Source organism: Adiantum capillus-veneris, chromosome 30 (assembly GCF_014529385.1).
Source record: "Adiantum capillus-veneris isolate H3 chromosome 30, ASM1452938v2, whole genome shotgun sequence".
Taxonomy (NCBI): Eukaryota; Viridiplantae; Streptophyta; class Polypodiopsida; order Polypodiales; family Pteridaceae; genus Adiantum; species Adiantum capillus-veneris.
Window position 1 is genome coordinate 2,237,678 of NC_140960.1, and position 144,179 is coordinate 2,381,856.

Here is a 144,179-nt window from a genome sequence, read left to right on the forward strand (position 1 = left end):
CGATAATATATCGAGATTGAGTGCTACGAGCTGCTGGACTAATTGGGCCTACAAAGTCCAACCCCCATTTTTCAAATGGTTGAGTCACTTTAACAGGATGTAAGGGCATCTTGTCCTTTCGTTGTGTGATCTTGTAACGTTGGCATTCATCACATCCTTTTGCAAAAAGTGATGCATCTTTGAATAAGGTAGGCCACCAATAGCCAGATTGCAACACCTTTCTAGTTGCTAGTTCCCTTGAGAAATGTCCTCCGACTATACCCATGTGGGCTTCTTGCAATATGTATAAATACTCATCCTCACGGGCACAACGTCTAAGAATCTCATCCTTCCCTAGCTTGTAGAGAGTTCCTACAATGAGGGAAAAAGGTTCACATTCTTTTAACAGTTTTTGAGCTACGTCCTTACGAAGCTCTTTGGGTGGAAAACCATTAACTAGAAAATTCACAATCTTCTCACTCCATTCAGGTATGGTTTCGACTAGGAATAGAGAAGTTTTGGGCAATTCATCATCGACTCCAGTAGGGGCTTCACCATTGGGTATGCGAGACAAATGATCCGCCATGACATGTCTTTTACCAGGTCTCACCACAACGGTAAAATCAAACTCAAGGAGAATTAACAACCATCATGTAATTCTTCAGTTTATTTACTAGATACAACAAGGCTTGACGATCAACATAGAAAACAAACTTGTTGGCCAAAAGGTAGTAGCAAAATTTATTCACTGCATAAATCATACCTAAACCTTCTCGCTATGTAGTGGTGTAGTTTCTCTCAGTATCATTCAATCGATGACTTGCAAAGCTAATGGGGTAGTCCAATTTATGTTCTCCTGGTTGAGCTAGAACACACCCAATAGCAAAGTTTGATGCATCAATATGCACATGGAAAATTACATTCGAATCAAGCACTCATAGAATAGGAGCGCTAATCAAGGTCTTTTTCAATGGCTCATAAGCATGGTCACACTTTGCGGTCCAGTGGAACTAATAAGAAGCTTGTACAAAGGACGAGCTATCTTGGCAAAGTTTAAAATAAACCGTTGGTAATAACCAACATGGCCCATGAACCTTTGAACTCCTTTATATTTTGTAGGTGATGGCAATTCAACAATGGCTTTAATTTTGCTCTCATCTATGGGAATCCCATTTTTGGACACTATATGCCCTAAAATGACTCCATGTTTAACCCAAAATTGGCATTTGGAAGGGTTTAAGGAGATGTGATACAATCTGCACTTCTCAAACACTTTTTGTAAGCATGATAGATGTTCTTTCCAAGAGGAATAAACACAAAGGTCATCTAAGAAAGCTTCGCAAAACTCCCTCAAATATTCTCTAAAAGCAGTGTTTATTAATCTTTGAAAGGTAGCAGGGGCATTGGTTAAGCCAAAATCCATAACACAAAATGCAAACACTCCAAATTTAGTTAGAAAGGTTGTTTTAGCTTGGTCCTCTAGCACAATTGTGACTTGATTGTAGCCAGAGTATCCATATAAAAAGCTATTAGCTTCCTTCCCTGCAACTCTTTCAAGCACATGTTTTGAATATGAAAAGGGATAATGGTCCCTCCTAGTGGCAGCATTGACCTTCTTGAGATCCACGCACACTCTGAGTTTCCCATTATTTTTTGGCACAACCATTATTGGAGACACCCATTCTGAGTGCTCAGTAGGGTATAGAATCCGCATTTCACAAGCTTTTCAATCTCTTCTTGAACGATCTTTGAATATTTAGGATTCATTGGGTAGGGTCGTTGCTGAACTGGTTTAGCCATGCTATTCATGGGGATTATGTGTTGCACCATAGAAGGTGGAACACCTTTCATATCCTGATATGTCCAAGCAAATATATCCTTGAATTCCTTGAGAAGTTCTTTAAGTACACACTCTTCAATCTCCGTCAGATCTTGGGCAATGAAAACAAGTTTGGACCTTCTCCTGGGTCTGCTAGCTCTATTTTCTTAACTATCACTGGACCATCATACTCTCCATTGCTTCCATTAATAGGTTTTCTTTGAGCCTTTGTATACACAACCTTACGTTCCTCTATGGTGTAGGATTTGAAATGTTCAGGTGCAAGGTGTAAGTCTGTGCGGTCCTGTTGTTATGTGGACTGTGATTTCACTTTCGATTCCTTTTGTTGTTGAGCTAACTCTTGATTTTGATGTTTACATACGGTATGGCTCAACTTTGGCTTCTCTGTAGCCTCCAGTTGTGCGATGTCAATGGGTTGTGGACTACACCACATAACGCTTTGAAGGTATTCACCCCAGCTATCTACCAACTTCCGATGAGCATCACATGCCCCTATATAATTAAGCCATTTTGTGATAGATTTCTTTTCATTTATTCTAGCACGCACATTTGCTCGATATCGTCACCTCTTATATCTCTTACTCTTCTTGTGTAATTTTTTATTACGGCCGATCTCTAGTGAAGAGTCACTAGATGAATCGCTACTTGTGACTTCTGCTCCCTTGGATAGATTGTCATCTAGGGTACCACTGGGCCCTGAATGGTTTGTCCCCACATTTGCACTTAAATTTAACGCGAATTCTTCATCCTCATAGTCAATTTCAATTGATGATTTTGACCCCAAATCGTGTGGGCTATAGTCTTGTGAGACACTACTAGTTCCAATGCCAGTCAGGCCTTCATCTTGTAGGTCATCAAAAGCTATATGCATTTCTTCTAGCATATTTAAGGGTACGACTGGTGGCATTTCATCCCCCTCACGTGTTACCCAGGTCGTTCCCCCATTTTCCGAAGTGTCTATGGTTGCTGCTAGGTGGAGCCAATCCACATTGTCCGACTCAGTCATCCCAGGTATTACATCCATATAAGGAGAATCTTCCCCAATATCAGTGTCCGCTTTACACGTGTAACAATACTGCAATGGGGCCGAGTGAACTGTGGTGTCAGATCTATGATCAATTATAAATCTGTTTCCTAGAGGATGTGCTCGACCAGTTACAAGATCCTCTCGAATGATAGAAAATTGCAAGTGTAGTAGACACAGTTTTTAGACCAGTCATGCACCATTTTTGCTTCCCTCATGAAAGGACTTCCCAAGATCATCTCAAATGCCATAGTGTGCTTGGAGAAATCCATAACAATGAAGGTAATTCTTATTTTATGTCCAAAGACCTTGATCTTGAGATCTTCTAGCATCCCAATAGGTTTAACAATAGACCCATTGGCCATCTTGACTACTATGGTTGTGGTTCCAAGGTGAGGTCTTCCCATAGTTTTCCAGCAATTTTTAGTCACAATGCTAACCCTAGCGCCACCATCAAGGATTCTCTTCACAATTAATCCCTTGGTAGTGATTGGTATGGTTGCATTGGATTCATCTCCCTCAAAGTGTTGTCCCAACTTGTTAACATGTATTTCTACAATAGGGTTCTCATCTAAGTTGGGTTGTGGATCTAAGTGTCCCTCCTCTATTGGCATTTTCCTAACTCCATCCATCTATGCAAATTATGGTAGCCCAACCTTCAGTTCTCCATTGAGGAAAGCTCGAAGAGCTAAGAATAGCTCAGGGTCTCCATATAGTTTGGACATGATGGTGGTTCTAACCTATGAAGCCATGAAATCCATCAATTTGGCAGGTTGTTGTTGCGTAGAGAACATTGTGTCTATAATATGGATCTGCCTAGGTGTTGGCTCTAGATCCCTTTGGGTATCTTCTACCAAACTCCTTAATTGCTTGACCCGCTCGATCTCCTCTGTAGGAAGTTCCTGTCTTATTCTTGGATCCTGGCCATTATGGCTCATGATGATCTTCCTTGTTGGTTTCTTTCCTAGTGGTTGTTTTGCTCTCCATGGTTTCACTTGAATCAGAATCCTCTTCAATGTCATTCATATATACGGGATCGTCACCAGTCCCTATGAAGAAGAAATAATAGAGACCGAGGAAGACTATGGCCTCACGAAAAATAATTTCGTTTATCTAGATGATGAGGATAGAGGCCTAGCCTTAGGGATGCCACCCAATTCATATAATATCCTCTTTCCTTGATTCTAAAAGGGATGACAGATAGGTAGGTTAGGGGTCTGGATTGTGTTTTGAGTTTGTTTTCTAGGAGTTTTAAATTTTTCACATTGACATGCCTTCTAGAGGTATAGTGCCTTGTTGTTTGATATTGTTATGTAGGACTTATATGGATTTCCATCCACTTGGCTAAGGACATCTGCCTCGACGAAATGAGCAACTCCATACCTCCAGGTGTACTACTTTCCATGATTCATGTTGGTGGATATGCCATAATTGCTAATTGTGGTTTTTCATGGTTTGTTTGAGTACAATAGTTATGTTTTTTATGTGCCATTATAGATGTATAAATTTGTCTTTGCTTAAGTTGATTGAACTAGAGTTTAATCTTATAGATGAACCTTGAGATTAGGAGACCGTGACTTTAGGTTAACTCATTTACTTGACCACTAGGCTTAGTTGATAAAATTATCTGAGTGTTTGAAACCTTAGGAATGTTTGAGACCTTAGGAATGTTTTAGGCATAGAAATTATCTGAGTGTTTGAGACCTTAGGAATGTTTGAGACCTTAGGAATGTTTTAGGCATAAAATTATCTGAGTGTTTGAGACCTTAGGAATGTTTTAGGCATAGAAAAGCGTGCTCACTTAAACAACAAAAGACACTAGTGAGAATACCAAGGAAATGGAAGAAAAAAACATAAGTGCCACAAATGAAAAATCTTACGCTGGAAGAGAGATCTTGGCTTGATTTGGTACGTCACTCACATGTATCGTCTATGGTACTAGAGCCCTAGAGGTTCCCAGTATGGGCGCTTTTCCTTGAGAAGCAAAAAGCCCCAAACATAGAAAATAAGCACACACGTCAAATGATTGTGAACCAAAGTAAAAGAAAAAAGACATTTAAAAGACTTCCATCGAGCTTACAGTTAAAGTTTTAAGCTTTTGTTTGGAGTTGTGAGCACTACTTGGCTAATCAAAGTTGAAAAGCACAATTAGAGAATCTTGCATTTAAAAAATCTTCCTAGCTTAGCTAGTACTAGAGTAGTTGTTTTAACCTTAGTCATAGCTAACTAATTGATAAACTCACCCATAAGCCCAAAATCTTGATTAATTAATTTCATCAAAGTGCAATTTATTTGTCCTTAATGCAGTCTAGCATTTCATAAATCTTGCATTTACTCATTTCCACATGTACTTTACATTTCTCTCATGAATTATTGCCATATAATTCCGCTTGCATAAAACAGTGACTTTGCTTTGCAGATTCAAATCCGGATGCTCTACAACATGGACAAAACAGGCTTTCTCTCACTAGCTTTCGAGGGCGGAATCTACATCAGGAAGGGGGGCATGCTACCACCAAGCGACCACCTTTTATGTAGCCATGGGCCGGCCTTGTCGGAACCGCTAGTAGTGTATTATGTTATTGGTCGGGCTCGTCGGTCAGGTAGGAATTAAGAGTGATCGTCGATGAGAGGTGCACTCTAAAATTGGAACCTATAATTTTTGGGTAAGATTGGCTAAGTGTGGGTGCCCAAATGTGAATGGGCAAGCCCATATAAAAAATCTAAACCTAAAATACCTCATTCTCTCATTTGTGCAATGCAAGAAGAGTGCTCTTGCTCCATCTCCTTCTTCGTCTCCTTTGTGTACTAGAGTGTGTGTGTGCTTGAGAGAGAGAGAGAGAGAGAGAGAGAGAGACAAAGAGAGAGAGAGAGAGAGTGATCAAGCATTGCGGTGGCACGACGACGGCGAGGCGATTGAGCGCGGCGCAATGCGGCTCCCTCTTCTTCGCGGCGAGGAATCCTCCACAACAACAAGCATAGAGCGGTGAGTGACACACCATTGTCATCTTTGAGCTTATTAGTTTAAGCTAGTTGCGTGCTTGGAGCCATTTGTGGCTCACACACAATGTTAGGCAAGTCCCTTGCTTTGATACGTGCGGCAGAAGCCCACAGGGTGAATAAAGGAAATTAGGAGGAAGAGAAGGACCTTGCTTGTTTCTACAATGCATGTGGGAGAAAGGAAATGAGTTTTTTTGGTGTGCCAATGGGAGGTACTAGTGGCAGAGAGGAGGAGAAGCATAGTTGGTGCCGCAATGGAGGTAGGAGAAGGTGGATGACCCTTGGGAATGAGAGGGGAGGAGAGAGGAGCTTCCTTGCTGCTGCAATGGAGATGGTAGTAGAGAGATAGTGGTAGAGTGGAGGGTGAGTGTGATGGTTGCAACCAAGGAGGGCTTGGAAAAGGGGTTCTAGAGAGAGAAAATCACTTTTTAGGTATGGAACAATTTTGGGTGGGCTTTGAAAAGTAGAAAATGATGTTTCAAAAGTTTTTGAATTTTAGGGTTTTTTGGTGCACATTTTGACTTTTGGAGGTCAAAAAATGCTTTTTGGACCATAGAATAGGTTTAGGGGGGTCTAAAGAAGATAAGATTTGATTTTTGAAAAAAAAAAATGGGGATTTTTCAAAACCGGATCAAAAAGGAGGGAAACTTGGACGTTCCAAATGGTCCCCCCCGCCCCCACCTTCTCACTAGGTAAGAGGCCATTAAGAATTGTAAGACTACTTTGCCCCCCTACTTTTTTGAGGACATAGAGTGTGTCCACCACCCTCTTCTCATTGGTTGGCCTCTAATTAATCTTAATCCCAAAGGGCCCCTAGAGGGTTCATATTTTTTCTAATGAAAGGTCATATTTTCCCTTGCTCTATTTGTTGTAGAAGTGAGGATGCAAGACAATGTTCAGAAAATCAAATCGTATGTCAGCACATCACGAGTTTGTGGGAATCTATACTATGCCCAAAGACTCTTGCCAGCAAGTACCATGCTAATAGGTGCTATTTGGTGGATTGATGCCGATGTGGAATACACAAGTTGACATTTTGTCCTAGTGAGATTGCAATGAATAGCAAGGAGGTGACTGTGAAGGTTTTAACAAACATCAAAACTGGACAAGTTGATGCAAGGAGGAGTGAAAAGAAGAGAAAGGACTTACTTTTGAGAAAAATGCAAAGTGCTTCCTTTCTTGACTTGTTTTTAGCTCACCTCATAATTTCATGAAGCATAAGTTCATCTTTCGTTGGCAACCCCAATAGTATAAGGAGTGCTTGCTCAATTTTCCTAGCCATGTTGTTGTTTAAATCATTGAATTTGCCAAAAAATACTCTTTCAAAATTCAGAACGAGATTCACTCCATGCATTGGAGGTCGACCCAAGTCACAATACTAGTGCGAAATTACCTATGTAAGAAATGCAATAGGTGATGTTGAGAAGACACTATATGTTTACATATCATATGACAAGCAATGTCATACATTATTTGTGCAGCATTGTTTTATGCTTCATAAGAAGTAGCTGAATAAACAAGGACTTTTTTTGCATCATCATTGCATGTGGTCCAATGGTACTACTCCACAATTAAAGGCACAAAGACTTTACTACTTTGTGGGTAGATATTAGTAGATCACAAACTTGCTCATGATACAAACTTTGCATTAGGGCATGGAAAAGGAGAGCATGATGGGACGGAAGTAATTGAAACCAAATGCCTGGCCTATGAAGTGTGCGATTGATGTGGTTAATTTTATGAATACAACATTTCAACTGATGAGGAGAAACTCACGTATGTTATACCCAGAGAATCTTGTGGCTTGTTGTTTCCAACGATGATGTGCAACACAATCTCAAATGGGAGTGTGCGAACTTTATAAGATCTTGCTCATTTCATTATATTGATGAATATTCAAAAGATGACAGATGCGCAGTATACTTACAAACATTTCATGCTTTTGTGAGCCATGTACGAGTCGACTATGGAGAAGATGAAAAAATAGAATGCACATTGAAGAGTGAAAGTATGTATCCATCAAACCATTGCCAAAGTCAAAAAAATAGAGCTAGTGATGAAGAGCAAGATGATGACAAGCACAATGGATGTTCAAATATGATGTCATTGGCTGGGATTTGAAACCTGCCAATGTATGAAGGAAGCCCAAAAATGTTGTGTCAAATGTTGTCGATGGGGGATAACTTTTTTGTCAAAGTGGTCAAGGCAAAAGAGGACTTATACTTCTCAAATGCACAAAAACTCTATACTAACTGGGGAGAGGACAAAAAGATAAGTGGCATAATAAAATTATTAGAGGCATAAAACTTGTGGAAGGCTTTTACTATGCCAAGACCTCTCTTGAAATCATAGTCGTCCTCGACTGAGGTAGAAGAGATAAAGTCTTAGTCATTAGTCTACGTTCATCGTTCCAAAATGGATGACTAGTCCATTTGGTGCTTGGGAGACTTAGCTGTAAAGAAAGAGGATGCAAGAGAGCTACACAAGACAAGCACACACCACACATAGATGGAAAGCTTCTTCTTCTTCTTACAGAAAAGAGAGTACAAAATGACTTGGTGCTAAAACTAAAAAGTAGCACATATGTACATGCGGTCACTAAGTGTGAACTCGCTAGAAGCGTACTAGGCTGGCACTATAAGTGTAGTCCAGCTGTAGAATCACTAGCAGAGTTCCTCCGTGTCGGTCACCTAACGCGCCAGTGAGTAAATGTCGTAAGCGGCCAAGACCCGCGGCCAAGACACGTAGTGGATGCCAGCTCAAGATGTAGAGCTCGACATCTCAACACTCCCCCTCGAGCTCTGCATGTCGCAGAGTCCAAGCATAGTCCGGAAACGTCGAAGCTTCTCAGCTCCGAGGGCCTTGGTGAAGATATCCGCTATCTGATCCTCTGTGCTGACGTAGACCAAGTCGATGTCGCCCGCCAACACTCGCTCTCGAACGTAGTGGTAATGGACCTCTATGTGCTTGGTCCTGGCATGGAACACTGGGTTCCTAGCCAACTGCATGCTGCTGAGGTTGTCACAATGGATGACAATCTGTTGGTCCACCTGCACTCCCAAGTCCTCAAGTAATGTGTGTAGCCAAGCTACCTCGCACGCACCTCTGTACTCAGTCTATGTGCTCGATAAAGCAACTGTAGGCTGCTTTTTGCTGCTCCAAGTAACAGCAGCACTCCCAAAAGAGAACATGAAGCCACTCGTAGATCTCCTATCAACAATGCTACCTGCCCAATCTGCATCTGTATACCCATACAATGCTAATGGCGCATCTCCTGCATAGAACAATGCGTAGTCAAGAGTCCCTTGCACATACTGAAGTGTGTGTCGTACTCCATCCAAATGTGGCTTCCTCGGAAGCTGCATGAACTAACTCTCCAAGCCTACTGTGTAGCTCAAGTCTGGCCTCGTGATAGTCAAGTAGATTAGACTACCCACAATCTTCCTGTACATATTGACATCCTCAACAACATCACCCTTCTCTGCACTCAGCTTTGCATTCACATCCAAGGGAATAGAAATTGGCTTACAATCAGCCATACCATACTTTGACAACATGTCCAAAGCATACTGTCTCTGTGACAGCCATACACCCTCTGTAGTCTTGATCACCTGAATGCCAAGAAAGTAGCGCAACTTGCCCAAATCTTTCATTTCAAACTCCTGTTTGAGAAGACCCTTCACATGGTCAATCTCCATAGCATTGTCACCCACAATAATAAGGTCATCTACATATATGGTAATGACCACAATCCCCACATCACTCTCACGTACATAGAGTGAATGATCAACATGAGCTCTCCTAAAACCAATACTGACAAGATACGTGGCAATCCTGTCATACCATGCTCTAGAGCCCTGCTTCAAACCATACAAAGCTTTGAGAAGTCTGCATACATAATCTGGGTAACCTGGATCGACATAACCAGGTGGCTGATCCATATACACTTCCTCTTGCAACTCACCATTCAAGAAGGCATTCGTTACATCCATTTGATGCATAATCCATCCTCTAGAAGCAGCCACTACTATGATAGCTCTCACAATCGTCATCTTTGCCACTGGAGCAAAGGTCTCCTCATAGTCTATGCCATACATCTGTGCATAGCCCTTTGCGACCAGCCTTGCCTTGTGACACTCAATGTTACCATCAGCCTTATGCTTGGTTTTATACACCCATTTACAGCCAATAGCTTTCTTGCCACTTGGCAATGGCACCAACTCCCATGTGTCGTTTGCTTCCAATGCAGCCATCTCTTCATTCATTGCATCATCCCAATGCACATTTCCAATTGCATCCTCAAAACATGTGGTCTCCACATCCTGTATCACCTTAGCCATGTAGGCTTGGTGATGCGCTATATACCCATCATAAGTCAATTTCTGAACTAGATTTCTGACTCTGTTAGACTGTGTGGTCCTGGGTCACTCCTTTTCCCTCTAGCATCTTCTTGTACTTTCCTTACACCAGGTGTCCTGACAACCGGAATTCCAAATTCCTCATCAAGACTTTGTTCAAAACCATCTGAATCCATGTCTACATGTGAAAACCCTGATGATGCATCAGCCACAAAGGGAGGTTCATCAACCTTTTCCTTTCCTTTTCGTGATACATTCCCTGTACCTGCTGGTGGAGTAACCTGCGTACGTAGTCTACCATTCCATGGCTTCTCAACAGAGCCACGAGAAGAGGACTCTTGTGGTCCACTCAAAACCTGTGACTGTGGCCTCACATTTTGTACAACCACACCATCTTTTACATCAGCCCCAATAGTGCCATGTGCATTACTGTACCAGCTGCTCATCTCATCAAAGACTACATCTCTGCTCACTCGTAATTCTCGTGTAGTAGGATTGTAGCACATGTACCCATTTTGTTCAAGGGAATATCCCACAAGAATACATTTCTCTGCTTTAGGATCCAATTTCCTACGCAACTCATCTGGTACATGCACGTAAGCTATGCAGCCAAACACTTTCAAGTGTGCCAAATCAGGCTTTGTACCTGTAAACTTTTCCTCAGGTGTTACATCATGCACCGCAGCTGTAGGTGTCCTGTTCATAATGTACACAGTTGTATTTACAGCTTCAGCCCAGAAATGATGACGCATGTTCTTATCATTCATCAATGCATGTGCAACCTCTGCAATGTGCCTGTTTTTCCTTTCTGCGACCCCATTCTGCTGTGGAGTATATCTGCATGTAAACTGTCTGCGTATACCATGCATTCGCAGAAAATCTGAAAAATCATTGGAGAAGTACTCTCCCCCTCCATCTGACCTCAATGTCTTGATTTGCATATATGTCTCCTTCTCAATCATGACTTTGAAGTTTTGAAAGTGACCAAACACTTCACTTTTGTTACACATGAAGTAGACCCATACTTTCCTTGTATGGTCATCAATGAAAAAGACATAATACCTACAACCATGTATACTTGCAGTATCGGTTGGACCCCAAACATCTATGTGGACCACCTCAAGTGGCTTTTTACATACATTGCGCTCATATGGAAATGAGCCCTTTGACTGTTTTCCAAACTGCCATGCTGCACACACTTTATGCATACCATCGACCTTGAATTTGAGCAAACCTTTTACAATCTATTTTGATTGCATGCTATGCAATCTCTACTCATTGACATGGCCAATGCGTTTGTGCCAAATGTCAACATCAGCCACAACACCTGTGCCCTGTGCAAATAATGCAGCTTTTACCTCAGGCATGTCTACATTCAACGTAAACATTATGCCCACACATTTGCCCTCTGTGATCAGCTTACAGCCATTCTGGAAATCTTCTACATAACAGCCATTGGGATTGAAGCAAACCTGCAAACCCTGCTCAACCATTTGTCCAACAGAAACAAGATTCTTTGTAATGTTTGGGACATGAAGTACATCTGCTAAGTACTTTGATTTCCCACTCTTCATATTTACAGGTATGTCCCCTACATGAGCAATGGGATGAGCTGTGTCATCTCCTGTCTGCACATAACCTGACACATCTGGTTTGCGCATATCTCTAAACCACTCTCCACAAGACGTCATGTGATTAGAGGCACCTGAATCCACATACCAAGCATCATCTTGGGTCGAATTCTCTGCAGTCATTGTATTCATTACATGCTGCATAACAAACATGCGCTCGTTTTTGCTGTCATCTGCATCTCTGCTAGTAGATGCATAGTTGCCCTGTTCTCTCTTTCCACTTGCTTTTCCCTTTGGACAGTCACGTGACATGTGACCTCTTTCACCACAAGTCCAACATTCTCTGCTATCTACAGTATGTTGCTGCCTGCTTGATCCTGCACCACGAACTCTTTGACTCCCCCTGCCTTGAGACTGGTTTCCCCTGCCACCTGTATTGTTTTGATTTGATTGACCTTCTTGAATTTGGCCCCTGCAACCCCTTGGGCCTCGACCACGACCTCTACCTCTACCTCTGTTGGAGTTAGAATTTTAGGCCTGTTCAGAATTATTTCTGCCATGAGAAGAAGATGTGTCAAGGTTCTTCTCCTCAAGAATAAGCATAGAAATCAAATCTTGGAACACGGGGATGTCGTCTCTTGTATTCATGGAAGACCTGAAATGTACATACTCATCTCCTAGACCATCCAAGCATGCACGGACAATGTCATCGTCTTCCACTAAGACTTTAATAGATCCAAGAGCCTCAATGATACTCTTGATCTTCAAGGCATAATCATTGATGGAGAAGTTGTTCCTCTTAACCTGATTTAGCTCCGACTTTAGTTGAAGCTTCCTGGCCTTGGTGTTCACCTCGAACACTCTGCCTAAGTTTTTCCATGCAATGGCAAGGGTTTCAGCATCCTGTAGATAGCCCATCATGCCATCTGTGATGCTCATAGAAAGCCAATACATCACTTTGCTCCGGCCTTGTTGCCAGTCCCTCAAAGCTTTCCTTTGTTCTGCTGTAGCATTTGCCTTGGGAATCTCTGGTTCCTTTTCATTGTCTCCTTCTACATAGTCCCAATAACCTTTTCCTTTTAGGAAATTAGTTATTCTGAACTTCCATGCAGGGTAGTTATTTTTCTCAAGCTTCTCAGTGACAATCTGACTGAAACCGTCAAACATCTTGAAGCACTAAGACAAAATAGCTGCAATCTGCAAAATCCTGCAAATCTGCTGAACCTGCTATCGTGGTACCTGTAACGCTTTCTACACTCAACGAGTGTCCACAATCAAGCGTACATACAACCAATGTACTTGTACAGTAAATCTCTGTATACTGCACTTTGGAGACCTGTTCAGAAACTTGTTCAGAATCTGGTCGTGGATTGCGAACGAAGGGATTGTGATGCTCTTGCTCTCTTAGCCTCTCTTGCCTGCACCAAGCTCTGATACCATTTAAAGAAAGAGGATGCAAGAGAGCTACACAAGACAAGCATACACCACACAGAGATGGAAAGCTTCTTCTTTTTCTTCTTACAGAAAAGAGAGTACAAAATGACTTGGTGCTAAAACTGAAAAGTAGCACATATGTACATGCGGTCACTAAGTGTGAACTCGCTAGAAGCGCACTAGGCTGGCACTATAAGTGTAGTCCAGCTGTAGAATCACTGGCAGAGATCCTCTGTGTCGGTCACCTAACGCGCCAGTGAGTAAATGTCGTAAGTGGCCAAGACCCGCGGCCAAGACACATAGTGGATGCCAACTCAAGATGTAGAGCTCAACATCTCAACATTAGATGCTGCAAGCATGTCTGCTCTTTAGTCCATATCATACTCCCAAAGTAGAGTGACAAATTCTACTTGGTGTTTGAGTGACGTCGTCATCACAAACATGATTCTAAGCATATGCATACTATTTAAGTTTGTGCACAAAAGAGGATTAGTCTTATAAGAAAAAAACATTGTTCATTCTTAAGCTGTGTTCCTTGCATCCATCTAGCATCTTCAAAAGGATAGTTTTTAAATTTAATAAGATACTATCAAATAATATTACCATGTCTTAGTACCTTGACTTCATGTCGAAGAATCGATTTGGGCTGCAACACCTCTTCTTGATCTTCAATTTTTTTTAGGGTCTTCAATAATTGGTTCTCTTGGTGGCTCTCCTTTGTAGGGCTTAAGTAGGCTCACATGAAAAGAATTGTGTATGAGCCAATGGTTGGGCAACTTGAGTTGATAAGCAATGTCATTGATTGGCTTCAATATTTGAAAAGGACCATAGTATCTTTTTGCTAGTTTAGCATAATACTTTTCATAGCCCGTAGGATTTTTGCCTATCGTTTGCCTCAATCGAGCCTTGGGAAACTTAAGTAAGACCCAATCATTTTCTTTGAACATTAAAAAGCCCTTTGGTGCTTGTCAGCAAAACAGATTTTTGCCTTTGTTGAGAGATGGATATAATCACATGGAAAACAAGGATTGAAATGAAGCTAAAGGGAAGAGCAATGCTCAAAACTCTTCCCAAGGCAACACCAACACCAAGAAAACAAGGCCAAGGAGAAAGGAGCTTACAAAGGTAAAAATAAGCTCTCTCCCAAAGAATTAGAGGCCTTTCGTAAAGACCAGAAATGCTTTAAGTGTGGGGAGCAAGGACATGGTTATCGTTCTTGCCCCAAAAGAAATATACGCAATGACACTCCTAGAACTTCCATTGTTGAAGCTCCAAAAGAGGATACTCATTACAAAGACTCATCCCTTTCCTATACTTAGGGAAAGGTGAGGGAGCATGATGCCCTTATTCTCTTTGACTCTTGCTCTACTCACAACTTTATACCAAAGGAGTTGGCCACCAAGCTGGGCATACAAGCTTTCGAGATGGGAGATACGGTCACTGCTGATGGAGCTTTCAAGGGATAGCAAGCCTTCGTTACTCCCTTGATTGGGAAGTTGAGGCTTCATGCCCAAAGCTACGTCGACAAAGAAGACTTTTTCATCTCTCCTCTCCAACATGAGGATGTTATCCTAGGTGCACCATGGTTCAACCGCATGGCTGCCAGCATGAAGTTCCTTGAAAGGAGAATCTACTTCACCTACAGGGAAAAGAGCATGTATATAGATGCTAATGAATCTGGTCATACTATACCACTGGAAAATTCACCTGCTTTTGATAAGTCAATGAAAAGCTCAGTTTCTGCGTACATGATTTTTATCAAAGAATCCACTAATGATGCTAATGTTTTATCAAATGAAAATGGTAGGAATCAAAAACAGTTAGACTTGTCTACTTTTCTAAATGGATTCTAAAATGTTTTTATCGATGATATCCCTATGGACTTATCACAAAAACAAGGGGATGATGACCATCGAATTGAGCTCCTACCAGGAAGCTCACCGCCTAACAAGCCTCCTTATAGAGTTTCTCAAGCTCAACAAGAGGAGATTATGAGGCAAGTGCAAGAACCGGTAGACAAAGGGATGGTGAGGCCTAGCTCCTCTCCTTTTCGTTCTCCAGTCCCTTTAGTGCAAAAGAAATATGACACATACCGCATGTGTGTGGACTATCGAGCACTAAACCGTATCACTATCAAAAATAGATTTCATGTACCACAGGTCAAAGATAAGTTTGATAAGCTACAAGGTTTGACCTACTTCAGTAGGATTGACCTTAAAAGTGGCTATCATCAAATAAGGATAGTGAATGAAGATATCGTAAAGACCACGTTTCATACAACGTTTGGTCTTTATGAATATCTAGTCATGCCTTTTGGCTTGACTAATGCACCGACCACATTCAATTGTTTGATGGAGAAAATATTTAGACCCTACTGTAAGTTCACTGGAGTGTTCTTTGATGATATCATCATCTATTCCAAGTCCTTGGAGGAGAACAAGCAACATCTCCATGTGATTTTTCAAGCCTTGAGGGAGGAAAATATTTTTATCAATGAAAAAAAGAGCAATTTTTTTCTTCAAGAGATTCAGTACTTAGGTCATATTATCTCTTAAGATGGTATCCGTATAGATCCATCTAAGTTAGAGGTAATAAAGGCATGGCCTAATCCAAGGAATCTACACGAGCTATGAAGCTTTATTGGTATGTGTGCATACTATAGACGCTTCATAGCAAAATTCTCTCAAATAGCAGGACCATTACATGACTTAACAAAGAAGAACGTCAAGTACTCATGGACTACTAAAGAGAAAAATGCTTTTGACAAGCTCAAAGAGAAACTCACCTCCCAACCAATGCTTATGCTTCTGGATCTCTCAAAGCCATTTGAGGTCCAATGTGATGCTCGTGGTGATTGCCTTGGAGCAGTCTTGCTTCAATAAGGGCATGCTCGTGGTGATTGCCTTGGAGCAGTCTTGCTTCAATAAGGGCATGCCAGAGCATATGAGAGCCGAAGGCTCAATGCCAATGAAAGGGTCTTGGGCATATACGAAAAAGAGATTTTACATGTTCTTCATGCCCTAGACACATGGAAGCACTATTTATTGGAAACTCCTCTCTCTCTCTCTCTCTCTCTCTCTCTCTCTCTCTCTCTCTCTCTCTCTCTCTCTCTCTCTCTCTCTCTCTCTCTCTCTCTCTCTCTCTCTCTAAAAAACACAGGTCCATAATGAGAAAACGCAGGCCCAGTTGGATGCATTACTGAGGGTTGGTAAAAACGCGAGGACCCCGAACTGCACGTTGCACTGCAGGCTGCAAGGCTGGAGCAGGGCCGCGAGAGAGAGAGAGAGAGAGAGAGAGAGAGAGAGAGAGAGAGAGAGAGAGAGAGAGAGAGAGAGAGAGAAGGCTGCCCCCAGCTTCCATGCCCTACTGCGCACTTGAGGGCTGCTAAAAACGTGCGCACTACGCGCTGGCTGCATTGCTGAAGTTCTGCACGCCACTTCGGTTGCGCTTCGCCACGTCAACTGTCAGCGTCCGCCAATTCAGCTCACTACGCCAGGCCAGGCGATAGTCAGCTCCTTGAGCAGATGGTACTCACGCAAGGCCACGTCGACTCGACTGCGCCATTGAGCTCCTCGAACAACGGGCAAAGTTGGCCAACCCAACCAAAACATTGAACTTATTTTATGTTATTCACCTCCAGTTGTTGCGGGCAATCAAGCCAAAACAAGTGGAACCCTCAATATTTTAAGAGGTGCACCCCTCAGTGCCATCCACAAATTAGTCCTCGCATGTCAGTAGCAATTAATCTGGAGCAGCACCGACCCTCTTCCTCTCTTTTTCTTTATCCAACACTGCCCTTTTTTTCTCTCTCGAGTGCTACCAGATAGTGTAGTATTAGATAGAAAAAGAGGTAGTAAAAAGAAAAAAAAAGTCTATGACAGATATAAGTGTTCCTTTTTCAAATAACTCATGTTCATATGCCCGTGCAGTGATGGATAGCCGTTCCAGTGGTTCTCCAATTGTTTCCATAAGAGGACATGGTGTTGATGAGGTTATCATGCCTACACCTCCAGATCATAATAGCCTTGGTCATATGGGATGAAGCTCCCATGACCCATCGATATGCTTATGAGGCACTAGATAGAACGTTAAGGGATGTGATGCAAAATGATGTATTGTTTGGAGGAAAAGTGCTTTTGTCTGGGGGCGATTTTAGACAAATCTTGCGTGTTGTCCGCAAAGGAAGTTGTGCAGATATTGTGAATGCATCTTTGTGTCACTCACACATATCAAAATATATAAAGGTTTTGCAGCTAACAGACAATATGCGTGTGTTTCAAGGCTCAAATAATGCACTTGCAAGAGAATTTGCAGATTGAATACTTCGCATTGGTGATGGTCATGGAGATTTGAATGACCATGTCCCATTGCCAAATAACATGCTTCTTCCAGGAAATAGTCTTGAAGTGTTGTCCCACTTACTACTAACCCATCTACTAACATAACCATTATACACTTATTCTTTAATATAATAGAATAAGGAGCTGCAACAGGATAACGTTATTGTGAGCTCCACCCAAAGCAGGTCTCTCTCTCTCTCTCTCTCTCTCTCTCTCTCTCTCTCTCTCTCTCTCTCTCTCTCTCTCTCTCTCTCTCTCTCTCTCTCTCTCTCTCTCTCTCTCTCTCTCTCTCTACTCTACTCTACTCTCACACTTGCACTCGCACACGCTTCCCGCGGCACCTTCAACTAGTATCAGAGCAGGGTTTGTGCTTGCTGTTTTCACGTCCGCTCGCACACGCACTTTCAAAAGTGCAAACAGGTTTCCGATTTCAGCATCGACAAATTCAGCATTCCGAGAGCGTTTCCACCAGGTGTCTTGGGTGTTCTAGAGCTTTACCCCCCTTTCGAAGTTGTTCGTGCAGCCGAAAGCTTCATTAGAGCTACGTTTCAGAAGTTGTATTTTTTCAACTCCATTTTTGCTACAGATACAGGTACAAGTATAGAACATAGGTGCAGGTTGTTCAGAGACTATTTTGGGATGGTATATAGCTGCTTTATGGCTATTATGTGATATTGAGATGGTGTTTATGGGCTGATTAAGAGCACTTTTCGGCATCGACATTATTTTGGGTTTTTCAGGCATCCATCTCCTCATAGGTTCTTGCATACATACAGGACATCCAGGTTTCTTACAGGTTGCAGTGTTTAGCATCAACACAGATTTCAGTGGGAGTATTTGATGCACAAATGCATTGTTTTGGCAATTTTGATAGTGGTAGAGCTCTTTTGAGAGCAGTTTTACTCCCCACAGGGATTTGTTTACTGCGTGCACATTTTGTTTGGCGCCTGTTTGATCACATATACTGCACCTTGCAGTATTGTTGACAGTGGATGTACGTTGAGTTGCGGAAACTGCCATATGTACCTTTTGTGGAGCCGATTTGGCTTGTTTATGGCATTCCCGACCGTTTTTGAGACTCGGTTCGGAGGCCCTTTCTGAGACTAGGCTGGTTTCTTGTTTGCATAACCTTTTGTGAGGATCGATAGCATGAGGTTTTCTTGAGCTGGGGGATTCTCGAATGTTGAGATCCTTTCGGTGATACAGGTTGCTGGAGTACCCCATTTTCATGGCCTCCCCATAGGACATGTATAAAGAGGGCTAGGTGTATTTGACGCCGTGTTGGAAGTCTTGGGTCAGCTTTTGACTTTTTATACACAGTTAGTGGTTGATGCACCTGTCTTATGCTCTGAGAGCATTACTTTTTATGCGTTACTAATCTCTTGTGACAGTTTTGGATTGAGATTCTGTCAGTTTTTTTGGGGAAAGTCAGTTGAATTTTTTCCAGAATTACCATTGTTTATCGCCATATTATCTTTAGCTTGCAACCATGTCATCTAGTGGTGAAAAGGATATTTACAATATCCGGAAATTTGATGGGACGAATTTTGCTATCTGGAAAGAGCAGATTCAAGATGTTCTTATACAAAAAGGCCACCTGGATCCTATCATGGAGCGCCCAGAGGGCGAGTATACAGATGTTGAGTGGGAGAAACTTGATGCTAAGGCCAAATCTACCCTCCGTTTGCATTTGGCCGAATCTGTGTACTTTACTATAGTTGGAGAAAGAACTGCTAGAGATGTATAGGATAAGTTGTGTTCCAGTTATGAGAACAAAAGTGCTACTAATAAGGTTTTCTTGATGAAGAAGGTGTTTGACCTTCGTATGAAGAAAGAGGGCACTATTTCTACTCACATTAATGAATTCAATATCATTTTCACTCAGTTGACCACTCAGGGTTTGGTCTTCGATGAGGAAATCAAATGTATCTTCTTGCTATGTAGTCTACCCTCGTCTTGGGATACGTTATGTACTGCAATTAGCAACTCAACACTTGGTACCGGTCTAGTGTATAATGACGTCCTTGGGAGTCTGTTTACCGAGGAGATTCGTAGGAAATCTCTCGAAGGCGAGAAGGATGGTGATGCGTATGTTGCTAGTGATAGACAGAGGGGTCGCACTCAAAGTCGTGCCAAAAGCAAGGAACGTGGGGACTCATGCAGTAAGTCTCGGGGTTCTATGTGTAATGTCGAGTGCTATCACTGCCATAAAAAAGGGCATGTGAAGAAGGATTGCAGGAAATGGAAGCAAAGCAAGAAGGATAAACAATCTGATGAAACTTCTAAGTCTGATGATTCAAACAAGGGCAAAGCAAAGTTAGAGGAGATCAATGTGCTAGAGTATTCAAATGCTCCTATTGTAGAGACTCGTCTAGCGCTTGTTATGTCACTTACCTTTGACGTATTGGTCTTCATAGCAGATCTACCTGTCGAAGCTCTTGTTACAGAAGAACCACAGTATGCACTGAATTGGATAGTAGATTCTGGTGCGAGTTTCCATGTGACACCACATAGAGAGTGGTTCTCTACTTATTCTCACTCTAATGGCAAAGTGAGACTTGGTGATGCTTATGAACTAGACATTGAGGGTGTCAAAAACGTCAAATTGCATCTAAGGAATGGCATACACTTTACTTTATGTAATGCCAGACATGTGCCCAAGTTGACTAAAAGCTTGATTTCTATTGGTCAGCTTGATGATTTGGGCTTCAAGACCACATTTGGCAAGGGTTCGTGGATAGTACACAAAGGTAATCTTGTTGTACTCAGAGGTCAAAAGCATGGTACCTTGTATTCCATGCATGTGTCAGATGTTGGTCATGATTACATATCTATAGTCGAGCTACCGTCTACTTTGTTGTGGCATTGCCGGCTAGGTCATATTAGCCAAAAAGGAATGAGAACTCTGACTTGTTTTGGCTACTTACCTGTCTTGTTTTATGTTGACTTTCCTGTTTGTGAGCACTGTATCTATGGCAAACAGACTAGGTCCGTGCACTTACCATTGGGTCAAAAGCGAGCTGAACCTCTAGATTTAGTGCATAGTGATGTTTGTGGTCCTATGTCAACCACATCTCTAGGGGGGGCAGCTATTTTGAAACATTCATAGATGGCTCTACTAGAAAGGTGTGGGCATATCCTTTGAAACATAAGGATCAAGTTCTTCCTGTGTTCCAGAATTTTTTAGCACTCGTTGAGAATCAGTCTGGCAAGAAACTCAAGAGGTTGCGGACTGACAACGGTGGAGACTATGTCTCCAAGGAGTTTGACAATTTTTGTGCTAAAAGTGGGATTAAAAGGCAGTTTACTACACCATACACATCATCTCAGAATGGAGTTGATGAGCGCATGAATCGTATGATTCAGGAAAGAGTCACAACCATGTTTTCTAGGGCAAATCTCACACAACGCTTTTGGGCAGAAGCCGTCTTGACCGCAGTGCACATTATAAATTGTTCGCCTAGTACGCCATTGAATTATGAGATTGCAAAAGATTTATGGTCTAAATGTAAGCCCCACTATGACTATCTATGTGTGTTTGATTGTGAAGCTTACACTCATGCCTAAACAACTTCGACATAAGTTAGAGCCAAAGTCACACAAATGTATTTTTATTGGATATGGTGCAGATGGAGAGATGGGATATTGTCTTTGGCACCCGAAATCTCGTCGAGTCATCCGTAGTTCAGATGTGATCTTCAATAAGTCGAAGATGCATAAACAACCTATCAAGGAAATAGAAATTCGGAGAGTCACTTTTGAGAATGTTGCCTCAGAGACAATGAAATCAACTCAGCGGGCTAGTATTGTAACTTCCACTAGCAATGCTCCAGAGGGAGAGGATAGCAATGGTCAAGGAGTGAGATGGTCTACTAGAGTCTCTCGTCCACCTGCGCGTTTCCAGCCAGGTCTTGATTACATCATGTTGACCGGTTGTGGTGAGCCAAGCTGCTACCAAGAAGCCATGATGACGGATGATGTGGTGAAGTGGGAGCAGGCTATGGAATCTGAGTATAACTCGATTCTGGCTAATGACACTTGGGACTTGGTAGAATTGCCAAATGATGCAAAAGCTTTACCTTGCAAATGGGTTTACAAGAAGAAATTTACCTCAAATGATCCAATTCCAAAGTACAAGGCTAGACTGGGTTCAAACAGCAAAAGGGAGTCGATTTTGATGAAATCTTCTCGCCTGTGGTCAAGATGACAACGCTTAGAACCGTACTTGGTCTTATAGCGATTGAGGACATGGAACTTGTCCAAATGGGTTTACAAGAAGAAATTTACCTCAAATGATCCAATTCCAAAGTACAAGCCAAAGGGTTCAAACAGCAAAAGGGAGTCGATTTTGATGAAATCTTCTCGCCTGTGGTCAAGATGACAACGCTTAGAACCGTACTTGGTCTTGTAGCGATTGAGGACATGGAACTTGTCCAAATGGATGTGAAGACAACATTTCTTCATGGGGATCTCTATGAGGATGTTTACATGCAGCAGCCTGAAGGGTTTGTTCAGGAGAATGCATCTTGTGAGGAGCTAGTATGTAAGCTCAAAAAGGCACTTTATGGCTTAAAGCAGGGTTCAAAGCAGTGGTATCATAAATTTGATGCATGTATGAGGTCTCAAGGATATAAAAGGAGCGAAGAGGATCACTGCTTGTACACAAGAAAGCTAGATGATGGCTCGATGATCATTCTAGTTTTGTATGTTGATGACATGCTTATAGCTGGGAAATCCATTGCGAAAATTGCCAACTTGAAGAAAACACTTAGCAATAATTTTTCAATGAAAGATTTGGGGGATTCTACACACTTTCTTGGCATGCGAACCAAAAGAGATCGCAAACGTCGTATTCTTGAAACATACATTGAGAAAGTCTTGCAGCGTTGCAATATGCAGGGGGGAAAGCATTTAGTACCCCAATGCAGACGTTCTTGAAACTTAGCAAGGAAGCACCCAAATCTGATGCTGAGCGAGCTAAAATTTCTAAGGTACCATATTCTTCGGTACTGGGCAGTCTCATGTATGCTATGGTGGCCACAAGACCAGACATTGCTTTTTCAGTGGGAGTGGTGAGCCGATATATGGCAAATCCTAACAACAAGCATTGGGAAGCAGTGAAGCACATTCTTAGGTACCTCAAAGATATTGTCGGCATGTGTTTATGCTTCAAGAATAGTGATGCATCCATAGTGGGTTATGCGGATGCAGACTATGCGGGTTGTGTCGACAATAGGAGATCGACATCTAGCTATGTCTTCATATTTGTTGGAGCAGCAGTATCTTGGAGATCATGTCTTCAAGATTGTACGTCATCTTCCACTACGGAAGCAGAGTATGTTGCATTGTCGAATGCAAGTAAAGAGGCTGTATAGTTATCTCGCTTGGTCAAAAATCTTGGCATTGATAAGACTCCAGTGATATATTGTGATAGTCAGAGTGCTCTTGCATTGGCAAGGAATCCTATGTTTCACTCCAAATCGAAACACATTGAAGTCAGGTATCATCTCGTGAGAGATTTCTTGGCCAAAAAGCTCATTGATTTGCTCAAGGTACACACTGACGACAACCGAGCAGATGCTTTGACGAAAGGCTTAGCTTTGGAGCGGTTTACACATTGCGGTGAGTTGATGGGTATAGGTTGAAGCCACTAGATTGCTTCACGGTTGTACATACCAAGTCACTTGGGCTGCGTTGGCCTTCAACTGGGAGTTTGTTGATATTCAGGCCAACTGGCCGGACATCCCACTTACTACTAACCCATCTACTAACATAACCATTATACACTTATTCTTTAATATAATAGAATAAGGAGCTGCATGATAACGTTGTTGTGAGCTCCACCCAAAGCAGGTCTCTCTCTCTCTCTCTGCTCTCGCACTTGCACTCGCATACACTTCCCGCGGTACCTTCATGAAGGGCTCATTGATTGTATATATGGAGCTATGCAACACATTCAAGATTACAATAGGTTTTTTAAGGATAGAGGTATCCTTGCTCCTCGCAGTAAGGAGGTTGATGCCATTAATGACTTGGCCATGGGTAAAATGAGAGGAATATTCAAGGAATATGTGAGTGCAGACTCAGTATGTTCATCTGATTGCAGCAATATTCTTTATACAACTAAATGTTTGAATTCTCTTGAGCTTGGGGGACGTTTTCCACCACACTCTTTGCAATTGAAAGAGAATTCCCCAATTATGCTTCTTCACAACTTGGATCCTCGACAAGGTTTGTGCAATGGTACAAGGTTGATATGTAAGCAGTTTCACCATAAGATTATTGATGTAGAAGTAATCACTGGGTCACATACTGGAGAAAGGGTATTCATACCCAGAATAGACTTTATTATAGGGGCTTCTCATGGATTACCTTTTGAAATGAAGCGTAGACAGTTTCCTATGAGGCTTGCATTTGGAATGACAATCAACAAGGCACAAGGTAAAACACTCGAAGTTTTGGGTTTGTAAATAGCTACACCAATTTCACTCAGGGTCAGCTATATGTTGCAATGTCCCGTGTGAGATCTTCATCTGCCATAAAAATAGTTCTTGATGATGCTCAAAGATCCAATATAAGTGAATCCACAGAGCCACCAATGGTTTACGCTAGAAACATTGTGTACAAAGAGGTTTTACAACTAACAAATATTTAAGGTTTGATACAAAAAAACATATATGTTATTTTTTCCTATTTTTTTGATTCTAATTCAATATACTTGTATTAAGTATGGAGCCTGATTTACCCTTGTAATTTTCTGTGGTAAAAGCGCACATTTGTAAGGCCCCCATTATGAGGAGAAGCCATCGTGCGTGAAGGAAACTCACTCACCGGAAACCAAAATTTTCACGAACAAGAATCAGGGGCAACTTTAGGGGCCTCGGGGGCAGAGGTCCCCGAGACTTTTTTTCCCTCGCCGGAATATTATGGCCGGACAGCGGCCGAAAAGTGGTCGGAAAACAACTGTCGGTTGGCCGGTGGTCGAAAGTCAATGGCCGGTGGCCGGTGGCCGAATTCAAAAGTGGACTTGTCTTCTCAAGGGCGGCCACACATGGGCGGATTGGAGGGTCCGATTTGGACTTATTCACACAAGGGCGGCTACACATGGTTGCCTCTCATAAGAGAGGGCAGCCCTTTTGGCCTATAAAAGGAGGCCATTTCTACACACATTTCATAGTGTAAAGTTGATGCAACAAGGTGAGTGTGAGGTGGTGAGAGTGAAGCAAGGCGGGAGCTCCATTAAGGGTATAATCCCTTTGTAAACTACTTCTTGTTTTGAAGTACTAAAGCCATTGAGTGGTTGCTTTCCCGTGGACGTAGCCCACATTGGATGAACCACGTATATCGTGTGTACTCTCTCTCTCTCTCTACTCTATAATCTCGTGTATGTAAATCTGTCTCTCTCCATTAAGTAATCTACTCAATTATCTATTTAGCTACGTCTTATTTCCTAACAACTAGTATCAGAGCAAGGTTTGCTTGTAGCTAAATTATCTCAAGGAAAGGATTCCTTGAATTGAGTGGGAGTTATGGCGGAGGAAGGGAAGCTCAAGATTGAGAAGTTCAACGGCAAAAACTACCAACATTGGAAGATGCAGATTGAAGACTATCTCTACCAGAAGGACCTCGACTATTTGCCACTAGGCGGTCTTGCAAAGAAGCCTGCAACGATGGCAGATGAAGCATGGATTGTCCTTGATCGAAAGGCCCTGGGAACAATCTGGTTAAGCTTGGCGTCAACGGTGGCCTTCAATGTTTCGGAGATGAAGACCACGGAGGACTTGATGAAGTCACTTGACGACTTCTACGAGAAACCATCGGCATCCAATAAGGTATTTCTTATGAAGCGCTTGTTCAATCTAAAGATGACAGAGAATGGTTCAGTTGCAGAACACCTAAATGACTATAACACAAACATAAGTCAACTTCGATCGGTGAAAATCAATTTCGATGACGAAGTGCGAGCTCTCCTTATATTATCATCTCTACCGGATAGTTGGGACAGCCTTGTGATGGCTATAAGTAATTCTATCTCTGGTACAAATACTCTTAAGTTTGATGATATTGTGGGTGTTCTCCTAAGCGAGGAAATACGAAGGAGAAGCACAGGAGAATCATCAAGTGCTGCATTGTCAGTGGAAACAAGAGGAAGGCCTAAGGAGAGGTTCAAAAACCAAAAGGGTCGTGATCGCTCAAGACGGAGCAAGTCACGCACAAAGTCAGTTCTTGAATGTTGGAACTGTGGCAAGAAGGGCCACGTCAAGAAGGATTGCTGGTCCAAGAAGAAGAAGGAGACAGAGTCTCAAGACAACAAGCCAACATCGGAGGCCAATGTGGCAAGTAAAGTAGAGCAAGATGCTCTAATTCTCTCATTAGACAATGTGTCTAATTCCTGGATAGTAGATTCCGGGGCTTCACTCCATGCGACACCACACAAGCAACATTTCCAAGACTACACCAAAGGTAATTTTGGGTATGTATACTTGGGAGATGATGAAGCTTGGGAGATGATGAAGCTTGTGAGATTGTCGGCAAAGGTACAGTTTCTGTCAAAACTGTTAACGAAAATGAATGGAAGCTTAAAGATGTTAGGTATGTTCCTTCTCTTCGGAAAAATTTGATCTCTACAGGACAATTGGACGATGAAGGTCACAACATTGCATTCGGAAACAAACGGTGGAAGATCTCAAAGGGATCTTTGGTGGTTGCCAAGGGAGAAAAGGTTGGTACACTTTACTTGTGTACTGTTAGCACGCAACCTTCAGCTTGTGCAGCAACTACAAAAGTTGATAGTGCGGTGTGGCACTATCGACTTGGGCATATGAGTGCCAAAGGAATGCAAATCCTTCAAACAAAGAAGCTTCTACCAGGTTTGAAAGAAGTGGACTTCGAGTTCTGTGAAGATTGTGTTTATGGTAAACAAAAGAGGGTAAAATTTCAAAAATCGGGAAATGAAAGAAAAATTTAAAAACTTGAGTTGGTTCATTCTGATGTTTGGGGTCCTGCAAGTACACCATCACTTGGTGGCTCATTGTACTATGTAACATTCATAGACGATGCGACTAGAAAAACATGGGTTTATGTCATGAAGAATAAATCCGATGTATTTTCCATATTTCAAAGGTGGAAAGCCTTTGTGGAGAATGAAACAAGTACCAAGGTTAAATGCCTCAGATCCGACAATGGAGGTGAATATTGCAGCCAATCTTTTGAAAGCTTTTGTGCTAGCAATGGCATTCAGAGGCAAAGGACAACCCCAAGGACACCTCAACAAAATGGGATTTCGGAAAGGATGAATATGACAATCATGGAGCGAGCACGAAGCATGCGGCTACATGCAGGCCTACCGCTTGAGCTTTGGGCGGAAGCTGTAAGTACGTCTGTGTACTTAATCAACCGGTCACCCTCAAGGGCATTGGATGGGGGAGTTCCAGAAGAGGCATGGACAGGTAAACCGGTGAATTATGCATTTCTCAAAGTGTTTGGGTGTGAGGCTTTCATGCACATAGATAGAAGACTAAGATCAAAGCTAGATGCAAAGTCCAAAAAGTATTTCTTTATTGGCTATGGAGAAGGTGACTTTGGGTATCGCCTATGGAATCCTGAAGATGGTAAAATCTTAAGGAGTAGGGATGTAATTTTTAACGAACAAAATATGTACAAAGATTACTTGGAAAGAAAACAAACAAAATAAACAGGTGATGAGTACATGGAGCTTGAGGACGATGAAGACTCAAGGACTGCAAACGATGACAATGTGCAACAACGTCAACCAAATGAGGAGCCTCAACCTATTCCTCGAAGATCTACAAGAGCAAGTAGACCTCCAGAAAGGTTTGTTCCTTCCTTCAACCATCTCTTGATCTCAGATTCTGGAGAGCCGGAATCATACGAAGAAGCTATGTAACATGAATCCAAAGAAGAATGGACGAAGAGCATGCAAGTGGAGATGGACTCACTACATCGCAACCAAACATGGGAGTTGGTTGAGTTGCCTAAAGGAAAGCGGGCACTTCAAAACAAATGGGTGTACAAGGTGAAGGAAGAAAAGGTACAAGTCTAGGCTTGTGGTAAAAGGGTTTTCTCAAAAGAAAGGTATTGACTTCAATGAAATATTTTCTCCTATTGTAAAAATGAACTCAATTAGGCTTGTCTTAAGCCTTGTGGCTGCTCATGATCTAAATCTCGAGCAAATGGATGTAAATACGGCATTCCCTCACGGTGACTTAGAGGAGGAAATCTACATGCTTCATTAAAAGGGGTATGAAGTAAAAGGTAAGGAGAAAATGGTTCGCAGATTAAAGAAGAGTTTGTATGGTTTAAAGCAAGCATCAAGACAATGGTACTTGAAGTTTGATTGATGGATGTTGGATCATGGATTCACAAGATGCAACTCGGATCACTGCGTCTACACGAAGAATTTGGGAGATGGGAAATTCATCATCCTAATGTTATATGTTGATGACATGTTGATTGCAAGTGCTAACATGCAGGACATCAAAGACCTAAAAGAGGAGCTGTCTAAATCTTTTTCAATGAAAGATTTAGGTGCTGCAAAGAGGATACTTGGTATGAAAATATCAAGGGATAGGACGAAGAAGACAATAAAGCTATCTCAAGAAGATTACATCAAGAAGGTACTAGAAAGGTTTGCAATGCAAAATGCAAAACCAGTTTCTACACCTTTGGCTGGTCACTTTAAACTAACGAAGGATATGTGTCCAAAGACACAAGAGGAGATAGCCTATATGTCTAAAGTTCCATATGCTGCAACAGTAGGTTCTCTAATGTATGCTATGGTCTGGACAAGGCCAGACATTGCACATGCAGTGGGAGTTGTGAGTAGGTTCATGGATAACCCAGGTAAAGAGCATTGGCAAGCTGTGAAGTGGATACTTAGGTATCTAAAAGGGACAACAACAAATGCTTTGTATTTTGGAGGAACTGATATTTTTCTAGAAGGGTATGCTGATGCAGATATGGCAGGTGACAAAGATACTCGAAGGAGCACTACTGGCTATGTGTTCATAGTTGGAGGCACAGCAGTAAGCTGGGCTTCAAAGCTGCAGAAAGTGGTTTCACTTTCTACCACGGAAGCAGCGTATGTAGAAATGACGGAGGCAAGCAAAGAAATTCTGTGGCTTCACAGATTCTTAGAAGAGCTTGGATTCAAACAAGACAATTGTGTCTTGTACAGTGATAGCCAAAGCGCTATCCATCTTGCGAAGAACTCAACCTTTCATTCAAGGACAAAGCACATTGAGGTGAGATATCACTTCATACGCACTCTTTTGGAAGAGGGACAACTAAAGCTAGGAAAGGTGCATACAAGTGAAAATCCTGCAGACATGTTTACAAAGGTGGTCAACAAGGAGAAGTTGAGCTTTTGCTCATCTTCAATCGGCATTCAAGGATAAGAAGCCAGAATGAAAAGCAGTCACAGGTTTGGTTTGGAGATCAGTCTCCAAGTGGGAGATTGTTAAGTATGGAGCCTGATTTACCCTTGTAATTTTCTGTGGTAAAAGCGCACATTTGTAAGGCCCCCATTATGAGGAGAAGCCATCGTGCGTGAAGGAAAATCACTCACCGGAAACCAAAATTTTCACGAACAAGAATCAGGGGCAACTTTAGGGGCCTCGGGGGCAGAGGCCCCCAAGACTTTTTTTTCCCTCGCCGGAATATTATGGCCGGACGGCGGCCGGAAAGTGGTTCGAAAACAACCGTCGGTTGGCCGGTGGCCGGTAGTCAATGGCCGGTGGCCGGTGGTCGAAAGTCAATGGCCGGTGGCCAGTGGCTGAATTCAAAAGCGGACTTGTCTTCTCAAGGGCGGCCACACATGGGCGGATTGGAGGGTCCGATTTGGACTTATTCACACAAGGGCGGCTACACATGGCTGCCTCTCATAAGAGAGGGCAGCCCTTTTGGCCTATAAAAGGAGGCCATTTCTACACACATTTCATAGTGTGAAGTTGATGCAACAAGGTGAGTGTGAGGTGGTGAGAGTGAAGCAAGGCGGGAGCTCCATTAAGGGTATAATCCCTTTGTAAACTACTTCTTGTTTTGAAGTACTAAAGTCATTGAGTGGTTGCTTTCCCGTGGACGTAGCCCACATTGGGTGAACCACGTATATCGTGTCTACTCTCTCTCTCTCTCTCTCTCTCTCTCTCTCTCTCTCTCTCTCTCTCTACTCTATAATCTCGTGTATGTAAATCCGTCTCTCTCCATTAAGTAATCTACTCAATTATCTATGTAGCTACGTCTTATTTCCTAACAACTTGGTTGTCTGTGTTTTTTCTCAACAGAAGCTATCAATGATAATGGAAAATCGATCTATAGTTCGATATATATTGGGACAAGCAAACAAGGCTAGGACATGTTTCTGAGAGAGAGGTGGGACAACATAGACCTTTAAATGCAGTGTCCTCACTTAATTTTGGTTGTGACGGATGGTTACTGAAATTATATACAATAGATGACACAACATTGGACCGGGCATTCCACGTGTAAGCTTGAGTTTTTTTTGGGTCTTTGTCATTCTATTTTTCGCTGTCTCTTATTGAAGGACTATAATTGAAATAATTGAGGGAATTGGAAGAATTTATTGTGTTTTACCGATAGCTTTTGGGAAAGTTCTCTTCTTTTTTGTTGCCTTGTGGCTCCTTTGCCGGAGTCTCACTCAGCATATGTACATAGCACCATTGGAGGTACCGCGGTTGTACCAAAATGTGATCACAAATAATCGTCACAAACACACACACACACACACTTGATTCAAACCAAATCATGTATGCTATGAGAGTGATGTTTACTTTTGATGCTTTCTTTCTTTACGTCGCCGTAGTCAACTACTCCGTTGGAGGCGGAGTCAGTCTCGCTCGTGCACATATATTTGGAAGTACACCCTTATCCTCTACATGCCTACAAAATAATTATGTGCCATAAAATGTACAACAATTCAAATAAATTGGGAATGTGGCAAATCATTTTTACACTCTCAAAAGGTTGCACGTCATGATAACCAAAAATTAAAGCCAAAGCCCAAACAGCCATGGTATTTGGATACTTTTTAGCAAGATCAATGGCCTTGCTTGAAAATTTAACAATGTACCACATAGATTTGGTTTTGAAGTAGGTATACAAACAACCAGAGAGACAATAAAGCATGTAGATGAAAATGCAACACTGTATTACATGACTCCTGGGCTTTACAAAGGGGAAGGGAAGGGAGCGAGGGGGAAGAGGGGATGCTTGTGCCATTCTGTTTCAATTATTGTGCTTCCTCCAAGTCCCTCCTCGCTTGCCTCTGTTTCAATCTGGGAGGGCGTCAGCGATAGAGGGACATACACAGAGCAAGGGCTGCAGGTTCTTGATAACAACTGAGGCCCCTATCATATTGGAACATGCCGCCATCTTCATTTTCGGAACATGGTATGCCATTTCATGTCACACCAGGATATGAAACTTAAGCTACACTTTTCCGTCAGCAAAAGGTTGATAGCTAGGCAAGAGAGCCCTCGCCCCCCCCCAAAACAATTCCTCCTTATGTAGAGAGAGAGAGAGAGAGAGAGAGAGAGAGAGAGAGAGAGAGAGAGAGAGAGAGAGAGAGAGAGAGAGAGAGAGAGAGAGAGAGAGAGAGAGAGAATTGTTGTTGAACTTGTTGGCTGTCAAGAGCTGTAGCAAGAGAGGCAGGATCGAGAGGTCCTAGCGAGAAGACCTCTTGCTACTGTGTCCAAGAGAAGCGCCTTGCACCCGTGGATAGTTGCTTTGGAGCAAGGATGGCACTACCATATGTAGGTGATGATTCAGAGCTAGAAGTGGCTGAGGTTGATGATGAGTGTAGCAAGTTGCAGCCGATGAGCAATCGAAGCGTAGAGTAGCGAGGATAGGCTGGTAAGAGCAATTGTGGTGAATGACGGTGTGACTGGTGCATGTGGATAAGGTGGAGCGAGTAGCATTGAAACTAGGTGCAACATGACATGAGTCGTGACTGCGCGAAGACGGACGGAGAGAGAGAGAGAGAGAGAGAGAGAGAGAGAGAGAGAGAGAGAGACGCCAATGTCGACACGGGTAAATCGAAGTCTCATGATAAATATAGATGTGATATCACAATAAAATAGCATGTTTTTTGAAAAAAGTGTAATAATGAATTATTTTGAATATAATATAGTTCAAAAGCATAAAAAATAATGTTTGACACAATGCTTAATGCCTTTTGTTAAAGAAAGAGGTACACGTGTAAATACCCTCACACAAAGGTCTAAAAGAAATAATAATAGAATGTTTATTATTATTAACTTACCACGTGGCACTAATAAGCCACCTTTATCCAATGGTCTAGAGATGCACCCAAAATCCAACCTTTACTGAGCACTACTTATGTACTTATGTAGGTCAAAAATATAAGCATATAATTGGATGAAAGACAATTGGCTATGGGTGTGAATTTTGTGAGAACCAATAAGCAAAGGGATCACTATCAATCATCGACCTCCATAGACAAGGTCTATCGAATAGTGTTGAAGGAAGGAAGGAGGGGGGGGGGTTCTAGTCACCAAATTATTATTGGCTCCTTCCCGGAAAGGCCACACAAGGACATCTCTTTTTGTCTCTAGAATTTGTTTCTACTATCTAGGCCTTTCTCACCTTCACTATTTTTTTTGGCCTGCTGAAGAAAAGGCCTTAGTGTTGGGCTTGGTTGGGCGTCCTTGACGGATGGCGTCCACATGGACGGCCAGTAGGTTTTTAGTTTTGTGTGAAGGCGAGGGCTGCAGGACAACATGACCTCGATGTGATAGAGGAGGAAAACAAGGGCAGGCCTCTTCTACTCTCGCACGCGCACACATATTGTCACACATAGGCACTCTCTCTCTCTCTCTCTCTCTCTCTCTCTCTCTCTCTCTCTCTCTCTCTCTCTCTCTCTCTCTCTCTCTCTCTCCCCCCCAGAAACCGGACGGCCCGCACCTTCTTGCATCAGTCTGGTCTACAGCTTGCCCCCTTTCACCCATTATAACTTGGTCGTCAAATCCTCCTAATTCGAAGACTTCAGAATCGTAGCGTCGATGCAGCTTCTCCAGCTTTGCTTGACTAGTGTCGATTTAAACCGTTCAAGTACCAAGGTCAAGCTTGCTACAAGCTATGTAGCAGGCAATGTTGTTTCTTGAGCATCTTTCTCACGTCGACCTGCAGATATCACAGTACATCTAGGGGGTGTTGATTATTAATGGGGACTTTTGTCAACAACTGGCTTTCCTTCTCGTTGTCTCCTTACTTGGCAATAGAGGAAAGATCCCCTGCGGAGGAAGCTGCATCTGTCGCTCATCATAACGCTATGCATGGCACAGGAGGTGTGTACAGAGGCGCTCACCTCAACCTTTATCAAAGCAACGATCATGATCATCATCAACACCAACCGCCAGCTCAGTTGCATGCGGAAAGTTTGAGCTCTCCTTTGAGTTCTGCCTGCTACAGTAGCGGCTGCACATCCGCTTCCTTATGCTTTGCTTATTTACCTGCAGAAAATCATGGCTCCTTCACCTCTCAGATGCTTGATATTGCTCGCATCAGGCCACATTCAGCAGGCACTAGTAGTCATGAAGCTGTCATAGAAGCTTTTCCCAACTCGTTCTCTTCATCTGGTAAGCATTCATGGTCGTTTAGCAATTTCTTCTCCTCATTTATCTGCGTCAGTGTAAGTAGCGACTCCCTGAAGTAACTGTAATTAGTCACTCCTTGATCACGCTTCTTTGATCCTTAATTATTCCTGCCTCTTAAATTAAGACATCGAACATCCACAGCGCCTACCAACAATGTGCATGCAGTTTTCTTGCTTCCGAAAATCGATTATTACCTTTGCGCGTTGCTTCGCGAAGCTCCTTCACTCTCACCATGCTTTCTCTTCTGGCCTTCTATAGTTATCTCTCGCATACACAAATCTGTCCTTATGCCGGCTAAGCTAGTTTACCTCTTGGCTGTCTTGCACCTAAGGTTCGAGGCAACTCGTGAATTAAAGGAACTTAGCAAGTATTTGTACATGCAGAATGGCCTCACTTTAAAGCTTTGGACCAGTTTGCACCTGTGCAGCCGCACTACCTGATGAACACAGGTTTGGTAAATATGGTAGGAGGCAACGGCGATATAGGCTGCGATTTAGAAGATCGTCACGATCCTCGTCAACACTATTTCCAGGCAGAGGCAACAAGTCATCCGAGTAATATATTGGCTCTCCAGAACTTTGGTGTGCGAGTGAAGACAGAAGATGGGCCTAAGTTGGAAGACTTCCTAGGATCTGGAGGGCCAGATTATAGCCATGCGGGAAATGAAAGCATGTACTATCATCACCCTCATGACCATTCCACGCTGGAGGTTGGGATGATCATTACGATGTACAGTCAAGCAAGTTTCTTCACTTGCATGGCCATCAACCCAATCCCACGACTAACTTTCTTCATTTCCCACCATTGCTGCATCCTCAAGCTCCTTTCGTGGTTGACAATTTGTTGACGACAAGCACTGTTGCAACGAGACATGGCTCCATGGTTATGGAGAGTTGAGGAGTGCATTAACATTGTGGAGAAGGCGTGCGAGTTTACGTTGCTGTCACCTGACGCTTCCGCTAGCTCACGTGTGGTTGCAACTCGTCTCTCTTTCAATCTCTGACAGGAAGCCCTCTTCTCGGCATTGCCCAGCTTTGCCTACCACAGTGCACGCTCTCTCTTCGCTACACACACGCGCGCATATCCACATGCCCTTTCTCTCCAACATGCACCCGTCTAGAGGTAAGCACAATTTCATCAGATCAGGCAAGCATATTGGCATTTTATCCCCACGCAAATCCTACATTCTTGCTGAGTTAAATCTTTTCAAGCTTTAGACTACCTCTCTATCCAAAACTTGTACCTTATTTGTATGTCTTTGAGCTGCTCAGCTTAGCTCAATCTTCTTTTTGATCCTTGTAGACCAAGATCATCATCATCATACAAAGCCAATTCTGTATTGTGCGCTTTCTAATTCAGCTGTATGACAAATTATGGATCCTTAATTTCAACGCAAACCAATTGAAACATAAATTCTAGTGGCCATGGGGGGCTTCTTGGGGCTTAATCAATGCTAATTTGAACATTCTGGAGAGATATATTGGGAGCTCTTGTTAAGAAGGCCACTTGATTTAAAGATGATGGAGATGGACACAGAGATGGAGATGGAGGAGGTGCGATCAGAGGAAAGAGCTATGTATGGGCAAGGAGGTGGTGCAAGTGAGGAAGGGGTGCTCTGCTCAGGGGGTGCGAGCGACGAGGGATTTGATGACGAGCTGTCTATGCTGCCGCACCGCACCAAGGTCATCGTGATAGGCAATAGTCGAACAAAATCTACCCTAGTTGGCCTGCAAGGAGTTGTGAAGAAGGCGGTTGGCCTTGGAGGCTGGCATTGGCTCGTACAATGCCATGACATTATGTCTCATTGCATTATCTTGGGAAGGTCTGCTTCTGCTTATCTGCTTTGCTGTGTTGCATTGTCTTGACAGAAAAACAAACATCCCCCATACCACCTCTGTCAATCTTTCAAGGCCTCTCTCTCGCACCTGAATTCCACATTTTAATTTTCATGTTTAGATTTTATTATGCCTTTGAAGTAAGCATTCTCTCAGCTGCATTCATCTTTAAACAAAAAATTACTAATCATCTCCGCAGGCCATCGTGACTCCTCACCTTGTTTAGCAAAGCTGAGAAAATAAAGCTTGTGAGGACTACTTTTTGTGTGCTTTGGATTTTCACCAAACATGACATCACAACCCTGCTCTCCCAAAGGAAGCCTTGCAACATCAGGGACAAAAACCTTTACTACACACACAACCTCTATGAACATCGGGGTGCCACCCATGCCACTTTCTAACACCGAGGACTGCTGGAGGGGATTGGCAAAAAGGGCACGCAATTTACCCCCTAGTTTAACCCCTCCCTTGCTCTCCCAATTGTAGGGGGTTGAACCTAGGACCTCGTGGTTCCCACTCAGAAGCCTTATAACCATGCCATGCTATTCGTGAGTCATGTGCACAAGCGGGCATTACGGGTGTATGTAATCCTAGTTTCACCCTTGTTTACCACCTAAAGTGAGGACACACTCTTATTTTTTTGTTTTCGGAGTCGGGTAGGGCACGTCCGGCCGCTCCCCTCATACACCAAAAAAAGTATACAAGAAGAACGACCAGGACTATGCACCCAGAAACCGAAGGCAAACGCTTCTGTCACTAGTTTCCTCTGGACTAGGAGAGTTCATAATTATCTACACTCTTAGAGCCATGACTAATCCCTTGAAAGACCCACTTCGCCACTTGGATTTGGGCGTGACAACAACCAAGTACCTCTTTTCAGAGGCCCAGGTACTGCGGGACTTGCTTCGGTCTTCCCTTTGGAGTTGCCTCCTCTAGGTAACTTATCGCTCACCTCACTAAACTGCCTTTGAAACCCGACGGTTTTCCCCTAAGAAATGCCATACCCGTTTGGAAGGGCGTCGGCTCACAATGCACTCTTATTGTGTCGTCTTTTTTAGACCATTGATCCCTTCTAGATAAACTTGCCATATAGTCTCGAGGCTTTCTCCTCTCTTCATTCCTTATGTATACACACACACACACTCTCTCTCTCTCTCTCTCTCTTTCTGGATGTCCACAAGTGCTATTAAATTGTGCTCTCCACGCCAAGTCTTTCGTGGATTTCTTTTGCAGTGTGCATTTGAATCCCACAGGGAGGAACACAATTGCCACTCTAGCCACCAAACTTTGTCAAAGTGTACATGGCTTTGAGAGCTGCAACTCCATCCATGCGAAAGGCTTCTACGTAAGGAATTGCCATTCTTAATTTTCTCTCTCTTTGCGTCCTTTTCTCTCTCACAGAACGCAAAAATTTTTGTGGGTCGCGACGTCGCGTCATAATACAATATTACAAGCGCCCTTCAGTTCCGTCTCGCACATAATAACGCCATTGACAGTAGGCTAGGCGACGAATATCTTAACAACCTCACTGCTCATCTTCACTGAAAGGCGGAGTACTCGATTCCAAAGGTTGAAAGCTAGCTGTCCGAGTTAATGAGGGCTAGTCACGCCCGCACACTTTCACTCACAGAGAGAGAGAGAGAGAGAGAGAGAGAGAGAGGCTGTATCTGTCTTACAATCTTCCATTGAAGCCCTCTCATGCTAATGGAGTCCCATGCAGCTACGGTAAATGCGCAGGCCCGGGAAGCTTTCAAGAGTGGACGCACAAGACCCCTCGAATGGCGTCTGCGGCAACTGAATGCCATTGCAAGGCTATTGCAAGAGTGCGAAACTGATATCAGCCACGCCATGCATGACGACCTCGGGAAGTCCCCCTTTGAAGCTTTTGCCACTGAGGTAAAATAGTGATCTTTATACTGGTTTGGTACAATGCAATCTTAATTTTGTGTACTTGCTTAAGTGTCTGTGTACATATGAAGCTGGAATTGCGGTGCAGAAAGAGAGAGAGGAACACACTTTACAAGGCTGTCAGGCTAGGGTAGTAGTCCACTACAGAATATTCAGAGCTCGATCCCAGCAATCTAAGGTCTATGACACAACTAGGCAAGCAATTTAACTTTCTCTTCTAAACCAAATGTTTTGTTGCCACCACCTCCTGCTCGTGGGTGGAACTGCTATCTCACCTTGGCTAGAAACATAGGTGGCAGGTGCCAAAGGGATGCAACCACAATGCTCACTCTCAAGCTGATGCAAAACACAGCAAAGCAGTCCCCCCTCTTTGGGTTGAAATGTACCCAGTCACTCCTTTATTGTTGGCTTGGGCTTTGGGCAATCATTGTGGTTGACATCTCTGCTGTGAAATTGGGTGAAAGTCCTTGCAATTCATCAGCTAAATATCAACAATTCTGCAAAAATTTGGAGTAGATGTGCCATGTGCGGTGGATGATGAGTGTGACATGAGATCAACAATCACACAAAATACAACTCACTATGCTTGTTTTTTCTACTTAGTGACTATTCCTTTGCCCTTGTGGAGTGGATAGAGAGAGCGAGAGAGATTGAGAGGGAAAGTTATCTTAGGTGAGGTTCAAACTGCACAATTGGCAAAACCCATACTCATCAGCCTTTACACCCCATTCCTGCTAGCCATTGGCACGATAATGAACAGCCTTCATGTTTGTGGTTTCTGCATTAGTTCTTTTCAGGTGCAGCAGAAGGGAACTGATAGCAATTACACAATCACAACCCTTCTGTTCCTTTGCATTAATGGATGTACCTTTGCGTTAGTGAGAGTCTCTAAATGCAGATAAGTAGATCCCGATAGAGAGAGGTAGATTGGTATTGGTTTGGGGAGTGGTGCACCCTTCTTCTTGTCTTTCTTCATGCTTTGTTGTTTGTGTGGTATTTTGGTTTTTGTTTGTTTGCATTCTGTCGCTCTGGTTTATGGTGTCGCGTAACCTTTGCCAATATGTAGAGGATCACCGTTTTTGCCCAGAGAAGGTTGCTTGCTCGACCTTGCCTCCCCCACACCAGCGATATCCTCTTCATGGTGTTGCAGACATCCTAGTAGTTGTTCAGGCGTTTCTTCCTTATGTTGGTCTTGCTGATTCTTCAGTACTTTCCATGTCTTGGGTTTGGTCTATTTCTACACCTTTTGTTGCTTTCCTATGTTTTGCTTGTTTCTTGTTTTTTCTTGCTTTTGTATATGTGAGGGTGTGTGCATTTGTGCGTGCTGTGTGTGTGAGTATTGCAAAGCTTTTGTGTGGGGTCTTGTTTGTTGTACTCTGATGGCTTGGTTTCGGTTGTGCGTGAGAGTTATGTGCGTATGGGTAAAGTTTGTCTTTATAGTACGTTTTGTCTGCTTTTTCATTTCTGTTTCCTTTCCCTTTTCTCGATGGGATTTTTTGGGGTTTTGTTGTTTTGGTTTGGGTGGTTTGTCGTGGATTGTTGGTGGTTGGTTTGTTTGGTTGTTCGCTCGTTGTTGTGCTCTCTGCTCGCTTTACCAAGATTACGTAGCAGGCCTTCGGGTGGTTGCCGTCTTCAAAGCCTCCTACATTGCCTACTTGGAGTTCCCTCCCGAGCTTTGGTCATTAGGAGCCACCTTTAGCAAGTGGACTGCCCTCTATTCTGGCTGACAGCTCCTTGCTAACTCCAGTGCAGCGCTTCGATACCCACCTCGTGCCATTTTCCTTCAGTTTCTTGGTGATGTCAGCTGTCACTTCACCCTCATCTTTGTGACTGATTGCTCTCTCCCTTTTGTTCATCCATTGCTTGTCGGTGTCAGATTCCAACCAGTTGGCGGGGCTTATGTGCGACGTTGAGCTCTTGCAATTGCTCATTATCACTTTTCACTGCTGGTGGCTTTTGGTGGTTTGGGTTGTTGATCTACAGTTGATGATTGGTTTTTGGTGGAAGCGCCTATCTCTCAGAGGCTACTGGCATCCTCTCTCCTCTTAGCTTGACATGACACTTTTTACTCTCTTTAAGAGAGGTTTTTTACCCTGGCTTTCAGTTTTTACATCTTGGCATGTGGCTAGCTGTATTGCCAAGCTGTATCTAGTTTTCCAGCTTTCCGTTTGATGCCTTCGGGCCTGCTGTGTAAATAGTGATGTTCTTGCCCTTAGAAATTGGCTATTTTGGGGACTGTCAAGTAATAGATCAGCCTCTTTTCTTTGAGAGAGAGAGAGAGAGAGAGAGAGAGAGAGAGAGAGAGAGAGAGAGAGATATGAAATGTTATATTAAACTTCTTCAAAAGGCCAAAATGACCTATGAGACCAGACTTATACAATCTTGGTGGATCTAAAAATGAAGTAAAGTGAAAGACTAAAAGCATCATCGTCATCATCAATGCCGAGGATGACCGGCATCGGACGTTGTCGGAGAAAGTATCGCATCGGTCATTGAAGAGCTTTGTCAATGTCCGCCTTTGTAAATAGTTGTGCTGGGCGTCTCACATGCATAGTAACAGGGAATGGCCATTTTCAGGTCTCCGTTCCCCGTTCCCATCCCAATTTCCCATTCCGAATCCTTGTTCCGTGTTTCAAACGTGAGTATCCAAAACAGGGAATGGCATTTCATGCATGTTGCTGTTCCCCGTTCCCGGTTCCGATTTCCCATTCCGGGTAACTATGCTCCCATGTCCTGCTAGAATAGTCGTGATCCTCTGATGGAGCCTCTGGAGAGAGAAGAAGAAGAAGACGAGTATTTCAACGTCGTAGGAAACTATCCACACAGAGAGAGAGAGAGAGAGAGAGAGAGAGAGAGAGAGAGAGAGAGAGAGAGAGAGAGAGAGAGAGAGAGAGAGAGATTGATTTTTAAGTTTTAGCATCTATGTGAGACTGAAGTCGGCCTATGAGACAAATCAAGTATACATGTGTGTGTGTCTCATCCATCAGAAAAGACAAAACAATCCAAACTGGTATAGAATAAAAGAGAAAAACCCTTGTTGTGTGATGGGGTCTGTTGGGGGGGGGGGGGGGGGGGGGAGCTGTAGTATATATGCTCAGGGTAGTACAACCATGTAGATGCTAGCTAGCTCCATCATGTGCTAATAGGGGGATGTAGAATGTGGTATATGGGAAGATCGGGAGCAAGGGCTACTCAAATGAATGCAGCTTGATGAGCCATCATCTAAGCTCGTCTCTCCTCAGTAGCTCGACGCTCTCGGGTCTGGATCTCTCCTGATCTGTTTGCGATGGGAGTTGGGGGGATTGGCATCCGGTAGCATGTAGACGCCGTCTGGCCCTGCTCGTCTTAGATTGTTGGAGAGTCACTCCCCTCGGTGGATCTGGGAGTGGAGGGGGTGTGGTCATGTAGAAAAAATCTGTAAGCTGTGATTCTCTCTCCCCACCCGTGTCTCTGTAGGTGGCTGCAGAAGCGTATCTCTGTGCCTCTGTATCTGTAGCAGGTAGCGCCTGAACTGTCTCTGATTTGGAGAGTGTATGATGTAACAATGTCAGTTTTTGTAAATAATTAATTTCTTTATTAGAAAATTATTATTTATTTAGTTTGTTAGGGAATAAAGGCCTAAGTGCCTTGTACTTACTAACTTATAAGTTAAAAGACTTATAAGTGAGGGGGCCCAAGTGTGAATGGCCCCCTAGTCACTTACTCATATACTCAAAGGTGAAGCCCAAATAATACATAGCGTGGCTTTTCCCAAAAATCCAACGAGCTCTCTCTCTCTCTCACGTTTTCTCTGCGTGTGCTCTTTCTGCGCCAATCTCCCCTTCTCCTTCACTCTCATTGCATAGGACAGCAAGTGGGCTCTCTCTCCTGCTCCCCACACATGGTATCAGAGCTTTAGGGTTTCCAAGAGAGCCATCTTCGCAACACAGAATTCTGTTTTTTGCTCGCTGCGGGAAGGATATTCAACCGTTTTCGATCAACTCTGTCGCGAAGGGATCCTCTCACCGTGTAGAATCGACCTCTGGTGATAGTTTCCCCAAAATTAGGGTTTCAAAAACTGGCGAACAGCAGCCTATTTCTGCTGGAATTGACCAATTTCGGGGTCAATTTGATGCAATTTCATTAGGGCAAGTCTCACAGGTCAATGTTACAGGTGTTTCCACCAACGAGGTTCTGAAAATTCAGCAAAACAGGTGTTTACAGGTCTGATTTTTGCCCTAGAACATGGAATTTCAGTAAGCAAATGATGTATACACCTTGTGGAAACCTTTGGTAAGGGTTTGGCAGTGAATGTACGCCGTTTTGGGGTGATTTCGCGTGAAATTTGCTCGCTGTTTTTCTGTAACAGCAAGCTGTTTTTTGCCCGATTGCGCACATTTGGGCGTGTTTAGGTCGGCAAAACAGGGTTTCAGTGTTTGCAATCACTCAGAATGGCTTCTAGCAGTGAAAGTGGCAATTTGTTGCACATTCGCAAGCTTGAAGGTGCCCATAACTTTGCGTATATGGAAGAAGCAATGTTATAATGTGATGTTGCAGAAGAAACAGGCGAAACCTATTAAGTTACAGGGTGTGAAACCGGTTGATATGGAGGTTGAAGAATGGGAAGAAGTGGACGAGTTGGCTCGCTCCACGATCATGCTTTCGGTGTCTGACAATTTACTCTTCAATGTAGAGAATGAGCAGACAGCATGGGGCATGTGGAAGCGTTTAGACGAGTTGTATGCACAGCAGAGTGCTGCTAGTAAAGTGTATTGCTTAAGAAGCTTATGGATCTCCGCATGAAGGAGGGCACGCACATGTCAGTGCACCTCAATGAATTCAATTCTATTTTCAGCCAACTGACAGAGCTGAAATTCACGATTGATGAGGAGTTCAAAGCTACTTTTCTGCTATGCACATTGCCCGAGAGTTGGGATGTATTCCGGACAGCTCTTAGTAACTCAAGTGCGTCACTTAAGTATGCAGATGTAGAGAGTTCTCTCTTGATGGAAGAGATGAACAGGAAGAACACCACAGGTGGGTCTTCTAATGCATTGCACTTGAGAGGCAGGTCTCAACAGAGGGAGAAATCTGACAGTAAGGACAGGGCACGCAACAAATCTCGTAGGAAAGATGTTGTGTGTCATCATTGTGGAAAGAAAGGGCATTATAAACGGGAATGCTATGAGTGGAAGAAAGAGAAGAACAAGGGTGCTGAAACTGATGCAAAGGACAAGGGAAATGCCAAGAAGAGCACTGTGTTGATTGAGGAAATCAATGTTGCTAGTAGCTGTGACAGTGACAGCAGCACTGATGTACTCAATGCCTCTTCTGTGGATGCACATACCCTTGCTATGGGTTCTGATGTGGACATGCATACTTGGATTCTTGATTCAGGTGCCTCCTTTCATGTAACACCTCATAGGGATTGGTTTACACAGTACTCAGGTGAGGTGCAGGGCACTGTTTATTTGGGAGACAACTATGCATGTGACATTGCAGGTATTGGCAGTGTCCAGTTTTCCTTTGCTGATGGTATGACTTTTGTTTTGCACAAAGTGCGCCATGTGCCACAACTCAAGAAGAGTTTGATTAGTACAGGGCAGCTAGATGATGCAGGCTATCACACCACTTTTGGTGATAGCAAGTGGAAAATTTGTAAAGGGGCCCGGATTGTAGCCAAGGGTTGTAAATCGTACACTTTGTATCCTTTGCATGTATTTAGTGTGCGTGACCATGTTGTCGCCGTAACCGAGCAGCCAAGTGTTTCTTTGTGGCATGGCCGGTTGGGACACATGAGTAAAAGAGGAATGGAAACTCTGTCTCGTTGTGGTTATTTGCCGTGTTTGAGGTATGCTGATTTTTCTCATTGTGAGCATTGTATTTATGGTAAGCACAGTCAAACACCGCACAAAAGGTCACTTTCTTTGAGGTCTGACATGTTAGACTTAGTGCATTCCGATGTATGTGAAATGCCACAGTTGTCCTTAGGGGGAAAGAAATATTTTGTCTCGTTTATCGATGATGCTACACGTAAGGTGTGGGTGTATCCAATACGTGCTAAAAGCGATGTTTTGGATATTTTCAAGAAGTTTCTTGCGTTTGTTGAGAATCAAACTGACAAGAAGCTTAGGTCTTTGCGCTCAGACAATGGGGGGGAGTATGTATCAAAAGCATTTATTGACTTTTGTGCTACTAAAGGTATTAAAAGAGAGCTCACGGCTCCTTTTAATCCCTCTCAGAATGGAGTTGCAGAGAGGTTGAACCGGACTATCCAAGAGAAAGTTCGGAGTATGCTGTCACATGCTGCATTACCTCATGGTTTTTGGGCAGAAGCTGTGCAAACAGCTATTCACTTGATTAATCGCTCACCTAGCAAGGCTTTGGGTGGAAAGGCGCCTGAGGAGGTGTGGTCTGGCAAGCCACCCTCATATGCACATTTAAGAGTGTTTGGTTGTGAGGCCTATGTTCACATCCGGAGTGAACTGCGCACCAAACTAGAACCAAAGTCTCATAAATGCATTTTCCTAGGATATGGTGAGGATGGTGAAATGGGGTATAGATTATGGGATCCCGCATTACGGAAAATCATACGCAGCAATGATGTCATCTTCAATGAGAATTGCATGCACAAACAGCCCACAAAGGTCGAGAAAGTGCGCCGGGTTGTTTTTCGTGAAGATGTTACATATGGACAGCCAAGAAGGCCCAATGTTCAGCAGCCTTTACATGCTGAAAATGGTGCTGAAAATCAGCCATTAGCTGCTGAAAATCAGCCCCAACAAGTTGCCATTGATGCACCACAGGTAGGGGAACAGGTTGATGCTCTTAGACCGCCCGTTGTTGCGATGCAATCGGCTGAACAGCCTGCTGTTTTTGATGGTTTACAGGCTGAAAATCCACCTGTTATGGATCATTGGGTGCGTAGGTCTACTCGGGTGACAAGGCCCCCCGATAGATATGAACCGTCTTTGGACTATGTCATGCTTACTGATTGTGGTGAGCCGTCTTGCTATAAAGAGGCTATGCAACGGGAAGACAGTAAGAAATGGTTCAAAGCAATGGTTTCGGAAATGCAGTCTTTGGAGAAAAACCATACATGGGACTTGGTTGATTTGCCTAAAGGGCATAAGGCTCTGCCATGTAAATGGGTTTACAAGACCAAGGTCACATCTGATGCTTCTTCTAAGTACAAGGCACGTTTGGTTGCTAAAGTGTACAAGCAAAAGCATGGTGTTGACTTTGATGAGATTTTTTCTCCTGTTGTAAAGCTTGCCACATTACGTCTTGTTTTAGGCTTGGTTGCTTCTGAAGATATGGAGTTAAAGCAAATGGATGTCAAAACAACGTTTTTGCATGGCGATTTGCTTGAGATGATCTATATGATGCAGCCAGAAGGTTTTGTGTCAAAGGGGCAAGAGAAGAAAGTATGTAGACTCTTGAAGAGCTTGTATGGTTTGAAACAGTCTCCCCGTGCATGGTATCACAAGTTTGATACATTCATAAGGTCTCAAGGATACAAAAGAAGTAATTCTGATCACTGTTTGTATATCAAAACGGCAAGTGATGGATCTCTTCTATTGCTGATTTTGTATGTTGATGACATGCTTATTGCGGGTAAAAATGTCACGGAGCTGGATGCATTACAGCAAAGCTTAAAGAATCGTTTTGACATGAAGGATCTTGGTGATGCTAATCATATTTTGGGCATGCGTATCTCTCGAGATAGAACCAACAGGCGTCTGTATCTATCTCAACGAGATTATGTTAATAAGGTGCTACATCGTTTTCATATGGATGGGGGAAAGGCACTTGGTACTCCGCTGCCTCCATATGTAAAACTGACTGCACATGACTGCCCTAACACAGATGATATGCGGGCTGAAATGGCCAAGATTCCTTATGCATCAGCCGTTGGCAGTTTGATGTATGCTATGGTTGCTACACGTCCGGACATTGCATTTGCGGTGGGAGTGGTAAGCAGGTACATGAGCAATCCTGGCAAAAAGCATTGGGAAGCAGTGAAGTGTATCTTGAGATACTTGAAAGGCACTAAAGACTTGTGCATTTGTTTTGGGAAGAGTGAGACATCTGTGCATGGCTTTACAGATGCAGATTTTGCTGGACATCCAGATTGTAGGAAGTCTACCTCTGGATATGTGTTTACATTCACAGGAGGTGCAGTTTCTTGGATTTCTAGACTGCAAAAATGTGTTGCTTTGTCTACCACTGAGGCTGAGTATGTGGCTGCCACTGAGGCATGCAAAGAAGCTTTGTGGCTCATGCGTTTGGTAGAAGAGCTTGGCATTAAGTCACCGGTTCCTGTGCTACACTGTGATAGTCAGAGTGCTATTATGCTTGCAAGGAATCCTGTTTTTCATGCCAAGACAAAGCACATAGAGGTGAAGTATCATTTTATCAGGAGTGTGCTTGATGACAAGAGCATTACACTTGTCAAGGTGCACACAGATGACAACCCTGCAGATCTTTTGACCAAGAGTCTTCCAGCAGAGCGGTTTGCATATTGCCGACAGATGATGGGTGTTGGATGAGTAAGTGCATGATCAACTGATGTATTATAGTTAGTTGATTCTTTGATCTCCCAAGGTACATTGCCTTTAGGTGGGAGGTTGTTAGGGAATAAAGGCCTAAGTGCCTTGTACTTACTAACTTATAAGTTAAAAGACTTATAAGTGAGGGGGCCCAAGTGTGAATGGCCCCCTAGTCACTTACTCATATACTCAAAGGTGAAGCCCAAATAATACATAGCGTGGCTTTTCCCAAAAATCCAACGAGCTCTCTCTCTCTCTCACGTTTTCTCTGCGTGTGCTCTTTCTGCGCCAATCTCCCCTTCTCCTTCACTCTCATTGCATAGGACAGCAAGTGGGCTCTCTCTCCTGCTCCCCCACATAGTTGTGTGCACATCATAATAGAACTAGTAGTTCTAGGGCCTCAAGTGTGCCCGAATGCGGACCTTAGGGGGGACCCTAGCAAAAATATACCCTGAAGCCCTAGTGATTGGGAAATCGGGCCTTCAGTAAGGGGTAGACAGTAGCCTCAGATTTAAGGCTCAAAAAATTACGCGCGTCAGTGCGAACACAGGACTTAGAATAGTGACTCTAAGGCCCATAATTATTTTTAAAGGCCTTAGGATAAGTCACTTAAATTATTTGTGTCCACATACACCACAAGGGCTGATTCTCAGGCTTCAATGGAGAGCTTTGGTGTGTAGAGCACGTTCACTTTAGGGGGGGTAGGTGCACTGCCAACCTCTCAAGTGAGAGAGGAGGCACTCTTATAAAGCCAACAAGAAGAGGGGGCGCGCTAGAGGATTGAGGGAGGGTGTGAGTGAGAGTGAGAGAGTCACTTTGCGTTGCTAAGTGTGCCAAGTGGCACACTTAATTAATAACTTAAAAACCATTCAACTTTTCACTTTAAAAGTTCCTAGGCTATTAATGAAATTGTAATGTGCACGGAAGTGAATGTTGAACTTTGCTCAAGATGAGTGCTCCGAACTGTGCTCAAGGGTTCCTTTTACTTACGGAAGGGAGAGCCTTCCGTTCCTTTAGTGAGAGAGTGCAATGGACACAAATAAAGTGATGAACATTGTGATTGAGAGTGTTGAGACTGAGAGATAGAGAGAGAAGAATACGACACCAGAATGTTGTCAAACCCTCCTCCGAAGGTCCCACTCTCTATGGCGAGAGCGGTCTACTATTGATTGGTCAAATCTCTACAATGCTTGGACTTGCCGACGATGTCGACGACGACGAGACGGCTGAAAATTGAAATCGCTAAGGGCTGAAATCTGCAAATCTTTATCTGCTGAGTTGTGACTCTATGTCGGTGACGATGTTGATGGCGATGATGTGACGGCGACGCGCTGAAAAGGTAGATGCTGAAATTTGCGTTTTCTGGGCTGAAACTGCAAACTACGCTGGATCTGACCGTGCGGCGAGGATCTGCTGAGATCTGCGAGGTTCGGGCCTTCTACTGCGGTGTCTTGATGCTGAAAACTGAAAACGCTGATGCTTCTGGGTTCTATCGCCGGGGAACTGCAAAACGTTGGGCTGTTGTCCTGCTCCAAAAACGCTAGGGCTGAATTGGGTCCTATTGCAAAAACGCTAGAGGGTCTGTTGTCCTGTTGTTGCCAGGTTGGCCTGCAAATGCAAAATGCTAGGGCTGATCTGCAATGGAAGGAAAACATTGGCTGATTCTTGTTGATGGCTGAAAACGCTGAGTCTTCTTGCCGTTTGGGGGGGGGGGGGTCCTTGCTGAGAAGGTGCCTGTTGAACAATGTGTTCCTGCTGCCTCTTCTGCCAAAAAGTGCTAGCGCTAGGGTTTCTTATATATCTGCTTGCAAAGTTTGCCGTACCTAGTTCCCAACAAAAGTCACTTAAAAATATAAGTGAAAAATGGCTAAAATAGGGAAAATAGGTCTAGGCATTGTAAAAATGCTCCTGATGGGTTCTGATTGTTATCTGATGGTCATGCTGTGTGCAACCAGAGGATATGCATCTACTCTAAGTGCCTGGACATGCACGGTTTGCGAACAGACTCACAAAAGTGCGAGATCACTTTCTAATCTAGGCTAACTGAACTGAATTGAGCCCTTGTCATGAAGTAGCTTGTCCACGTACACATAGAGCTATCTGTGCACGTGATAGAAATGTGCAATTTAACTCACAACTACACATATGAATGCTATTTATGAAAACGTCGGCTGCTCCTCGACACAATGCCGTACCGGCACTGCTCTGGCATTACCTATTCGCACTTGTCCGACCATTTGGCCCGGCACAAATAATTTAATTGACTTATCCTAAGACCTTTAAAAATAATTATGGGCCTTAGGGTCACAGTTCTAAGGACCCCATCTCATTCCAGTGCGAGCACTGACGCGCGTAATTTTCTGAGCCTGCGTCCTCGAGTATGGTGAGAAAATGATCTCTGTAGAGTGACATCTTTCGCCAAAGGGGAAATGAGATCCAAATCTGTATGTTATATAGCTGCCAGAGATCCTGTTGGAGCACTATGTCTGTGAGAGATGAAGTTGGAGTGAGTCGGGGTCATATTGGGAAGGAAGGTGGCAAGCTCTCAAGGTCAAGGCCATGTGCTCCGAACCATCCTAACCTGTGTGTACATGCTCTGTCATGCCCAAACTATGCTATCTATATAGCTGACTCAAAAGCTCGCCGTGTGAGTCTGTCAACCGGGAGCTCTCACTCTTTGGATAAAGCAGACCGTTTGAAAGAGTGCGTCTACTACCATGGGGCGGGGGTTTTAGCAAGCTCTGCCCTGATGATGTCGTGTGGCACTGTGTGCTTGCCTCAAAACAATCGGGAGATTATATAGACCTGTGGTCTCTCGATCCGTGGCCATTGGCTATCTGACAACCGGGTGCCCACAGTGCTACTGCGTACATCAAGGCTAGGGTGACTATTGTATCAAATAGCCACCGCTTTGTGTGGGGCTTCTAAAAGTCTGCCTGATGACTTTTCTGGTCTAGCACAGCCAAAGCTGCATATCCTCAGGTGAGTGTCACTGTCGGCCTGTGCCATGGAGAAGGGTCCTTGTCTGCTAGTGAAGGTGATTTCGAGGTAGACGTAGGAGGTGACCACCTCGACTAGTCCTTCTGCTGTTGTGAATGTGGCTGCTCGCCAGAGAGAGAGAGAGAGAGAGAGAGAGAGAGAGAGATGATATATAACGTCTTCAAAAGGTCAAAATGACCTATGAGACCAATCCGTTACAAACTTGTGAATGTGGTACCGCGTGTGAGTACAAAAAAAAGAGAGATTAAAATGAATCTAGAAGTGCTACTAGTTGGAACTGTGTGGGGTATGTGTGATCACTGACACAATGGGTGCCCGATACAAGAGAAAGATACAATGGTTGATAAATCCATCGTCATCTATACTCTAGATGTTGAGATAGTATGGCTCGAATCCTCTGTTGTAGTCTCCATCGATGCTGTGAAGCTCCTCTTCTCAGTCGTGTGCGTCTCAATCTCCCTAGCTCCAATGCTCGGTCAATGAGAGTACCGCGGGTGTGAGTATGAGCTGAGCTTTGCAATGGAGAGAGAGAGAGAGAGAGAGAGAGAGAGAGAGAGAGAGAGAGAGAGAGAGAGAGAGAGAGAGAGAGAGAGAGAGAGAGTCAATGAGAGTACCGCAGCTGTGAGTATGAGCTGAGCTTTGCAATGGATGGAGAGAGAGAGAGAGAGAGAGAGAGAGAGAGAGAGAGAGAGAAGATTGTTTTAACGTCGTAAGAAACTATCCCAAGAGACCTTAAAGATCTATTCGACGAGGAGAGTTGAACTCAAGACGTGTTATTCAAGAGGGAAATGGCATAACCAATCTACCACACTTGGGTAGAAAGTTTATACCATTTTCCTCTTTCTATTAGCGCACACACACTGTCAAAGTCGACGATGCGGAAGCGTAGAGACCAAGGAGAGAGAAATGAAATGAAATGAAATGTTATATTAACGTCTTCAAAAGGCCAGAATGACCTATGAGACCAAACTGATACAAAGTGGTGAATCTGTTACAATGTCTGGGTACCTTAGTACTAAAGTACTAGGTGTGAAAAGTGTGAAAGTGTGTGAAAAACTAAATACAAAGTATTAAATAAACTTCTTAGGAGCATTCTGGGTGTTTGGCTAGAATGCTTTTAATCCTTTGTTGTAGTCTCCTCCGGTGAAGAGAGAGAGAGAGAGAGAGAGAGAGAGAGAGAGAGAGAGAGAGAGAGAGAGTCTCCTGAACCAATCAACCTTGGCAATGAATAACTGAATGTGTATACAATGGAGGCAAGGGAGGGTTGCTTATATAGCAAGCCTAGTAAATTGCCCTACCCAAGACTTTGACAAATAAGTAAAATAAATACCTAAAAGCCAAACTAAATAATGGGATCACATTGGGCAGTTCACTAGAGATGCCTAAACTTTAACACCCTCTCTGTAGCTCATAGTGGACATCAATAGTGAGACCAAGTCGATGAAGAAGCTACCATGGACACCCCAGTAGTGGCCACCAACTGGATACACCTCATTGTTGCTCTGTTCAACTTTGTACTTGAAAGTAATGCGACCTTGAGCATCGGTTGCCTTTGTAGAAACTTTGAATCGTAGACCATACTAAGTCCAATAATCCTCATTCGTGGATTGTGAACACGTCACATCCAAAATAAAAACTTCAAGATAATGAATTGTTGGAACACATCTTGTCCATAATCTAACCAACAACAATGAATTGGCTAGCCCATCCATAGTGTTTTAGACGTCTGATTGGTTCCTTGAGTAAGGTGCAGCGGAAGTGAATGTTGAACTTTGCTCAAGATGAGTGCTCCGAACTGTGCTCAAGGGTTCCTTTTACTTACTAAAGAAAGAGCCTTCCGTTCCTTTAGTGAGAGAGTGGAAATTATCACAAACAAAGTGAATGACACTATGAATGAAGGTGCTGAGATTGAGAGAGAGAGAAGAATACGATACCAGACGGTTGTCAAACCGTCCTCCAAGGGCCCCCCTCTCTATGGCGAGAGAGGTTTATGCTATTGATTCAATGGTCTAGATGCAATGGACTTGCCGACGATGTCGACGACAACGATGACGACGACAAGACTGACTGAAATCTGAAAACGTTAGAGGTTGAAATCTGCAAATCTGCTGACTGCTGAATTCTGACAATGTGTCGGCGAGGACGGCGATGGCGACGACGATGCGCTGAAAACGCAGATGCTGAAATCTGCGGAGAGCGGGATGAATCTGAAAACGTTGGCTGATCTGACTGTGCGGCGAGGAACTGCTACGGTTAGGTGAGATCTGCAGGGACGGGATCTGCTGTCTCTAAGTGCTAAACTGAAAACGCTGATGCTCGGGGCTGATCTGTCATCGGGAATCTGCAAAAACGTTGATGCAAGATGCAAAACGCTAGGGCTTATCTGGTAAATCGGAAAACGCTAGGCCTGATCTGCTGCCAAAACGTTAGTCTTGATCTGCTATTGGCTGGAAACACTAGGTCACCTGCCGGTCTTGCTGAGAAAGTGCACTGTAAGTTGGTGAACTTTTGCTGCCTCTTCTGCTAGAAAGTGCTAGCGCTAGTTTTCTTATATAGTGTCTTGGCAAAATTGCCCTACCAAGTTTCCCAACAAAGTCACTTATTACTAATATATGAAAAATGGATAAAAATAGGGAAAATGGGTTCTGTGCACTGTAAAATGCTCATGATGGGTATTGACTGTAATGCTGATGATCATGCTGTGTGCAACCAGAGGATATGCAACTACTCCAAGTGCTTGGACATGCACGGCCTGCACACAGGCTCACAAAGGTGCCATAACACTTTCTAAGCTGACCTGAACGTTGGAGCTGAAGTAGCTTTACCACATGCACATAGGGATTTATGTGCACGTGACATCCCCTCCTTTTTAAAGTGAGGTACTGGTACCGAGCTGCATGGCTTCCTTGTAGTCTGCGAACAACTCTGGGTAATCTTTGAAAAACTCTTCATCGACCTACACTGCCTCGTGGGTTCTTCGATCCTTGAACTTCAAAAAGTTAAGTCTGACTTGCTTCTTTGAGCCATGGCGAAACCGATGCAACAACACTGCTTCGGCTACATGACTTCAGCTTCATAGATGACTCGGGCTCTTCTTCTTTGGAAATGTCCTTTAGAGGTGTTCCCTGAAACACTTTTAACCAAGAAACATGGAAAATGTTGTGCATTGACCAGAGTTAGACAATTGCAATTTCATAGAAACCTCATTTATCTTTTTAATGAGAGGAAATGGACCATACATTCTAAAAGTTAACTTAGGACATTTCTTTTCAACTTGCTTAAGAGGTTGCTTCATGATTCTTAAATAAAGCCAATCCCCTTCCTTGATAGAAACATCCTGACGATGCTTGTTAGCCTGTCGTGAGTAAGACTCCTGAGCCTTGCTTAGCCGAAGCTTCACACTCTCAGAAATCTCATCCAATGACTGACTTTCAGCATTGGCATCAGGCATTTGACTGGCCGAGCGAGTCAAAAATGACTGGAATGGATGGCCAAAAGCTGCTTCATATGGAGTTCGACCAATGGCAGAGGAAAAAGTGTCATTCAAAATAGCCTGAACCAATGGGAGATAGAACTCTCAATCATAGTGACACGAAACACCATTTCTTGCCGCAAGAAACGGAATGGAGTTTCTTGGGAGTTTCGGATCGGAAGAAACGGAGTTTCTCGAGTGAAAAAAAAATCCCTAAAAAACGTTGAGGACTGATGTCTAATGTTCCAACACTCAGATTCTTGAGCATCAATAGTTCCATTAGATGACTATATTGGGCTTTGCTTAATGGATTGCTTATGTTTATGTTTATGAACCCTATCTTTTTATATTGTGGTGATTTATGGATTTGGAGTTTGGACATGTTATGGCTCTTGAGTCTTCACTTATGACTCGGTCACTTTTGGCTTAGTTTCTTGGCATTGAGTAGTATCATGTACGACTATCTTTTTATGACATTGAAAATTGTCTTTGAATTGAATGTCTCTTGAGTTTAAGTTTGAATGTTGCAGACCTTGTTCAAAGTTCAAAGTGGTCATTGATAGACCGTAGGTTGAAGGTTTTAGGTTTTTGTCATATAAATTCTGAAGCTCTATGTAATAAGATCAATGACTAATCTTTCTAGGCTTCTTGTTTTAAGTATTATATTGGTTGTTTTGATAAATTTAAAAAACCTCGTTTCTTAACCGTTTCAACCTTGGTCGAAACTTCGAAACTCCGGTTTTTCCGTTTCTGTTTCTGCCGTTTCCGTTTCGGGTTGTCACTATGCTCCCAATGAGACTGCTGATCATGCACATATGACTTTAAAACATCAAAAGCCAACTGATTGTAAATCTTTGTTTGACCATTTGACTGTGGATGAAAAGCCGATGAAAAATTCAACTTAGTGCCAAAATTTTTAAAGAGTGCGCGCCAAAAATTGGACGTGAACTTAACATCCCTATCTGAAACAATCGACTTTGGCAAACCACAGAGAGGGTATCAATTCTTAATGAACAACCGTGCTACATCTTGTGCGGTGATTGTGGCCTTAACAAGGAACCAACATGCAAAACTTGCTGAAACGGCCAACAATTGTCAAACATTGAGTGTTCCTTGAATGCAAACTAGGTGGAAGGTTAGTCACAAAATCCATGAAAATATCTTGAAAAGGTCTGTCGGGAACAGGCAGCGGAAGCAAGAGGCCTTGCTGCTTACTCGGATGAGCTTTTACCTTTTGATAAATAGTGCACTGTGTGACATAATAAAACACATCCTTTCGCATTTTAGGCCAATAAAAGAATCTTTCTATTTTTTCTAGAGTGGTGTTCATTCTCCTGTGCCCACCCATGAGAGTCATGTGCATCGTGCAGTATGGTTGTCCTGAGAGAGGGCAACACACATAGACGGTGACGAAAATACAACAAACCATCACGAATGAGATAGTTGTTAGGCCCTTGGGAAGCAAGAGCCTACAACCATTGCTTACCAAACTCGGAGTCTGCGTACTGGTTCTTCATGCTGTCGAAAGGCACACCTTGAAGAGAAATTGTGGATCTTGACCCAAGAACAGGATCTGTCCTTTGCGACTTAAGGCATCTGCAACTCGTTTAGCTTTACCAGGTACATACTCAATCAAACCTCCAAATTGCTCAAAAAATTGTGAGTACCATGCTTGGCGATCACACCAATGTGCACTAGGTATAGAATGGAGCCACTTGAGGGCTTGGTGATCTGTGCGAACTGTGAACTCTCTACCTTACAGAAAATGCTTCCAATGCTTAAGAGAGTAAATGATAGACAAAAGTTCTTCATTGTAAACTGAATAGTTCTTTTCTGCACTATTGAGCTTCCGACTAAGGAATGCAACTGGACGGCCATGTTGCTGAAGCACAGCGTCTATGGCAACATTGCTCGCATCCGTCCATACCTCAAAGGGGTCATTCCAAGAGGCAAGGATAAGACATGGCGCTTCTGTCACCGCAACCTTCAGAGCTGCGAAAGCCTCAATGGCTGCCTCGGACAAATCCACGCGCTGTCGGCGAGTCTTTACCCCTTTCAAAACATCTGTCATGGGTGCGGCAATGCGTGCAAAATTCTCTATGTGCGAATTATATGCTTGACATAAACCAAAAAAAGAAAGCACATCATATGCAGTTTTGGGCAAATCCCAATTACGTACTCGTTCCACCTTCGCGGGGGCTAACTTGACGCCTTCTATAGAAATGATATAACTCATATAAGTAACTTCAGTGAGAAAAAACTCAGATTTCTTAGCTGCAATGTACAACCGACACTCATCTAAACGGATTAATACCCTTTCTACATCCTTTTCATGTTGTTCCCACGATGTATAAAAAACGAGAATGTCATCTAGAAAAATAAACACACATACGTAAACCATATCGCCAAAACGGCTTACCATGAGACGATTAAATGTACCCATGGCACTTGTCAATTCAAAAGGCATGACCACGTACTCCCATTGCCCTCGCTATGTGCGAAAAGCGGTCTTGTAGATGCCGCCTTTGACTACCCTTACCTGATGGTATCCACTTTTGAGATTGACCTTATTGAAAACCTTTGCCCCATTGAGTCTATCGAGGATATACTCAATGCGAGGCATCGGAAACTTGTTCTCGACGGTCATCTTGTTCAATAACTTGTAATCAACACACAAACGAGACGAACCATCCTTCTTGCGAACAAACAAAATAGGAGCAGTAGAAGAACTTACACTAGGACGTATAAATCCTCTGGCTACCAACTCTGTGAGTTGTTGCTCTAACTCCTTCCTGAGTCTTGTTCAAACGGTAGGGAGCCTGAATGCTTTGGGTAACTGGAGAGGCATAGATGAATGCCGCTTGTGCTCCTCTTCGTAATTCACGCTTTGCCTGCTCATGAGAAATGAGAGGCAAAGAATGTTCACCATCCTCACCATGAATGATCATGGGAGAGTCACTTTTGGCATTTAGAGTGAGAGTATTGTCCGCCCAATCAATGAGAGGGTTATGCTCAGGAAACCATCTAATGTCCAAAATCATATCACATCCTGAGAGAGGAGACACGGGAAATTTTTTGCGGAAGGGAGCTTTTTGAACATTGAATAACACATCAAGGCACTCTTGCGTGATGAGAGAGTCCATACAAGAGCAAAGCCCGACACCTCGAGAGGAGTTGTCTGGCTAACCTCTAGGCGGGCTCTCTCTGCAAGAGGCACCAATCACATCATGCATATTGCTTGAATCAAACAATATGACAAAATGCTGACCCTTCACATGACAATAACATTTAAAGAGAGACTCATCAATGTGTGTGTTAGAAACATGTGGAGACTCAGTTTGGTTCATTAAAGTGCTCGTGGTAGCTGTTGGTGCTCTGGGTTCTTTAGGTGGGGCTGTCTTAGGACAAGCTGCTTTATTGTGACCCTTGACGTGACATTGATAGCAACGACCTTCCTTAGCGTAAATGACTTGTTCTTTTGCTGTTATGTATCCTCCTATAATTCCTTTTGCGTCTTTTTCATCCGAGGTTAGCTTAGGTTTAGCACGTGTTTTAGCTTTACCCTTAGATTTATTTTGTGAGTTCTTTTCTGAAGGATTAGAGGAAGATTAGCTAGAAGAGTTACCGTTCTTACCATTCTTACCGTTCTTACCGTTATGTGGGTTCTTAGGAGTCTGAGAGGTACTGAAACCGGCCCGTGGTGGGGCGGTAGGCGTCGGCTTTCACCCGAAATTCTTTACTTTAGACACACACACAGAGCACTTTGCAAAGAGAACCTGTGACGAGAATTAACACTTGAACACACACACGGCTCGGAAGCTAGAATGCCCCGAGCAGACGCCGACAACCTGTAGGCCCCAAAATTGGCGCCCCTTTCGGTATTTCTTTATACTTTGAGAGGGTAAATTTACGAAGTAGAGTCCTGGGAATCCTTTGTCTATATCCAACTAGATACCACTTGATTTGGCCAAATTTCGGCAGCATTACAACCCCAAAACTTGCGCGAAACCAATTCCCCTGTTGGAACTCACTTCCACTGGCATAAACCCTTTGATTCCTGCCCAAAAACAGTAAATATAGCGTGGCTCGGAAGCTAGAATGCCCCGAGCAGATGCTGACAACCTGTAGGCCCCAAAATTGGCGCCCCTTTCGGTATTTCTTTATACTTTGAGAGGGTAAATTTACGAAGTAGAGTCCTGGGAATCCTTTGTCTATATCCAACTAGATACCACTTGATTTGGCCAAATTTCGGTAGCATTACAACCCCAAAACTTGCGCGAAACCAATTCCCCTGCTGGAACTCACTTCCACTGGCATAAACCCTTAGATTCCTGCCCAAAAACAGTAAATTCAGCACGCTGTATTTACTGGTTTTTGCCCTGTTTTCAGCCCCAAACAGTCCCCTAACTGTCCTCTGCTAGTGGGACACTATTCCCAATGGTTCTGGTGTCAGTATGGCTGAAAAACAGTCAATTTACAGCGCATACACAGCGCTGAAAACACACCTGTACGGTGAGGTTATGACCCTCACCGGTGCCTGCTCTGGAGTAGCAGTTAGCTACCCCTGTTCCTCCTCAAGGAGGCTCTTGCCTCAGCACAAAAGCATGAACCCGCACAGTTGTACATCAATCAAATGAAAAGCCCTCTTGTGGGGCATCACATAACTGCACGTAGGGGAGAGAGAGAGTAGTGTGTAGCGTGCAGGGCATCACTCCTAGCACCACACTGTACATGGGAGGGAAAGAAAGCACTCCATAGCTCTTAACTTGTGACAGGTTCTCAATGAAGCATCCCCTCAGCATAAATCGAGCGCCGCCTCTGCTGCCCTTGACCTGTAATGCATCTGTGAACAAATAGATGCAAAAGGGGAAGATTTCCATGGTTGCCAAAACTTGCGTATCGCTGAAAACGCAGAAAAACAGCCCTGTAAACACGCATCTGATGCCTTCCAATGCTGAAAATGAGCTCCTTGGTCCAAGATAAAGTCATGGGAAGCTCATAAATGGAGAGAAATGGCTGAAAATCACAGTTATCAGACTCCAAAACTGCTCCAAAGAGTCAATTACGAGTTCTCTTCTCCCAAACTTGGTAAATTGACCAAAAAGTGCCACTTGGCACTCATACATGCAATTTCTCCGCATTGGGATTCCTGCTTAAAAATCTCTCAACTGGTGCATCAGTTGACTTTGCAGCAGAGTAATAAAATGTTCCCCTCGTCATATCAAAGATAATGATGCGAACACATTTCACGTACCAAAATAGCAGTTCCCTAAATTTTAGGAGATGATTCCGTTGGGCTCCCACTGGTCATCTGACCATCTATCCTCATTCGGACCGTATCCAAAAGTGCAATGTGGCCCAACTATCGGATACTTTCTGTTGGTAGTCCCACCTTGACTTTATGCCTTTATTGAGTTCAATTCCTAGTATCCACCAACTTGCTAAGTGCGACGGGGGGACCTATATGATCTTGCTCTGAGCCTAGACATCCTCTTACCATACGAATTCCAGTGCCGACCACTACCCATCTGCGGGTGAAACTACTGTTCACATTGGCCATACAATGTCCGACCGTTTGCTACTTCAAGAAGAGGGTCTCAAAAATAAAACAAAAATTATTGGAAAGAAACCAACAACTAAGGTTAGTAGTTGCTACGTCCTCGTGACAGGTACTTTGAGAAGACTTGTTCTCCTTAGGCTTTCCCTTATTGTGCTTCATCTCTTGCGCGAGAGCAATCGCTACGGGCCTTGTTGAGATCTATTGGATCAAGTACTTCGACATCATACTTGATATACTCGTCCAATCCATAAAGGAATGCCTCTTTGCGCTCATCATCCAATTTGCGTAATTGAGTGCCCAACTACAAAACACGATTAGAGAAAGACATAACTAGCATACCATTTTGCTTGAGACCGTGCCAATCGTCTTTCAACCGTGCTAGGTACTGGGGTGGCATAAACCGCGCCTTGAGCTTGTCTTGGAAGTTGGTCCAATTGAAAGAAAGCGACGCACCTTCTTCGGCTTCCTCTAGGTGCGCGGTCAACTGTGCCTCTTGCCATGCGTGGTACCAATTAATGGCATCACCGGCAAGGTACGTGGCTGTCGTCAAAATCTTGCTATTTCTTGTTTTCTTAGTTGTTGCAAAGTAAGCATTAAATTGATGCAACCAAGAATGAATAATAGTAGCATCCATCTTATCGTCATACTTACTGAACGTCAACTTTTGAGTGACGGGGTTGTTGGAGTTCGAATCTCTGCTTGTGCTACCTGATGAACTATCAACATCTTTGACCGGCTCGGGCTTCGAGGGGAGTACTTGTAGGACCAACTCTTGCATGTGTTGGTCTCTTTGCGGCTCACGCTCTAGCTCCAAGGCCGCTCGTCTTCTTCGCGCTCGCGATCCAAGGCTGCCTTTCTTTCTTCGCGCTCACGATCCAAGGCTGCCTTTCTTTCTTCGGCCGCTAAGCGCACTTGATCACGCTCGCAATCCAAGGTGGCGAGTTGCGCCTCTTGTTGTAGCATCATGCCCATCATCGTCTTGACCAAAGCCTCCATAGGATTTGGTGCAACCCTTGGTGTAGAGGGGGAAGGGGGAGGGTCGGGAAAACCTTCTGGTGGGGAAAATTCTTCTTCGCTACCTCCATGCTCACAACCTCCACGCAAAGTATCCATTTCGCTTCGGGTGATGACCATACACTGAGATCTTGGGTACTTAAGTTCACGAGCAACTTGGGTTCTTGGGTTCTTGAGGTTCTTGAGTCCTTGAGGTTCTTGAGGTCTTTCTTTAGCTTGCAATCTGTGTTAGAGAAGGCTTTTCTCTTACTTGAGCGCGACTCTTCCCTGCGGGCGCACCCCTTGGCGGCCTTGCGCTCACACCAAGGTTGCTTTTTCCCACCTCACGTCGATTGGCCGGCCGCTAAGTGCACGGTCCGCTCTCAATGAGTGAAAAGAGGAACAAGGGGAGGCCGGACAAGCCCTTTTTTCTTGGGTTACCTCTCACTCTTCAGAGGACTTGGGTTACGTGTGACCGCAACAAGCAAAAAATTTATTGTGGTTCTTTCCTTGAGTGATAGAGAACACTGTCAAAGCTTTGATACCAATGTAAAGTGCAACGGAAGTGAATGTTGAACTTTGCTCAAGATGAGTGCTCCGAACTGTGCTCAAGGGTTCCTTTTACTTACGGAAGGGAGAGCCTTTCGTTCCTTTGGTGAGAGAGTGCAAATGATCACAAACAAAGTGAATGACATTGTGAATGAAGGTGCTGAGACTGAGAGAGAGAGAAGAATACGACACGAGACGGTTGTCAAACCCTCCTCTAAGGGCCCTCCTCTCTATGGCGAGAGAGGTCTATGCTATTGATTGCACAAATCTGGTACAATAGTCTAGATGCAATGGAAGATGATGACGGCGAGACGGGCTGAAATCTGAAAACGCTAGAGGTTGAAATCTGCAAGTTTGTTGACTGTTGAATTCTGACAGTGTGTCGGCGAGGACGGCGATGGCGACGACGCGGCGACGATGCGCTGAAAACGCAGATGCTAAAATCTGCGTAGAGCAGGATGAATCTGAAAAGGCTGGCTGATCTGACCGTGCAGAGAGGAACTGCTGCGGTTAGGTGAGATCTGTGAGGCCAGGGGCGAGATGTGCTGTCTAAGTACTAAAAACTGAAAACGTTGATGCTAGGGGCTGAACTGTCGCCGGGAATTTGCGAAACGCTGATGCAAGATGCAAAAACGCTAGGCTGAATCTGTAATCTGCAAAACGCGAGGGCTGATGTGGTAAATCTGAAAACGCTAGGCCTGATTTGCTACCAAAACGTTGGTCTTGATTTGCTGTTGGCTGGAAATGCTAGGTCACCTGCCGGTCTTGCTGAGAAGATGCAGTGTAAGTTGGTGAACTTTTGCTGCCTCTTCTGCCAAAAAGTGCTAGCGCTAGTTTTCTTATATAGTGTCTTGGCAAAATTGCCCTACCCAGTTTCCCAACAAAGTCACTTATTAATATTAAGTGACAAATGGATAAAATAGGGAAAATGGGTTCTATGCACTGTAAAATACTCATGATGGGTAATGACTAGAATGCTGATGATCATGCTGTGTGCAACCAGAGGATATGCAACTACTCTTAAGTGCCTGGACATGCACGGCCTACGCACAGGCTCACAAAGGTGTCAGAGTACTTGCTAAGCTGACCTGAACCCTGGACCTGAACTAGCTTGTCCACATGCACATAGGGTTAGATGTGCACGTGACACCCTGCCAGATGCATGTGCATTGAACTTTGACCTACGGGTCCAAACACCAATAACTTGAACTCCAAGACAAGGGTCCAAATAAAGTATAGGGAGCAGTGCTTGCCCCTCTGCCACTCACAAGCCTCTCTCTGGCTAAAGCTAGTGGTGACACCTGTCATTTGACTAGAAATTGGATGTCGAGGTCGTTGTGGCCGCCGCCACGAGTGCCATGCTGATCTCCTCTGCCGTATCTTTATTACCGTAATCTCTGTCCAGCTTGCCTTTATCCGTGTCTATCTGTGAGTTCCGGCTTTTACCTTTGGCTTCAAACTCCTGAGCCAAACAAAGTGTCGAATCACAATCATGACAGTGGTTGTACCTCCCGGGTACCGAGGGAGCTAATTGAGTACTGGTACTGCCATCCTTGTCCAATTGTCCTTTGCTGCCATCCTCTAGCGAACTCCGCCATTTGCTTGACTTTACAAACTCAAGCCAAGCAAATTGTCGGGTTTCTTGAGAACTGTGCCGATGCATAGGCCGCTAAATGGATGGTTGACGATCCGTTATCCATAGCTTTTGGTTGGTTTTGGTCGATGTTGTCGCGGGTGCTCGAGCAAGGGGAGGCCATTTTGAAGTTGCAAGATTTGGTAATCGGGTACCTTCTCGCATTCCAAAAAATGGCCATATAGACCAAGCCGTAAAAGATCCAAGCCAATTCAATTCCACCGCAAAGGGAACTCCATACGCAATGGGCTTCACCCAATCTGCTATCTCTCTCTGAAATCCAAAACTCTGTCACCGATAGCCGCTTTGCACGTTTGCCCTGTGGTAGGCCTTGAACAAATCCAAAGCTCCACAATAAACTGTGCATAACAAGGGCTAAGAGTTCCATCCAAGCCAATGTCAATCCGCTCCTCTGCACCGCGCCGCACACAAGTCGGTTAACCCTCTCTGAAAGCTTCAGGGGGTTATTGCTCCCAAGCCGCACAATCTTCGTGTAGGAGCCCTCGAACAAATCAAGGCTCCACACAATCCCGCTCCCAAAACTGCTCCAAAACTGTCGTGCTCCAATGGCCCTCTTGCGGGCCGACTGTCGAAAGTCGATCTGTATCCTTTTGATGCCCTTCGGCGGACCTTGTACACACCTCCCATGCCGCTCCACAACATCCGTAATTGGCCACAAAGCCACACTGCTGCTAAATTGGCTTTATCTGACAGAAAAATAATTCTAAATGAATTATTGGATTCATAAGTGAGAGGGTTTTCTCGCTTTGGAAACCAAGAAAAATAATTCTAAATGAATTATTGGAATTTTAAGTTAGAGGGTTTTTTCTACTGGAGACATCTGAGTACAGATATTTCTAGTGCGTCATTCAGAGTAATGACAAGAGCATTGTGAACAGAATATTTGTAAGGCCACCAAGAACGGGTACTTCTAATGCGTCACATCGAATGAGTGACAAGGAGCATCGGGAAGAAGTATTTGACCATGATGCATCATAGGATGGGTGACATAGAGCATCGCAAAGGAGATTGTACCGTAAGTTCGGTAGGAAAGGACTAGGTGATGGGTATTCCTGATGCGTCACAAGGTGGGTGACGGGTGCATTGGAAAGGGTCGAGAGGAAATTCCGAACTGTGTTAGAATTGTACACAAGGAAAAGCAAGCACTTGGATGAAGATGGGTTCAAAGGAAACTTTGAGGAAAAACAAATGCTTTTTGAGAAAGCGGGTTGCTTTTTGGGAAAGCAGATGCTTTCCCACGAGGAAGTCTATGTTTGCATTGCAACTGTGCATGTGATTGCATCCAGGGACGCATGGGAGGTGCTGTGAAAGCATTGTTTTCAACTTATAAGGTTTTATTGAGTTTTTGAGCAGATTCAGACTATTTTTAAAATACACCGGCCGCCCACTTAATAAGTGGGCAGCCATTTGATAAATAAGGCAACAGATTAGTCAGCGCTCTCTCTCTCTCTCTCTGGCAGGACATTGGAAAAAAAAAGAAAAAAGGAAAAAAAAAACAGCCGCGATCTCTACGCGGGCAATAGTGCTCTGCTATCTTTGCCGTGGCCAGGGAGCTATATAAGCATCACATGCCCTCTCCTAGAGGGAAGACCAATTTTCGCAAGGAGGGATGCTGCTGCAGATTTCAGCCGCAAAGAAGACGTTGCTGGTGATGCCCATGGCTGCCCCAAGTGTACCAGATGTCGCCAGGACCTAGTGCGCGAGTTCCCTCGTGAAGAAGTGCCTATAGAGTGTGGTACTATCGCGACAAGCTGCTGTTTTTCTCTGTTTTCAGCCCACAAATGTCGTAGACGAGGCTGATTTACGAGAAGGGACCTGAGAACACACCTCTTTGTGCGTAGGATTGGAAGAGAGGATTTTCTATGTAGAGATCTCTTTCGAGGAATTGCTTTTTGAGAACGGAGTTGCGTTTCGAGCGTCGAGACTTTGAAGGTAACGATTTTCATGTTATGATCTCTGAGTGTTTGTTTGCAGGTGTACTTCCTCTTCGCGAGGGAGTAGGAGCAGAGAAAGGCATGAGCCTCTGAAGGAGAAAAGCGCTCTGAGGAACTAGAGCCAGATAAGCCCAAGGGTTTCGTACCCGAGTTTGGGAAGTAGATTCACGGATACGAGAGTGGTAGACTCTTGAGATGTGATCCGGAAGTTGAAATTCCCAAGGGAAGGATTCCGTGTCCGAGAAAGCAGAGTTGTTTTGCTGGAAGAGGACTCTGGAAACAGAGTCGAAAAAGAGTTGTAGGAATGCCATGCTTTGAGTCTTGAAGGTGAGATCCAAAGGCGAGAACCTTGGTTCTCGAGGATTTGGAATAAGGAACGGAAGTTCCTTCGAATAGGGTTTTGCCCTAGGAATTGGAAGCTGAGGCTTCCAGGAACCATCAAGTCTTAGAAGCCAAGACAAGCCAAGAGAGAAGTTAGTAGGCGGAACCCTAAGTCCTGTTGGAAAAAGCTCGCAGAGTTGGGAAATTTTTCCTCTCTGCAAGAAATCGACACAAGACTTGGAATTCTCTTAGAAGGCGACAAGGGCATGATGCTCAAGAACCTAGAGAATCCAAGGAGTGGAATGCTCAAGATCCTTCAGAATTCAGAAAATATCGATGAACATCAATCTAGAACCATAGCCAAGAAATCCCGTCATTCTGGGAAGGATATGAAGGAGGTCTCTAGACCTAGGAACACTCCAATCAAGTTTGATACTTTTGATGAAGGAAAGATGTCCCAAAAGCTACCACTTTAATTCAACAGTTTGAAGTTGCCTTTGCAAATGGCAATTTCTCAGAAGCGTCAAAGGTGAGGCATGCCAAACACCTCAAAGGGGATTGCAAGTACTTGGTGGTATACCAAAGCTCTGCAAGGAACTTACAACAAGACTTGGATTCAATTCAAGGCTGAATTTCTTGACAAATTTTTTTCTCTATGCTTTGAAGAAGGTATCAAAGAAGATTGGCATCAGTTTGCCCGATAGGAGCACGAGTGAGTCATGGATTATGTGAACAGGTATTGGTTCACTCTTGCCAAGGTGGCTCCATTCTTGAACCCCTCTAAGGAAGAAACCATAAAGAAGTTCAACGAAAGACTTTTGCCCGAATTTTGTAGACACATCCGCAAGATACTTTGCAGCGGATGGTGGAGTAAGCAATACAAGCTGAAAGTGTACACCTTAGTGTGCATAGAATCTAATTCTCGTAGTGGGACGGGAACCATTGAACACAGAAACATCAAATTTTTGTTCTCTCTCCTCCAAGGATATGTTGCTAACCGGAGAAAGTTTTGAAGTACATGAATTCAAACGAACTCCTAAGATTTTGAATAGAAGACCCTCAAACTTTAAGTGAGAGACTAGATCTTTAATCGAAGCTACTTCTTTGGGGAAATTACAAAGTGCGTTTTCTTTTTCGTACAAGGAATGCTTATGTCTAACCAGGACTGATCACTCTCGAGTGTTTATGAGAGTAGGGTTGAGTCGGAACATTGTTTTATGCGATGAATTGCTTTGCTTACCCATCCGGAAGATCCATGATTGGTCTGGTATCCGGTAATTCTCGAACAGATTACCTACTACTGCGGGTAGGAAATTATGAAGGAACCATTCCGAGCTTTCAAGCAACAAAAAGCTTTCATTAAGCTTGAGTACTCTTTAAGTCTACATCCCCTACCTGGTAAGGGAAGATATGGTAGTGCTTTTCGCACAAGTGAATGAACACTCACATTACGAAGGAAGGAATAAGCGACGGCTACGACCTGTGCTCGAGGAATCCAAGGATTGAAATCCTAGTTTATTTGATAAGCGGGTTTTGCTCTAAGATCGAGCGAAGGAATCGTCAGGTTGAGCGTCTTCGCTCTAAGGATTTTACGAAAGGAAGGAAATCTTCCGAGTTCATAAAAGCTCCGACTCTTAACACAGCATGAGTATTATGTACACTTTCGGGTACATGGATAACACACGAAGATGCAGAGCTATACCAATGAACTGGATGGGAGTTTGTTATACTCTGTTGAGCGCCTTTTTGCGCGCAAGGATATTCTGCCATGAGAATCTCTATTTGAGATGTGTTCGGTAGAAGGAATTTGAGTTTCTCTACGGAGAAGAGGTTTAATGATGGTCGTTGATCATTGAGTACACTATGTGCTTTTACCATTACAGTAGCAACTTTTGGTTGCGGTATATGTTTCTCCGTGAGCATGTCAAGTAGCATTTATATGCTGCTTGAATAAATTCGAACTATTATGTTCGTAAGAGTATAATTCGCCAACCGTTTAAGTGGACCGAGTTTGAACTTATGTTCACAGAATGGTATAGCTAGAATTTTTATCTACCTAAGATTTTGTGAGCAGTCCTAGATGCTCGCTAAGTGAAAAATTCTTGATGATTTCTGCAAGGAATAGACGCAAGTAGGCGTAAAGAAAACATTGCAGGTGGTAACAACCCGCTGGAGGAAAAACGTGGAAAGACGTCCGACAATGCACAAGGAATCTTCGGATTGGCACTATCTGCCTATGTTTAGCGACGGCCCGAAACAAGAACCTTCTTTAATGTGATCATAGACTTTGTTTGTAAAAGAAAGACATCGACATTAATGCTCTATGATTTGCGCATTCCCAATGTGGGAGGACACAAGATGTTTGATACCCTCTGGACTAACAACGCAGGATTATGCACAAGGACAGATACCTAGATTGATTTCTAGGAGGATTATTCTTCTCGGATTGAGAAGGTGGAATTGAGTTAACAGATTCTCGAATGAGGAAACTTCCGATCTGTTGGAAAGACGCGAATGACGAGTTCTTACATGGCTCGTAAGTTTGATGATTGGTGAAGGATATCCTCAAGATACTAAAGGAATGACATAAACCGGTAAAGTAAGTATTGAATTATTAAATTTTTGTTTAATTTAAATTTTTAAGTTCTCTTTTGAGAAAGGACCAGCTCAACTTGCCATTGAGCAAGATTTGGAATCTTTCCGATTTCTCCCTGGCAGTTCAGTTGGACCTCTACAGTTGAGGAGAACTGTTTATAAGTGAGAAAGATGTTGCTAAATTGCCTTTATCTGACAGAAAAATAATTCTAAATGAATTATTGGAATTTTAAGTGAGAGGGTTTTTCTCACTATAGACATCTGAGTACAGATATTTCTAGTGCGTCATTCAGAGTAATGACAAGAGCATTGTGAAGAGGAATATTTGTAAGGCCACCAAGAACGGGTACTTCTAATGCATCACATCGGATAAGTGACAAGGAGCATTGGGAAGAAGTATTCGACCATCCCGGAACGGACATCTATGATTCGTCATAGGATGGGTGACATAGAGCATCGTGAAGGAGATTGTACCGTATGTTCGGTAGGAAAGGACTAGGTGATGGGTATTCTTGATGCGTCACAAGGTGGGTGACGGGTGCATCGGAAAGGGGATACCCATAGTCGAGAGGAAATTCCGAACTGTGTTAGAATTGTGCACAAGGAAAAGCAAGCACTTGGATGAAGATGGGTTCAAAGGAAACTTTGAGGGAAAACGGATGCTTTCTGAGAAAGCGGGTTGCTTTTTGGGAAAGCAAATGCTTTCCCGCGAGGAAGTCTATGTCTGCATTGCAACTGTGCGTGTGATTGCATCCAAGGACGCCTGGGGAGTGCTGTGAAAGCATTGTTTTCAACTTATAAGGTTTTATTGAGTTTTTGAGGAGATTCAAACTATTTTTAAAATATGCCGGCCGCCCACTTAATAAGTGGGCAGCCATCTGATAAATAAGGCAACAGATCAGTCAGCATTCTCTCTCTCTCTCTCTCTCTCTCTCTCTCTCTCTCTCTCTCTCTCTCTCTCTCTCTCTCTCTCTCTCTCTCTGGTAGAACAACGCAAAAAAAAGAAAAAGAAAAAAGAAAAAAAAAAAGTCGCGATCTCTACGCAGGCAATAGTGCTCTGCTATCTTTGTTGTGGCCAAGGAGTTATAAAAGTATCACACGCCCTCTCCTAGAGGGAAGACCAGTTTTCGCAAGGAGGGATGTTGCTGCAAATTTCAGCCACAAAGAAGACGTTGCCGGTGATGCCAATGGCTTCCCCAAGTGTACAAGATGTCGCCAGGTGTCACAAACTGCTGACGTATCAAAGCCTTGGAGAATGGAGCCAACTTATAGGTGCCGGCCGAGGGGCCTAAACCCTAAGAAGAACAAGTAACAGAAGAAGAAGTCCTACCAACTAATGGGGACTCCGTTCGATGGGGCCCGAAGTGACGTAAAGAATTAAAATAAAGCAGGACCGTAGCTGATGATGTGGCAGTTTTCGAAAATCACGCGGACAATGCTAACGTGGTAGGCCATACGAATTTCCACGTCTTGCGTTGGCAGTTGTACGGAATTCCGTGATTTACGCTGGCAGCTTTTTGGCATTGCTTTTGGACCGAAAGCTTTTGAGTTTTAAAGGCTTTTCACTGTAACTGCTTTTCAGACCAAGGGCCTTTAAATATGAGGTTAGGGCTTATTCTTTGGCGTGCTTCTTGGAGAAGGTGCAGAGTCTGGATTACCGGCTTGTATTGTGTTGATGCAATATAAAGAAATACCGAAAGGGGCACCAAGGTTTGGGGCCAATACTCTCTGGGGTGGAATTCCGCCACTCCATGTCGCGTGTCGTCTCTCTCTCTCTCTCTCTCTCTCTCAGTTCAGTTATTATTGAAGTGCTAAAAGTCTGTTCAGTCTGCTCTTTTCTATTGGCATGTGGTCCCTGTCTTGTGACAGTGGTATCAGAGCATCAGACGTGTGCTTTTCTGAAAGCATACCGGTCCCACCAAAGAGCAGATAGAGCAAACCGGCGCTTCCAAAGGCTATTGGAATTTTATTTGAAGAAGGTTCGTGCTCTGACCCCGAACTTATTAACCACTCCCACCCTTACTTCATCGCGCATCGGGCGCACTCCCATCTTCATCGCTCATGTCTTACAAGGCATAAGCCATAAAGATCACTTGTAAGAGAAGGATCCAAGATTTGTTTCAAGCTGCTGTTTTTCTCATAGCCAGTGCCATGCAGATGTTGATCTCTATAGCTACCAAGCCGCACACTCCAAGGACGTGGCAAGCTTTCAAGAAAAAAAATAAAAATTTGTCCGAAGTTATTTGGTTCTGGCAGCTTCTGGCAGAGTGGGGTATCTTGAAATGCTTGCCACGGAAACCCTAATAGATTACAACTTGCAGTCGTTAGACGTCTCTTAGCAGGTGTCTCTTGTTGATAACCTTGGAGGTCTAGTGTGATCGCTATGTTTTCGGACTACCATCGCCGCCAAAGGAACACTGCGTGTCCAAGAGCTTATGGACCATATTGTGGTCGGCTACGACCTTATGGAAAGAACCTAACCCTATTTTTTGGTGCAGGTTTCAAGATGGAAAGTCAGTTGACTTTTCAAGCTCGATCGATGTCGAGATTGCTTTTTAAGTTTGAATTTGGTTTGAGAACTTGATTGGTGATCTTGTTTGAAATTTGTTTGAAATGGATGGTATCTGTTTTGAACCTGTCTTGGTGCCCATTTGAATTGTTTGACTTTGGTTTTAATACTGGTTTCATTGATTGGTGATTTTACTCCCGGGTGGAGAAGTGAGAAATACTGTTTTGGTATTGTTTGAACCTCGGAACGATGCAAGCCGATGCCTGGGGAGCGTTTCGTTGTATGTTTGAAAACCTCGGAACGACGCAAGCCGATGTCTGGGGAGCGTTCTGTTGTATGCTAGAAAACCTCCGAACGATGCAGGCCGATGCCTGAGGAGCGTTTGGTTGTATGCTTGAACCTCGAAGCGACACAGACTGCGGTCTGGGGAGCGTTTGGTTGTACAGTCCTCTGAGCTCATGGCCCAGACCTTTTTAGGTTATTTGCGGGGGGAGTGACGAGGTAGTCGTTGAGTAGCTTCATACCGCAAGCCGTTTGTCTCGGGGGAGTGCTCAACGGCGCTGTTTGTTGTGTCTTGTTGTGAGCATTTGTGTTGCATTGTGATGTGCCAACCACTGAATATTCCTAATTGGATGAGATTGCTTGGGTATGTAATTTTAGTGCATCAAGACACCCGTGGAAGATCAGTACGGTCTAGGTGTGATGGCTAATTTTACTACGTCGGAATATCAAGAGTTCCGATCTGGACGAAAGGAGAAGCTAACTCCTTGGTCAAAAGAGCCGAAAGGAGAAGCTAACTCTTGAACAAAAAGAGCAAATTGATTGTCCCTCGGAATGACCCTCGGAATTTTTTTTTGAGCTAACGTGAGTTGTTTTGCAGATATGCTGTAATTGCGGACGATTACTCTCTTTCAAGAAGGGGAGATGTAACAAACTGTTGACGTGTCAAAGCCTTGAAGAATGTAGTCAACTTGCCAAGGTTGTACCGTACGTACGTACGGATGACATCCGTATGGTACGTCCGTACAATATGGATATGTACCATATGGATTGCATCCGTACGGTGCAATATTTAAAATAAAATAAAATTTGGCAGCGCATGCGGCGTCCGATGGTACGATAGGGTAGCGTTTTAGTTTTTGGGCAAAACTCTTTGTATTCACTACAGAGAGTTGTGCGTTTCTATAAAAGTTGCAGAGTAGGTCTGTGAGCGCCTTTCTTGCGAAGAAAACACCATGCGTCGCGAAGCCAACCCCCTCTGGAACATTCACACTAATGTCATCGAGATTGTGAAGACTCCAGGGCAATCCGGATCAGGTACATGACATTGGCAATGCAAGTACTATGGGATGCAGAAGACCAGCGCGGTCACTCGTGTCGTCAAGCACTTGACGGGAATAGGATGTGCAGCCAATTGTGGAGCATGCAAGAAGGTGCCGCCTGGTGTAAAAGATCAGCTGATTGCAGAAAAATTTCCAGCAATGGCAGGAGGAAACAAAGGTAGGGGAAAACAATCTACACAAGATGCTCTTCATGATGCCCTTCTCGGAGACCTTGGGGACACGGATACTCAAGATCAAACGGTGGGAAGTAGTGAACCTAGTGCACAGGCTCAGTCTAACAGGAAGAGGGCTCATGTCATGCAAGATGTTGAGGATGTGTTTTCTGAGGATGTTAATGATACGGAGGATGTCACAGGGCCTCGACAGTTCACCTTGCCCTCGCGTGTGCATACTCAATCTTGGATCAAGGAGCGACAAAAGGTGGCGGAGATAGAGATTGCTCGCACTCTTATTGAGTGCAACATCTCCTTCAATGTATTGAGGACTGACCAATGGAAAAGGATGGTGAAGGCTATTGCTCAGGTTGGTCCCACAGATACATGGACTGGCTTAGAGTACAAGAAAATGCGCACGACAATGCTTGATGAGCAAAAGGCTTTGATTGACAGGGCTTTGGTTCCAGTGAAGGCAGGATGGAAACCATTTGGGTGCGCAATCATTTCAGATGGTTGGAGTGACATACGTCGACGACACATCATCAACACTTGTGTCATCTTGCCTTGGCACTTATTTTTTGCGAGCCGTGGATGCAGGGGAACATATCACAGGTCAGTTCCTTTACACGCACATTCGGCAGGCCATTAAAGACGTTGGCGTAGAGAATGTGGTACAGGTTGTCACTGATAATGCATCAAATTGCAAAGCAATGGGTGACTTGATTTCAACAGAGTTTCCATCCATAGTTTGGACCCCATGTGTTGCATTGCCTTGATTTACTCATGGAGGGGATAGGGAAACTCCCTTGGGTGCTGCCTATTGTGTCTGATGCAACAAAGATCTCCACTTTCTTCCGCAAGAAGCACCAAGCACTTGCCATCTTCAGGAGCCACAGCCAGTTGGATATGGTACGGCCTTCAAAAACCAGGTTTGCCTATATGTATTTGGTGCTCCGTAGGCTCTTCAAGCTAAGGGATTCCCTAATGCAAACAGTGGTGGATCCCAAATGGAGAGACATGCACAATTCTTAGCAGGAGAACACTAAGTATATCCAGAGGCATGTTCTTGATGAGAGCTTTTGGACAGAGGTGCAGTCTCTCACAGTGGCTTTGCAGACTGTTCACGTGTTGTTCCGTGTCACGGATATGGAGGGGTCCACACTGGGGCTGGTTTACCATCTCTTCTTGCAGATGAAGAGCCACATTGCAGAGTGTCCTTCTTTGTCTCAACAGCGGTACGTTTCCTTGATTGGATCATTGACAATTGTTGGCAATTGTTTTTTTTTAGGTAGCTCGGAGCTGCTACACTGAGATGATTCTTTTTTGATGGCTGTGTGCAGACGAGATGACATACTGGCTATTGTGGAGAGTCGGTGGACGTTCATGAGCCGTCCTATACATGGAATGGCTGCATGTCTCCATCCTCTCTACAAAAAGCCAGAACTATTCCATGATAGAGATTTGCATGCACTGCGCGATTCATAAATCTCGTTGAGGTATGACGAGGACACACAACTGAAGATTGATGCTGAGATGAGGAGCTTCATCAACAGCTTAGGCCCTTCCTTTGTGCGGCCAGTGGCACTGAGACAGGAGGCCACCAAGTTTCCTTTGACTTGGTGGCAGAGCTATGGGAGATGGGGTCTTCCAAAGCTTACGGATCTTGCATTACGCCTACTTTCGTAGGTAAATATTAAAACTAAACCATTGCCACTTTTGCAGGTAAATACTAAACCCTAAATCATTGTAATTTCCCAATTGAAGGATTGCTCTGCGGGTGCTTGTGAGGGCAACTGGAGTGCCTACTCATTGATCCATACCAAAATACGCAATAGGCTAAGCATTGCACAACTAGAGAGGTTGGTTTATTGTAGAGCCAACATGAAGCTTGTGCGAGTCTACCATGCTTTGGGGACACCAAAGCAGGTAATATTAATTATGTGGTTTTGTTAACTCGTCGATTTTACTCTATGTTGATATGATCAAACTCTTTGTAACGTACGTTCGGTTTTTTCTATGAGCAGGTAGATCCCACGCAGGTTAAGATGGTGCCTGATCCCACTATAGAGAACATTGAGCAGCAGACGAGAGATGAGCAGGAAGAGATTCTTCGACTACTTCATAGAGAGTTGGAGAGTGTGGATCGGCGTGTGGCCAGATCGCGAGCACGGGCATACAACATTCCACTCCTAGAGCGAGTTCCAGATCCAGTTATTGCACGACGTGAGAGCATTCGCCAAGGAAAGCTTCTTGTCTGCAAAGCACGAGGCCGTGCAAATGAGGCTGTTCGTCTCATTCACGCCACAGAGGAGGAGGATCTTGAGGATGTTGCAGATCAGCCATAGGTGTCTATGGTTGTGGAGCCAGAGTACGACGACGAGGGCAATGTCTTGTCACATGGAGGGTGTCTATGGTTGTGGAGCCAGAGTACGACGACGAGGGCAATGTCTTGTCTTGGGAGAGAGAGAGACTTGAGTCTCTTGACTGAGGACTCCATTGGGTTTTTCCTAGTATTATTCAGGCTATGTATTAGTTTTAACTTTTTGCATTTGCACCTTGCTAGTTTATGAGCTTTTGTAGTTGGCATCAGACATTGGTCATGATTGCTATGTCATTCTCATTGGTCATGATTGATATGCTATTTTCATGCCGGGATGATTGTAGTGTTGAGTTTTGTATTTGCAGTATTTTGATCATCATTAGTCAATCTTTGGATCTTCACTCTTGTATGATCATTGATGTACATTGTCTCTTACCTTACAATGCTATGTTGCTTTCAAGATTATGGTATCGAGTCTGTCATACTATTACTGAAATCTGGTATTGTGTCCCATGTTCGTATCATGGACCATGGTAGGTCACTTGATTGATGTTTAATCATGTAGGCCGTTTCATTTAGCCATATAGATTGATAGTTTATATGTTTGTAGGCTTCTTTTGTGAAATTTCAAATGTTTTTCCTAATTTTTAGGAGTTTTTTTTACCAATAGTGCGTATTTTTACGTACCTTAAACCTCAATCCATATAGGACTGCGCACCTTACGTACCGAATACATACAATATTTTACGTTTGGTTCCACCTTGCAACTTGCAGATGCTGGCCGAGGGACCTAAACCCTAAGAAGAACAAGTAACAAAAGAAGAAGTCCTACCAACTTATGGGGACCTCGTCCGATGGGGCCCCAAGTGACAAAGATTAAAATAAAGCAAGACCCACAATTGATGACGTGGCAATTTTTGAAAATCACATTAGTGTTGACGTGGCAAGCAATACGGATTTCCACGTTTTGCACTGGCAGTTGTACGGAATTCCGTGATTTACGTTGGCAGCTTTTTGGCATTGCTTTTGGACCAAAAGCTTTTGAGTTCTGAAGGCTTTTCAGTGTAACTGCTTTTCAGGCCAAGGGCCTTTAAATATGAGGTTAGGGCTCATTCTTTGGCATGCTTCCTGAAGAAGGTGCAGAGTCTGGAGTACCGGCTTGTATTGTGTTGATGCAATATAAAGAAATACCGAAAGGGGCGCCAAGGTTTGGGGCCAATACTCTCTGGGGTGGAATTCCACCACTCCGTGTCTCATGTCGTCTCTCTCTCTCTCTCTCTCTCTCTCTCTCTCTCTCTCTCTCTCAATTCAATTGTCATTGAAGTGCTAAAAGTCTGTTCAGTCTGTTCTTTTGTATTGGCACGTGGTCCCCGTCTTGTGACACTAGGACCCAATGCGCGTGTTCCCTCGTGAAGAAGTGCCTGCGGAGCGTGTTACTATCGTGACAAGGTGCTGGTTTTTCTTTGTTTTCAGCCAACAAACGTCGTAGACGGGGCTGATTTACGAGAAGAAACCCAAGAACACACCTCTTCTGTGTGTAGGATTGGAAGAGAGGATTTTCTATGTAGAGATCTCGTCCGAGGATTTGATTTTGAAGAACCGAGTTGCATTTTGAGCGTTGAGACTTTGAAGGTAACGATTTTCATGTTGTGATCTCTGAGTGTTTGTTTGCAGGTGTACTTCCTCTTGGTGAGGGAGTAGGAGCAGAGAAAGGCATGAGCTTTTGAAGGAGAAAAAGGCTTTGAGGAACTAGAGCCAGATCAGCCCAAGGGTTTCGTACCCGAGTTTGGGAAGTAGATCCACGGATACGAGAGTGGTAGACTCTCGAGATGTGATACATAATTTGAAATTCCCAAGATAAGGACTCCATGTCCGGAAAACAGAGTTGTTTTGCAGGATGAGGACTCTGGAAACAAAGTCGAAAAAGAGTTGCTGGGATGCCATGCCGTGAGTCTGGAACGTGAGATCCAAAGGTGAGAACCTTGGCTCGCGAGGATTTGGAATAAGGAACGGAAGTTCCTTCGAATAGGGTTTTGCCCTAGGAATCGGAAGCATGCTGTGGATCAAGGGGTGGAAGACTGCGTCGCAAGGCTGCGTTCTAAAACGCACAGGAGCAGAGAGGGGGTCCGGCGCCGCTGCATGAGCAAAACGCCCAGCGTTTTAAAACGCTGTGGGCTGCATGTGATGCCGAGGACCAGCAAGGGTTCTTCTTCTCTTTGCTCCTCCACGCCAAGGCCTTCAAGGAGCACACAGCTCTGATACCATGTCAAAGTCGACGATGCGGAAGCGGAGAGAGAGAGAGAGAGAGAGAGAGAGAGAGAGAGAGAGAGAGAGAGAGAGAGAGAGAGAGAGAGAGAGAGAGAGAGAGAGAGAGAGAGAGAGAGAGAGAGTCTCCTGAACCAATCAACCTTGGCAATGGAAAACTGAATGTGTATACTATGGAGGCAAGGGGTTGCTTATATAGCAAGCCTAGTAAATTGCCCTACCCAAGACTTCAACAAATAAGTAAAATAAATACCTAAAAGCCAAACTAAATAATGGGATCACATTGGGCAGTTCACTTAAGATGCCTAAACTTTAACACATACACCAGAGAAGAACATTGTTTTAACGTCGTAGTAAAGTATCCCAAGAGACCTTAAAGATATATCCGACGAGGAGAGTTGAATGAATGAGAGAGAGAGAGAGAGAGAGAGAGAGAGAGAGAGAGAGAGAGAGAGAGAGAGAGAGAGAGAGAGAGAGAGAGAGAGAGAGAGAGAAGAAGAAGAAGAAGAAGAAGAAGAAGAAGACAAACGAATGGGGTCCCAACCAACCCTCTCACACACCATGGCTGGAGGGGAATTTGCTTGCCATTGCCTAAATAGAATGTACAATAGATGATTTACCTCAAAGCATGAACCAACTGGACCTAAGAGAGATTACCGTCATGGCGACTCTTCAAGATGGAGCACTTCTGGAGCTGATTTGATGCACCAATCTGAATTGACTTGATAATGAACAACAAAAGGAGCGCCTAGGATGTGAGATGCGCGCGTGCGGAAGATAGAGAGAGAGAGAGAGAGAGAGAGAGAGAGAGAGAGAGAGAGAGAGAGAGAGAGAGAGAGAGAGAGAGAGAGAGAGAGAGCAAACGCCAGAGAGGGTGAAGAGGGGGCGATCAACCCCCCACTGACTACCAGAGCAGAAGACCCAATTCAAATAGATGTGTGTGGAAGTGGGTACCACCTGGCCCTATAAATAGGTGCCCAAGGGGAGGTAGGGCAAGGCCTGATAAAAATCCCCACGACCCAACAAAAAAATGAAATATGAAAATATATGTGGGTGCTCGAACAAAAGTGGGCGGCTGGGGACCAGGAGCAACCTAGACTATGGGTGGCCAGCCCGGAGACATACTAACCATACAAGTATGTCCTAGACCTGTGAAGCGGCAGAGTGGTGTAAGTCTAACACCCCCTCTTTACACCTGATGCTGAACAAACCGCGTGAAGCCGAAGATGTGAGGCAAATGATGAAGATGTCTGTTGTGATGTCTTCAGCAGTCTGGGGTGTCCCAACCGCAAGGAAATCTCCGTGGAAAGATGCCGTCACGAGCATTGTAGCAAACTGCTATACTTCGCCGATACAATGTGAAGATACTACGTGAAGGTCCCGAATTGAGTGTGAAAACAACTCCTTGTCGTAAAAGAAGTGCCAATAGACCTGCACGTGTCTTGCCTGATAGGATTTGTGGTGTCTTTAGTCAAACTGTCTGGAGAAAATGGAGAAGCCCAGGAGTTGTCAATCGGAAGCTTGTCAATGCATGAACCTGCAATCGAGTGTGGCCAGGTGGCTAAGCCGTGTAAAACTCCAAGAAGGCAAGATGTAGCAATTTGTGTCGTAAACTCCTTCGAATCAAGGAAAGCCAGACTAAATAGTGTGCACTGTAGAAGCTACTGTAAGCTGCAGCAGTCACTGAGAGACCGCACGGACCACCATCGGATGGTGTCCTGTCAGTAAGTAGGGTAATCCAAGATGAGGGGTAAGCCAGACTCAACAGTCTGCGCTGTGAAGGGCCTCTAAGAAGAGGTGGTCAGACTAAGCTGTCTGCCCCGTGATCATCCTGTAGAAGTGGAGAAGCAAGACTAAGAAGTCTGCGCTGTGAAGATCCTTTGAGAAGAGGAAAGGCTAGACAAATTTGTCTGTGCCGTCTTGCCTGTATCTCCTGCCTCCAATCCTCCGGTGTCAACCAAAACAAAATCCACGCCAACAACGCCACCAAACCGCAACTCGGTGTGGTTCTCAATGTAAATGAGCTGGGAGTGACCTACTACCCAGGTCGGGGGACGAGTTTGCTGTAAGGTTACCGAGATGAGTGTAAGCAACTCTGAAGGTAGCAATCCAAATGATCAGGAGTGTAGAAGAGCAACTGCACTACCATCTAAGTCAAGCTCCATGTGACTCCGGATGTAGTTGCGGGATGCCTGATCTCCCGCATCTCGCAGGTAAACTCTCTAAGAGAGTCCAAAGCACTCAAGTCCCACTCTAGTCTGTAGATACAAGCAATGAACCTGTCCAAGAAGAGACCCAAGAGGTGGTCAGACTAAGGTGTCTGCACCATGATCATCCTGTAGAAGTGGAGAAGCAAGACTAAGAAGTCTGCGCTGTGAAGATCCTTTGAGAAGAGGAAAGGCTAGACAAATTTGTCTGTGCAGTCTTGCCTGTATCTCCTACCTCCAATCCTCCGGTGTCAACCAAAACAAAATCCGCGCCAACAACGCCACCAAACCGCAACTCGGTGTGGCTCTCAATGTAAATGAGCTGGGAGTGACCTACTACCCAAGTCGGGGGACGAGTTTGCTGTAAGGTTACCGAGATGAGTGTAAGCAACTCTGAAGGTAGCAATCCAAATGATCAGGAGTGTAGAAGAGCAACTGCACTACCATCTAAGTCAAGCTCCATGTGACTCCGGATGTAGTCGCGGGATGCCTGATCTCCCGCATCTCGCGGGTAAACTCTCCAAGAGAGTCCAAAGCACTGAAGTCCCACTCTAGTCTGTAGATACAAGCAATGAACCTGTCCAAGAAGAGACCCAAGATCCTCTACCTAAGTCCATGTAGATGCTCGTGTGTAAGCAAGTGATATGACATGTCGAGGTCAAGTGGTAAGTCTTTGTCCACCAAAGATGGTGTCTTCTTTGGGAATGTGAGAATCCCATATGCCATGATAATGGCCATATCTCATGTGAACTCCTCTGATGAGTGCATAGGTGTGTCCATAGCAAATCACAAGTCACCACCCCCTCTGAAGTGCGCAACCGCCAAATGATGGCTGGAATGAATGGATCTCCCAAGGATCGTACGCTCGTAGATGATCAAGCCGATGTCGAAGATACCGTGTACTGCAGCAGTCACTGAGAGAGACCACACGGACCACCATCAGATGGTGTCTTGGCAGGAGGTAACTTCATCCTCTATGAAAAACACAAGCCATGTGGCTGATGTCCACCCAAAAACACAACTGTGAGGTGATGAAAACGCTGCTGTCCAGCGATTTTCAGCGTGCTCGTACGCTCCCGGCATGGTCTAGAGCGGTGTAGAGGAGTATGGGAAGGGTGGTGAATCAGTCACTGCCCCAGATGGGCTGCAAAACAGAGAAAACAGCAAGGGTTAATGGCTGAAATTTGATGAAGACAGAGAGGATCTCGCCGGCAATGCACCAGATGCAAAGCCGGGTAGGTGGTGGGGAGATCCGGGGTCTAGAAGATGAGCTCTGCCCTCCTGCTGCAAAAACGCAGGTCAATTTTCAGCCCACTTTTGCTGCACTTTTTGGCACCAAAAACCTTTTGTTTGCTGAAAAAACAAAGGCTTGATGGGTACCAGAGGTGCCCAGCAACTTGTGGAAGGTGTCAATGACACAAAGTGACCAATAAAACCGCCGAAAATGGGCTGAAAACCCAAAAACGCAGATGAAGGTCAAAACGCAAATGGATCCGGAGGGGTTTTTTGCGAAAAGAAGTCCAGAAATGGTAGCGCTAGTAGGGAAGTCAGCGGATCTGATGTTTCTTGCAAAAAACATAGGTTGAGGTGAGGTCCTTTGCGACAGAAATGGCTCCCGTTTCTGCGCTTGCCTGGCTATGTAAAAAACGATGGCAGATCTGGCTCCAGTTGCAAAAACGCTGCCTTGGCTGATCCAAAAATGCAAGCTGATCTCCTTCTTGGGAGGGGTACCTGATGTTGATGAAGCGCTGTCCTAGGCCATGGAAAGCCGAAGCTGCTGATACCATGTGAGAGTGCACGTGTGCAGAAGCGTGAGAGAGGGGGGAGAGAGAGACAGTAGACACAAACGCCAGAGATGGTGAAGAGGTGGCGATCAGCCCCCCACTGACTACCAGAGCAGAAGACCCAATACGAATCAGATGTGTATGGAAGTGGGTACCCCCCTGGCCCCATAAATAGGCGCCCAAGGGGCGGTAGGGCAAGGCTTGATAAAAATCCCCACGACCCATGAGAAAAATGAAATATGGAAATATATGTGGGCACCTGGACAAAAGTGGGCGGCCTGCCCCAAACTCGGGCGGCCGGGGACCAGGAGCAACCTAGACTATGGGTGCGTGAACAATAGTTGGCAAAGTGCCAGGTTAGGGCTGGTTGCCGCCTGGAGAGGGGAAGAAATGCCTTGGCTGTCCTAAGTGTGTTCACACACATCACTATCATAATATGGTGACACTAACATGGCTCCACAGGCCCAAGATGGGCAAATATCTACCTCACTTGACCAAGCACAGCCACATACCTATCACTACTTTGTGGGAAATACCAAGACCATGTGGACAAATTTAGAGCCCTCACTCCTATAACCTCGCTTTGTGAGATACCAGGGCCATGTGGACGAATCTAGACAGATGCCAAACAGTAATAGTCGTATTTTGCATTTATAAATCTGCTATTTGGTGCTGATAATGTGCTCACTTGAAGTAGAATGTGTGTAGTTAAAAGCAATGTCAAGAGTTTTGTTTTCTTTCATTGTCATTTCGACTCTTTCCCAAGTTCTTAGTCCTAGGCTGTCCTGCTCCATTTTCCTCTTGAAACCGCTCCCCGTCCCATGTACTTAATTCTATCCGCGCTATTGTTCTTGCTGTTGGTTGCAGATGGGAGCTGTCTTAAATTCCTGTGATCTGATGAGGAATAACCTGAAGAAATGGATGAAACCACGCAAGGTGACCTGTTTATCACTCAAATACTGATATAGTGGCAAAGAAATTTTCAAAAGAAATGCAACGCCTCGGAAAAGGAAATATTAGCAGTTTGTCTACAATTGTGAAAATTAAACATTGTAAATGGTTATTTGTTTGTAGATGTGGGTTATGTAAGGAATTTTGTAGATTTGAGCCCTTGTAAACGTTCAGTATTGAAGACAGGCTTAGGAAGTGTTGTCTTGCTCTATAGCTCTTAGATGTAGGGCATTGCCCCGTTTGCTTGAGTAGATTGTTTTGGGTATGTAAAAGTGTAAATACCTTGAGCTACCTTTGTTTTCACCCGTGATTGTTTTATGATGAGAATAAGCTTAAGAAGTAACTTCTTTCCTTTGTGCTCTGAAATCCTGCACCTGATGGCATGCAGGTATCTATACCACTTGTAGCTCAGCCTGGATCTGGATCAATAGTTGCTGAACCCCTTGGAGCAGTCCTGATTTTTTCACCTTGGAATTTTCCATTGTGTAAGTTTTTTAAACCTTCGGTACTGAGTATCTAATGCCGTGTGGATACATGCTTTTTCATACTTGCTTGAATTTTGGAAAGTATCAAGCTTAACAAGCAATGTACACTTTTCTTGTATCACCTTGTGAGAAATTTGTTTGCATGCCTTTGTCAGTTAATTTATGGGGATCCTTGGAGCTGTTTTAGCCAGGCCCCTCATAACTGTGTACTTGCACTTAAAGCAGAGGTGCACGATACGTCTTCTCTTGGTTGGTTTTCAGCTAACAGCCATCGAGTTCTACATGGGCTTTTTTAGGTGTTCTACAGCATCTCCTTTCTTAGCATTGCATGCATGCCTGTCCATGAAGGTGTAACTCACTATTTAGTTAAACTTCCTACTGGTCGAGCAAGCAGTGCATGACCCTTTCTTTGTATGGATAAAGGAAGATGTGGACCATCACTCAATTGGCCCTGATTATTGAATGCTTGAAGATGAAGTTGTTTCAACGTTGTTATTCAGGTGCATTGTGCTTCTTTTTGAACCAACTTGCTTGTGAGAGTCTGTTCAAGATTCCTACTTAATTGTACACCTGGGCAGTCAAACCTTTCAAGTTCACATTGCTCACATTCTTAACCCAATTTGTCACCCATTTGAAATGGCATGTGACATCAATTCCATGGCTGCTTCCCTTCCAATTGTTTCAGTCAGTCTGCAAACCACTTTCCCTTCGCCAATGGAACACGAGGTGAGGTCTGTTGTGAGGAGTCAGTGTTGCGTGTTGGTGGTACACCATTAAGCTGCATGAAGGCTGGTCTGAGATCAGCAAGTTATACACCCACAGCCCCTCATATCTGTGGAGAATGATTTATTACAGAAAGGAAAAAATGAAGATATTGCTGCTCACCATTATGTGATCTGGTGGGAGGAAAGCAAGCTGCCATGGAGTGGGAAACTTAAGTGCAGAGTTGAGGTCCTCACTTTTCGCAGGAGACTTTTCTTTAGAGAAAGAAAAAGCATAGGAGACTCGAAAAATTGAATAGTGGGTGGACATCTAAATTTGACATCTAAATTTTCTTTAGAGAGAGAAAAAGCATAGGAGACTCAAAAAATTGAAAGTGGGTGGACATTTTGACATGTGGCATAATGGAGAATCTAATATGTGAATTCTTGCCTCCATGCGAGTGTGAGTAGCACAGTTATTGGAGTAATTTTATGTCATCAATAAGAACAAAGCCCTAAAAGTAGCACTGATTTATCGTCAAACAGTCGGGAGACTTAACACCAGCAACTGTGGTTTCTTTTTTCAAGTCTGCAGAATTTTCAAAAAGTTTGTACCCTGGCTTGGCCTTTAAGACTCTCTTTGTAAGCTTATATACCACTTTCCTTTAAGGATGAATCTGGGCTTATCCTGGATCCATCTAGGTATATCTCTTTGTAAGCTTTATATACCACAAGGGTTGGTTGCCTTTTGATTAAGGGAAAGTTTTCTTCCTGATTAGCCGTGTGTAAGGGAGAGGACAGGTACAAGGTGTCTGACTAAAAAAGCAGTTTTAATATGGTTTTTGCTTTTCAGCTAGATTGTATAAATTCATGTGAAAATTTTGTTTTATATCTTGATCTGGAGGGAGACAAGACAGTGTTATGGCTCTCTTAAAGTCAATAACATTTTAAATTCATCTCTCGTACAGTGCTGGCTTTAGATCCTCTCATTGGAGCAATAGGGGCAGGGAATGCTGTGGTTTTGAAGCCCTCAGAAATCGCACCGGCCGTGGCATCTTTATTGGCCAAACTGATTCCAATGTACTTGGATACAGAGGCAGTCAAAGTGGTAGAAGGTGGAATTTCGGAGAGTGAAAATTTACTGGAACAACGGTGGGACAAAATTTTTTTTACAGGTCAGCAACTTTTTTGACTTTCTTTTTCGTAGCTTGTTCAAGGCTTCAAAAGGTGTTAGAACAATTTTCAACTTTTGTAAGAGCTGTGTACACCAGGGAAGTTTCATAAAAATGATCATACTCTAGTATCCTCCTTCAAATGCAATTTTTTTCAATACAGGGAGTCCCCAAGTAGGAAAAATAATAATGGCAGCTGCTGCAAAGCACCTGACACCAGTCACACTGGAACTTGGTGGGAAATGTCCAACAATAATCGACTCCTCGACCAATTTTGAGGTGAACTTAGTGAGCTTGACATATGTTTCTTCAAGAGTTTTTTCCGTTTTTGTAGAAAGAGAGCCAGTGCGTCTGATCTTTATAACTGTGCATAGGTTGCAGCTAGACGAATTGCTGCTGGAAAGTGGGGAATCAATTGTGGCCAGACTTGTGTTGCTTCTGACTACATCCTCGTTCAAAAAGATTCTGCACAGAAGCTGGTAAACTGTTAATAAAGCAAACTCTGAGAACCTCGGTTAGTCTGGTCATCATTGTTTTGTTAGCAGGCATTTTTCTGAAAGCTTCTTTGGAAGCTGTTTGCATGCTATTAACACTTGGAATTCAATCACTTGAATCTGTTTACTCTACCAAAGATCGACACAATGACAAGAATACTGAAGGAGTTTTTTGGTCCAAATCCTGAGAGCTCTGATCTTACCAGAATTGTGAATGCACGGCATTTTTCGCGCATCAAAGCATATCTGGAAGATTCAAGGATAGCAAAAGCAATTGTTCATGGTGGCCAGTGGGATGAGAATTCACTGTAAGGGCCACCGTTTTTCTTAAAACTCTGGTATTAATCGTTCATTCTTTTGATGGGGCTGATTTTTCCTCCCACCCTTGAAACTATTTTTGATTGATTTTCACAGGTTTATTGCGCCAACCATTGTACTTGATCCTCCATTGGATGCCGCAGTTATGACTGAAGAAATCTTTGGCCCAATTCTACCGATAGTGACGGTCTCTCTCTCTCTCTCTCTCTCTCTCTCTCAACATGAAATGCCCACTCCCACCTCTATCATCAACATGAAAATTAAGGAAGAGCAAAGGAGGAAATCATGCGCTCAGCATGTACGAGTCACGGGTGTCAAGGACACCAACAATGTGGCCGAGGAAGTGAAAAGCCTCTATGCACGTATGGGAATCATTGAGCCAAAACAAACCGGATTATGGAGAGTGGGCAAGAAAGGAGAAGGTGATGCAAGAACCTCCTAGGAACATGTTCTAATCATTCGTTTCGCTACCATAGAAGAGAGGAAGGGCTTCCTCAAAAAGAGGCCTACACTAAAGCGAATAGGGATTTTCTTGGAAGATGATCTTACGTTGTCTCAACTAGCACACATGAAAGAATGCATGCTGGAGGTTCTGGCTGCCTGAGAGAAGAGAAAACTTGTAAAGGAGGGCCTTAGAGAAGAGAAAACTTACAAAGGAGGCAAAGTGATAGTACTTGACAAACGCACCATATGACGGTGCGCGTCTTATGGGACCAACCTAAAGCTTGCGGCATGGAATTGCAACGGCTTGTTACGGCTGGATGTCGGAGCCTTTGAGGATTCCTTCAGAGGGAGGGACATCATTTTCTATTCATAGACGCATCAGAGCCTAGAGAGCACATTCCCAAGGGTGACTGGATACAACTGGGAGAGCACATGTAGACAAGTGGCTTGTAATGAGCACATCAGCAAAGGATCACGATGAGAAGCATTGTTATTTAGGGAGGAGTTACACCCTATCATCCAGGTGGTTTGCAGAGATGAGAGTGCCGGCTAGATGTGGGTCAGAGTTAGAGCGGAGGAGGGTAGAGCTGTCTACATTGAGATATGTTACTTCCCTCCTAGCACATCTCGCCTAAGGGGAAGTCACCATACATGATACTAGATGAGGATATGTGGGAGTTCTCGAGGGATGGGGATGTCATCCTACTGAGGGATTTCGATGCTAGGACATCATGTCATCAGGCATCTTTCTTTGACATTTCCGAGGAGATGTTGAGAGAGCTAGACTCCAGAGAGATGGGGCTCTCCAGGACCTCAAAGATTACTGAGGAATTTACAGAGTATGGGAGATATTTGATTGATATGGGCACAACACATGGATTGGCTATTTTGAATGGCCTTGATAGATACTCCGGTTTAGGCAGCTTCACTTGCAGGTATGTGGATTATGTTTTTGCCCCCACATCACTTATACGACGCATTCAAGACTCATCAGTCTCGCCCTGACCTGTTGGAGTGGCTGTAGGTCATGCTCGAATATCTATTGCAGTAGATTTTATTTACACTATTGGTGTCTTTCATCATGCAGCACATCGCCATCCGAGATACCACTTCTACAGAAAGATAGATGGAGTGTATATAGAAGAGTTGTATAGTCTTCTAGCAAGGGAGAATCCTCATAAACCCTTGTCAGAGCTCACTCACATATTGATAGAGATGATACAAACAATAGCGGTCACAACTTTTCCCCACTCTCAGCCTAGTGGGAGACCTCGCTCTGGGAGCTCGCCTCAGAATAGTTGGTATGATGATGAGTGTTGAGAGACGAGAGCTCGAATACAAAGAGAGGTGGCTTTGGGAGAGATCACACATCGATAGTCGCGTATACTCTTCCGCCGCCTTATATGGCAAAAGAAGAGAGCTTTCTTAGCTCAGCTTGAGAGAGATATTTATCAGATACTCTTCAACGAGGACTCTAGGGAGGCTTGGCGACTCTTTAGAGAGCACTCAGTCTCTCTAGTCACTACTTCTATAGGGACATGGACACGATATGCATCCTCTCTATACACAGTAGCAGAGCAGTTACCATTGCCAGACCTACCAGAACCGTGTCCTCCCACTTCTACTTTCTTCATAGCAGAGATGGTGAAGTGAGCCATTGACAAATTGCACACAGGGAGGGCACAAGATCATGATGGTATAGTGGTAGAGCTTTTCATACATGTTAGTGATCATATTTATGGTTTGTTGACCTTCATGTTCAACAAGGCCATGTATGAGGGGTTTCTTGAGACTCCGAGTACATCTACGATTGTATCAGTACTCCAGTCTAGAGATCCAACCCTGCCAAGTAACTATTGCACTATCATGATCGATCACTCATTGGCCAAGCTATATCTATACTTGAGCAGATGGGTAGAGAGAGAGGTGTACGAGCTTCAGGTCAGGCTGGATTCGGGAGGGGATTCTCTACACTTGATCATATCTTCACGCTTAGAGCGATCATTGAGGAGGGCAGAGTTCATGGGAGGAGGATTTATTGTAGCTTTGTGGATTTCCTCAAAGCCTTTGACACAATCGCGAGAGCCAGGTTGATACATTGACTACATGACTTGGGAGTCTCACAGGAGCTTGTATGGGGTATCATGGCTTGAATGAGACAATTGTAGGGAGAGTACGGACAGCAGAGGGTTTTTCAGACCCTGTGCACTCTACATTGGGGTAAAGCAGGGATGCACACTTTCTTCGACTTTGCTTGGGTTGCATATTGATGGGATTGCTGACTATATTAAGACTGCAGTGGATGGGGGAGCACAACTGTCAGGTACATGGATACCTCTATTGCTTTATGCGGATGATATTGTCCTTATTTTAGACTGTCCAGAGGGTACGTTGAGACATCTAGATGCGTTAAAGGTTTATGCACATGACAGTGTGCTCTCCATCAACCTTGGCAAAACCAAGGTGATGGGGTCAGGAGATCAGCACCTATTTTTACATACGGACAGGGTGGACATATGATGGATGGAGATCCATGGACAGAGACCACTTGTATCCAAGATCTCCAGGCTGATCCGGGTGAAAGCCTCGGTGCCACATGAGATTATCAGAGATGAGATGATCGCACCACCAATTGTAGTGGAGGCTCTTGCTAGATCAGTGTCTTTCATTCATAGCACATTGGAGACCACACAATAGATATGCATGACTAGAGCTTGAGTGATTGCGACAATTGGCCAGTGAGGGTGATACTTCATGCTGGTTTGCACAGATTTCATCTTGGTTTGAGCTACATGGATTTAGTGTGGACATGTTGCCCCCTTATCAGTTCCTTGGATGCACCATCCCTCACCCTCACATATTCAGAGATTAGCAAGTTTATCAAACATGATCTCATTCAGCTGGATACTAGGACTTGGCTCTCTGTCTCATGTGTTTGGGCACGAATTAATTTAGACCATCTTCTCCGGAGGATGGGTTTATCTCACATCCCAAGTACATGGGAAACCATCTATCTCATGGCATTAGATGTGTTATTGGTCAGCTACTCACCTCATCTCACTGGTTGGAGATAGAGATTGGCCGATACAGAGGTATACCCCTAGAGGAGAGATTATGCCAGGTTTGCGAGAGAGAGCCAAAGATAGAGGAGCACCATATCTGCCAATGCACAACATACTATGAGATCAACGGGCGTTTTCATTGCTTATTCAGAGAGGGCTTTGGCCCCTTTTTCTGCATCATGGATTACTATGATCAAAGGTGCGGGCTGTGCCTAGGTCTCTTCTTGTTGGAGATCCGTTGACTCGGAGAGACTACCCTTAGGAGCAGAAAACCTTCACAGAGGATCCATACAAAGCCAGATCACTTTTTATAGAGGGACTACTCGGGATGTACCACCATAGGTGTTACTCAATCACACCCTTATTGGGACATTCTTCTTGATCGAGCCATCCAACTTGGTCGTTCACGACGCCCAAGGATGCGAGGATATTCACACAGTAGACGAGGTTTACATTGGAGGCTACCGAACATCATTGAGGCCCCCCCCCCCCCCCCCCCCCCCCCGCGCGCGAGCTGACCATGGAGGACATTGAGGCCATACTGGAGAGACACATGAGAGAGCTCATGGGATTGTCTACTTTCCCCATTGTGCACCTCATTAGCCCTCGTGTGATTTTACCCCTCCCCATATGTTTTGAGCGGATGTATTATGTGATGAGGATGAGATGTTGATGTTGATGAGATGTCGTCTCTTTACTTAAAGTTGAGTACTTGTTTCAAGTTTTAGCCAAGTAAGCTGCTTCAACTTATTTTGCGTATGCCTTTTCTAAAAACATGTTTAAGTAATTAATGGTTTGTTTTATCTAGTTTTGTTTAGTGGCAAATAAAGTGAATTTTTTTTGTTTCTTGTTTTGTTTTTTCTTCTTTTTCTTTTTCTTTTTTTTGGTTTTCTTGTGTTCCTTGCTTTTGTAGTTTTATGAGTGTTTTATCCCCTCTTATAATTCGTGAGTTCAGATTATTCCAAACTTATGAAGGTATATGTTGATGATGAGGATGTAGGTTAGGCTTACATATGCCATACTTACCCACTCTAGGTACCCTCACCCTCATTTATATTTTTCTTTATGTTCCCTTGACTCTGTACTAGAGTTACACATGGATGTAACCTTTTGGTCTCATAGGTCATTTTGGCCTTTTGAAGACGTTAATATAACATTTCACTTCATTTCATCTCTCTCTCTCTCTCTCTCTCTCTCTCTCTCTCTCTCTCTCTCTCTCTATGTCAAGCTTTTCACTTCTATCCTTTTTGTTGGATACAAATAGGACACACACCTGACATTGTATTATTAGAAATACTCTTTAGACTAAATATGAGTTTGGGAAGCCTTAGGGTGAAATTTGAACTTGCCACAAATCATCTAAATTTAGCATGTTTTGGGACTAACTTGGCGGCACCTCCAAAGCACTGTGCTAAGGCTTTGTACAGGAGGTGAAAGTTTTAAAGCCCAAGGGGTGAGTTTTATTTTTACCAAAGTTTATTCTAATTTAGCCGGTCTGTAGGCCTGGGTCTGGGTCAACTTCAAATAAATCTACAATGAGCACTTCTTGACCATGCTAGACGGGGGATTCCTTCGGAGACCACGCTACAAGGACACATACATGCCACATAGCTCACGAGTAGTGATTGGTCAGCTCCGAGTATCATCACACCGGCTAGAATAGAGACGGGAAGAGCTGCTGATACCCCCCCGAGCTAAGAGGGTACCTATCCTCAATCCTACCAACAATGGTCCTGTCACTCACTCACTCACTCATATTCATTATTAAGCCATCTTCCTCTGCATCTTCTTTCTCTACACCCTCTTTCTCTGTACTTTACAACGCCAAACCATTTCCTTTCCTATAGCATCTCGAGGCAATTCTAAAGAATGAACGATGGGGCTCGGGCTCTGATTTCCATGGTAGATGTACTGTATACTCTCAAGAGCACTCATCAGTTGCATGGTGCGACATATGATGCTACGTATTGGGAGCTGCTACAATGCACTCAACAACTCTTTGAGAAGGATGTTCTGCTAGTTTGTTAACAAGATCATATAAGGCGGCTAAATAATCAAGTAACATATCTTAGGGTTGTCAAACATGAACGTCATGATGCATTGCACGATCTTGCGTCGGTCCACAAAACTATGGATGGAGTCACTCTTGGTATAGTACCTTAAATAGTTCCACTTAGCACTGATACTCAACTTGTGATTTTTGCGTCCACGACGACTCCTGTTGTAGGTGATCCTATGGGTTCTATTACTTTCACCGAAAAAATGCCACAGTAGTAGTAGTAGCAACAGCAGAGACAAAGGCAAAGTCAACCTTGTAGAGGACGAAGACGAAGACGAAGATCAAGAGGAGGAGAACTGTCTCCATGTCTATGCCGCCCTCGATCACTATAGCGGCTTTATTGATGTGTCGTAGATATGGATGGTTGTCCACCTTCTTTGTTTGAGGGGAGGATTCTTTAGTCTGTGTGACATCATATGAGTTGACCATTGGCCTGCGTGGCATTGAGTCTCGATCCAACTTGCTTCAGTATAATCCAAAGTCCAGAGTGAGGATTGTTGAGATTATGGCCCTTGGAAAAGACCTCTCAAACTCTATAGGCATTACCTCTTGTACAATCAGGAGTCTAGTCATCTGGTGAGCATGTGAGGGCGCATGGCCTAGCACACACGGCATGGTGAGTTGTACAAGAGTCCAAAGCTATCTTGAGTCACCCCCATTCTGTGGAGCCACTCTGTCACAAAGTGATGACGTGGCTACGGACAACAAAAACCCTAAAATTCCTGCAAACCCTAATTTCTGCCAGAAACCTTAATTTCCGGAAATCGTGGAGGTGAAAAAAATAAATAAATAAATTAATTTTTTTGGAAATTTTGAGCGACGCAAACTTCAGCTTTTTGCTATGATTTGGGAGAAAGAGAGAAAAAGAGAACTTGCTTTTTACTGACTCTCATTGAGAGAGAGAGAGAATCTGCTTTTGCTTTCAAGCTTTTGGGGCTCTACTTTTGGGCATTCCTTGTAATCTTTAAATTAGTGGCGAGGGCCTCACTTCTCAGAGCATCTGGACGCAGAGTCTGAGAGTGAAACCCTAACCGCTCTCTTGTACTTTGATGATTGATTAATACAAAAAGAAATACCGAAAGGGGCGCCAGTCTTTGGGGCCAATATCTCTAGGCACGGAACTCGACCGGGCCAGTGCAAATCTATTGTGATTTGTGAATTGTTTGAAGTGGTTATTTGGTGCTGTCGTGATTGATTCTTGACTTGGAGTGTCCAAGTCTGTTACAGTGGTATCAGAGCCCGGCCGATTTCTCTTCTACGAGAAATCCGATCCCCAATTTTTTTTCCGCGGCACCTATGGCTTCACGCAAGGATCAATCGGCTCCCTCTGCATCTGGAGATGCGGGCAGGGATCACAACGAAGAATCCGGTAGAGAGTATGGCCCGCCTCGGCATACTCAGGCGGAGCGGCAAGAGATGGAGCATCGCTAGTTGATCGGCGATGCAACGAAGATGATGCTCAATTTTGCAAAGGACCCAAAATTTTCAAAATATATGAGCGAGACTTCTTTTCAAGAAGTGCATGAGCAGTGGTAGAAAACCACTGAAACCCACTCTCAAGAAACCTTCTGATCACAAACAGTATACAGAGAAGGAATTATAAGAGGTGGTTGATGCACGGATTGCTTAGCTTTTTGACGCGCACAAGAAAGCCAAAAAGTACGGCAAAAAGCAGAAAGAAAAGCACGGACTTCCCGGGATATTTGGGTTGTCAGTTGACTTTTGACAAGGCAAAGAAACAGAAGAAGCATGTTTGATTTGAAGGAGTACCGAGTTCTTCTTCTTCTTCTTCTTCTTCTTCTGACAGTTCTTCTACCTCTTCAGATTCGAGCCAAGAAGACAAAAAAGGTAAGAAGCGAAGCAAGAAGCAACGCTTCGGAAAGGACAAGAGAAACACAAAGAAGACTAAATCTCGCCCAGAGACTGATAGTTCTACTGAGGACTTGTCTACAGAATGCTCAGATTCCGATGATGGGAAACTTTTATGCGAACAAGAACAATTTTTACAAAGCCAACCAGTATGACTTTCTCGAAGATAAAAGCAAGAAAGTCCGAGAGTTTAAGGTGGCCACTCGATCAAGTTTGATACTTTTTTAGGATACTCAGATGCTTTGAAGGCTTTGTCTTTTATACAGCAGTTTGACATTGCTTTCGCGGGAGGACGCTATTCAGAGCACTCCAAGATTCGGAGAGCTACCTCTTACCTTAAGGGGAATGCTCGTACTTGGTGGTCCACGCTTCTTTTAAACAAGACTGCGCCAGTTAAATGGCTGAAATTTAAGAAGCTTTTTATTTCTTCTTGGTTGACGCAAGAATATGAACGAGATGTACGAGCTGCTTGGAACCATCTTCGGATGACCAAGAAAGATACAATCAATGCTTATTGTGAAAGATTCTGGAGCTCTTTTCTACAGGCCTCTTCATTCAAGAAGATCTCGTCAGAAAACAGATTGAGCGGTTTACCTTGGGTCTACCTAAGAGATCCGAGATCACTGCTTGGAACAGAAGTCAGCTTCTATTCAGGTGTTGATGAGTCATGCGAAGCGGGGCTTTGCCATTCACTCTGGCAGTCTGACCTACCCCACAGATGAGGCCATGACACAACGAGCCGAACAGACTTATGGGAATGAAAGTAGAAGGAAAAAGAGCAATCCAGAGAAGAAGGATGCACGACTCAAGCTTACTCCTCAGGAGAAAGCTCGCTTCATCAGGGAGGGGAAGTGCTCTGGATGCGGGGAACATGGAACATATCTCCGCGAAGTGCCCTAAACAGGCACCGAAAGAACAGAATGGTAAGAACGGCGACATGCCTGAGAGTTCGAGAGCAGTTGAGGAACGTGGCAGAAAAGGCAGATAGAAAAGCAGAACTAGTACCACATGGCGTGGGACCTGCACTGAATCTAATGAATGAAAGTACAAACTTTGCTGCTTTTGGGGCAAAGTGAAGGATCAGGAAGCTCTTTTGAAGGAGCCAAGGCCAACTTCTTTTCACTTGGAATTGGCGGCTCGATTTGGAATTACGCCCGACAGACTGACGCCACAGGTGGAGGCCACAGGCGGAGGTAGTTCGACTGGCACCCGGATGGGATGTTTCCATTACACCGAGCATTGGCAAACTTCGTTTGCAATGACAGGGGTGTTCAAGGCACGCGAGTGACGTTCTACTCAGGATCCCTTGGTACCACAAGAACTACGCCGTGGTTGACTACCGGGCCGAGAAAGCGACTTTGATAAATGAAGGGCTTAGAGATTGTACTTGATGAACTTCAGTTTCTTTACTCATTCTTATGGGAGAGACCTCAATGATGGATAAAGGTTGAATATGTTTTGACCTGAACAAAAGAACGTCAAGATTTTTCTCCACACTCATGCCGATTGCTTTTCAGAGGGCCTGAAGATCAAACCATTGATCTGATACTTGGAAGCACGCCACCGAACCGGCCACCTTACCGTGTGAGTCGAGTACAGAATGAAAAGATTATGAACCCAGTGAGAGACCTCTTGGAAAAGGGTCTTGTCCAGCATAGTACTTCACCGTATTGCTCTCCACTGTTGTTGGATTTGAAGAAAGACGGATCTTGGAGAATGTGTATCGATTATAGCGCTCTCAACGAAATCACCATCAAGAACAGTTTTCCGATTCCTAGGATTGATGATATACTCGACAGCTTACATGGATCTTCGTGCTTTAGCAGGATTGACTTGAAGAGTGGATATCATCAGATCCGAATTGCGCCGAGAGACGTCTACAAGACAGCCTTTCGGATGACTTTTGGGTTATTTGAGTTTTTGGTGATGCCTTTTGGCTTAACCAATGCTCCTGCGACATTTAACCGGATGATGGACAGGATTTTTCGAGAGTATAGGCTATTTGTTGGCACTTTCTTTGATGATATCATTGTTTCTCGAAGAATGAGGCAGAACATAGAGATCATCTGCTTCAAAGACTTTTTGGGACACTTTGTCTCAACAACAGGAGTGCAAATGGATCCGGCCAAGATAGACACTATCTGTGATTGGCCCGATTTGAAGAATATCCATGAAGTTGAAAGCTTCTTGGGACTGTGTTCGTACTACAGATGGTTCATTCAAAAGTTTGCAGAGGTTGATTTCCCTTTGCATATCTTGATATAGAAAGGAGTCCCTTTCTCGTAGGGATCCACAGAGGTGATTGCCTTTCAGACATTGAAAGAGAAATTGACTACAGAACCAGATTTGACTTTGCCGGACTTACAGAAGGCATTTGAAGTATTTTGTGATGCTTATGGTTGTAGTCTGGGTGCGGTCTTGATGCAAGAAGGCCATGTCATAGCTTACGAGAGCCGTTTGTTCTCTAGGCCAGAGATGACAGCACAGATCTATGAGAAAGAGCTTTTGGCGGTTATCCATGCTCTTACTTAGTGGCTGCATTAACTACTCGGAGCGGATTTTACTGTCTTTACAAACCATCAAAGTTTGCTCTACTTCTTGCCACAGAAGCAGCTTTCGGAAAAGCAGATGCGGTGGGCGAACATCTTGTCACAGTTTCACTTCCAGATTGTCCATGTGCAGGGACAGAAGAATGTGGTGGCAGATACTTTGTCTTGGAAGCCGTTGGTTCTGGCTATTTCCGCGATACATCATAGGAGCTTCGAGGATATGGTCGATCAGTATGCCACAGATACAGATTTTGCAGATATTTTCACACGGATATGGGATGGGGAGACAGTAGCTGGATACTCCCTTCGGGAAGGCTACTTGATGAAAAAGACTATGTTGTGCGTTACACAACCGTTGAGGGAAAAGATTATGACTGAATGCCACTGTCCACCTTTTACGGGTCACCGCGGCATCGCTACCACCATGAAAGGGGTAGAGAGATACTTCTTTTGGCCGAGACTCAAGAAGGATGTGGAAGAATTTGTGCGCAGTTGCTTGGTATGCCAGAAAGTCAAGTTTGACAGGCATAAGGCACAAGGATTGTTACAACCTTTACCTATACCCACCCGCCCTTGGAAAAGTATTGAAATGGATTTCATTTTTGATCTCCCGAGAATACAGAAAGATCATGATGATTTTCCGATTACATGGCACGTCTGAGACGATTGTCTCCGACAGAGACCGCAGATTTATGAGTTTGTTTTGGAAGGCAATTTGGGAGAACATTGGCATGCAGTTGCAGTTCTCGTCATCGTTCCACTTGCAGACTTACGGGCAATTTGAGATTGCCAATTCAATGGTTTTAGATTTATTGAAGTCTTGTATCTCGGATCGGAAGACTTAATGGGAAAAGAACTTACCTTTGGTGGAATTTGCCTACAATAACACGATACACTCTTCGATGGGGAAGACGCCATGTGAGATTGTTGAAAGTGCTGCGAAGGTTCCATCATTCCTGAGCACGAAAGATTAGATATTTGAAGCGGATGAATATTCGCGAGATTTGGATACTGCTTTTGCCAAGGTTCGCGAGACTTTGCAGAAGTCTCAAGAACGACAGAAAAAGGCAGCGGATCGCCATTGTCGCGACATGAAATTGAAGGAGGATGATTGGGTGCTTTTACGTTTTGAGAAGGCACGCCTACGAAAGAAAAAGGGAAAGGAGAGGCTTTTTCCAAAGCTTAGTATGCGATACTACGGACCTTTCCAGATCACTGACAAGATAAATGATGTCTCCTTCCTATTGAAACTGCCAGATACTTGGAGGATTCACAATGCATTGCATGTCAGTCTCTTGAAACCTGTTAAGGGTGATGTGCCTGATGATGGGGAGCGTGATGAGCAACCTGAAGTGGAAGAAAACGAGGAGATCCTTGTTCCTGAACAGATTTTGGCACATAACGATACGAAGAAAGGTAACGTCCGAAGGCGGTTCTTGGTTAAGTTCAAGAAATTTCCTGCATTTGATGCGAAGTGGATGGAGGAGGAGGACCTAGCAGATACTCCTCGGATTGTGAAACTTTACCTCGATGTTTTGGTTTAGCATAGTCTACTCCAAACGGAACACAGAATTCAGCTTGGCCGGAGATCTGGTGTAGTGGGATGCACAAGAGAGGAGTCACTCCGCTCCCTTGTCAACAGATGCCTCGATTTTGATACTAAAGTCACTGATGTCTCTTTGAACTTCAGGGATACTGATAGCTGACAGTATTCTGCTGGATGACTTTATAATGGAATTCCTGATAATGATACTGAGTTGTTTCTTCACTTCTTTTGAGTGCAGGAACTGATAGACGAAATGACTGCAGCATTTTGGTCTACTTGATCTCGAATAGACATGGTTGCAATAGGGGTTAGTCAATCGGACATCGATGAGGTCCCGATTGGACCTAGATGTGATTGCTAGCTACATTGCCGATAAATCATGCTCTAAGATCCGAATGAATGTTGAATGTCCTGTGATGTTGTGTGATGTGACTGTCGATTTTGTACAAGTGCTAGATGTGTGTTCCTAGTACGTAGGTACTAACAGTCAGTGTCTACTAAGACGGTTTATGGCTTTTGTCGGTTTTGCAGGTATAATCGCGGTCGATTACAATGCTTTCAAGAGGGGGGTATGTCACAAAGTGATGACATGGCTACGGAGAGTAGAAACCCTAAAATTCCTGTAAAACCCTATTTTTGCCAGAAACCTTAATTTCCGGAAATCGCAGAGGTGAAAAAAAAAAATAAAAAAAAAATATACATATATATATATATATATATATATACACTTTTTGGAAATTTTGAGCGACGCAAATCTCAGCTTTTTGCTATGATTTGGGAGAAAGAGAGAGAAAAGAGAACTTGCTTTTTACTGACTCTCATTGAGAGAGAGAGAGAGAATCTGCTTTTGCTTTCAAGCTTTTGGGGCTCTGCTTTTGGGCATCCCTTGTAATTTTTAAATTAGTGGTGAGGGCCTCACTTCTCAGAGCATCTAGACGCAGAGTCTGAGAGTGAAACCCCAACCGCTCTCTTGTACTTTGATGATTGATTAATACAAAAAGAAATACTGAAAGGGGCGCCAGTCTTGGGGCCAATATCTCTAGGCACGGAACTCCGTCGGGCCAGTGCAAATCTATTCTGATGTGTGAATTGTTTGAAGTGGTTATTTGGTGCTGTCGTGATCATAGTTGCCACGGAGTTTCGAAACGTTTCGTTTGAAACGAGTTTCAGAAGTTTCGAAACGGTTTCGTCCGAGAAAGAAACGCCAAAACAGAAGTTTCATGCAAACTAAAGAATGTACGTAAGTTTAAGTGGTATAGCTGAGATCTTAGACATGAAAAAGAGGCAGAATAGGACTAACTTTCATCATTAGAAGCAAGACAGAAGCTACATTCATGACGTTGAGGATTTCATGACGTAAAAAAATCAACGCTACGGCCTGACGTGCGAAAACTTACGAGCCTTGACTTTTCCTTTGAAACGTCCAAACTCATACAGAAACGTTTCAGAGAAACGTTTCTGAAACGTTTCGTAGGTTTCATAAGTGAAGAAACGTGTTTCTTGGCAACTATGGTCGTGATTGATTCTTGACTTGGAGTGTTCAAGTTTGTTACACACTCTTGCAGTTTGGGAGTTGCCTCTTGACCCTTGAGAGGTGCACCTAGCCATATGCTGCCACTACTTAAGTAGCTACTCATCGTACACACTTCTAGTGTTGGTTGATCATTTCTACTATCAAGTTTTGCTATTGTTTTCTACTTTGTATTATGAATGCTACACTAATCATGCCACCTTAACCCTAACACCCCCCCCCCCCCCCCCCCCCTTCTTCTCTCTCTCTCTCTCTCTCTCTCTCTCAAGCACACACACACTCGGGATAGATACATGTTTAAATACTTTCATTGTTTCCTATTGCTTATTTATTAAAGTTACAAAAGGCAGGCCAGTTTAAATGATTTGAGATTTTTTCTGTTTGTTTTTGTTTTTTTTTGTGTGTTTTCTTTTAGTTTCCCTTGTATTTGTGATTGGGTTGTCTTGGTTTTGTTTTTGTCGTCTTCTTTCTTTGCTAGTGCTTTCTCCTCTTTTTTGTTTGCCATTTCTTTCTTTTCTGCTATTTAGTCTATAGTTTCTACGTTTGCCTTTGTCTTTGTTTTCTTTTTCTTTCCTTGGATTTATGATTGGGGGTCTGAGAGAAGCTTGGGGCCTTTAGCCTCTTTTGCTACCTTTGCCTTGATGGGTGCAAATTCATTGCAAGTTGCAATGCTATGGCTCTCCAAACATAGTAGGATATCTTGATCAGATAGTAGAATATGCACTGCATACATAGTGTTCCTCAATCTCCGCCTCGCAACCTAGTCTGCATACCTCTAGGCCGTGGGGGATCCGAGCTACTCTACACACCTCTATCTCAAGGCGGTGTGCGAATACTTTGAGCTGACCCACCGCTATTTTGGCACAAAGTGTAGAAATCTCTACATGTATCTCCTCTGTGTATGCATCCATCCTTCAAGATGCTAATGAATTGATATTTGTAGTATCTTTGGTGATAGAAGCTGGTTGGGAGATCCCTGTCTTTCGTGTGTAGAGATGTCAAAAGTCCTACCTTAATACTTTTGTCCACTAGACTACTGATGATCAAGTCCAACAGCCAAGTAACCCCCCAAGTGCAAACCAAGACCAATTGTAACTATTAACTGTAGCACAACTACAGACAAGATTACCCACCGTCCAGGTGAGTTGACTCCTAGCATGAGAGAACCACCAAACCACAAGCAACAGTACTCCAAGAGTTCAAAGGCATGGTATACACAATGAAATGAAGCATGGCATCGTAACTATCGGTGCTAACTGTCTAAATGAAGAGGCTAGTGTATATAAAAGGGCTAGTATGGATGTTGAGGCCATGGCCCATGAGTATGGGCCTCGATAAGTACCAGATCCCATAGGTGGAGGATGCATTGGAAATGGAACCCTAACTTCTTGTGCTGAATCGGACGTTGTTTGTGGAGGCTGAGACGATGTGAAGAGATAACCAAGGGAGTTTCCAAAGCGAAAAGCATATGCCACAGACTGCTGAGAGTAAGAAGCCAATGGTAGCAGAGCTAACTGCGGGGGAGACAATGCCAATGGTGTGCAGTCCGTATGCCCTACAATCTGCGGTGTACCACACTGACTACCTACTACCATTTGTATATTGTCTCTTGCACAAGTGGTAGCAGATGACAATTGCCATACCCTAGGGCCCTAGGGCACAGTAGCAGATGACCTTTGATGCCTCATTTACTACAAAATTTGTTCTTGTAGCAATCTTGAGAAGATTACCTTGATTTGCAACACTCGAAACACTTCTTGTTATTTGTTCTAGTTGATGAAGATGCAGTCTTAGATGATGTAGCAATGAAAGCTCCTCCATTGGTTGAAGTCTTCTTTGTTGTTTTTTCTCTTCTTCAATTAAAGCATTAATGATATGTTTCAAAGAAGGTGTTGAGTCCTTTCGTTCTAGCACTATGACAATGTTGTTAAAATTTTCGGGAACATAACTTAAGAGTACGTCAACCTTATCTTTCTCTGGAATCTGACACTCAATTGAGTAATGATACTCATTAAGCTATTCACGAGGCTTGAAATATTCTCCCCTTGATTCATTGTGAGTTTGTAAAGGTTTTTTTAAAGGCTTATTTTCTCTTTTCTTGTTTGGCACCAAAGTTTTTGTATAGGGTGGTCCATGCTTGGTTGGCCGTGGTGCAATTGTCAGTCAAGTGCGCATAATTATCGTGCAGTGATATGAACACTAGTATATTAGGATATGGCTAGGTGCAACCTCTCGAGGGTCACATATGCATCTTTCCCAAGGGTCATGGGGCAACTCCGAAAGGGCAAGAGAGGCTCCCTGAATGGGGGTGACAAGGGTGATTGGGAATAGCTTTGGACTCTCGTGCAACTCACCATGCTATGATTGCTAAGCCCTTGTGTCCTCACACACTCACAAGATGACTAAATTGTTGACTATACAAGAGGTAATGCCGATAGAGTTTGAGAGGTCAATGCCAAAGGCCATAATTCCAACACTATGTGTATGTGAAAGAGAGAGAGAGAAATGTTGAAAGAATTGAGTGCAAAGTTTATTGATTAGCATTGGTTTTCTCAAGTTTAAGATTTAACATTAAAGAACCTAACAATGATTTAGAGGATCACCACTTCAAACCATCATTACCTTATCTCCAAAGCTTAAAAAAAAACACCAAGGCCTTTGCCACAGGTAGGCCAGAAAGTAGAAAGAGGAAACTTTAACCTAAATAGGAAAATTAGGAATGACATGTAAAGACCAAGGACATGGAGCTGGTGAGGAAAATGGGGTTGTATAGGAGGGGGGGAGGGGGGGGAGGTGGGAGATTAGATCAGTGTAGATGGAAAGGGCGTGATGAAACAGGTTGCTGATGGCAGCAACATGCTTTCCAAATGGCATTGCAAGTTGCAACATCCACTAAGGATCTGTGGCAGGATCTGGCCATCGAATGCCAGCAGAAGAATGCCTCAAGATAGGGCTTTCAAAGCCAGAAGCATTTGACTCTCTCTCTCTCTCTCTCTCTCTCTCTCTCTCTCTCTCTCTCTCTCTCTCTCTGTAAGAGAGATTTCCAACGGCATCCTGTATATTTGGAACTCGAGACAGGTATTTATTGGCATGTAGCTTTAGGCTTGTTTTATTTTTCCCCAGATGAGACACGTTTCTTGTATGTATTGTTTTGGTATTGTGGGCCATATTGGCCTTTAACAGATGTTTATATACCTCTTTGTTCTCTCAGTGTGTGTGTGAGTCCAAAATTTTACTGACTCTTTACTTACGCTCATAAACTTTAATAATGGACAGCTTCCTGATATAAGTGATGCTATACAATTCGTGAATGCAAGGGAGAAACCCTTAGCTTTGTACTTGTTCACAAACAATGAGGATTTGAAGAGCAGAGTTATCAATGAAACTTCTTCTGGAGCAATGCTCGTCAATGATACCGTCATTTATGTAAGTTATAAAAGTTTTGTTCTATGTATTTTGCCTTCCATCCATGGATTTCCTTTTGCATGAGTTGCTCACAGGGAGCTTCTTAGGAATAATTCTGGGCGAGAAGACTCAAGAGTAGGTTGTTCTCTACAGGTTGGGGTGCATGAAATTCCATTTGGAGGAGTTGGAAATAGTGGAATGGGAGCATACCATGGAAAATATAGTTTTGAGACTTTCAGCCACATGAAACCTGTTTTGGTGAGAAGAACTATCGGTGATCTCTTAGTGCGGTATCCGCCTTACACGCCTGCACGGCAAAGCATCCTACGCCGTGTAGTCCGCTTCCAATATCTTGAGGTCCTTCTTGTCCTGCTGGGACTAAAAAAATGAAGAAACTTCTGGAATACCAACTGTAGTGTGTGGCAGCATAAATCAAGTGTGGCTTTTGCTGTGAAGCTATATCTTGAGTTTACTGGAGGTGTCTCATTTGCACATATGGCAAGAAATAAAGCTCCTCCTTTGCTTGTAATTGCTACCTTATCTCACAATTGTGTGAATTTGTAATCTTGGATACTATTGAGGTATATATCATCGAAAACCTTTGGCACGTGTACAGTCAAGTCTGTTGATCGAAAATCTTTGGCATGTGTATGTTAAAGGAAAGCATTGCAGTCGAGTCTGTCAATCGAAAATCTTTGGCATGTGTATGTTACAGAAACAGAAGAAGAGAGAGGAAGGAAAAAGGTTGGCCATCATTAATTTGCGATTGGCGCTAATTGACAAGCTTTATTCCCAACTGCTCCCAAGAGTTCCATGGCCAAAGAGAGATGGCAGGTTATTGGCTTGAGACTTTAGAAATGGGGAGGGTTAGATAGTGTCGGTAGTATGAGAAGCCTTGCATCTGGCATTTCATAAGACTATACCCCTCTTCATATCCAGAATATGCTAGACATAGAGCAATTTTGGCAAGGCCGTTTTCCTTTAATTTTTAATACGTTGGTTTTGGAGCCATCTTTTCCAATTTTGGCCATGCGGACTAGAGAAAGGCAAAGTTTCCAAATAGGACATCATCCAAGCTCTAGCTGTTGCTTAAGGTTTTGTGACTTGTGGAAAATTTAGCCTTGGTTGTGGAGACATCACCTTTTGCTCCACTGCCCATATATGGAGAGACTACCCTAATCTGGTTGCGAAAAGGTTGTGAGCGCTTGGTTGCAAACTCTAGTGCCTCATCCCTCGTGTTCCGTTTGGAAAAGTGCTTTTCTTTCGCCACTCCAGTATGAACCTTTCCTTGGGCTTACCAAAAAACAAGTAACTAGTCATGCTTGGTTGGCCTTGTCATAGCAAACTATGTTTTCAAAATGAATTAGAGTAGATTGAAAAATTTCTTCACAATTTTTTTAAAACAAGAAATATATGTAGATGAATCTAAACTATTTTATGAAACACATTTGTGAGCCTAAGATCATATAGTGATTGTTGCAATAAAAGAATATACTTGCTTCAGTGTAAAATGAGCGTGTTTCATTCTTTCCATATAGATAGAGCACTAAACTTGTGCATAATGTGGCTATTGAAACAATTTTGCATTACATGGACTATTGCTTGCATTGCAAACAAAAAAATTATTTCAAGGACGGTTAAAGTGTATGCACACAAGGGCTTGTATTAAGCCACGTCTGGAACCTTCCTTGTAACAAGGATAAGATACATGCGTACATGTGCATATACTCTATCAATTTAGAAATTGAAGATAGGAGCCTATGAAAGATTCCAGATGGGTAACGAAGGTGCAAAGCAGAGGACACCTGCTTGATGTAAGTTCGGGAGTAGCAGAAATCCCAAAGCAAATGCGCGTCAGCCCCATGACACCGAACACAACAAGTGGAAGCAATGCGTCGCACCTGCGACAAAGTACCAATTGGTAGAGCACCCATTACGCATCTCCACAAGAAAATGCGTTCCTTGAGTGGTAAGTGATTCTTCCAAATGCGAGAGAATATTTTTTGCCACCATAATTGTCTAGAGAGAGACCACAATTGATTTCTACGAGACACAATCCATGCATTAGACTGCAGCAAGGCATAAACAGACCCAACAGATATGCATTCTATCCTAATATCGTCGAGATGACAATCAGGAAGCCGAGAGTCCCCAAATAGTGGAGGCACTGGAGAAGCATCTGCAAGTAGCTGCTTGATTTGCTACCATAAGAGTCGATAATGAGCTCCCAAATCATAACGAACAACAGCGACCGGAAAAGAAAGAACTTGTCCCGCATTATCCACCACTTGATCAACCTCGCAGGTCCCTTTTTGTGAAAGAAAGTAAGCTTGTCGAGGAGAACGCCAAACCAAAGTAAGAGAGAAAGCTTTGCTCCAATGAATGCTCTCCAACCGAAGTGAATTTCTTGGAGGAGATTGGCGACCTTGCCAGGATAAGTACAAGGTAACAACAGACGAAGTGAAGGGACAACCCGGAATATGGCCATCCAACTGCCCAAAAATGACATCCCAATATAGAGGATGCCAATGACCAAAAGATTGCATGACAATGCCATCACATAAATGTGAAACCATGAGCGTCCACGGCTGTCACTGATCCACCAGCGTAGGCAAAAGCATAGCTCGTCGGGCCAAAACGCGTCGACATAAATCCATAATATTAATCCCTCTCAGTCGCTTAGGCATGCATAGCTTATCCATAGATAGAAACCGCAATCCGCCGGAAATGTTCCAACATACATGACATGAGAGACCCAATGTACCACTGTGGCCAACATAAAATGGCAAATAGAACTGCACATAGACCATCATTATGCATTGGATGCACATGCAATGGCTAGATTGACAATTTCCAATAGCTAAGCTTCATGTGTATTCTTTGTAGCACCCATTCAAGCTTTTGCGTTGCACACATTCCAACCAATCGGATATCCCAAATGGCGTACTATGGTATGAGGGAAAACAATTTCCCTTGGCCATAGAAGCCTATGCCAATCGAGTTCCTTTAAAGGCATCAACTTGGATTTACTAAAATTAACATGCAATCCAACAAGCTAAATAAATGTAGAGCATGCATAATCTGTTACACATCCTCCTTAACATTTTTGGGCGTAAAAAGAGAGTCATCAGCATATGCTTGGCCGATAAATTGCTTTCCAGTGGTAGAGCAAGACCATGTAGATCACCGAGGGCCTCAAGATGTAAGAACAAGGGCTACGAAACAATTGCATAAAGCAAAGCACTAAGAGGACACCCTTGTCTGACCGAACGTCCAAGATTCCAAGTATCCGTGATAGAACCACCCAACAGACCTGCAGAAGTGCTTTGAGCGTTCAGGAGGAAGATCACCTGCAAAATTTTTGGCCCAAATCCAAGCCTTTGCATTATTTCTGCGATATAATTCCATAAAACAATATCAAAAGTCTTTTCAATATCAACTGGCATAACCAACACATCTTACCGAGTGTATTTTGCATATTCCATGCCTATGATGACGTTCGCCAAATTACAATGATGTGCCGGCGAGGTATGAAACCATACTGGGATTGATGAACTTCTTCATGCAAGTAATCCTTAACATGGTTAACATTTTGGCCATCAATTTGTAGACCACCGGCATAAGGGTGATAGGCCGCCAATGGTAAAATTGATCACAAAAGACATGCTTTGGCAATAGCTTGAGCAATCCCTCCTTCCAAGAAAGGGTACATCCTGCTTCTCCCAAGCCATATTCATAATCACCAATAAAGGTTCCTCAAGGTATTCCCAAAACGAGAGGAAGAGCTCAATAGTAAGCCAGTCCCATCTAGGAGATTTCCATCTTCCTAAGTCTCGCAGACTTGCATGCAACTCTGCCTCAATGAAAGGAACCTCCAACTGTTGTGATTGCTGTACATAGATGACTTGAGTAAAATGTGACAAAAAAAGATCCAGTGCCAGTTTAGCTTCATGAGTAAGAGGGGGTGGTGCTTCAAAGATCTTTGCATAGTGTGTAACCAAAGCCTCTACCAATTGTCAGGAGGAGGATGTCCATTCGCCAGAGGAAAGCTTAACTCTTTTATATCCTGCCACCGGCAATAATGATGTAAATGCTTGAAAACTGTTTGGAAGCACATACTTTATCAACAAAAGCATGTTGCCTTGCCCGCGTCTGCCATTTAGCCAATTTCTGCTCATCGTTATGCCGTATAGTAGTACGGGCTGAAATCAATGTATTAAGCTCAGTTTTCAAAAGCGCGAAGGAATTAGCCATTTGCATCAATCTTTGATAGGTGTCCCTTGTCTGATGTACATCACCACGCAATTGAGACATAAAATACTTGCCATACTCGCTAACAACCCTCTAGATCCACATATAAAAGCGGAACCACACAACATCCATATCTATGTACATATGAGAGATCAAATGCGGGATTATGTCCACAATCATGGCACGGAAAGCTTCATGCTTTATATATGCATTATTGACATGTAAAAGTCTCTTTCTGGGCAAAGAAGCAACATCCGTATACGGACCAAAGTGTAAAACCAAACATATAGGAGCATGATCCGCCTTAAAGTATAGTCGACCCTCGTATCACACACAAAATTGTCACATTGCTGTCTGTGAAAAAGATACCAGCGGTCCAAACGAGCTCGATAAGAGGATTGAACATTATGCTGGAAGGTAATTCCTAGATCCCCATCATGCAAAAGTGTCCATAGATCTAATGCATTACAAGAACAGACCAAATGATCCCATGCTGGACATTCCATACACAACATGTGTGAATGACCAATAGTATTGTCGACAGGGGCTGGCGCATTATTAAAATTTCCACAAAGAAATGCATCCGAACGCCAATTGTACATGGAGATATCTCTCCATAATCTTGCATGATCATTAGAAGATGTAAAAGCATAAAACCCTCCAAATTCAAAAACTTGCCCATTAACACTACATTGAAACACCATCCATCTTCCATTTGGGTCATTGTAAGCAATAGTTGGCTGTAATTCATACCGAACAAGCATAAGCACTCCGAGTAATTTTTATTGCTTGCATAGGCAATGCAATATCCCACAAAATGACAAGTGTGACTGGAAAATTGATGTTGATTATGATCTTGAAGAACTACCACATCCGCTTTACATGTATGTACATAGTGCTAGGTTAGTCTCCACTTGTCATGATTGCATAACCCACACACGTTGTATGAAATGCATCTCAGTGAACCATGCATCCTATGAGATATATACAGAGGACAACAACGCAAGAAAATCAAGTGGAAGTGCCCATGAGCACATCCACATCTACTGCAAAATGCAAATGGGGTTCTGGACATTCCGATTGCATGTGACCAAACTTACCATATCGAAAACAAGAATTGGCAAATTTGCCCATTTCGTCTTAAAAGGGCGTTTCACAAGTCACCTGAATTTATCATTATGCATGCGGGTGTGGGGACATCTGTATCCCACAAGATGAAAAATCTATTAGTACTCATATCCAATTTGTGAGGACACAACACTTTTCCCAACTGGGCAGCAAGAATCGAAAGAAAGTGACGCCATGTATGAGGAAAGTCCACCACCTCCACCCATATTGAGAATTTATGTCTAATGAGACTCTGATAGTCCTTAGTGAGAGCCCATGGCAATACATGTGTCATTTGCGTGTTGAAGAACATCGACGAAATTTCGAGCAGGCCCTCCCTGGCCTTACTATCCTCCAACAAAACCTCGTAATATCCTTGAGCTCCAAAATAAACCCCACGAACTGCCTAGCGTTTCAACATGAAATCCACCCATTGCCCCACATCCTGTGCTATAGGCATTTATCCAGGAAAGAAAAGTATAACATTATTCAACGCATACTCGGCAACATGATCCATCATTTGCTGAACATGAATGACAACTTCTTTCTTAGGTTCCGGACTTTCCTAGGCCCTACATGCATCTTCAAAATCCTCATGTAGGCATTCCTTGATGAGGGCCATTGGATCTTTTGATGAGGAGTCCATTGCGTTGCGCCTTTCGTAGATACATGTGGTATTTGTCATGAAACTTGACCACTCTGATTTTTATGAAGCAATCTTGTCTTGTATTGAGTTTCTGTTCCTTAGCTACTTTCTATCAAAACACAAAGACACTTGCTGTACAGGTTAAGGGAAAACCCATCAGTGAAAAGTCACATTCACACACTCGCAACCAATTGAGGAGGCGAGAATCTCAGGCCCTAGCCTAAAAGATGAGCGCGCGTCGCGCGCGCGCGCGCGCACACACACACACACACACACACACACACACACACACACCAAGTAGGACTACACAGAGCGCTCACTACAGAAGCAGGTAGCGCAGGTCCTAGGGCTCGTGCAGGAGGGCAGAGGGTGCTGCTGGCTACAAGAGCAGGTCGTGCAACTCCTAAGGTTCGCGCAGGAGGGCAGGGTGCAAAGAGCCCACCTCTCAAAGGCCCAGAACGCCCAATGCACAGAGCGATGAAATCGTTTTCATTCTCACACACACACACACACGCACACAAGGTGTGGAACATTGTGTATCTCTCTCTCTCTGTGTGTGTGTGTGTGTGTGTCTCTCTCTCTCTCTCTCACACACACACACACACACACACACACACACACACAAACACACACCCCAAAGTTCAAGGAGCTCCGATATCTGTGGCCATCGTTGCACTCTCCCTCAAAGGATTAGACTCGGGAGTTTGAGAGAAGATCCTGTGAGATCCGCCGTCTTTAGCATCTACTCAACCTCAAATACTACATGTAGTGTTTCTCAGACATATAGGTCACTCAGAGGTAAAGTTTTGCTTTCGATTGTGATTTGACGCACACACCATGACACAACGCCATTTGACTTTAGCAACCTGTGTGTGTGTGTGTGTGTGTGTGAGAGAGAGAGAGAGAGAGAGAGAGAGAGAGAGAGAGAGGATCAAAGTCTCTCCACATCGGCTTCTTTGAGCATCGATGAGCCCGACATCGAGGCTCGACACTTTTGTCCGCAACGAAAGATGGCATTGGCTCACATCATCTTCGGTATCACATCAACCTTGGTGGCATCCTTGGCCTCTATAGACCCAACGTTCAATCACCTTTGGCATCGATAGCTCATCATCCACAAGAGACTCTACTAGACTTTTTTCATGATTTTATCTATGCATTTCTTGGTTGTTTTGATTTGACATTTTGCTTCTTTTAGAGAGGAGGTTATGCCAAAAAATTTTCACCAAAAATTTTCCAGGTTTCTTGCCATAGTTTCTCGGCATTCTCTCCATAGTTTTCAAGCCTTGCAGTTATGGCTCTTTCTTTGAGAAGGACATTTACAACATACAAAGTTTGATGGCATAAACTTTTTACTGCAAAAATAGCAGATTTAGAATGTGCGTGGCCACTCTTTGGGCACCCAGAGGGCAATGGCTACACATGTGCACAATGAAAAATGTTTGATGCTAAATTTAGGTTCACTATTTGCATATATTTCTCAGAGTCTGTGTACTTTACTATCATGGATGAAGCTACTCTAAAGCCTTATGGGACAAATTGCGCCAAATGGATGAGAGCAAGAGCAGAAGCAATAAGGTTTGCTTGATGTCTACGGGATTTTCACGTAGGTTCTAGCACTGATACACACACTCGCGTATCACTAGATTTGATATGGCTGATGTAGATCAAGTGAGCGAGCCAGTGGACATAGGTTGAGAGAGTCTCTCACCTATTTTCTTGTACATTCTAGTAGTTTAGCTAGTAGGAACCACTCATCAGCGCATCGCCTTTAAGTGAGAGTATGTTGGGGTAAAGGCGTTACGCCTCTGCTTGTAGTCGACGGGCGATCGATCATCCAGTGTGTGTGTGTGTACACCCTTTTTTCTTATTCTTTATATAGTGAAAAGAATAAGGAGCTCCTTCTTTACTTGAGGAAAGCCCACCCACACATTGTGTTGCTCCTCCCCTTCCCCGCACTATGCACACACACATCCACACATTTTTCATTTGGAATTTTGTGAAATTTGTGCTAATTTGTTCCTATCAAGGTCAAAGGGTCCACGACCTGTATAAACAACCCAACCAACTATATTGGATACCCTTCTTGATTGTAATTTAAAGCCTATGTGAATGCCCTTCTTGACTACAACTTAAAGCTTCTCAAAGAAAACATTTGATGGATTCCCATAAGTTTCTAAGTGCTCTTCTTAGACCCCTATCGTCTCTCTAATTAGTGCTCACCATAGAGTCCCACAATTTCTTGTGAAATAGGAAACGTGTTATAATGTGTGTCAAATCTAGCTAGCAATTTCATGACTGAGCCTTAAGATACTTGCCAAAGTTCAATAGGCTTTAGACGAGACATCTTGTGTGTGACTGGTGGCCTCTCTTAGAGAGGATTTTCCCCTAGATTTATACAACGGAAACACTATAGCGTGCTTGTTCAATTCTTGACCTTTAAAGAGAGGCTATGCCATCTCTTCTAAAGAACTTGATGAAAAGATTGTACCTCTAGATTATGCAAGGTAGGGTAGTGTATGTGTTCATGACAAAGTGCTCCTATGATGAATATAATAAAATGTTTATGAGGGAGTACTTTTGTCTGGTAATACTTTTGGAGGGAGTTCATGACAAAGTGCTCCTATTATGAATAGAAAAAAATAATTTGGAGAACTTTTTTCTTAAAATGCTATATGGATAAGTTGTCTGGTTACATGGTCAAACCCTATGCGTTATGGATGCTATATGGATAAGTTGTCCGGTTACACGGTCAAACCCCTATGCGTTATGGAGCATATGATTTTTTTAATTATAGACTTCTTTTTTCTCTAGTTGGGAATACTAAGGATGCCCTTGTGGAAATAATCATTTCCATTGATGACACCTTTGGCTACGTGCAATCTCAAGAGGGGGGGGGGGGGCGGGGTTCAGGCCCTTGTCGGTATGTCAGAGTCATATGGGATCAAGATCTATGGTTAAACCACAAGTTGATGTAGAGTTTTGCATGGGAAAGTTTGCATGGAAAACCATTTTTATATGTAATAGATTGTTTAATCATATACACAAGCGAGTTCTATTATTGGTGTCAAAGCGCTCTCTCTCTCTCTCTCTCTCTCTCTCTCTCTCCTTCCTTCCTCTTGCTCATCTCTGCACGCCATGCTTGCCCTTGGTGGCATTCTCCATAGCCCCACCAACCTTTCACGTTCCCTTGACAAAAACATAGGTGTGTGTGTGCACACTTCCCTCAGACAAAAATCAAAGTAAGACAACAAGAACTTGACCAAACAGAAATGGGAGGTCATACCACTTTGTATGTGTGACAGTATCTATAACCCGTACAAAATTTTGGCATGACAACAATTGACAACATACAAAACCATAACAGATCTATGACAACATAAAGAAATGACGAAACATGACTTTTGGCTAGGACAAATAGACTGAAGAACAACTGAAGAATACTTGCTTCCCTTGAAGTGTATCAATCTAGATCCAGGTCCTTTGATCTTATTGAATTCCGATGCCATACTTGAAACTTCACGAAGTGTGATAACGAGTACCGTTGTTGGCTATTATACCTTCGGAGAATCTTGCTAAACTTATTAATTTGTAGTTTAAAATCCCAAGTAGCAATTCTCTAGCACACCAAGTGAATACCTTTTGTCAAGTACAATTACCCTTGCCAAGCCGATGGAAGCGTCACAAGATGCTTTTTGAACCGGTCGATTGTTTGCCACACCTTTGCCAACTACTTTATTGCAGATAGTGTTTTGAAAATCTTTGCAAGATGGCACCTTCGTTATTGCCTTTGTCTTGTCCTCTCCCTTGAGCTTTTGAAATGTTTCACCTTTGTGGCCAGCATTGTGTTTTGATATGCTTTCTCTGTAGTAGGCCGTCACAAGAAGACTACGTTTCGATATGCTACACCGTCAAGCAACGTTTTGATAAGTTGTGCCTTGCACGGCCAACTTCACCACCAAAAGTGCATGGGTTTAATGCAATCGCGGACGGTGTTTCAAAACGCTCTATTTGCACCATTTGGCTCTGCTTCACCGTTTGAAAGGTAGCATTTTAGAACGCTATCTATAGGTAGCCCTAGAACTTGCCACTGCTTGTCGTAGCAAAACAAATGGCGTTTTGAGATGGTAATCGGTCGACTACTCCCGTCTTGGTTGTTGCTTTGCATGCATTCTAGAACGCCCACCTACAGACACCGAGGAAGAGGACGACGATGATGCTTGGTTATGCTACAAACTTGGCCTCTCAAAATGCCATGCCCTTGCCCGCCTGGGCTTTGATACCACGTGAAAAGCTTTGCAAGGCTATGGTGGCTCTCCATCGCCAGCACCCACCATAGCCTAAGAAAGCCTTTGGGGGGGTGGCAACCATGTATAAATTGTGTATATCATGTACATTCAATGACTATTTTAGAACTCTTTATTTGTGAGTTTTCGACAAATAAAATACACCGTTTTTTATTCAATCTGTAGATTTTTTTCTCAATTCCATTTTACGGTAGCCCTTTTGTACGTAAAAATGTGAGAGAAAAAAAATTTTACTACACTTACATGATAGTCACACAATTATTAAGTCCCCCCCCCCCCCCCCCCCCCCCCCCCCCTCCCCTCTCATGTGTATGAGCCATATCTTCTTAGAGATTCTTATAATACAACGTTTTGATTGGTTTAAAATTGTCAAATTTTCAAAAATTTTATATGCTATTGTAGGGACATTAGGTATTCTAGCTTCCCTTTTAAAGGGTAAGTATGACTACTTTTTTCAAAGACTTTGCAAGAGTCATAACTCTCCAAGACGCTGAAGGGGTAGGGAATGGTCATTTAATGACCATTCCCCATAATATTGACGACCCCATGGCGACCGGCGGAGGTTGGGAGCCATGGTGGGAGTCAATATTATGGGAATGGTCAGTAAATGACCATTCCCGGCCGTCAAGGTCACTGGGAGGGGGGCCAAGCAAACGATAATGTGTACAGTTGTGGATGGTGTCGTCTGACAAGGCGAGAGCACGGCAGTAGGCGAGGGATGACTTGGCTTGCAAGGAGAAGCTATTCCATGCGCTGATGTGGCCTGCAGCGATTGAATGAAGAGGCCATGATTATGGTATTATGCATTCCGGCTGCTGAGTTGCCATGCGATGATTGGCAATGATGAGCTAGAATTCTGACGGCTGAGGTGGAGAGCATTTATTGGCCTACAGACTGTTAGCTGCGCCACTCTAAACGCTGACCTTCAAGCTGCCATGCACTGGATATTACGATTGCTGACGTGTCTTTAATCTGACGACGCATGGTCAAATTACCGTTAGTAATTGACAGTGGATGTACGGTCCTGATCAGTTGCCCCCCGACCAGTGACCTTGACGATGTAGGGAATGGTTGCCTACTGATCATTCCGGTTAATCATGGGCGACCGGCGTAAGCAGGGAGCTCTGATTACAAGAATGGGACCATTCCCTACCCCATCAATGGTCTTGGGGGAGGGGGACCGACAGTGGAGCTCTGATAGCAAGAGCGTTCGACAGTATGACTGCTTTACGTGTGTTGACTGAGGGTTTGCATTATGAGTGTTGAGGTGTCAACACCTCAGCCCATTCCCACTACTGATGTATCGGCAAGCAATTGGAGCCTTAGGCTAGTAATTTGCATGCTGACGTGGTGGCCATCTGGCTGCAACGAAAATTCTGGGCAAGAGAGGGCAGCAGATGCATGGATGACAAGCGATGCCCACCAACCCAAGACCTTGACGACATAGGACAAAGCCTTGGTAACATAGTTAAGCATTGAAAAACTTGATATTGTAGATTAGCTTAGGCAAGTAGAAGTTTTGGAAACTTGATGGGTGGTGCGAGCCATGGAAATGAGGTCTTTAAGCCTAAACACAAGAGCATATACCTTGTTACATATTCATTCATAGATTCCATTGATGATTCCTCAAATACATAATTTTCCATCTTGCATTCTTCTTTGGGTAGGGGTTTTGAGGAATTTCACATTGAGATATTTGTCGCCAGTAAGGGCTAGGCTTTATGATTATATCTACTATTTCATTTTCTTCTATTTTGCAACTTATACTCCAACCCATTGAGGATGTGTCAAAACCTTGAACCTGGCATGCAGGTAATTCATCCAAGTTCAACCCATAGCGGCCCCTATAGGACCTGTGATTGCCAATTCATATGGGGCTTGAACATATAATGTAGCCATTTTCTTGGGTCCATCTTGAAAGGGCAAACCTAGTGATTTTATAGCTTGGTCTTTGGCTAGAAGTACAATAGCAAAAAAATAAATTCAAGAATTTGTGATGGGTCAATGAGGATAGTGGGCACTTATGAGGAGATAAAGGTGAAAGGTTGGGTTCAGTCTGAACCGACGGAAGAAACAAGCCTTCGTAAATCTGCCGCCCCCTAGTGTGAACAATGTGGAGGAGGAAACGTGAAAAAGTGAAGGGGGCTGAGAGAGGCCATCAACTCTTCCTGGGAGGGGGGTCGGAAGAAAAATGGATGGCCCGGCGGAAGAGTGCCTCAACTCCAACCAATTAAATTTCGCCATGGAGGATCGACGCCCTTTTCCATTTTTCTTCCGCTGCCTAATCTGAACCCACCCTAAGTGCAATCATGTTTTTGAAAGAATAATATTTTTGGGGATTTTTTTATACCAAGCCTTAGTGATGCTTTCCCTTTGTGGTGACGTAGCTTATGTTTAGGGAGACGAAAAATGACATGCCAAAGTTAGCCAAATTTTTATTGAGGCAGGTAGCTTATTATATCATGATAGTGTTGCATATTGAAAAAAGAAGGGAAGATGCATCTTCATGAGCCCATGATTCTGATTTTGAAAGCCATGTTTGACTATCACTCTAATTTCACCCTACCACTGTGGCATGTTGTATTGCAACTATTTACTTAAGTATAAGAATCATACTCTTGGAAAGTGCTAGGTGGATACTATAGAGGTTTCTCTGCTCTCAATCCTAGTATAATGAAATTAGGTTACAATTTCCACCCCAAAACAAAACTATTTGTCTTTACCTAAAGCTTGACAATCTATGTAGTGGTAATATAGTCTCCTTGCAGATTGTGATATTCTAGACCTATGGTTCACCCTTTGAAATGTAACGAATGTCTAAAAGGCAGCTCATACTTTGACAAATTGTCACTCACCTTGGCTAGACTTGAGCTATTGTCTCAATGATTGCATTTGCATTGAACTTTTATCTTGTAGCATGAGATTGAAAAGATATCCCATGGTCTTGCAAATCTTCCATTAAATTGCTTGATTTAGGATACTCAGACTTGATTCCATGCAAATTCTAGTCTCTTTCATAGCCAATTTCATCATTAGTTTTTTCGACATTGAATTTTTTCTATTTTCTCATCTTGTGAGGAAAAGCATTTAGTTGAATTATGGGGCACTATGTCTCTATACCATTTTTGATCTTGGGCACCGATGATTGTTGTGCCAAACTAGCTAATTTAGAGAATTTCGACCCAACAACTATCAACAGTAAATCCGTTATAATGATCAATGTACCCTGTACTAGACTAAGCATTATATGAGGATTACAAAAGCATTAGAGAATTTTGATCCTATAGCTATCAACAGTAAAATTTGTCATAATGATCAATGTACCCCGTACTTAACTAAGTGTCTAATATCTACCTATCCCAAATGATTTTCTCATATTGAACTCATCATTTAATGTGGGAAAATGAATGGAAACAAGAGTTAGAATATAGATATGTGTGTTTAGACTTATCTCAGCATGGGACTAAAGGGAGAGAAAACTACATCTGATTAAGGGTCCAAAAAGGAGATGGTCTACCAAAGAGCAATGAGCAGATAATGGAGCTTAAAACACCTTAGGGTTAGCTTCATTAAAGACCTCCAAAGGTTAGTGTTAAAAGTCCTTAGACCTAGGACCTTTAGGTACTTTAGACCTTAGGCAAGCTAGACATGTGCTTGAGGTGTTTGTCGTACTTAAGGACTAAGGTGCTTGTCGTGCTTCATGAGACTAAGGTGCTTGAGGTGCTTGTTGTGTTTGATGACTAAGGTGCTTGTCATGCTTAATGACTAAGGTGCTTGTTGTGCTAGATGACCAAGGTGCTTGAGGTGTTCAAGACAAATTTGAGTCCTAAAGGTAGGGGCATGACAAAGAACACACACACACACACACACACACACACACACACACACACACACACACTCCTTATGTTCATTAAGAATCCTCTTAAGGAAATGCTCACTATTGTTACTTAATTCCACTACAATCCATGTTATTAGCCATATTCCGTTACATTGGTATCAGAGCTATTGATTTCTCTTTTCTTGCTTAAGAAGAGAGGTCCTTAAGCTGTCCATGAAAGGTTGGATTTGTTCATTGCAAGAGGATAAGTGGAACAGGGATTTATTATCCCGGTTGGAATAAACTAAGTTTGAGGTACACCGTTGGGAACTATAGACTTAATAATGGAGTCTTTCGGGGCTTGCCTTTGGCTTAACCATTATTGAGCTACTAGCAAGCTCAACAGGAACCACAATCAACCGAGCATTGTTAGACCCTCTCCACTACTCTTTGTAATTAATACTCTCTAAACCATGGGTGTGGCTGCTTGAGAGCTAATTTTTAAAATTTAAGAACAATAGAAACTAATGTTTTGAGGTTTCCAAAGCACAAAGTAGCATATATCTAAATTTAGTTAGCATGGCTGACAATTAAAATAGAGTAGAATAAATATTGATGACTTTGATTTTGCACATGAAGGTGCTACTAATGATGCCCCAGTGTTTGTGAACTATCTTGTTACTAGGTTGCAACAAGACGTTGGCAATCCCGCTTTACAATCCGAAGTTTCTCGACACTGCTTCGCACCCATGGGATTCTCCAAACTCCCCAAGAAGAGAGAGGACCTAGGAAGCCTCTTGTAGAGACTTCCAAAAGAAGACTCTCTCTAGTGAGAGAAGAGGAAGAAGCCTATAAAAGAGGAAAAAAGTGAATCTCCAAGTTTTCTGGAAGATGTGGCTCCATGAAGACGACGGTCAAGACGATCCCCAACTCCTCCCAAGAGGAAAAGATCGTCATATAGTCCTTCTCCTTGTCATCCTAAGAAGGAAGAGAGGAATCAAAAGAAGAAAAAGGCAAGAAAGAGGTCACCCTCTTCTCCATCTTCATTGTCTTCCTCCTCTTCCGATGAAAGCAACGGTTTTTCTCATAGTGAGTACAAGAGGAGAGGACATTGCAAATCCTATGCTGCTTGGAAAAGGTTATACAAGCTTAAGAAGTTCAAGGAGGGAGGAAAGAGCATCTCTTTTCTCACCTATGATGGCATCTTTGGTGCTACGGACAAAGTTTTGGCCTTCATCCAACAATTTGATGCGACCTTTCGAGATGAGGGCTTCACAGAGTCCTCTAAGCTACACCATGTAGCTATACATTTCCAAAAGTCTGCTAGACATTGGTGGGCTAGTCTACGAGGTAATGTCAAAGATCCAAAGACACGGAAAACTCTACGAGTTTCCATAATGAAGCAGTTTCTTGCAAGCGATGCCAAAGACAAAGTACTTACCAAATGGCAAAGTTTGAAGCTATCTCCCAATGAGTCTATCCACAAGTATATGGATGACTTTTGGGATTTAAATCTCAAAGCTACAGTTACCAAAAGATAGACTTTACCGAACAAAAGCAACAATTTTGCACGGGACTACCTGAAGATATGGCCGAGTATGTCAACTCTCAAAGGCCTAGGACTATCACTGAGGTGATTCACCATACTATGGTCACTTCACGATTAAATTTTCAACAAGGTGCGAAAAGGAATTTTAAGCCCATGGAAACTAGAGACCAAAATGAACCTAGAGGGAAGAACAACACTCAAAATTCTTTCCAAGGAAATTCTAGCAACAACAACAGCAACAACAACAAGACAAAGGAAAAAGGAGTTTACAAAGGTAAAAATAAACTCTCTTCTAAAGAGTTACAGGCTTTTTGCAAAGATCATAAATGTTTCAAGTGTCAGGAGAAAGGACATGGCTATTGTTCTTGCCCCAAAAGAAATTCATGCAATGAGACTCCTAGAGCTTCCCGGTTGAAGCTCTAAAAGAGGATACTCATTGCAATGGATTATCCCTTTCCTATGCTTGGGAAAGCTCAGAGGGCATGATTCCTTTATCCTTTTTGACCCTGGCTCTAATCACGACTTCATATCAACGGAGCTTGGCCATTAAGTTAGGCATAAAAGCTCATGAGATGGGAGACACAGTTAAGGTCAATGGAGCTTTCGAGGGACAAGAAGCCACAGTTACTCCCTTGAGTGGGAAATTGAGGCTTCATTTCCAAAGCTGCGTTGACAAAGATGCCTTTTTTATCTTCCCTCTCCAACATGAGGATGTTATCCTAGGGGCACTATGGTTCAACCACATGGCTGCCAATATGAAGTTACCTGAAAGGAGAATTTATTTCAACTACAGGGAAAAGAACATGTACATAGATGCTAATGAGTTGGGTCGTACTATACCCCTTGTAAATATGCTTGCTTTTGATAATTCAATGAAAATTTGAGTTTCCACGTATATGATATTTGTTAAAGAATCCATAAATGAGCCTAATGTTTAATCCAATGAAATGGTAGGAATCAAGAGGAATTAGAGTTGTCTAATTTCCTAAATGGATTTAAAGATGTTTTTATCGATGACATCCTTGGAGAGTTACCTCCAAACGAGAGATGATGACCATAGAATAGAGCTTCTACATGGGAGCTCATCGCCTAAAAAGCTTCCTTATCAAGTTTCCCAAGCTCAACAAGAGGAGATTATAAGGCAAGTACATGAACTGGTGGAAAAGGGGATGGTGAAGCCTAGCTCCTCTCCCTTTTGTTCACCAGTCCTTTAGTGAAAAAGAAAGAAGACACATATCATAGGTGTGTTGACTATAGAGCACTAAATAGGATCACTATCAAAAATAGATTTCCCGTGTCGCAGGGGTAAGAAGGTATGTTTGATAAGCTACAAGGCTCTACCTACTTTTGTAGGATTGACCTTAAAAGTGTCTATCATCAGATAAGGATAGTCAATGAAGATATTGTAAAGACCACTTTTCGTACAACATTTGGTCTTTATGAATATCTTCTTGTGATGCCTTTTGGCTTGTAAAATGCTCCAGCCACATTCAACCGCTTAATGGAGAAAAGTTTTAGGTCCTACTGCAAGTTCACTAGAGTATTCTTTGATGATATCATCATCTATTCCAATTCTCTCAAGGAGAATAAGCAACACCTCCGGGTAATCTTTCAAGCTTTTAGGGAGAATAAAATTTTCATTAATCGCAAAAGAAGAGTGGGTTTTTTCTTCAAGAGATTCAATACTTAGGTCACATTATCTCTCAAAAATGGTATTTGTATGGATCCAACAAAGTTAGAGGTAATAAAAGGATGGCCTAATCCAAGGAAACTACATGAGCTAGGAATCTTTATTGGTATGTGTGCATACTATAAACGCTTCATAGAAAAATTCTCGCAAATAGCAGAACCATTACATGACTTAACAAAAAACAACGTTAAGTATACATGGACTGCAAAAGATCAAAATGCTTTTGAGAAGCTCAAAGAAAAGCTTACCTCTCAACTTGTGCTTACTTTATCGGATCTCTCAAAACCATTTGGGTCCAATGTGATGCTTGTGGAGATTTTCTTGGAGCAGTCTTGCTTCAAGAAGGCCATGCCATAGCATACAAGAGTCGAACACTCAATTTTGATGAGCGAGTTTTGGGAATATACGAAAAGGAGCTACTAGCTGTTCTACATGGCCTTGACGCATGGAAGCACTATCTTTTCGGGACTCCATTCATCCAACAAATGGATCACCAAAGTCTTAAGTACCTCATGACGCAAACCAAGATTTTTGGCAAACAAATGAGGTGGGTAAATTTTCTTTTGCAATTTAGTTTTCATATTTCTCATATTGTTGGTAAGCACAATCAAGTGGTCGATGCACTATCACGACAACCAAGAGTAAATGCAGTGTCTATAGAAACTCACAATGATTTATCTTCTATGATAGACGAGTATGCTATTGATCCTCATTTCAAGGATATAATTTCAGCACTTGTCTTAGGGAAGAAAGAAGAACCGTTCACCTTGCAAGATGCTTATCTTCTCCATGGCAATAGGCTATGAGTTACTAACTCCCTTCATGAGAAAGTAATGTATGAATCCCATCCTCCTCCCTATGCGGGGCATAGAGGGGTTCAACCTACTCTTCAAGGAGTACATATATATTTCTTTTGCCTACCATGAACGTAGATATACAAGATTATGTTTCAAAATGCGTGGTATGCCAAAAGACCAAGTATGATAGAGGGAAGCAACTTGGATTACTCTAGCCATTGCCAATTCCTAATTCACCATGGGAGAGCATATCCATGGATTTTATCTTTGGATTACCCAAGTCTATCCATGGGGATATGAGAATATGGACAATAGTCTACAGGTTTAGCAAACAAGCACACTTTATACCTGTCAAAAAGACTATTAAGACACATCAAATGGCAACCCTCTTTATATTCCAAATTTTCAAACGCCATGGCTTGCCAACATCCATAGTGTCAGATAGAGATCCTATAATGACCAGTAATTTTTGGAACGGTCTCTTTGAAAATCTAAGAACAAGGTTTAATTTCTCTTTGGCCTATCACCCACAAATGGATGGCCTAAGTGAAATAGCTAACCTTACAATTCTAGATCTACTCAAGACCTATGTTACAGAATTAGATCAACGCTCACAATGGGAGAAGTACCTACCCCTTGTAAAGTATGCGAACAATAACAATGTCCATACTACTACAAGGAAGGCACCTTTCGAGATCACACACACACACACACACACACACACACACACACACACACACACACACACACACACACACACACACACACACACACACACACACTCAAGGCAAGCCCAAGACTCAAGAGGCATTAAGGACACATGTCAGGCCCCTATCAATATTTCCCTCATAATGTGTGTGAATCCTATTGGATGACCTCTAGGAAGGTCCAATGAGAATTTTGATTCAATCAAATAATTAAGATCTTTCTCTTTAAGGGGGAAAGGAGGACACTTCTCCAAATGCTACAATTAAATAATTAAAGATCTTTCTCTCAAACGGGGAAAGGAGGACACTTGTCTTGTTATGACTAGAGCCATTCATGGGCTAGCCCAAGGCTTTAGCCAACAGGCTTGTAACAAGAGTAAAGTATCAAAATCAAATTCTCTCTCTCTCTCTCTCTCTCTCTCTCTCTCTCTCTCTCTCATACTCCACAAGCCACACACACACACACTCCCCCATTGTGTGTTGTGCACACAAGTCGTTGAGGACCGGATTTACTTGGAGCCGGTCCCCCCTCCAAAAGGCTTTTGTATTATAGATTCTCCCTTGAAGAGAGACTTGTGTTCCTTGAGATTTTGTTGATGCCATGAAGATAGTAAGCTTCATGCACCAATAATATGCCCGTAACTAACTTACAAAAACTTTTACTTGTCCCCAACCTCAATCCAAAGACCTCAAACACCTCCAAAGGTGGAGAGTTAGTAGGGAGTGAGGAAGATAAAGAGAAGAAGGTGTATCTCTACGAGAAAGAAGTAGTCTCCTCACATATAATCACTCTTAGAGCATAGCTTAGCATAGTGTTAATGAAGATGGAGAGATTGATAAGCATTGCTTTGAGCATAACTCTTGGTTGAATTTGCATTCTATGGCCAATGGGTGTTCGAGTAGGCTCTCCACTTCTCAAACTCCCTTTGCAAGTATTCTTCATGCCAAGCTAACTAGGTATAATGTTTATTTTGCTACCTCAATCAAGTACTCTCTTTATGCTCATTAAGAATCCTCTTAAGGAAATGCTCACTATTGTTACTTTAATTCCGTTACAATCCATGTTATTAGCTATATTCCGGTACACTAAGCATTATATGAGGATTACAAAATCACGATCACACAAATTAAGGTAGGTACTTGGTTTTTCTTGTGTCATTTTCTCAACCACATCATGTTGCAGTTGGCAATAAACTAAACATGTCCTATCCTTATAGAAATTTGGATGATTGGTGGACAATGGCCTTACCTCAGCCTTACTTGCATAGCAAGATTTTGTCCCTTGAATTCAAGGTGTGAACCCTTGTTGGCTTGTGAAATGTTGCTAACATTGGATAAATCCTAATATTCTCTCTCAAATTTGGAGTTGAAGTTATCAAAACCTAGTTTGAATAGGACAAACATTGCCAACCTCCCCTAACATGTTGGGTAAAACAAGGCATGTATATGGATAGGACCACTATGAACCTTGTACCTCCATAAGTTCAGATTTCTTTTTAGGCCTTGTGACAAGCTAAATTTTACATAAAAGTACCCAAAGGTGAAGAGAGACTCATTGAAATTGGATCCTTTATTTTCTAGAGTTGTCTACCAAGAGTTATAAGTTTTACCAAATTAGTTTGAGTGGCTATAATCTATAAGCATGGTTGAAGTTATAGTTACTTATTTCTCGTAGTTTGACCTAAACCAAGTTAAAAAGAATTTTTAATGCTGTTCTAATATCCTTGACTAAAACCATGTGAAGTTTACTCATGTCTGTTATATGTCTCTTACTCAAGAGGAGAATATCGTGCCTTCCTCACTGTTTGACATCCATTCCCCCTATGTAAAGATCAAAGCTCACCAAAAACCATTACTAGCTAGCAACTGCATTGAACTAATTCTATTAAGGATTTTTTGCTAAAGTCTCAAGGTTTCCACATGAAACCTCAACAAAATCTTGAGATTTATCTTAGAACAAGAATTAGTATGGCCAATATGTCCTTGGACATCTATGGGGACTAAGAGATACATGCATGGAAAAAGGTGATAGAGAAATCTTTATGACTGATATTGTAACATACCTAGAATTTATCAATAAAAACTATTTTTTAAACTTTGCAAAAGTATTTGAGATTTGCATTTCTATTAAGTCATGGAGAGTTTTAACGGAACAATTGGACCAAAAATTGGACTCCGAGACTATTAAGTATGGCCCTTACTCACTTGGGAACAATAAGTTGCTAAGGTTATGAGAAATTTAATGCATTAAGATTATAATTAAAGAAGAGTTGACTTCAAAACATTTGGCTAAGTTTTAGGAAAGGAAGATTAGTTTTAGAAAAGGAAAATTGTTTTAGAAAAGAGAGAGTTTTTTTTAGCAAATGGAGAGTATTTTTTAGAAAGAAAGGGTGTTTCTAAGAAAGGAATAGTGTTTCTAAAAAAGGAAGAGTATTTCTAGAAAAGAAATAGTATTTTTAGCAAAGGAAAAGTATTTATAGCAAGAGAATAGTGTTTTTAGAGAAGCAAAAGAAGTAAGTGAAGATTAGAGCTTTTTTTTCTTCTTCCTCCTCAAATTAGACAAGATTCTTCTAAAATTAGAGTCTCTAGATCGCATATCAAGATGCGTACCTAAAAAAAAAAGCAGTGAATCGATGCACACTTATCTTCCTATTTTCACTATTCTTAGCGCTTTTGCTTTTGCCTTGAGAGCCTATATAAAGGCCCCTCTCTCCTCAGTTTCAACACACACAAAAACTCTCAAAAGCGGAATCTCTCTTGTCTTGACGCTAGAAGCATCTTCTCTCCTGCAACCTCTCTTCCTCAAGCTCTCACCCTCTACCCATCTCCATCTCCATTTCTATTACAATTGTGTCGTCCCTCAAATTTTAGAGCTCTCGTTTTCTCTCTTCCTCTTCTCTATCGATATGATGGCCCAGAAGCGAGTGACACAAAGCTCCAAAGACTCTCTTGTCACTCCCCCTCCAAGGAAGGTACAAAGAAAGGTATTATCTACTCCAATCGTAGCTCAAGCAGAGGTATCAGCTATAGAAGAAGTTGAAGCTGCCCAACCTTCGACGCGAGGGTAGTCAAATAAGCCACTAATCCGGTAAGACAAATTTATAATTTTGCAACATTATACATATTGACTTTGTAAGTCAAACCCAGGAATTTTCATCCAAGAAACGTGATTGTATCACAAGAAACAAGCGTATGCTTTCATAGACTAGTGAAAGAATCGTTTGATAAATTGTTATTGTTTGATAGCTTGTTATCATTCGATATTAAGAGTTAGTGGATCATGTTTGAAAAATTAGTTATAGAGAAAAATTATTGAAGGAATATCTTTTTTTCCAAATGAAACTCGTAGTTAGCGAGATGATCCCGTGGTTAATGAAGATTAATCTGAAGTTATCAGCTCTCTCTTTGTCCCTTGTAATTAGCAAGATACCTTGTGGTTAGCAAGATGCCCCTATGGCTAGCAATTTTAAAAGTTTGTTTATTTTACGGTTAGCAAATAAATAAATCCTTTGCAAAGGATCTGCTAGTTACACTAAGAAAGTTCGCCGGTAGGTAGCAGCAAATTCATAAGAAAATTGGATAATTCTTTTTTGTTAAAATATAAGACTGTTTTCATTATGCCTTATTTGAGAAAGAATTGTTTGGGTGATGTTTTGAAGGGTTGTATAAAAGAACCTATTGTTAAGTATGGAGCTTGATTTACCCCTTGTAATTTTTTGTATAAAAAACGCGCATTTGTAAGGCCCCTATTATGAGGAGAATCCATCTTGCGTGAAGAGAAATCACTAGCCGCAAATCAAAATTTTTCACGGACTGGCTTCGTCGGAATATTATGGCCAGCTGGCGGCCGAAAAGTGGTTGAAAAATGGTCGATCGTTTGGCCGGTTGGTCAGTGGCTGTTTGTCAATGGGGGCTGATGGCCGGTGGTCGGAAGTCAATGGCTGGTGGCCAAATTCAAAAGCGGACTTGTCTTCTCAAGGGTGGCCACACATGGGCGGATTGGAGGGTCCAATTTGGACTTGTCAACACAAGGACGGCTATACACAAATGCCTCTCATGAGAGAAAGAAACCCCTTAAGTCTATAAAAGAAGGCCTCTTCTACACACAAAAATTGATTATGAAGCATTGTGGTGCATTGTGAAGTTGATGTGAGGTGGTGAGAGTGAAGCAAGGCGGGAGCTCCAAAAGGGTATAATCCCTTTGTAACTTACTTCTTGTTTGAAGTATTAAAGCCATTGAGTGACTGTTTCTCCATGGATGTAGCCCACATTGGGTGCACGTATATCGTGTGTACTCTCTCTCTCTCTCTCTCTCTCTCTCTCTCTCTCTATTCTATAATCTTTCGGGTGTAAAAATTATCGCTCTCCATTAAGTAATCTACTAAATTATCTACTTAGCTACGTCATATTTCTTAACAACTGGTATCATAGCAAGGTTTGCTCATAAAGCTAATGTATCTCAAGGAAAGGATTCCTTGAATTGAATGGGAGTAGTGGCGGAGGAAGGGAAGCTCAAGATCGCAAAGTTCAATGGCAAGAACTACAACATTGGAAGATGCAGGTTGAAGACTATCTCTACCAAAAGGACCTTTATTTATCACTAGGCGGTCTTGCAAAGAAGCCCGCAACGATGGCAGATGAAGCATGGATTGTCCTTGACCAAAAGGCACTGGGAACAATCCAGTTAAGCTTGGCGTCAACGGTAGCCTTCAATGTTTTGGAGATGAAGACAACGGAGGACTTGATGAAGTCACTTGACGGCCTCTACGAGAAACCATCCGCATCCAATAAGGTATTTCCCATGAAGTGCTTGTTCAATCTAAAGATGACACAGAATGGTTCAGCTGCAGAACATCTAGATGACTTTAACACCAACATAAGTCAACTTCGATCGGTGAAAATAAATTTTGATGACGGAGTGCGAGCTCTCCTTATATACTTGTCTCTACCGAATAGTTGGGACATCCTTGTGATGGTTGTAAGTAATTCTATCTCTGTCACAAATACTCTTAAGTTTGATGATGTTGTAGGTGTTCTCCTAAGCGAGGAATGTGAGGAGAAGCACAGGAGAATCATCAAGTGCTGCACTGTCAGTGTAAACAAGAGGAAGGCCTAAGGAGAGGTTCAAAAACCAAAAGGGTTGTGATCGCTCAAGGCGGAGCAAATCATGCACAAAGTCACTTCTTGAATGTTGGATCTGCGACAAGAAGGGCCACGTCAAGAAGGATTGTTGGTCCAAGAAGAAGAAGGAGTCAAAGTCTCAAGAAAATAAGCCAACATCGGAGGCCAATGTGGCAGGTAAAGTAGAGAAAGATGCTCTAATTCTCTCATTAGACAATGTGTCTAATTCTTGGATAGTAGATTTCGGGGCTTCATTTCATGCGACACCACACAAGCAACATTTCCAAGATTACACCAAAGGTAATTTTGGGTATGTATACTTGGGAGATGATGAAGCTTGTGAAATTATTGGCAAAGGTATAGTTTGTGTCAAAACTGCTAATGGAAATGAATGGAATCTTAAAGATGTTAGGCACGTTCCTTCTCTTCGCAAGAATTTGATCTCTATAGGACAATTGGATGATGAAGGTCAGAACATTGCATTCAGAAATAAACGGTGGAAGACCTTAAAGGGATCTTTGGTGGTTGCCAAAGGAGAAAAGGTTGGTATACTTTACTTGTGCATTGTCAGCTCGCAATCTTCAGCTTGTGGAGCAACTACAAAAGTCGACAGTGCGGTGTGGCACTATCGGCTTGGGCATATGAGTGCCAAAGGAATGCAAATCCTTCAAACAAAGAAGCTTCTACCAGGTTTGAAAAAAGTGGACTTAGAGTTCTGTGAAGATTGTGTTTATGGAAAACAAAAGAGGGTAAAATTTCAAAAATTAAGAAATGAAAGAAAAAAAAAAACTTGAGTTGATTTATTTTGATGTTTGGGGTCCTACAAGTACACCATCACTTGGTGGCTCATTGTACGATGTAACATTCATAGATGATGCGACTAGGAAAACATGGATTTATGTAATAAAGAATAAATCCGATGTGTTTTCCATTTTTCAAAGGTGAAAAGCCTTTGTGGAGAATGAAATAGGTACTAAGATTAAATTCCTCAGATCCGACAATGGAGGCGAATATTACAACCAAGCTTATGAAAGCTTTTGTGCTAGCAATGGCATTCGCAGGCAAAAGACAACTCCAAGGATACCTCAACAAAATGGGATTTTGAAAAGGATGAACAAGACAATCATGGAGCAAGCATGAAGCATGCGGCTACATGTAGGCCCATCGCTTGAGCTTTGGGCAGAAGCAGTAAGTATGTCTGTGTACTTAATCAACCAGTCACCCTCAACGGCATTGAATGGGGGAGTTCCAGAGGAGGTGTGGACATGTAAACCGGTGAACTATTCATTTCTCAAAGTGTTTGGGTGCGAGGCTTTCATGGACATAGATAGAAGCCTAAGGTCAAAGCTAGATGCAAAGTTCAAAAAGTGTTTCTTCATCGGCTATGGAGAAGGTGACTTTGGGTATCGCCTATGGAATCCTGAAGATGGTAAAATCTTTAGGATTAGGGATGTAATTTTTAATGAACAAAATATGTACAAAGATTACTTGGAAAGAAAAAAAAAACAGGTGATGAGTACATGGAGCTTGAGGACAGTGAAGACTCAAGGAATGCAAACGGTGACAACGTACAACAACGTCAACCAAATGAGGAGCCTCAACCTATTCCTTGAAGATCTGCAAGAGCAAGTAGAACTCCAGAAAGGTTTATTCCTTCCTTCAACCATCTCTTGATCTCAGATTATGGAGAGCCAGAATCATACAAGGAAGCTATGCAACAACACGAATCCAAAGAAGAATGGATAAAGAGCATCTGCAAGTGGAGATAGACTCATTACATCGCAACCAAACATGGGAGTTGGTTTAGTTGCCTAAAGGTAAGTGGACACTTCAAAACAAATGGGTGTACAAGCTGAAGGAAGAAGAATGTGGGAAGAAAATGTACAAGTTTAGGGTTTTCTCAAAAGAAAGGTATCGACTTCAGAAAAATATTTTCTCCTGTTCTAAAAATGAACTCAATTAGACTTGTCTTAAGCCTTGTGGCTGCTCATGATTTAAATCTTGAGCAAATGGATGTAAATACGACATTCCCTCACGGTGACTTAGAGGAGGAAATTTACATGCTTCAACCAAAGGGGTATGAAGTAAAAGGTAAGGAGAAAATGGTTTGCAGATTAAAGAAAATCTTGTATGGTTTAAAGCAAGCATCTAGACAATGGTACTTGAAGTTCGACTTATGGATGTTGGATTATGGATTCACAAGATGCAACTCCGATCACTGTGTCTACATAAAAAATTTGGGAGATGGTGTAGCGCAAAAAGTGTGTCGTGCTCTCTACAGTGGATGCTCCTCAGTGCAATGTGCATGACAATTTCAATGGCACTCTTTGCAACTCGCAAGCAGCCTTCCATGGCCGCATATGTGGATGAGTGATTCTGATGGATAACTGCTAATTTCTTGGCACCAAGTTCGATCATTGCAATAGTATTTCTTGACTCCTGTAGGTTCTCTTCAGAGATTTTGAACAACGAAGTAGAGTCGCTTCCACTAGAATAAGCAGTAGTGGCACTTGGAGGTGTAGAGTGCCCACGAGGCACTGCAGTGGTGGTTGGGGTGATAGTGGTAGCAGGGTTCCCAAGGGTCGCTGTAGTAGTATTCGGGGTGACAGTGGTAGTAGGATCAATGGGTGAGCTAGAGATGGGAGAGAATGACGAGGGTATCACAGGTGGTGAGAAAGTTGTGGTTACAGTGGCAGGAGTATAGACGGGAGATGTAGGGAGAGGTACTTGAGGAAAAGAGACTGCCTCAGTAACAGGAGTGGGCATACCAGGAACAACAGAGCTCTGGACTGCCTCTGGCACTATAGAGACGGGGACCGGGGTAGAAGAAGGACGTCGTGGAAGATGCATCACCTGAGGCTGGCTCTCTGAAAATGGTAGAGGTCGTAGTGTCTCTGCCGTATCCTTGACCACTTTGACTCTTTTCTTTTGTTTCTTCTTCTGATCATCTGTGCCGAGAGACTTCCTTTTTACTTGCAGTGGCACTGATGTATCCTCATCCACTTCCAGAGGGTTGATACGGATGTTGATCACCCAAGCCAACAGTGGCGCGACAAAACATTGGAAGCTAGATTAAGGTGACTGCACTTGTGCTCTAAACCTTTTCGCCTTTATCTGCAATGATGTAAAGAGTATCTGATGAAACCCACAAGGTATGTTCTTTATTAAGTAGTAAAGACCATCACATAGTGGGAACATGGTAGGTACTTCTACTTTCCCCTTTGGTCCTTGCGCATCTCTCACTAAAAAGCAATATTTGAAAACTGCTAAGAGAGCTTTGTGATGCTGCAGATCAGGATAATCGGGTTTGAACAATGCCTTACATGCCTTTATGGTATCAGCTTTGGAGGCAGAAAGTTGGTCATCCCCATTGCATGTCCTAGACGTGCAGCTGTCAAAGTGTGCCCTCTGACTTTTGGAAAAATTTTCAACATCTGATGAATCATGTCGACAGGTATGTCATCAGGAAAGATAGCTTCAGCTAGCGAATTGATACCCAAGTTATCCAATTGGTCCTGTGTGAGCATATCTATAAGAGATGGTTTGGGCTGCTACATGTGAAAATTTAGTGAAAACTTTGTTTTGTGTTTTGTTTTTTCAGGCCTCGCAACCTCATGACTGATCATGTGACTCATGACTTTTCTTTTTCCTTTTGGATCTTTCTCTTTATCACTTGAGCTACCGTTGTCAGAGGTGCTACCACTGTCCGAGCCTGAGCTGGAATCTGCCTTTGATGCCGAGGCCATGTAACTTTCGTCAGATAGAGCACTAGACGTCATGTCCGTGACCCCATGGCTGCTAGGTTCTAGTTCCTCTTCAGTTTCATAAATTGCCTCCCTGTGTGGTTGAGGCTTTTTTCTCGACAACAATTTTTTGCCTCCTGCCATAGCCACTGATTGCTGACTGTACACACTGTAGTAGTGTCCTTTATAAAACCCAACAGCTTATAGCAAACTTACTGCAGAGTAGATTCTGCAAGATCCCCAAGAGCATACATAGAAAATATCCCCAGCTCATACATTTCTCAACACATCACTGTGTGTCTCATACTTAACTGCAAATCTGTCCCAAATACAACTGCAATTTTGCAAACAGTAATATCCCGATCTCTGCTTCTGAGAAACGTGGTCGGGAGAAAATCTGAGAGAGGCCGATGATTTAGTATCAACGAAGCCTACTTGGATTTTTTGAGGGAGGAGCCTGCGGGCGGCAGGGTTGAGAGTTGGGGCTTTGAGTATATAGGTGGCGGCTGTCGAGGGTTGTGCAACGGCGAGTAGATTTAGGGTTGCAGGTAGATAAGGAGGGGGCGAGGGCTGGTTAGGGGCAAGGGGTAGATAAGGAAAAAAAGGGGGGGGCAAGGGGTAGATAGGGGGGCGAACGCTGGGTAGGGGTGAGGGGTTGATGGGGGGGGGGGGGGGGGGTGAGGGTTGGGTAGGGGCGAGGGGTCGATAGGGGGAGGCGAGGCTGGGTAGGATCGAGGGGTCGATAGGGGGGGGTGAGGGTTGGGTAGGGGCGAGGGGTCGGGGGGGGGGGGGGGAGGGGCGAGGTGTAGAGGGGGAGCGAAGGCTGGGTAGGGGGGTGAGGCCTAGATAGCAGCGAGGGGTGGGAAGGGGGAGGGTGAGGGATAGATGGGGGGCTGAGGGTAGATAGGGGGACGAGGATTGGGTAAGGGCGAGATCTGGGTAGGGGGGCGAGGGGTGAGTAGGGGGGTGAGGGGTGGGAAAGGGGTCCAGGGCTAGATAGGGGCAAGGGGTAAATTAGGGGGACAAGGGGTGGGTAGGGACGAGGGGTAGAAAGGGAAGCAGACAGGGAGGGTAGGGTCTCTCCACAGGGAGGGTAGGGTCGGGAGAGAGGTGGTTTTCATAAGAGGCGCTGGGACACAGCAAGAGATGGGACACATTAATATTAAGGCAAGGGGTGCAGTGAGCGAGAGAAAGAGAGAGAAAGAAATAAAAAGGCAGAGATAGAGAGATAAAAGCTGCCAGAGTAAAAATTTTATCTGCTTCTCCTCTATTAGGATTTGGGCTTCTCATTAACCAGAATGTGGGCTATCAGAAAGGTTAGAGGAAATTCGCACATTGGAGCAAACTTGCCGTGTATGTGTGCGAGAGAGGTAATAGAGAATCAAATGAAAGGAGGAAGGCATCAGGATTGAAGCATATTGAGGAGTGTTACAAAAGAGATAGCACCAGAAAGGCAAAGAGAGAGATATGAGTGTGTGGGAGTGCACCATAAGATAGAGACAGAAAAGGAAGATGCTGCAGAGCAGGTTTAAACGTCGAACAATATCAAAAAATCAAAGATCTATTCGACAAGACTTGAACCTCGTATATTTAAGAAAATTACAAGGACAGAGAGGCAGTAGAGACAGAGCAGTAAAGTTGGATTATAGTAGGACTCCAAAAACTCACTTATCTCAATAAGATGAAAGCAAATGGATGCACGCAGTGAAACAAGGGGAATTTTTAAAGATAACACTGACCACAACCGAGATGAGAACTGTCATGAGGAAGATTTGAGAAGAGGGGAAAATGGTAAGCCAGAGAGAGAGAGAGAGAGAGAGAGAGAGAGAGAGAGAGAGAGAGAGAGAGAGAGAGAGAGAGAGAGAGAGAGAGAGAGAGAGAGAGAGAGAGAGAGAGAGAGAGAGAGAGAGAGAGAGAGAGAGAGCTGAGGAGGGGATAATCATATGGTGGTGGGATGGATATCATCATCAGATTTCTATATAATCAGGGCGAGTGATATCACTTGATTCGTGAGCCATTTACCAGTGGCAAGGTAACACCCTCCAGAGTGACTAATTGGACAGCCCCTTGTGGAAAAATCTCTTGTACCATGAAAGGCCCTTGCTAGGCTGGGACCAGCTTCTTAGCTTTTTTTAGATACTTTGCTTGATAGATTAGCACCAATGTTCCCTGCATTATTTTCGGCTTTCTGAGATGGCGATCATGCCACGCTTTGCGGCGAAGTTGCTCGGCTTGGAGAGCATGTGAAGCTAACATCCTCCTTACTTCTAACATTGAGAGACGAGAGAGGTTTGCAAAAGCAATCCCCGCTGTGACACAAACACTTCCCACTCTTGCTTATGGTGCAATTGCTTCTAGACCAAAAGCTAGCTGGAATGGGGTGTAGTTGGTGGTTGCCTTGAAGGAGGTGCAATAAGCCCAAACTGTGCCGAGGATAGCCTGAGCCCAAGATGTTGGATGCAGGTGACAAGCTTTCTTGAGAAATGCAATTAGCACTAACATGGTGGTTGCCTTGAAGGAGGTGCAATAAGCCCAAACTGTGCCGAGGATAGCCAGAGCCCAAGATGTTGGATGCAGGTGACAAGCTTTTCGGATAAGTGCGATTAGCACTTTGTTAGTGCTCTCAGCTTGCCCATTTGCTCTAGGATAGTATGAGCAAGATTTGCGATGAAAAATCTTGTAGTTCGTGAGGAATGTGGAGATCAGGTCGTTGACAAAATGACTACCTCGATCCACTGGTGATTTCCAGAGGACACCCAAACCTGCAAAAAATATTTTCATACAAAAATTTTGCGACAATGGCGGCTGTACAACCGATGGTAGCCACCACTTCGGCCCACTTTGTTGCGTAATCCGTTGCTACCAGGAGATACTTATGATTGTCGGGTTGAGCAGGTGGAGTAACTGGACCAACAAAGTCCAAGCCCCATCGCTCAAAGGGCAACCACGCCATAGATACCTGCAAAGGGCGATTGGATTGCTTGCTAGGCTTGGGTGCACATCTCTGACAAACATCACAAATCTTGACATGAACAATAGCATCTCTAAATATATAGGGCCACCATAAGCCGGTCTGTAAGATTTTTTGCGCCGTGATGTGACGAGGGTAGTGGCCACCTGTAGGACCACTGTGTACATCCTCCAGAATGTGGTCTACTTCATGAAGGGAGACGCACCTGCGCAACACACCATTTGGCCTAGATTTATAGAGCTGTTTGCCAATCAAAGAGAAGGGTCTAGACTTCAACAATAGTCTTCTTTTTTGCAAGGGAGAAGCATTCTCAGGATATAGGCCAATAGAGAGCAGATGTAACATATCTCCATACCATTCTGGAGTTGCGTCTACCTTAAAGAGATGACTATCCGGAAAGTCATCATCAACCCGAGTATCGGGCTCACCTGTATGTATGCGAGAGAGATGGTCGGGCATGACATGCCGCTTGCCTGGGCTAAGAACTACTTTGAAATCGAATTCCTGGAATATCAGTAGTCACCTCTAGACTCTTCCTGCAACTTGGGGTTTATTCAAAAGATAGCATAGCGCATGATGACCCGTAATGATAGTGAAGTGAACCCCTAACAAGTAATGACGAAACTTCTGTAAAGAATACACCATAGCCAAACCGTCCCTTTTTTGTGGTGCTATAGTTGCACCCTGCTTTGGTGAGCAGGCGACTTGCATAGTGAACAAGGCGATCCAGGTTGTACTCCTTACTAGGATGAGTCAGCACAGCCCCCACAGCCAGTTGACTGACATCAGTATGCATTTGAAAAGGGAGAGACCAATCTGGAGCCACTAAAATAGGTGCTTCAGTGAGGCGCTTTTTGAGGTATTCAAATGCTTCAGCCTCAGGTTTTAACCATTTAAAGGGTACTGTAGCATTAGTGAGTCGGGTCAATGGTTGAGCCACCTGTGCATACATTCGTATGAACCTACGATGATAGCCTGTGTGGCCTACAAAGCTCTGAACACCTTTCAGGTTGATGGGAGGTGGTAACTTCAAGATGGCCACGATCTTCTCTGGGTCAGGTGCTAAACCTTTGGCAGACACCAGAGACCAAAAAGTGACATTTGTTAGGATTGAGATTTAGCCGTGCCTCTCTGCACCTGAGGAAGACAACAGAGAGCTGAGTGAGGTGCTCCTCTAGATTTTCCAATGGGGTTGAACATTGAGCACCTGAGAAGGTCAAAAAATCGTCCAGGAAGATGCGATGATCCGTAAGTAAAGGAAAAAATATAAGATATACAGGTCGATTGAAGGAAGGTGGAGAGTTTTTCAACCCAAACAACATCCTAGTGTAGATAAAAGTACCCCAGGGAGTCACAAAGGCCATTTTAAGCTGATCACCTGGATGGATGCCCAACTAAGTGTATCCACTGAACCCATCCATGAAACTGTACAATACATGTCCTGCTACATCTTCGAGCACACGCTCAGTGAAAGGTGTGGGAAAACCATCTAGGATAGTTACCTTGTTCAGAGCGCGGTAATCTACGCACACACGGATTTTATTTGACTGCTTCTTAGGCGCTATCACCATGGGTGATAACCACTCAGAGTGCTCCACAGGTACAATGATCTCTGACTTAACAACTCTCCATACTTTGGGTTGATCTTGTAAGCTCGGCCTCTGTGAGTGACAGGCTTAGCCCCTTCAACCAGAGGGATAGTGTGGACACCCAATTCTGGTGGGATCCCTTCCAAATCTTTGTAGGACCAAGCAAAAACATCTTTAAAAGAGTGTATAAAAGAAATTACCTGATCAAGTAATGCAGGATGCTCCCATAACCAAGCTGCTAAGAGGACGTGCTGAGGGTTGTTAGGGTCACCCAGGTTGACTTTTTTGACCAGTTCAGGATGTGTAACTGTGGAGGGTACTTTGGAAGTTGAGAAGTGATCTGCCTCTTGGAGCTTCGAGACACCATGGGCTGGTGTTTGATTGATTGGAAACTCTGCATACTCTTCTTCTTACCATCCTGGTGGAAGCTCATCAAAGGGTAAATCTTCAGACATAGACATAGCAGAGTGCTTTTGAGGGGACGGAGCGTCCGACTTGGGAAATAGAGGAAGGGGGGAATCATTGGCGAGTTCATGCAGAGGAGATTTCTTCCCCCTTCGGTGATGTGTTATAGGTTCACCAAGGCCAAAGGCTTCCATAAGAGGAACACTTGAATCATGTAAATCAGGGACTAACACACTTACTTCTTCGATTGACACACTTTCTGTTGTAGGGCTGGGGACATTGGTGTTCGCCTAAGGAGCAGGGAGAGAGAGTGTTACCGGCACATGTGAGGTTTGAATAGAGACCACATAGCATGGCATCAAGGTGGTAGATTCCAACCACTGCAGCAGGTCTTCGTCAGACCCGTCAGGTGGGATGGGCTGCTTAGGGTTGGGGTTGGACTGTATTGACAATGAGCTGTGATGAACCACTGGATCCATACCTCCTTTGCCGAATTGGTTGCATGGGGGAGCCAGGAGTATGTATCCACATGGCGTCGTTTCCCCAATCATGAAGTGCCTTAGTATGCCGCAACCATGGTCTACCAATAAGCAAAGGAAATCCTCCCTCCACCTGAGGAAGACTGACCACCACAAAATCCAAGCTAAATGTGAAGTCTTGTACCATCAGAGGCACCTTCTCTACTATGCCCATAGGGTAGACTGTCCTCTGGTCCGCCAATGTAACAGTGAATGGAGCAGGGCAGGTAGACTGCAGACCTAAGGCCAACATAGTAAATTCTGTCATCAGATTGATCCTAGATCCACCATCCACGATGATGCCTAAGAATTGATGCCCAAGAATAGACATAGTGAGACGAGGACTTTTGTAGTCGGTGAGAGGAGCAGCTGGATAAGAAATCATGTAGGATTCCAAGGGCTGCACAGGTAGGTGCCGGCCACTAGGCCCTGTACCAGGATACAGAGACTTGAGGATAGAAAGGGTTTCACTTCTAAAATTTGCATCAATCAAAGCATGTCGTACAGTGACACTTGCTGAAAGGTTTTTTTCAAGATAGACTCTGCTGTAGGCTTCTCTCTTTTGATCATATCTTGCTTTGGTATCTTAAACTTTTGGAAGTCCTGTACTGCTTCCATGAAAGCACCAGCAATATCTGATAGAAGAGAGGTAGGTTCGCTCTTGGCACTACCTGCTGGTTTGCCAGCTACTAAGGGAGTTTGACTCATTTGTGTGACTCGAGATGAAAAAATTGGACCGCCAGGGATGCTGAGCCCAAGAGGATCTCTCTATGCCCATGTGAGCACACCAGCCGGCTCTTCCACTTTCTTCAACCCATCTCGAGATGCAACTACAAGAGTGGAAGGCGGGGCCTCTGGAATGGTGCTTACTGTGATGAGGTTAAGCTTTGGGAATGTAAACTTCTGCTGGTTCTAGCTTGTGCTTGTAGATGTGGATGCTCGTTGTTTTGGGCAGTCCTTACTATAGTGATCCTTAGCTTCAGGGCAGTGTTGGCAAGGAGGGGACCCTTTTGGCAACGAACATTTGCTCTGATAATGTCCATACTCCCCGCACCTGTAGCACAAAATTGGCCTATTGGAGGGGCGAGGTGGTCTCGGCCCTTGCTGCATGGGACTGGATGCTGACGTGTAGAATCTTTGGGGAACTGAAGGAATACTAGCATGATAAAAGCTGGGGGATTCAAAGTTGTTGTGCATACCTTTGCATAGGAGGTGTTGTCAGCAGAGGTGGCATCGGGTTCTGATGGCTATAGGGTGACACCATGTTGGATGCAAGTGCTAGCCCTTGTTGGAGAGAAGGACCTAGACTTTGTTGTATTTACCGTAATCCCTTGATATAGTAGCAATCCTTGTCTTCATGCCCAGACTTCTCGCACAAGTGGTAGTAAGCCCGCAGTGGATAGTCCTATGGTGGAGGATGTCCTGGAGAGCGACACGAGCTACACCATACCGTAGCCTTAGTCTCCTGCTGAGATTGAAGCTCTTCTAGCTCTCTCTTGATTTGATCCAAAGCCTCAAGATGTGGTGGTTTCTCTTGGCGAAGAGAGATTGATTTCTCCTCTTGAAGAGCGCGTTGTAGTTTTAGGGCTTCAAGTTCTCTACGTAAAGAAGTCAATGGATCAGCAGGACTTTCCGAAAACACAGAGGGGGTCTCTATGTGAGGGAAATTGTTGAACAGCTTCCTAGCCCCCTCTATCCTAGTAGCAGCTGCGATGAACTCCTCCAGAGTGGCATTGGGTCGGAGACTCTCTCGGAGTTTTTGCTGAGAAGTTTTGGGAAGCGCCTTCTCCACCAACTTCTTAACCATAAATTCATTGGGTTGCTGGGGAAGCTTGGCAACTAGAGACTTGGTTTTAGTCATAAGCTCTGCAAAAGTCTCCTCTAGCTGGAGCACCATGTTGGCCAACTCATCCAAAACCTTCTCCTGGTAGTCACCTGGCCTGAATGCTGCATAGAACTGTTGTCTTAAGGCTGCCCAAGTTGCAAAATGGTTCTCTGCAAAGTGGATGTACCATTTGTTTGCTAAGCATCTTCTCTGTTAACACCACGACCCCTACAGAGAGATACAAACCTCCTTGCATGGTCGTCAACATCTTTTGAAGAGAATCCTTTGAAGGTAGGGAACTTGATGTTTACCTTGGACAAAACACTAGCCAACGCCTCCATGGCCCCTTGCTCAGGAGCCCGTTGCTCAATAGCCTGCTGTAATAGAATTGGAGAGAGCTTTACTGGGGAAGGCGATCGGGAAGATGTGGAGCTGGATGGAGGAATGGGTGATGTCGTATGTGGAGGTATGGGTGATGAGGTTGATGGACTTCTACTATGTACCAAGGGTCGTCTTCTATTGTAGTACTTCAAAGGACTCAATAGTGCGCTTTGACGCTCGACTGATCGACTTGTATGTGTCATGCAGCGACCACCAATCCAACCAAGCTTTGGGCAAGAAAACCTTTAATAGGCTGAAGACATGTCTATACTCTACTGGACTAGGCAAGTACTAGACCTAGGCTGGGGACAAGGGACGAGGAGGACTAGACCAGGGACGAGGGTTGGTTGGACTAGGGCGAGAGAGGACTAGACCAATTGGACCAGGGCGAGAGGAGACCAGACTAGAAGACCACACAGTGCAAGGTAAGGTAGGTGAAGTTAGGTAAAAACCACTAGCTTCACTGTTCGTATTCTCAACAGAGAGTGAGACTTCAGTTGAGGCCCCACCGTGATCGCCAAAATGAGAGCATCTGTAGCGCGGATAGTGTGGCGTGCTATCTACAGTGGGTGCTCCTCAGTGCAATGTGCGTGACAATCTCACTCAAAACAAAGTGAAAACAAAGGAACAAATTGACAACTACAGGTGAGCTCACAGAGACACAACAGCAGACCACAACATATGACTTGACTATCTCAAAGAACAAATAAAGACTCTGGCGTGGTAGCACACTCAGCTCCAGCCCAAGACTTACAGGTACAATGGGGTGTCAAGGCTCAGATGTGCAGGGATGGTGAAGCAGTGTTGTGTGTATAGACTCGCTACTCTAGACGATGACGCTGGACCATATATCTAGAAGATGAAGCGATGATCCAACTGCTACTTATCCCAAGTACCACCATAAAGATCCACCAACGGCTCATAAATGTCCACCATCTAAGTCTATCTCCAAACTGAGTGGTGGTGACCTGGCCACGATGTCGACTAGACCACCGCCTATATCCCTGCCACGTGTCACTGTCCAGCCTAGAGATTCCGTCCAGTGTGAACCAGCCCGTGCCAACTGTACTAACTGTGTGTCCTATGAAAGTGAGACTATAGCCTGCTACAGATGGGAAGTTCATCATCCTAATGTTGTATGTTGATGACATGTTGATTGCAAGTGCTAACATGCAGGATATCAAAGACCTAAAAGAGGAGTTATCTAAATCTTTTTCAATGCAAGATTTAGGTGCTACAAAGAGGATACTTGGTATGAAGATATCAAGGGACATGATGAAGAAGACAATAAAGCTGTCTCAAGAGCATTACATCAAGAAGGTACTAGAAAGGTCCGCAACGCAAAATGCAAAAACGATTTCTACACCTTTGGCTGGTCACTTTAAACTAACCAAGGATATGTGTCCAAAGACACAAGAGGAGATAGCCTATATGTCTAAAGTTCCATATGTTGCAGCGGTAGGTTCTCTTATGTATGCTATGTTCTGGAAAAGGTTAGACATTGCACATGCAGTGGGAGTTGTAAGTAGGTTCATGGACAACCCAGGTAAAGAGCACTGGCAAGCTGTGAAGTGGATACTTAGGTATCTTAAAGGGACAACAACAAATGCTTTGTATTTTGGAGGAACTGATATTTTTCTTCAAGGGTATGCTGATGCAAATATGGCAGGTGACAAAGATACTCGAAGGTGCACTACTGGCTATGTCTTCATAGTTGGAGGCAGAGCAGTAAGCTGGGCTTCAAAGCTGCCAAAACTGGTCTCACTTTCTACCACGGAAGCAGAGTATGTAGCAATGACAGAGGCAAGCAAATAAATTATGTGGCTTCACAGATTCTTAGAAGAGCTTGGATTCAAACGAGACAATTGTGTCTTGTACAGTGTTAGCCAAAGCGCTATCCATCACGAAGAACTCAGCCTTTCATCATTGAGGTGAGATATCTCTTCATACACATTCTTTTGGAAGAGGGACAACTAAAGCTAGGAAAGGTGCATAGAAGTGAAAATCCTGTGGACATGGTGAGCCATTTATCATTGTGGGCTTCTTTATTGAAAAGGTCGCCTTGAGTTCAACCCAAAGGCGAACTCTAAAACACAAAACCAGAACAATTTATTGTTTTGTTGAATGATCTTTTAATTAGAAATAAGATCTATTTTAGTAAAAAGTAAAAAATATAAAATTAAGTTTAAATTTTAATATTTAGATATATTATTTAGATATTTTGTGTAAAATAAATAAGTTAGAGTAAATTTAGTGAATGCTTACCATGTGTAGAACAAATTCATCCTTGGAAGTAGTTTAATTTTGTGTGGAGCCATGCTCACACGCAAAAGTAACTTAGGTAAGCTTAGTTCGTGGTTGCCTACGAAGTGTAGAGAAATGCTTACACAAGAGGTGATTTTTGTAAGCATAATAGCGATTATTTGCATTGTGTAGAGTTTCTCACATTTGGAAGCAATTTAGGTAGGGTAAATAAAAATTATCTCATGTGTAGAGATTGACTCACACTTGAAGTTCATTTAAATAGATTTAGGATGTTTTCCATGTGCAGAGTTTATTCACACTTGAAAGCTGTATATATGCTATATAGATGTAAGTTAGATGATTCTTTGTCTAGTGTAGAGTGAAAGCTCACACTGAAGATGAATTTTTAAGATTTAAGCAACAATATATTATGAAATGTTAATGCTTATGCTTGTGGACATTTTAAATGGTTATTGATTTTTAAATAAGAAAGTGATGGTGATGATTTGATTTTTAAATAGAGTAGCAATGATTTGTATAGATTGAAACTAATTTGAGGTATAATATTGATAAATAGCTTTGTTGATGTACATAGAGCTCTTTACAATATGGTGAAAGGGTATGAGTGGAGCTATGTATGAATTGATAGCAAGAAAGACATCATCAAGGTTAAGTTGTAAGTCTTGTGGCCACAAATTTAGTGGAAATGCACACAAGATAATAGAACATGTGTACAAAATACCTAGAAATATGCTAGCTTGCAAAAACCCTCCCAAAGGTAAGATTTTTTTTTTGAATGGGTCCTCTCAAAAAAGAGAATACTTGCCAAAGGAAACAAGAAGGTTGGCACAAAAGTAATTAATTCACTGACTGAGAGGGATGTGGAGATGACTTTTGAAGATGAAGTAAAGCAATCCCCAGTGTGTGCACAAGGGGCTGAACAATGCTCCCCTGTTACTATTGCATACAATCAAGCATCTGGTGGTCCAAACCCCATGTGCACCTACCACTTCTCATTTAAAAAGGATGCGGTGTAGTGTCAGTTGGTGGTCAACATGCACATAGTGCTTCTATTTTCCATCAAGCATTTGACAAGCAATGGTTGCTTGAGCTACATCTCAAGTGGACTCAAGCTTTTGCCGCTTATGGAATTCCCTTGAATGTAATCCGTAATCCCAACTTCAAGGATGATTTGATGAGCATAGTGAAGAAAGGATTTGTGGCACCTAATCACAACAAGATGCATACAGAAGTATGTGCCGTAGTAAGGGTGTATAAATGCTCTTGATGGATGGACAAATTGTGAAAAATACGGTTGATAAATGTGATGCTGATTTGCCTGAGGGGGTCCATTTTCATTGAACCAATTGATACATCCTTGATAGAAAAAACAAACAGTTTTCTAGTAAGCACCTATGAGCGTGCGATTTGAAAAGCTGGTGGGCCCAAAAATGTTATTGTCATTGTCACAATGAATGCATCTAGCTATAAAGGTGCATGGCACTATTATCACATCTACTATATTTATGTACACATGTCTGCTTAATCGATTGTATAGCAAGTTGTGCCCTTTAAGCATGTTTGTGTGTGTGTTCAAATATGATAGATGTGCCAATCATGAAGGTTGCCTATTTCTCATTGAATTCATAGTCATCCATTTTGAACAAGTGACTTTACTCCAGAGTTCGGATAAGAAAACTTCTTGTCCTTGACTATACTGACCATCATATCGCACTGCAAGGAGGACTTAAATACAAACGCTCTGTCTTTGGCGGTGAAGACCACCGTGTTGCAGTGCAAAGAGGGCTTAAAGGACTAATACACTTACTTATGTACAGTGAAGTAACTAATATTATCCAAAACAATTCATTATGACATTGTTGAGAATAAAAATTATACACATTTGTGCACATCTTCTATTTTTTACTTTGTTTGTAATTGATCATTTTGGACGAGATCAAATGCTTTACTTCATGGTCCAAATAAGTGTATAATTTTTTAAACCCTTGACTATGCAGACCACCGCATTGCACTGTCGTGGAGGACCGTGGTTTAAATATACAGTCTTTGACTGTGCAAACCTCCACGTCACAATGAAGAGAGGCTTATATCTTTTAAGTTTTTCATTTTAAATTACTTACATCAATTTAGGTCTTTTTATGTTTATGTTTGATGTCATTTATGTTTATGACATTTTTATGCATTAACTTTTAGATTTTCTTCTCTAATTTGCTTTTTAGAATTTCAGTCATGGTAGAGACAAAGATGTCGTGTGATCATCATAAAGTTTTTATTGATGCTCTTGTACTCTACCTATATCATGTTACAGAGGATCATGTACGATGAGCATTTAATCTGCTTGTGTCAAAGTCTGAGAACTTTATTACAGAGCTTGTGAGACATTATTTTACCAAGCTAGAAGTTTCATTTTCTTCAACGCAATTTGACCCAATTATGTTGACAAATGGATTTATGCACATAATGATCAAGCAAATCTTAGGGTAGATTGTCAGGAAGTTTGAGATCATCCAACATCTTAAGATCAAGACTTCCCTAGGGATTCTAGATCGAATGTAGTTAATTTTATAGCTCCATTCAAAGCTCAATGGCAGAAAAAAACAAGAAGACTCCTCCAAACATCCAAGGATGAAGAGGAAGAACCAGTTTCTCATGAAGCAATTTTTGAAAATGTAGGCCAAATTATAGTAGCAGTCACATCTTCTATATGTTCCTTTGTCACAGAGGCAGATGAAAGCCCAACCCCCCTACCCTTAGTCCACTTGCTCGATGAAATTTTAGTTTTTCACTTGCAAGCTCCCCAACTTGGTGAAGGTCGGTTGCTATTGCAAAGCACGTCAGAGTGACACATTGATAATTCAAGGGTGCAGTGTACACGACAAATATCTACAAGTGTGTGCCACACGACAAATCTCCCATAAAGATGGAACTAGAAGAAGGCACTGCCATGAATATTCAACCTCGTGGCATGATCCTTGCAAAATCTCTTCTGTGTCATAGCGTTAAGCCCATGCTTATCTTCTAAATATGGAGCAGTGGTCACCTAGAGCAGTGGATACAAGCTTGTCAAAGAGACATTTACTCGTTTGCTGCAGCCACTTCCAGAAGCAAGAGTACAATAAGTAAGAGATTATCCATGGAAAGCTCCTGAAAACATTAACCTCCCCCCCCCTTTTTTTTTTCTAAAATCTATGATGTTTATAGCTTATGTTGGATTCTTACATGCTTGATTTTGTGTATTCCACAACCTCCTAGACATAAGAAGAAAGCTTTTTTGTGCAATGTATTGAAACATATCGCCCAAGAGAAAGAGAGGAATCCCTTAAATAGGCCCAAGGCATGGGATTTATCACTTTGTATGAATGGAGCCCATAATGTTGGCTAAAATATTGTAACTTAATCTGGCCTATGCCCAATTGATGATTGAATGATCAATGGATCATAAGTTTTGTACCATTGTTTCACCTATGAAATGCCTTTTCAATTTAGGGCTTTTAAAAAAATCAAGCATCAGCTTTAAATTATTTCAAGTTCAATTCTAAAAATGTTTCTAAAGCAATTAAAATTTCAATGGTTTAGGGTCCATGTGACTATTTGACTGAAAAGTATATTGAATACATTAATGTGCTCAAAAATCATGTCACCTTCTTTCATGCAAAGCTCAAACAGGTTTGCACAGCTCCACAATGCATCATGCTAGTTTCAATATGTTGGAATTAGGGTTGCAAGAAAACACACAGAGCTTGGAGAAGACGGAAGCTCAAGGCACACAATAGAGAGTGTTTTACTTAGTGTGCAATGGAAAGATAGATATCCCTAGAGTGATGGGTGTATATACAATGCACAGGGGGAAAAACCTCCTAAAGAGGGGAAAAATGCCCCGACGGTCCTAGTGTGTTCACACACATCACTACCACATGTATATGATAACAAATCCCCCCTGGAGTGATGGGGTGAACAAGAGCTGGCACATGAGTGAAGGGAAGTGACATGCCCTGAGGACATGATCAGTCCACAAAGGGGAGTAAGCCCAAAGCTTTGCGGAAAGCTTCGAGCTTCTCACGAAACAATGCCTTTGTGAAAAGATTTGCAAGGTTGTCCTGTGTTGGCACATAAGCCAAGCTGATCTCTCCTGCTGAGAGCCTCTCCCTGACATAGTGATAATGCACCTCAATGTGCTTTGTGCGAGCATGAAAAACTCGGTTCCTCGCAATTGCCAATGCGCTCTGACCATCATTGTAGATAGTGTTGGCAGTGTCGTGTCCAACACCCAAATCAGCCATAAGACATCTAAACTGTACACACTCAACCGTAGCTGTGAAGACTGCCCTGTACTCAGTCTCACAACTAGAAGTAGCCATAGCAGGGTGCTTCTTGCTCAACCATGATATACATGAATTGCCAAGCATGAAACAAAAACCACTTGTAAACACTCGTGTGTCAAAACAACCAGCCCGATCTGAGTCCGAAAAAGCATGTAAGTCTGGCGGCAATGATCCCCCCTTGGGATAAAACAAGCCAAGATGTAAAGTGCCACTAAGGTAGCGAAAAATCCTCTTGACAGCTTTCCAATGCTTAGACCCTGGGCTATGCATAAATTTGGTGACCTGTGAGATTGCAAACTGAATATCCGGCCTCGTGTTGCATACATGAATGAGACAGCCAACAATAGTTTGGTAAAGAGTTACATCGGCAGGATCACCAGCATCATGAAGACTTATCTTCAAACATGTTTCCATGGGAGTGGCAATAGGTTTGCAATCCTCAAGTCCAAACTTACATAGCAATGTCTCTATGTAACTTTTCTAACACGAGGCAATACCGCCATCACATTGCTTAAACTGTATGCCCAAGTAATGATGCAACAGCCCCAAATCTTTCATCTTGAAAGTAGCATTCATTTCAGCCTTAAATTCAGCAATATGTGCCTCATTGGGACGAGTGATCAACAAATCATCCACATAAAGAACAACAATGAGAAGTACATCTCCCTCACGCTTGACATACAATGTGCTTTCTGTTGGACTGTTACGAAAGCCTTGTTTGACCAAATGAGTGAGATTTCTCATACCAAGCACGAGGAGATTGCTTCAACCCATACAATGCCTTCTTACATCTGCACACTTTGTCCTCTTGTCCTTTCTTGACAAAACTGCGAGGCTGCGTTACATAAACTTCCTCAAATATGTGACCATTCAAGAAAGCAGTAGCAATGTCTGATTGATGTACATCCCAACCAAAATGAACTACCAATGCACATAGAAAAGGTGCAGTAGTCATACGACAAGTGGGAGCAAAAGTCTCTTCATAATCTATGCCTTTTTGTTATGCATAACCCTTTGCAACAAGTCAAGCCTTATGGCGATCAATCTCACCATCCGGCTTGCATTTCAACTTGTAAACCCACTTTGTACCAATGGCCTTTTTGCCAGGAGGCAAATCACATAAAGTCCATGTGTCATTTTCTATAAGTGCATCATATTCTGATTGCATGGCAGCCATCCAATTTTTTGAATTTTGTGCTTCATCAAAAGATAGAGGTTCCTGATACAGCCAAAGCATAACAATCTAGTGCATAAGATGCATGGCGAGAGCCTGAACGAGTATGACTAGACAAAGGTGCATCCAATTTACTTCACGCAACGTATGCACCAGCCATTTTGGCATACCTCTAGCCTAATTTTCAGCCCTTTCCTCATCAAGTACATCATGTACATCTGCATTAGTAATAGGCTGATTTGTAACATTTTTGGAAACCCCCATTGCCTTAGTTTATGAATGTTCTTTTCTCTTCACTGTGCAGATATGGATCACTTCATGGTGTTGTCATTTTGTGTTATCGATGTTGTTTCAACTACCGTCGCATCGATCATGGTGTTTGAGATATGTATGGATGCTGATGCATATCATTGGTGCAATCATACTGTAGTGCAAGCTCCATTGGCCATCCATGAGGGAGTTACGTGAGGCATCCTAGCTCCACGGGATCCTATTTGTCATGACATGAGTGCAGCTCATGTTGGACATATCCTAGGCCGCCCATGTTTTTGGAAGGATTTCTCGTGTCATCATACACATTATGTTCAAGAAAAGATTGCGCATCAGTAAAAGTACCTACAAGGTGCTTGTTGCAAAGTTGGGACCCCATTTGCAAAGGAAGCACACAAGTTTTAGAAAGGCTATACTAGTGGAAAAGCGAGTTGTAGCTGGTAAGAATTGATTGATGTAGTGGTCAAGTGATCTATCACTTTGTTGCATGGTTTATGATTGAGATTTCGCTTGAGTTTTTTCTCCCTTTACAAGGGAGACTCTACCATTTTTCTCCAAGGATTTCTTGCCAGACTTTTAGTTTCTTGGCATCCATATAGCAAACATATGTGACAGTTCAGAGTCTATAGTGATGACTCGCAAGAGATGATGGTCTCGTAGTTGTCGATATATGCAGTGTTGGCATTGTGGTTACACAATGAACATTATGTGCCACTGTTTCAGACATATGAGGCAACAACAAAGACGTATGCTTGATGTAGATGAGATTTTGATACATGCTAGGGCGGTGGATTCATATGCCATTGATAGTGATGCCACGTTCACCTTTAGCATTCCTCTTGCTTACATGTCTTTAAGCGGTGGAATTTCTCCCCATTGGTTGCTAGATAAGGATGCAGTTTTCCATGTCACACCCCATCATGAGTGGTTTAGTACTTTCTCTAAAGGGAGCTTTGGTTCTGTGCGCTTGGCCAATGGTTTGGCATTTGACATTGTAGGTGGAGGAGATGTTTGCTTGTCATTACCTAGTAGTGTATTCTATACGCTACGACATGTGTGCTCAGCTGCGAGGACATAGTTTTATCTCAGTGAGACAATTAGTAGATTGTGCCTATTAGATACTGCTTAGAGAGTGGTCTTTCAAGATGCATTGTAGATCACTAGTGATTGCCAAGGGATCTCAGAGTGGCTTGGTATATCATATGCATGTATCTGAGGTACAAGATGTCATAGTCTTGGTTTTGTTGCTCGTATGTAATGAGAGAGTGATGAGAAGTGTCTCCTTCACGAATGAGCTCCAGTATGCTCAAGAGACAAAGCATGTAGTTGTGCAAGACATGTCAGTAGACTCTGTAGACATAGAGCTAGAGCAACAATGCTCTAGTGAGACACATCAGGTGTCATTAGAGTTTGTGTAGATAGAGGTAAAGCAGGTTCGCTCTCTAGAGACACAAAGAGAGAAGACGGACATGGAGTTCTTTGGTATGCTCATGCTAGAGGATGATGAAATGATGCCAGGATGCATAGCTCCGCCTATGGATGAGAAGGATATAGTCGTCCTAGTATTGACGATGACACATCCATACGTGATGAGTAGTCTTGATGATGTAGTACATGCAAATAGCACCTGAACAGGCTAGTACAACCAAGTTTGTGCATATTTTTCAGCATTCAGGTGTCTCATGTATGACCTGCTAGAGTCAAGGCCCAACCTAGGAGCTATAGTGGGAGTATTTGCAACACAGATTGTCAATCTATAATGATTGTGTTACCATATACATGTGGTAGTGATGCGTGTGAACACACTAGGTTCACCGGGGTATTTTTTCTCTCTTTAGGAGGTTTTTTCCCCCGTGCATTGTATATACGCCCATCACTCTAGGGCTATCTATCTTTCCATTGCACACTAAATAAAAAACTCTCTATTGTGTGCCTTGAGCTTCCTTCATCTTCTCCAAGCTATGTATGTTTTCCTGCAACCCTAATTCCAACAATTGGTATCAG

General features: G+C 43.3%; 3 protein-coding genes across 4 annotated transcripts; all 3 read left to right on the forward strand.

Moving 5' to 3' along the window:
- Positions 1 to 23,491: 23,491 nt before the first annotated feature.
- On the forward strand, positions 23,492 to 24,016 carry LOC147417437 (uncharacterized). The gene has a single exon (XM_086506485.1). It carries the CDS (start codon positions 23,492 to 23,494, stop codon positions 24,014 to 24,016), a length of 525 nt encoding a protein of 174 aa, XP_086362611.1.
- A 12,511-nt stretch (positions 24,017 to 36,527) lies between these two features.
- On the forward strand, positions 36,528 to 99,327 carry LOC147417438 (aldehyde dehydrogenase family 3 member I1, chloroplastic-like). Of its 2 annotated transcripts, XM_086506638.1 has the most exons (10): positions 36,528 to 36,930; positions 79,002 to 79,070; positions 79,474 to 79,570; positions 81,240 to 81,446; positions 81,607 to 81,722; positions 81,818 to 81,922; positions 82,076 to 82,245; positions 82,352 to 82,442; positions 98,592 to 98,741; positions 98,874 to 99,327. In XM_086506638.1, exons 1-10 carry the CDS (start codon positions 36,733 to 36,735, stop codon positions 99,108 to 99,110), a joined length of 1,440 nt encoding a protein of 479 aa, XP_086362764.1. In that variant the 5' UTR covers positions 36,528 to 36,732; the 3' UTR covers positions 99,111 to 99,327. The 2 variants fall into 2 exon arrangements, with proteins under 2 accessions (XP_086362764.1, XP_086362765.1); XM_086506639.1 differs by lacking the exon at positions 79,002 to 79,070 and having other exon boundaries at positions 36,529 to 36,930.
- LOC147417439 (uncharacterized) lies at positions 69,409 to 71,338 on the forward strand. Its single transcript, XM_086506640.1, has one exon. It carries the CDS (start codon positions 69,410 to 69,412, stop codon positions 70,205 to 70,207), a length of 798 nt encoding a protein of 265 aa, XP_086362766.1. The 5' UTR covers position 69,409; the 3' UTR covers positions 70,208 to 71,338.
- Positions 99,328 to 144,179: the final 44,852 nt, after the last annotated feature.

Bases quoted from the DNA above. Each gene is read 5' to 3' on its own strand.
- LOC147417437 (XM_086506485.1), top strand. From the start codon at position 23,492: ATGCAACACATTCAAGATTACAATAGGTTTTTTAAGGATAGAGGTATC.
- LOC147417438 (XM_086506638.1), top strand. From the start codon at position 36,733: ATGCTAATGGAGTCCCATGCAGCTACGGTAAATGCGCAGGCCCGGGAA. The intron at 81,923-82,075 runs GTAAACTGTTAA...ACTCTACCAAAG, and splicing joins AAGATTCTGCACAGAAGCTG to ATCGACACAATGACAAGAAT. The intron at 82,246-82,351 runs GTAAGGGCCACC...TGATTTTCACAG, and splicing joins CAGTGGGATGAGAATTCACT to GTTTATTGCGCCAACCATTG.
- LOC147417439 (XM_086506640.1), top strand. From the start codon at position 69,410: ATGCAGAAGACCAGCGCGGTCACTCGTGTCGTCAAGCACTTGACGGGA.